The sequence below is a fragment of the Pinus tabuliformis genome, chromosome X (genome assembly GCF_031772625.1).
Source record: "Pinus tabuliformis cultivar Carrire ecotype Pingquan chromosome X, CPIR1, whole genome shotgun sequence".
Taxonomy (NCBI): domain Eukaryota; kingdom Viridiplantae; phylum Streptophyta; class Pinopsida; order Pinales; family Pinaceae; genus Pinus; species Pinus tabuliformis.
In genome coordinates, this window is record NC_142308.1 from 771432347 (window position 1) to 771576525 (window position 144179).

Sequence of the window (144179 nt, forward strand, 5' to 3'; positions counted from 1 at the left end):
ATTTCGGCAATGCAGGTGAAGCGTTGTTTAAGAAAAGGTTGTCAGGCTTATGCAATTCACGAAGTAAGCCAAGAAAAAGGGCCATCCTTAGAACAATATCCGGTGTTAGCCGAGTTCCCGGATGTATTTCCAAAGGAACTACCTGGATTACCCCCGGTAAGAGAATTGGATCTCACTATTGAATTAAAGCCAGGTACCCAACCGATCTCTAAAACGCCTTATAGAATGACAGCTCCAGAACTTCAGGAATTGCAAATCCAGTTGAAGGAACTACTCGATATAGGGCATATTCGGCCCAGTACATCACCTTGGGGCGCTCCTGTAATTTTTGTGAAGAAGAAAGATGGATCCTTAAGATTATGCATAGATTATCGAGACTTGAATCGAGCTACAGTAAAGAATCAATACCCTATGCCGCGAATCGATGATCTTTTCGATCAAATGAAAGGAGCTGCTGTCTTTTCAAAAATTGATCTTCGATCAGGGTATCATCAGCTAAGGATTTCTGAAAATGATATCTCTAAGACTGCATTCCGGACACGTTTTGGACATTATGAATTTACTGTGGTACCATTTGGGTTAACAAATGCGCCAGCCGTGTTCATGAATCTTATGAACAGTGTTTTCCGTCAATATCTTGATAAATTTGTGCAAGTCTTTTTAGATGATATTCTCATCTATTCCAAGAATGAAGAAGAGCATGAAGATCATTTGCGGATAGTATTGTCCTGCCTTAGAGAACGTCAGTTATATGGAAAACTATCCAAGTGTTCTTTTTTTCAGAAAAAAAATTCATTATTTGGGTCACATCATATCAGGTGAAGGGATTTCAGTAGATCCTGAGAAGGTAAAAGCGATCATGGAATGGCCAATACCGAAAAATGCATATGAGATACAAAGCTTTATGGGTTTAGCCGGTTATTACCGGAGATTTGTGGAGGGATTCTCCAAAATCGCAAAGCCAATCACAACCCTTCAGCGTAAAGGTGTTAAGTATGAATGGACCGAGGAATGTAATAAAGCATTCTCTGAACTCAAAAGACTACTCACTAGTGCACCAATCCTAAGAGTCCCTGATATGGGCAAAGACTTTACGGTATGTACTGATGCATCCAAGCAAGGGCTGGGTGCAGTATTGATGCAGGATAAGGGAGTGATAGCTTATGCTTCCAGAAAGCTAAAACCTCATGAAGAACTCTATGCTACTCACGATTTAGAATTGGCCGCTGTAATGCTAGCTTTAAAGATTTGGAGACACTATCTAGTGGGACGAAATTTTACACTTAAAAGCGACCATCAAAGTCTACAATATTGTTCACCCAAAGAGACTTAAATGCCAGGCAAAGGCGATGGAGTGAATTCCTAAGTGAATATGACTTCGGAATATCATACATTAAGGGAAAAGAAAATGTAGTAGCCGATGCCTTAAGCAGGAGACCTCGGATATTTTCTCTCATACCCATTAAAGTGGACTTAAGACAACGAGTACTGGATCATCTTATAAAAGACAGCTGGTATTTAAAGGTGAGAGCAAGTCTTGAGGGTATTAAGGCAAAAGAATCTAAATTTGAGGGTTATGAATTAGAAAACGATGGGATCTTACGATTCCATGGAAGGATGTACATTCCTGATGATAAAGATCTTCGAGATACCATCCTTGGGGAAGCCCACAAAGCAGTATATTGTGCTCATCCTGGAGTAGGGAAAATGTATGCGGATACCAAGAAACTCTTCTTTTGGGCAGGCATGAAACGTGATATCACTCAATTTGTTGCAAAATGTTTGGAATGTCAGCAAGTAAAGGCAGATCATTGTCACCCAGCGGGCCTCTTACAACCCCACGACATTCCTATGTCTAAATGGGAGACCATTTCTATGGATTTTATCACTGGACTACCTCTTACTTCTCAAAGACACAATGCCATTCTGGTAGTGGTGGATAAATTAACAAAAAGCGCCCATTTCATTCCGGTAAGAGATACTTACGATGTTGCTGACGTAGCTCGAGTATTCATAAATGAAATTATCAGATTTCATGGAGTACCTAAGAAGATTATATCCGATAGAGATTCGCGATTCACTTCCAGATTCTGGACTTGCATGCAAACAACCTTAGGTACTCAGCTAAATTTAAGCACTGCTTACCATCCTGAGACTGATGGGCAAACTGAAAGAGTAAATCAAGTACTTGAAGACATGTTGCGAATGTATGTGATGGATCAACAATCACACTGGGAAAAGTATTTACCCTTAGTCGAATTCGCATACAACAACAGTTACCACAGTTCGATTGGGATGCCTCCATTTGAAGCTTTATATGGCAGACCTTGCAGAACACCGTTAAGTTGGGACAGGTTAGAAGATCGAGTGATAATAGGACCAGAATTAATCCATGAAATGGAAGCTCAGGTCAGACAAATTAGACAGCGATTAAAGGAAGCACAGGATAGACAAAAGAGTTATGCTGATACTCACCGAATTGATAGGAGGTATGAAGTAGGGGATCAGGTCTTCATCCGCATCAAACCAAATAAAAGTACTATTCGATTCGGAAAAGGGACAAAGTTGTCACCCCGATTTATAGGACCGTTTAAAGTCGTGGAAAGAGTTGGACCTGTTGCCTATCGTCTTGCCCTGCCACCTCACCTGCATAGAATTCATAATGTATTTCATGTTTCTGTATTAAGACATTATATAGCTGATCTATCTCATAACCTCCAGTGGAAAGAATTGCAGGTATCGGACGAGGGAGTCATAACGGTCGAACCGTTACGTATACTGGAACGTAGAGTTCGACAGCTGAGGAACCGTCTGGTGGACCAAGTTAAGGTCCAATGGGACAAGTATAGTCCTGGATCAGCAACTTGGGAAAATACAGAGGACATATGTCAGAGATACCCTAATTTATGTCCATTTTGAAGAACTTTACACTATGTTTAGTATGTATTTACTTCACTACAATCAGAGACTCAGAAACATTTTGAATGATTATGGATAAACATGAAACTTTATGGCATAATATATGTTTAAATTCCTGCTGGTACATGGATACCAAAACAATATATGTGGTTCATTTTACTAAATTATAGTTGTTAAAGTAAAGTTAAGATAGTTGAAAAAAAAAAAAAAAAAATTGATAGAAATGAAGATATTATAGATATGATTTATTTATTTTTGTCAATATGATCAATGGGATAGAAATCAGGAAGTGAATACATTCTAGATGAACGTCAAAAGACATGCATGGAATATGGCAAAATATGTTGTATTATAGTATCATAGGTGAATTCATGAGGGAATAATATGTGAGTTATTTTGAATATGCTGATGCACATTTTATCAATGCATGGATAAGCGTCTGATTGCAGGTAATACACAGTTACCAGGATGACCACGTGACGACAGAACCTCAGAACAATTAAAGCTCCAAGTGATTCTATGATAGGGTATTAACCCTAGATCCTACTAGGAGGGGTGGAGGTGTTGCCCACCGTTTATCCTTCGAACCCTGGAGTCATGGGAGGACTGTGCGGATCACGCTCCCCTAGACGTGTGATGATGACTGCCGGATGCTTACTGGGAATCAGGTCGGTATAGCCGACGCTGTCACCTTAGAGTTTATGAATGGTCAGGTCAGTAAAACTGACGCCATGGCATACTCCGGTAGAGGACGGATAGGATGGGAGCAGAAGAGATTAGGGAGGATAGGATGATTTTGAATAGCTTGGGGACCTGGATAGAAAAAGGTCATGTCCATTAAAACCTTGAACCTAAAACTCTAACTTCGGGACGAAGTTTTCAGAAGGGGGGGTGTATGTAACGGCCCATCTAAACTGATCCACTATATAAAGTTTTAAACTTTATAATAAAACAAATATGATGAATTTTAAATAATAAATATGTTTAAGTTTTATAAATATAATTTAAACTTTATAACATATATAAATTAAATTTTATAAAATATATAATTTAAACTTTATAACATATATAAATTAAAACTTTAAACTAAACTACATGCTAAAAATACCAAAAATCAAATGAAGGACCCTTTTACAAAGGGGGCGCTTAAAATCAACTGAATATTTATAACAGAGCGCATTTGACAGGGAAAATATCTGAGAGCATAAATGCGTGGAGGGCGTGTCGGGACGAGGGAAGGCGGTGGCTGCAGGTAGGAGGGCGGCTACCGCCAGGCCCGCAGATAAAACCGGAGGCCTGAACCGAGAGAAGGGGGGGAAAACAAGAGAGGAGCAGAAAGAACCAGAAGCAGAAATTCACCAGGAGAAAACCAGGAGGAAGATAATTATCCATTGGAAGAGCTTTAAGCCGTCTGAGGTTCTGGGCACGGAGGGACAGAGAGCTTCTGTTGAGAAGCTTTCTGGATTGAGCAACTAGGTTTGCTCAGTCTGGTTGGGTGGTATTGGTCTCCCGGAGATTGGATCAAAATAGCCACGACATCATCAGCAGAATCACCAGTTCAGTAGCAGAATCAGCAGCAGTTAAGGTAAGTACAAACTTAAATTCTTCAGGCTTTCTGTATTTCAGATTCTGGTTACTGTGTTTGGTCCTTACAAAATGGCTACACTACCCTTCTAGTCATGCATATTGATATAGCCATCAGAAGCTAACTAGTTGCAACAATAAGGTGGTATTCAATCAACACAACATAGAAAATTTTAAATCAACATAAAACAGATCACTTTTTTTTAAAGCATCCTTTACACCATCAAGGGAAATTGCTTGTACAAAGTTTAATAATGTTGTTTATGGAAAAACACTGGGGAAGGCTTTGTTTTCTGTTTTCTTTCTAGGACGAGAAGAAGAAGACAAGATAATAAAAGAGGACAGTTTTAGGAATCTCCAACAAATGACCACAAATGAATGAAAGGGATTGCTAAGTACAATATACAAATACATTGTGTATAATAGGAGAAGATAATTATAGTAATCTCCAACAAATGGCCACAAATAGGTGAATGGGATGGCTAAGTACAATAATATGAATACACTATGGGAATGCTTGTGGAATATGATGCTCGACCCCAACCTAAAGCCTATGTGCATTGTGAACCCACTTGAAACTGGCTCTGAGGGATCCAAGTGTGTACATCTAGTGTTGTAGTGTATATGGGTTGGAGTGCCATTGGTCCTTATTTTATTCTTTTCATCTAAGCTGCTAAGGGTTGGTTAGCAATGTTTTTTTGTAAAGATTATTTTTGAATTTTGAAATAAAGAACATTGGGCACTTTTGATGGATTCGCATGTTAAAAGTAATTTTTTTAACAGCATGGTGGATCGAACTCTAGGTGAACCGCCTTTGTTTCCTAACCAAAATACGTAGTTTGTTGGAAATACATTGACCTTGTGACTATATGTGCTCAAGTTGATTCATGGGTTCGTAATGGATATGCCAAGATACAAGGAAATGTTGAGAAACATCAACTAAGAGTGTTTATATGAGCGTTAATGGTTTATCAATAGTTTTTTTTGCAATGTCATCATTGATTGTTTTTAGCTCTTCAAAACCAAAAAATCTTATGCAAGAATTTTGGGGTTATGAGTTTCAGGGCTTGCTTTTTATTTGTTCTGGTGTTTTTTGGGTTCTTTGTTTTTTCCAGACAATTTAGGGGTGTTGGGTGGGTGAGATTGCTGGGTTGCAACTGTGGTTTCATTTTTATCATTCTTGCATCCAATGTACCTCACATGTGTGTTATCTTGAGAGTGACTTCTAAGCTCTAGAGGGTTTATTGACCACTGATAATTTCCATGAATCTTGTGCATTATCTAAGAATATTTGTATTTATTCTCTGTATGTAGAGTCTAAACACCCTTTAGGCGGATTAGAAATTGTGTGTACAGGAGGTAACTAAGAGTTAAACTGGGCCATCTCCAAACGTATCACCTTGCCTTTTCTCTATAATTTTTTAATTTTCAAAGGACAAGGTGGAAGTGTAATTTTCTTGATGTGCTAATCTAAGAGAATTCTCATCATGGTAGCTAATTCTAGGTTTCAATATCAAGTCCTTTAATTGTTGGAGTAAGATAATTTGATGACACTAGGTGCCTGGAGGAATTCTGGATCTTGCGATGCGCTGTTGGCTGTAATAACTCAATACATTTCCTGCTTGCTTTAAGCATTATAAATTTAATTAAATAAAAAGGCTAAGTTGGTGACATGGACTTCCAGAGATGAGGAGGTAAACTGCTTGGGATTTTGTTGCTTATGACAACCATGAAGGCTGGTAGGTGGCATCACAGAGATTGGCTTGCAAGACTTGGCAAGCAGAAACAAATTAATCAGCAGTGACAAGGTCAAGTAACACAAAAAAATATGGAACAAGATGGATAGTTGGGAAACAATTGATTGGCTCAGTAACTTTGGGCCAGAGGGAGATTTTTTTTTTATTAGACCCTGGTTATACCCGGGAAAGGGGGAAACAGTTCGAGGCATCTTTCAAAAGGAAGAGCGCACTGACAAGGAGCGGGAGAACTTAAAGTCTGTGAATGACAGTACACTGTTTAAGGTAGCATGTCATGAAGAAGGTGAGAAGCAGGTACGCAGGAGAATGGACTGGAAATTGCGAGCAGAATAGGAGCGAGTGCTTCATCCTTTAAGTAGCCTCCTCATGCTCTGGAGTCTGGCATGGGAGTGATTGGGCTGCAAGAAAGCTTACAGTGCAGCCCAATCTATGGTTGGGCGGTCATTGGCAGTCCCCAACTCAGCTGGTTAGGCTTATGGTTCAATTGGTCAACCTTATGTTTGCTGGGAGTAAGGAATCACTTCAGTAACAATGTCAGTGACAGGAGAGAGCCATGTGCGTAGTTTTTTCAGGGAATCAAACTCTCCACAAAGGTAAGGAGTAAAACTCTCCGGTTTCCATGAAACATATCTTCAAGATATGTAGAAATTAAGCAAAATATAACTCATTTATCTACCATATATACATTTCAGAAGCTCAGGTGGTTTACTGGGGTAGGAAAATATGTTCTATGGTTTGAAAGTCCAAAGGATTACTGGCAGTCAGATGGCTATTTCATTACGAGTTGAGCCTTGCTGATTGTAATTTTATAAATTGCAATGATCTCCATCAGTGTGGTTTTTGTTTCTTAGCCATTTTACTGGGTTTTTGGTTTGGTACCAAAGATATGGTCACCATAGCTTCGTTGCTATGTATCTACGTATTTTCATAAATAGTTGTCTGATACATGGGTCAAATTCGTTTTGAGGAATGTTCTTTTGATTTTGGACATATTTACTGCTTGATATCAAATAATGATATTCTGTTAGATGTAGGCTCATTCTATTTTTAATGTGAGGGTTTAGAACCCTTCGTTGATGAATGGGCTGAAGCTTATGTTGGTGGTCATTTCAGTCATTGACGTTAGAAGTGATGGATCAATGATTTTTTTAGGGGAAAGTGCACTTTCTATTCACCAAGTTGACTTGTCATCGGAATACCATCTACTTAAGCTAGTGTCTATCTTGTAATCTTCTTTGTGTCTACACAAATTGGAAAAGTTTAGGGTAGAGTGATTAATTGTCTCCTTACCTAGTATGCAATCCTCCCATTCAACGATAGACTGTAGTACTCAATAGAATCACAATCATAAGAGGAACAATTTTGGGCAACATCATTGAATGTTTTCTGAGTGCTATGTAATGGGATGACTAAACTAGACTAATATTGTTCACATTGCATGATCAGAAGTAACCTCTTGGGTTTCAAAAGCATCATAGTGTTGTTCACATTGCATGCTTAGAAGTAATCTCTTGGGTTTCAAAAGTATCGTAGTATTAAATTCTACCATCCTCATTCCACACAACAAATTTCTTGCTCTGTCTTTCCTTAGGGTGTACTCTATTTTATGACAACATTTTCTTCATCTACTCACAGGCATTAGATTTTATCTCACCCACCCACAGACTAGCTGCATCCAAGTATTCTTAATTCTGTGACTAACCATGTGAGCGATAATACCCATTTGTTCAATGTATATGTATTATGGATGTCTTTCAAGCTATGTAATTCTCCATATATCATTTCTGCACTGAAAATTATTATTTTTTTGGACCCCTATTCTGAAATTGAACATATGCAGGACCAGGCAGTCTTTGGAGAATGCATAGTATGGTAAATTGCAGCAAAACAAGTATACATGAAAAATCGGTATATGTATGTCACTTCATATCTTTTCCTTTGTAAACAAATACTTGCTCATTACTTTGTTAATTGCTGAGATGGAGGGCAGAAAATGAGATGGTCTGTAGATACTCCCATTTAAATTGTTGGCCCTCATCTGAATATATAAATGTGGCAATGCTTGGTGATGTTGATGTTGAAAGTTGAAACTTGAGGAAAGTGCTACTATTCTTATTTAATGCTGGGGTGCTTCTGTTCTTATTTAATGCAGCATTGGTGGTTGGATACCATATTTCAAACCAAGTGCATATTTAAATCCCCATTGCCTTCTCTTCAAATTAAGAACCATAAATTCAGCGTTTCCTTGAAGGATAATGCTCACTGTGATGTTTGTGTCTGATCGAACAATATATATAGTTGTTCTTTTGTTTTATTAATGAGCATAGAAGTGCTGGGAATGTTTTGAAATGAAATAACCTTATTTAATGGTTGGAAATCAATGTATTAGAAACTGGGTTCTCTGGATAGGCCACACATAAAATAAATAACTGAAAGCATAACACAGAGACACAGGTTATTGTTAAAGAATTTATATGCATTGTTGTAATCTGTCATTCAAGGAATTGCAGAGACACCAGTTGAATTTATTAATTCCACAAAGGATCCGTGTTGGTGAAATGGAGAGGCCATAGGCATATTACATTTACAGATCAACTTGACTCCTTGGACAATGTCTTTCTGCTAACAGACTCCAGAGAGATTTCCTTTGCCTATATATTCATACCTCTACATTGAACACATTTTCTTTAGCGTCTTGCCCCTCTGAGCTTTCTCCTTGTGGTTTACAGTGACCTTGTATATAGACAATCAAAGCCAAACTTTGTTCTAATGAATTCAATGATAGATTTTTATCTATTCTTCTTCTTTCTTTTGAATAGAATATGTTTTATATTTATAGGAAAATATTTACAAACAATAGAGAATAAAAAGAAAGAAAGTGAAAAGGCATGTAGAATGGACAACATAACTTCCTCCCACAAGTTCCTAAAACTTAGATAGATCCTAAATAAGCTATGGGATCTAAAGATTGGACATCTTGAAGTGTCCTTGAGCAAGAGCTGAGGGTTACCTCATCCCTCCACATAGAACAAAATGCAAACAATGAGCTATCTTGAAAGTGAAACATGTGCAGAACTATGTGAATGGTTGTTTCAAAACTTAATGTATTTTGGTTTTATGTGAAAGTTATGTTCTTGTTGGAGATAGAGTAGATTACCAGGAATATTGGCTTGTAAGAGTTTCTGCCTATTTACTATTGATTGATACCTTTAACTGACTTCATGGAAGTACCCATCCTTTAATAAATACAATATAAAATTCGTTGGGCTGAAGCTGGTTCATTTGTCACTGCATTAAAGTTAATTGAAGCATGCTTCTATATATGGACTGCGTTCAAATGCCTCCTCCACAATGCTTGGAAGATTCCCATAGAGATGTTTTGGGGAAATGCAATTGACTTCACCAAGCTTATGATGAAGAAAGTGTTATAAGGGACATATGGGTAAATTTGTGCAATGCGTACTATCTCCTTGGTTCTTGTTTTGTATGAAGCATGTTGACCATCAATCCTAGAATGGATGCAGTAGGCATCAAAAACTACAATGGGAACATAACATATTGTTTTGATAATTGTTGGAGGCCAACTTGCAATCTGAACATTGCATGAATTTAGGCTCCAACAGAAACATCAACCCTACATTCTAATCTATTCCAAGTAGCTAAAGCATTTACAATATTGTCACATTGTAACTCTCTTTAGGCTTATTTTGAAAACCCTAAACTCCTTGAACACATGAGGAGGTTGACCTTGATTATATTTTTCAGTGAGAATCTAGAAAGCAGGAACTTTTTATTCTCCCCAGATTTTGCATTGTTGTGATTGTGGCACAACCTATTTTCCACCCCTGTTTTTTTTGTGGCATGGCCTGTGCCTTATTGCATAAGCTACATTATTCAATAAGCATATTCAAAAATAAAACTAGTGGCATAAATCATAATTCCAATAGGATGTATTTAAATATTACACTGTATTCTCTCTTTCTCCAGATCCAGGTGATAATTGGAAGACAGCCAGAACCCAACTGTAGGTTGGACAGTTTTCCTTTGAAAGAGTAGTGTCATTCCGATAAGAGGAGGGAAACATAATTATTCTTCTAGTTATTTGAAGTTTCTAAATAGAAATAGAAAGTACCAAAGTGAGGCCTGCAAGCAAACCATCAAGTCAATATAGATTCGTATTCAAGACTAAGGTTATGATCATCGGCATGTCTCAACATGCTTTCTTTGACTACCACGTGGCACCTCGGTGGCCACTGAATTTTTTGGAGCAAGTCCAAATTACACTCCACAAGAATCGAACCTGAAACTTCTTACCAACAAATATCCACATACACCATTGCGTCAAAGGTGGGCCTTTTACTAAAGGACCCACCATATATTTATTTAAACATTAACGGGGTAGAGTATTGGGGTAAGGGACCAAGGGCTAGCCCTAGCCCCAGTGATCGCGCCCACAAGGACTAGGGGCAAGACCGGGGGCCAGGGCTTAGCCCGCCCCCTCAACCTTAAACATTGGTCAGGCGACCATAGCGCTGAGACCAAGGGACGATATGAAGGGGAGCTAGATCGCGAGGGCCAGCCCAGGTCACATCAAGCGCCCATGTGACCACTGACACGCACAGGAGTTAATGGAGAAATTAATGGTCCCACAATTTGCGCTGGTGATGCACTGATTTGTTGCTCCATTAGCGAAAAATGGGGTGAAAATGTAGGACAATTAGCCAGATTTGGAGAAATTATGGGTCAACTAGCAACAAAACTTGGAAAACTCATAACTTTATCTGTTTTTGGTCTTTTTGGGAGCAGAAAGAGGCTAGACAGGGGTCTTTGATAGCTCTGAAGATGTTGGGGCAGGTTTTGAAGCCATTTGAGCACTATAACTCATTGTAATCACCTTCATTCAACATAATGAAAGAGAGCCAAGCATTGGAAGTTGGACCAAGAGATGTAGCCCAAGAGGGGTGAACTCCTTCATCACTTGTTCTTTTGTGGTTATATTATGGTTTTATTCTCTACAATTTTCTGCAATTTATGAGTTAGATTCATGTTTTAATATTTGTATGAATTCAACTTGAAGATTCATAAAAACTCATTTTATTAACTTGCAATTTACATAATCCTTAAGCAGTTTCATATACAAATCAAGTTTGGTATCGGAGCATAAGTTTTCTTTGCTGCTATGACGATTTAATTGTTTGCAAGTGTTTCTGATGCTTACAAGGTTGAAGCTTAAGAAAGGAGAAGGTAATCTTGTGGGTACGGGTTCTCAATTTGGGACAAGGTCAAGGAGAGCACATTTGCCATAATCTCCACCACAAGTTTCACCTCAATTTGTTCCTGAAGCTTCAGTAAGCATGTCTAATGGAGGAGATAATAATATGTCAGAGTATGAGAAGGCTTTAAGAAAAGCTTTCTTTGACATGACCCACATGGTGAAAGTTCTCTATGAAGAAAGAAATTCAAGATTGCAGGGTGAGAGCTCCAAGCCTTCAAAAGGAGAGGGTTCTCTTGGAGGAAAAGGAGGAGATGAGCACAAGCCTTTAAAAGGGAATGGTGACAAACCACTATCTTCTTCACCATCATCTTCACCTCCATCCTCACCTTCATCATCATCATCTTCCACAACAACCCTTTCACAAGAGGTTAGTGCAAAAAGCCCCTCAGAGAAGGAAGGTGGCCAAGTCTGCACGTTTTGTCCGCATGATGAAGTAGATGAGGTTCTATCAGCGCCAAAGTCCAAGGATCTGAAAGAAGAAAGACCAGGAGTCTAATAAGACACCTAAAGAATTAGGAAAGAGTTTAAGAGCATGTTTGTCCCTCAGTTGAAATATGAGGAAAATGGTAAGCATTTACATGCAGTTTCTTTACATGAAAATGTTGATTTAATCTCTTTTGCAGCCTTTGAGAAGCATAGAAAAGGCATAGGAACAACGTTCTTGTCCAATATGGGTTACAAGGGAGGAGGCTTTGGAGTGAACAATCAGGGCATTATCCATCCAATTGAGGCAAAGGAGAGACCTCGATATTAAGGTTTGGGCTATGTCGAAAAGGGAGAATGGTCTTCCAGTGATATCTCTTGGGTATCATGATCTTTTTGTCATAAGAGAGGACATGACGAGGAAAATTGTTGGGATTTTCATCCGGAATTGGTACCAACTTGGTTTCTAAAGCAAAAGGACTACATGAAATGCAAGACCTCTCCAAAGAGAGATGAGCAAGTTGAAGCAGAGACTAAGACAAGTTCTTCTCACCATTCAAGTCTCTCGTGTAAGAAGCATGGTTCAAAGGATAACAAGGGAAGGTATAAGCCTCACTTAAATAGTTTCTTTGATTTTGAGCCACATAATCAATTGAATAAAGTTTTATGGAATATGGTTCCATGCACTTTCTATCATTCACATAACCATAGTGTGAAGAAGTGTCAGCAAAGGAAAGAGTTGCTTGAATGTGGGAATGAAACAAGGAAGAAAAACTCTCTTCTAGGTTCGAAGACAATGTCATCAAGCAGCAAGCACAAAAATTTATGCACCCATTGTAATATTAGTGGCCATTGGGTCGAGAAGTGCTGGAAATTGCATCCGCAACTTCATCCTAGGAAAGGAAAGCAAGACAAGGTAAGACAAGCTAAACATCACCATGTCGACAGTGTTCGAGGTGAGAAAATTTTCAATTTGTTTAAGTTTCCTTTGATTGACGACCGATGAAGGAATATGTTTGTTTCTTCAAGAACAGTTGGTTTTTCTACAAATTCTGGGAAATTGCAGCAAGATGGTGTCTACAACAACAAGACAATGTCTCTAGAATCAAGGAAAAAGATCAGTTTTCATGAAAAGCTCAAATTGTTGAATTCAGTAATAAAAGAGCTTTTGGGATCCAAAATCTTCCAATGGGGAGGAGTGATTTGATGCTAAAAAATATGCTCAAAAATGAAATTTTTTAGATTGAAGCAAAACATGAATGATCGCGTAGATCTCGTCTACTTGAATCCAGCGCAACTCGTTTCATAGAAAACAGACGTCGTATGCTCCCGGAAATGAGTTCTGATCGTTTTGGCAAGCAGGCAAAATTATGTGCACGACTACCCAGTCAACAGTCTGTAATGCTGACGTGGCATACTCACTGGGCCTGCCGAGTTGGCATATGACTGGGCTTCAAAAATGGCCAATGACATCGCGCCACTTTTCATATTCTTATTTGTGCTGAGTTGGTGATTATTTATTGGTCAGTTTGTTGTTGGTTAGGTGGAGTAACCGGAGGCCGCCACATGGCCCAGCCATAGGATGCCACGTGGTGCCTCAGTGGCCATGAAATTTTTTGGGGCAAGTCTGAATTTTACTCCACAGGAATCGAACCTGAAACCGCTTACCAACAAATATCTGCATACACCATTGCGCCAATGTGGGCCTTGTGTAAAGGACCCACCATATGTTTATTTAAACATTATTGGGGTGAGTATTGGGGTAAGGGGTCGAGGGCTAGCCCCAGCCCCGGTCGCCACGCCCACAAGGACTAGGGGCGGGACCGAGGGCTAGGGCTTAGCCCCGACCCCCCCAACCTTAAACATTGGCCTTGCGACCATAATGCCGAGACCAAGGGTTGATACGAAGGGGAGCTAGACCGCGGGGTCCAACCCCAAGTCACGTGGAGCGCCCATGTGACCACCGGTGCGCACATGAGTTAATGGAGAAATTAACGGTCCCATAATTTGCACCGGTGGTGTGCCAATTTGTTGCTCCATTAGCGAAAAATGGGGCGAAAATATAGGACAGTTAGCCAGACTTGGCGAAATTGTGGGTCAACTAGCAGCAAAACTTGGAAAGCTCATTACTCTCTCAGTTTTTGGTCTTTTTGGGAGTAGAAAGAGGCTAGAAAAGGGTTTTTGATAGCTATGAAGCCGTTGAAGCAGTTTTTGAAGCCATTTGAGCACTGTAACTCATTTTTGTCATCATCTTTTAGCATAATGAAAGAGGGCCAAGCATTGGAAGCTGGACCAGGAGACGTAGCCCAGGAGGGGTGAACTCCTTCATCATGTTTTGTTTTGTGGTTACTATTATGGTTTTATTATCTGCAATATATCAATTAAATTCATGTTTTAATGTGTATAAATTCAACTTAAAAAGCCATAAAAACTCATTTTATTAACTTGCAATTTACATAATCCTCAAGTAGTTTCATATACAGACCAAGTTTGGCCTTAGAGAATAGGTTTTCTTTGCTCCTGTGAGGATTTAATTGTTTGCAAGTGTTTATGATGCTTACAAGGTTGAGGCTTAAGAGAGGAGAGGGAAAGCTTGTGGGTATAGGTTCTCAATTTGGGACAAGGACAAGGAGAGCACATTTGCCACAATCCCCACCATAAGTTTCACCTAAAGTTGTTCCTGAAGCTTTAGTAAGCATGTCTCATGATGGAGGAGTTGATAATATATCAAAGGATGAGAATTCTTTCAAAAAAGCATTCCTTAACATGACCCACATGGTGAAAGTTCTCTATGAAGAGAGAAATTCAAGATTGAAGGGTGAGAGCTCCAAGCCTTCAAAAGGAGAGGGTTCTTCTGGAGGAAAAAGAGGAGATGATGACAAGCCTTCAAAAGGGAATTATGATGAACCACCATATTCTTCACCATCATCTTCACCTCCATCCTCACCTTCATCATCATCCTCTTCGAAAACAACCCTTACACAAGAGGCTAGTGCAGAAAGCCCCTCAGAGAAGGAAGATGGCCAAGTCTGCACCTTTTGTCCTCATGATGATGAGGATGAGGTTCTATCAGCACCAAAGTCCAAGGAGCTGAAATAAGAAAGGCCAAGATTCCAAGAAGACACCTCAGGAATTAGGAAGGAGTTTCAAAGCATCTTTTTCCTTCAGTCAAAAGATGAGGAAAATGGTAAGAATTTACATGCAGTTTTTTTATATGAAAATGTTGATTTAAGCTCTTTTGCAACCTTTGAGAATGTTAAGATATGGTATGTTCTATGCTTATAACACTTTACTTGTTTTTCTTATTATATTCCACAGATTAGCAATCACATATACATAAAGTAAAGTGCAGATAGAACGTTAAACGATTGACAGAAAACAAGCCAAGACAAGAGACAAGATGTGGCGGCTAGCCAGGGACAAACCCCACAATGTGTGGGGAAACCCTTTGATCAAATCTTCTTTTATCTTCAATAATTCAGCAGAGAGAAATAGTACAATAAATCTAATTTATATCAGCAGTAGCAAACCCTAGATCAGCAGCATCAGCATGAGCGGCGTCATCATCAAACTAGGGCAGACGATATCTCACAAACCGACTGTCGGATCGGCTTGATTCCACCACCAAAAGTTGCGGTTTCCAGAGGAGGTTCAGATGAACCTATAGCATAGTTCAGATGAGGATATCTTCTAGTCCACGCAGGTCAAACTTTACTTCTGCAATTGCAGCTTCAATTTCAGCAGCTTCCTTCAAACTAGGGCAGTCGATATCTTGCAAACCGTCCGTCGAATTGACTTGATTCCACCACCAAAAGTTGCCGCTTTTAGAGGAGGTTCAGATGAACCTACAATGCAGTTCAGATGAGGATATCTTCTAGTCCACGCAGGTCAAAATTTACTTCTGCAGTTGCAGCTTCAGTTTCAGCAGCTTCCTTCAAACTAGGGCAGTCGATATCTTGCAAACCGTCCGTCGGATTGACTTGATTCCACCACCAAAAGTTGCGTCTTTCAGAGGAGATCCAGATGGACCTACAGCGCAGTTCTAAGGAGGAGATCTGATGGTCAACGCTGGTCAAACTTTGGATCTGCAGTTACAGCTTCAGGTTCAACAGCTTCCGACTTCACGTGTGAGAGAGAGACCCTTTTCTGCGAAATAGAGAAGAGACTCTTTTCTGCGCAGTAGAGAGAGAGAGATGTGATGAGATGAGTGAGTCCAAATGAGGAAAATTCCTCCTATATTTATACACAACGTTGGTGTTTGAATAGATGTGACTGTTGGGCTTCTGAGCCTACATGAGTTGTAGGTCGGCTTGATAATAATTCCATAATCAAAATAAATTCATATCTCCATGAATACTTATCGGAATCGGATGATCTTTATATCAATCCTACACCTCTCGACGAGAAGAATCTAATAAAAATATTATCAACCATGAATAAGATGACCCACATGAAGTTTTGCCCTGGTTGCCAATTTTAACACTCCCTCTAAACTAGGGAGAACTTCATCTGCAATCTGTTTATTGGTCGTTATTATTCATCCATCAAATGCACTGCCCTGTACAGCCTGACCCTTGCCCTGCTCTGCTCTATTCTTCCTGTTCTGCTTTGTCTTGTTCTGCCCTGTACTGATCTGTACTGTTCTGCTCTGTTCTGCTCTACTCTTGCATTGTTCTGTTCTGCTCTGCTTTTATCCGAATTATGAAGAAGAAGAAATGATCGAGGATGTATCATACTAACTCAAAGTCAGTCTCAGAGTATGTACCACTGGTCGCAAACCAGTCTCAACCAACCCGAAGTCAGCGTCATAGTGAGTACAACTCCACTGGTCCCAGACCAATATCATCCTCCACTGACTCAAAGTCAGTCTCAGAGTGCATACCACTAGTCCCAGACCAGTCTCAACCAACCCGAAGTCAGCTTCATAGTAAGTACCACTCCTACCACTGGTCCCAAACTAGTATCGCAGTCTCAGAGAGTGTACCACTGGTCCCAGACCAGTCTCAACCGACCCGAAGTCAGCGTCATAGTATGTACCACTCTCACTGGTCCCAGACCAGTACTGCACTGACACGAAGTCAGTCTCAGAGTATGTACCACTGGTCCCAGACCAGTCTCAACCGACCCGAAGTCAGTGTCATAGTATGGTACAACTCCTACCACTGGCCCCAGACCAATATCATTGATCCCAGATCAATGGAGGTCATCCTAGCGTAGGGAGTATGGTAGACACAACGATGTGTCCATCGGTACTACTATGGTCCCTAACATCATTTCCCTGCTCATTGATCAGATGAGAGGTACTTCCCATGAGTCCTAGACTGCATGGGTAGGATGCCTCGACAGGAGAACTAATCAATCCTGTCCTCACATGAGAACACATCAATCCAGGCTGCCATGGAGAACACATCAATCCAGGCCTCACAGGAGAACACATCAATCCTGCTACAGTTGCCATGGAGAACACATCAATCCAGACCTCACAAGAGAACACATCAATCCTGCTACAGTCGCCATGGAGAACACATCAATCCAGGCCTCACAGGAGAACACATCATCCTGCTACACAGGAGAGCAAATCATCCTGTTCCACAAGAGAGCGAATCATCTTGTCCCACAAGAGAGCGAATCATCTTGCCCCACAAGAGAGCGAATCATCTTGTTCCAGTGCACACCACCAGGGGAGGGTGAGTCACCCTGTGGTTGTATGTTGCTCCAGTAAGAACCGCAAGTCCTCAGAGCTCCCAGAGCTCAATGTATGCAACATGCAGGACCCTTGTACAAGGGTTTCTTGACGACTCCAAGTCGTTTGGGAAAATCACAGATTAGATCTTTCCTCGGGGCTTTGACAAGGTGTATCGACCTGTACATCATCTTAATGTGATGGAGCCTCCTTGCTCATTGACTTACCATATCCCAGATGATGTCTATCTGCTGGAGCAATCGACGAATACGGGATTCCTCAGTAATCGAATCCCACCTCTAGTTGTTACAGAGAATCACAGTGGTATGTGTTCAAACAGCTCATTGAAGAGCTTTCCCAACCAGGCAGCTTCATACGAGATCATACTCGTAGATATGTATCTAGTCTCAGTGATGCTTATGGCAACCGACTTCTGCTTCCTGCTCATCCATTATATCGAAGCAGAATCCAAAGAGAAACAACACTAAAAGTGCTCCAGTGATCCTCCACACTACTTGCCTAATCAGCATTCGAATAATCATGCAGTGTATCTCAATCCATGAGAGATTGTGTCCTAAAGACATCTCAGAAGATTCTTGGCACCAATCTAGTGAAGCTCAACTAAATATGAGCTCACAATGCTAACTGCAAAACATATGTTCGGACGGAGGTTCACCAAGAAAATCAACGCGAATGAGTTTTTTTGAAACTCAGAGGCATTTCCCAAATCTGGTTCGACATCACTACCATATAACTTCTGAAAGTTAAGATCCTCGAGGTAGTCACAAGCTTGCAGTCCATCATACCAAATCTTTTCAGAATCTTCACCACATATTTTACTTGAGATAGGAAAATTTCCCTTGGCTTCTGCCACACTTCAAGTCCTTGGTTCTTCATTTCAAATTCAGAAGCCAACTCCCTCTTACATTTGTGAATGAGAGGGTATGCACTTCTTAGAAAGAGGTCATCCACGTACAGCACCAGTCTGAGAGGTTTGTCATCTTCAACCTTAAAGTAAAGGTTAGGATCGGCTTCACTCCTAGTGAATCTCAGCTTCATCAAGTAGCTATCGATCCTCTCATACCATGCTCAGGGTGCTTGCTTCAGCCCATAGAGAGCCTTCTTCAACCTGCATACATGAGATTTTCAATCATAAATCTCAAATCCTTCAGGTTGCTCCACATAGACCTCTTCTTTGATCGAACCATGCAAAAACACGGTCTATCCATCTGATGTAGGTTCCATCCTTGTGAAGCCACAAGGGCTATGATCAAGCGGATGGTCATATATCTAGCAACAGGTGCAAATATCATAGTCTATACCTTCCTTCTGGGAGAAACCACGAGCAACAAAACGAGCCTTATACTTTTCCGTACTTCCATCTGTTGCATGCTTTATCTTGTAAAGCCATTTGGAAGTAACAACTGTCTTGTCCTGGGGTCTGGGAACTACTTCCCAGACATCATTCTTCATAATAGACTCATATTCTTCGGTGTTAGCATCCTTCCATACTTGATGCTTGACGGCATCTGAGAATGATGAAGGCTCATTTTGTATGATCGTGCTCATGATGGTCAGGTATCCCTGATACCTGTTAGGTTTCTTACTTTCACGAAAGGTTCCTTGGGGTGCAGCATGTCCTTCAGCATCATCAAGTATCCCCCTAAGCCATGAAGACCTCTTCCTAGAAGAGGAAGGCTCATGTGGATGAGGATCAATCGAATCCATGGGTTCTTCTACATCAGGCATTGATTCATCATCCTTTTCTTTCGGTTCCCTGGTGTCGACTTCTTGAGAGCTCCTCAAAGTCAGAAGATTGTCCACCTTGCTGAGAGCCATATCTTCGTCAAAGGTGACATCATGACTAATCACGACTTCCCTTTGACCGGTAGTGAACATTTCTTTAGGAGTCTTGGAACCCAATGCTTGATAAGGGCATCGATTTTGTACATATATGGCGGTGTTTGTAGTTTCAGCCCATAGAAACTTCGGAAGTCTTTGATCATGTAGCATGGCCCGGACAGCTTCCACAATCATACGGTTCTTCCTTCCCGCCAGACCATTCTGCTTAGGAGTATGTGGTGTAGTAGTCTCCCTCTTAATGCCAGCCTTAGATATGCCTGAGTGAACCAACTGTAATATATTGGAGGTCTTGCTTTGGCTTGAGGGGAATGGTCCCCTTTTGAGCTTTCCTTCGGCACATCCTAGACATACACCTTCTTTCTCTACTCGGAATTTGGGCATCCCTGTCACCATTTGTCTTACACCGAGTATAGCTTTATAATGAAGGGGGCCAAACCTCCGATGCCAAAGTTCGGACTAAAGAGATGTGTCATAAGACATGATACCTAGCGGACTTCCATCGACCTAATATAATGAATCAACACGAAACCCAAGAGTAAAGGCATCTTTAACATTATTTTTTTATACACATACCTTGCCATTGCTGAAGGTTACCTTGTAGCCTTTGTCTTCCATTGCCGAGATGGAAACTAAGTTCTTTTTGAGGTCAAGTGCATTTAATACATCCTGGAATTTCTAGCCTTCTTGAATGGTTGTCCTCTTCCTCGATTCCCAGCTCTCCTCTTACCTTTGCTATTAAATTTTTCATTCCTTTGATTACCATCAGAGGGATTTTGATCGTCGTCCCGGTGTGAGTCCTTTCTATCAGGGCACTCCCTTGCATAGTGACCTGCTTTATCGCAAATGTAACATCATCATTTTCTTCCACCCTTAGGTCCAACCTTTCCTTTTGATTTAGTCCAGGAATTATTTCTTTTCTTAGCATGAGAAGAAAAGGCAGCGGGAGGACCTTTAGGCATGGGCATTTCTTGCTCTTCTTCCCTTGTTTCTTCTTGAATGCATCTAGCCATTAATTCCTCGAAACCAGGAATTACATTATTGTTCAGAAGAGTAGTCCTAAACACGTACCATTCGGATGGTAATCCTCCAAGAGTCGTGAGTGCCATTTCCCTGTCAGTAATAGCCTCCCCAATAGATAGGAGATCGTTCTTGATCTCGGTTATTCTTAAGAAGTATGCTTGCATACTCTCATCTTTACCCTTCTTAGCCATTTTACTGGGTTTTTGGTTTGGTACCAAAGATATGGTCACCATAGCTTCGTTGCTATGTATCTACGTATTTTCATAAATAGTTGTCTGATACATGGGTCAAATTCGTTTTGAGGAATGTTCTTTTGATTTTGGACATATTTACTGCTTGATATCAAATAATGATATTCTGTTAGATGTAGGCTCATTCTATTTTTAATGTGAGGGTTTAGAACCCTTCGTTGATGAATGGGCTGAAGCTTATGTTGGTGGTCATTTCAGTCATTGACGTTAGAAGTGATGGATCAATGATTTTTTTAGGGGAAAGTGCACTTTCTATTCACCAAGTTGACTTGTCATCGGAATACCATCTACTTAAGCTAGTGTCTATCTTGTAATCTTCTTTGTGTCTACACAAATTGGAAAAGTTTAGGGTAGAGTGATTAATTGTCTCCTTACCTAGTATGCAATCCTCCCATTCAACGATAGACTGTAGTACTCAATAGAATCACAATCATAAGAGGAACAATTTTGGGCAACATCATTGAATGTTTTCTGAGTGCTATGTAATGGGATGACTAAACTAGACTAATATTGTTCACATTGCATGATCAGAAGTAACCTCTTGGGTTTCAAAAGCATCATAGTGTTGTTCACATTGCATGCTTAGAAGTAATCTCTTGGGTTTCAAAAGTATCGTAGTATTAAATTCTACCATCCTCATTTCACACAACAAATTTCTTGCTATGTCTTTCCTTAGGGTGTACTCTATTTTATGACAACATTTTCTTCATCTACTCACAGGCATTAGATTTTATCTCACCCACCCACAGACTAGCTGCATCCAAGTATTCTTAATTCTGTGACTAACCATGTGAGCGATATACCCATTTGTTCAATGTATATGTATTATGGATGTCTTTCAAGCTATGTAATTCTCCATATATCATTTCTGCACTGAAAATTATTATTTTTTTGGACCCCTATTCTGAAATTGAACATATGCAGGACCAGGCAGTCTTTGGAGAATGCATAGTATGGTAAATTGCAGCAAAACAAGTATACATGAAAAATCGGTATATGTATGTCACTTCATATCTTTTCCTTTGTAAACAAATACTTGCTCATTACTTTGTTAATTGCTGAGATGGAGGGCAGAAAATGAGATGGTCTGTAGATACTCCCATTTAAATTGTTGGCCCTCATCTGAATATATAAATGTGGCAATGCTTGGTGATGTTGATGTTGAAAGTTGAAACTTGAGGAAAGTGCTACTATTCTTATTTAATGCTGGGGTGCTTCTGTTCTTATTTAATGCAGCATTGGTGGTTGGATACCATATTTCAAACCAAGTGCATATTTAAATCCCCATTGCCTTCTCTTCAAATTAAGAACCATAAATTCAGCGTTTCCTTGAAGGATAATGCTCACTGTGATGTTTGTGTCTGATCGAACAATATATATAGTTGTTCTTTTGTTTTATTAATGAGCATAGAAGTGCTGGGAATGTTTTGAAATGAAATAACCTTATTTAATGGTTGGAAATCAATGTATTAGAAACTGGGTTCTCTGGATAGGCCACACATAAAATAAATAACTGAAAGCATAACACAGAGACACAGGTTATTGTTAAAGAATTTATATGCATTGTTGTAATCTGTCATTCAAGGAATTGCAGAGACACCAGTTGAATTTATTAATTCCACAAAGGATCCGTGTTGGTGAAATGGAGAGGCCATAGGCATATTACATTTACAGATCAACTTGACTCCTTGGACAATGTCTTTCTGCTAACAGACTCCAGAGAGATTTCCTTTGCCTATATATTCATACCTCTACATTGAACACATTTTCTTTAGCGTCTTGCCCCTCTGAGCTTTCTCCTTGTGGTTTACAGTGACCTTGTATATAGACAATCAAAGCCAAACTTTGTTCTAATGAATTCAATGATAGATTTTTATCTATTCTTCTTCTTTCTTTTGAATAGAATATGTTTTATATTTATAGGAAAATATTTACAAACAATAGAGAATAAAAAGAAAGAAAGTGAAAAGGCATGTAGAATGGACAACATAACTTCCTCCCACAAGTTCCTAAAACTTAGATAGATCCTAAATAAGCTATGGGATCTAAAGATTGGACATCTTGAAGTGTCCTTGAGCAAGAGCTGAGGGTTACCTCATCCCTCCACATAGAACAAAATGCAAACAATGAGCTATCTTGAAAGTGAAACATGTGCAGAACTATGTGAATGGTTGTTTCAAAACTTAATGTATTTTGGTTTTATGTGAAAGTTATGTTCTTGTTGGAGATAGAGTAGATTACCAGGAATATTGGCTTGTAAGAGTTTCTGCCTATTTACTATTGATTGATACCTTTAACTGACTTCATGGAAGTACCCATCCTTTAATAAATACAATATAAAATTCGTTGGGCTGAAGCTGGTTCATTTGTCACTGCATTAAAGTTAATTGAAGCATGCTTCTATATATGGACTGCATTCAAATGCCTCCTCCACAATGCTTGGAAGATTCCCATAGAGATGTTTTGGGGAAATGCAATTGACTTCACCAAGCTTATGATGAAGAAAGTGTTATAAGGGACATATGGGTAAATTTGTGCAATGCGTACTATCTCCTTGGTTCTTGTTTTGTATGAAGCATGTTGACCATCAATCCTAGAATGGATGCAGTAGGCATCAAAAACTACAATGGGAACATAACATATTGTTTTGATAATTGTTGGAGGCCAACTTGCAATCTGAACATTGCATGAATTTAGGCTCCAACAGAAACATCAACCCTACATTCTAATCTATTCCAAGTAGCTAAAGCATTTACAATATTGTCACATTGTAACTCTCTTTAGGCTTATTTTGAAAACCCTAAACTCCTTGAACACATGAGGAGGTTGACCTTGATTATATTTTCCAGTGAGAATCTAGAAAGCAGGGACTTTTTATTCTCCCCAGATTTTGCATTGTTGTGATTGTGGCACAACCTATTTTCCACCCCTGTTTTTTTGTGGCATGGCCTGTGCCTTATTGCATAAGCTACATTATTCAATAAGCATATTCAAAAATAAAACTAGTGGCATAAATCATAATTCCAATAGGATGTATTTAAATATTACACTGTATTCTCTCTTTCTCCAGATCCAGGTGATAATTGGAAGACAGCCAGAACCCAACTGTAGGTTGGACAGTTTTCCTTTGAAAGAGTAGTGTCATTCCGATAAGAGGAGGGAAACATAATTATTCTTCTAGTTATTTGAAGTTTCTAAATAGAAATAGAAAGTACCAAAGTGAGGCCTGCAAGCAAACCATCAAGTCAATATAGATTCGTATTCAAGACTAAGGTTATGATCATCGGCATGTCTCAACATGCTTTCTTTGACTACCACGTGGCACCTCGGTGGCCACTGAATTTTTTGGAGCAAGTCCAAATTACACTCCACAAGAATCGAACCTGAAACTTCTTACCAACAAATATCCACATACACCATTGCGTCAAAGGTGGGCCTTTTACTAAAGGACCCACCATATATTTATTTAAACATTAACGGGGTAGAGTATTGGGGTAAGGGACCAAGGGCTAGCCCTAGCCCCAGTCATCGCGCCCACAAGGACTAGGGGCAAGACCGGGGGCCAGGGCTTAGCCCGCCCCCCCAACCTTAACCATTGGTCAGGCGACCATAGCGCTGAGACCAAGGGACGATATGAAGGGGAGCTAGATCGCGAGGGCCAGCCCAGGTCACATCAAGCGCCCATGTGACCACTGACACGCACAGGAGTTAATGGAGAAATTAATGGTCCCACAATTTGCGCTAGTGATGCACTGATTTGTTGCTCCATTAGCGAAAAATGGGGTGAAAATGTAGGACAATTAGCCAGATTTGGAGAAATTATGGGTCAACTAGCAACAAAACTTGGAAAACTCATAACTTTATCTGTTTTTGGTCTTTTTGGGAGCAGAAAGAGGCTAGACAGGGGTCTTTGATAGCTCTGAAGATGTTGGGGCAGGTTTTGAAGCCATTTGAGCACTATAACTCATTGTAATCACCTTCATTCAACATAATGAAAGAGAGCCAAGCATTGGAAGTTGGACCAAGAGATGTAGCCCAAGAGGGGTGAACTCCTTCATCACTTGTTCTTTTGTGGTTATATTATGGTTTTATTCTCTACAATTTTCTGCAATTTATGAGTTAGATTCATGTTTTAATATTGTATGAATTCAACTTGAAGATTCATAAAAACTCATTTTATTAACTTGCAATTTACATAATCCTTAAGCAGTTTCATATACAAATCAAGTTTGGTATCGGAGCATAAGTTTTCTTTGCTGCTATGACGATTTAATTGTTTGCAAGTGTTTCTGATGCTTACAAGGTTGAAGCTTAAGAAAGGAGAAGGTAATCTTGTGGGTATGGGTTCTCAATTTGGGACAAGGTCAAGGAGAGCACATTTGCCATAATCTCCACCACAAGTTTCACCTCAATTTGTTCCTGAAGCTTCAGTAAGCATGTCTAATGGAGGAGATAATAATATGTCAGAGTATGAGAAGGCTTTAAGAAAAGCTTTCTTTGACATGACCCACATGGTGAAAGTTCTCTATGAAGAAAGAAATTCAAGATTGCAGGGTGAGAGCTCCAAGCCTTCAAAAGGAGAGGGTTCTCTTGGAGGAAAAGGAGGAGATGAGCACAAGCCTTTAAAAGGGAATGGTGACAAACCACTATCTTCTTCACCATCATCTTCACCTCCATCCTCACCTTCATCATCATCATCTTCCACAACAACCCTTTCACAAGAGGCTAGTGCAAAAAGCCCCTCCGAGAAGGAAGGTGGCCAAGTCTGCACGTTTTGTCCGCATGATGAAGTAGATGAGGTTCTATCAGCGCCAAAGTCCAAGGATCTGAAAGAAGAAAGACCAGGAGTCTAATAAGACACCTAAAGAATTAGGAAAGAGTTTAAGAGCATGTTTGTCCCTCAGTTGAAATATGAGGAAAATGGTAAGCATTTACATGCAGTTTCTTTACATGAAAATGTTGATTTAATCTCTTTTGCAGCCTTTGAGAAGCATAGAAAAGGCATAGGAACAACGTTCTTGTCCAATATGGGTTACAAGGGAGGAGGCTTTGGAGTGAACAATCAGGGCATTGTCCATCCAATTGAGGCAAAGGAGAGACCTCGATATTAAGGTTTGGGCTATGTCGAAAAGGGAGAATGGTCTTCCAGTGATATCTCTTGGGTATCATGATCTTTTTGTCATAAGAGAGGACATGACGAGGAAAATTGTTGGGATTTTCATCCGGAATTGGTACCAACTTGGTTTCTAAAGCAAAAGGACTACATGAAATGCAAGACCTCTCCAAAGAGAGATGAGCAAGTTGAAGCAGAGACTAAGACAAGTTCTTCTCACCATTCAAGTCTCTCGTGTAAGAAGCATGGTTCAAAGGATAACAAGGGAAGGTATAAGCCTCACTCAAATAGTTTCTTTGATTTTGAGCCACATAATCAATTGAATAAAGTTTTATGGAATATGGTTCCATGCACTTTCTATCATTCACATAACCATAGTGTGAAGAAGTGTCAGCAAAGGAAAGAGTTGCTTGAATGTGGGAATGAAACAAGGAAGAAAAACTCTCTTCTAGGTTCGAAGACAATGTCATCAAGCAGCAAGCACAAAAATTTATGCACCCATTGTAATATTAGTGGCCATTGGGTCGAGAAGTGCTGGAAATTGCATCCGCAACTTCATCCTAGGAAAGGAAAGCAAGACAAGGTAAGACAAGCTAAACATCACCATGTCGACAGTGTTCGAGGTGAGAAAATTTTCAATTTGTTTAAGTTTCCTTTGATTGACGACCGATGAAGGAATATGTTTGTTTCTTCAAGAACAGTTGGTTTTTCTACAAATTCTGGGAAATTGCAGCAAGATGGTGTCTACAACAACAAGACAATGTCTCTAGAATCAAGGAAAAAGATCAGTTTTCATGAAAAGCTCAAATTGTTGAATTCAGTAATAAAAGAGCTTTTGGGATCCAAAATCTTCCAAAAATGAAAAAATATGCTCAAAAATGAAATTTTTCAGATTGAAGCAAAACATGAATGATCGCGTAGATCTCGTCTACTTGAATCCAACGCAACTCGTTTCACAGAAAACAGACGTCGTATGCTCCCAGAAATGAGTTCTGATCGTTTTGGCAAGCAGGCAAAATTATGTGCACGACTACCCAGTCAACAGTCTGTAATGCTGACGTGGCATACTCACTGGGCCTGCCGAGTTGGCATATGACTGGGCTTCAAAAATGGCCAATGACATCGCGCCACTTTTCATATTCTTATTTGTGCTGAGTTGGTGATTATTTATTGGTCAGTTTGTTGTTGGTTAGGTGGAGTAACCGGAGGCCGCCACATGGCCCAGCCATAGGATGCCACGTGGTGCCTCAGTGGCCATGAAATTTTTTGGGGCAAGTCTGAATTTTACTCCACAGGAATCGAACCTGAAACCGCTTACCAACAAATATCTGCATACACCATTGCGCCAATGTGGGCCTTGTGTAAAGGACCCACCATATGTTTATTTAAACATTATTGGGGTGAGTATTGGGGTAAGGGGTCGAGGGCTAGCCCCAGCCCCGGTCGCCATGCCCACAAGGACTAGGGGCGAGACCGAGGGCTAGGGCTTAGCCCCGACCCCCCCAACCTTAAACATTGGCCTTGCGACCATAATGCCGAGACCAAGGGCTGATACGAAGGGGAGCTAGACCGCGGGGTCCAACCCCAAGTCACGTGGAGCGCCCATGTGACCACCGGTGCGCACATGAGTTAATGGAGAAATTAACGGTCCCATAATTTGCACCGGTGGTGTGCCAATTTGTTGCTCCATTAGCGAAAAATGGGGCGAAAATATAGGACAGTTAGCCAGACTTGGCGAAATTGTGGGTCAACTAGCAGCAAAACTTGGAAAGCTCATTACTCTCTCAGTTTTTGGTCTTTTTGGGAGTAGAAAGAGGCTAGAAAATGGTTTTTGATAGCTATGAAGCCGTTGAAGCAGTTTTTGAAGCCATTTGAGCACTGTAACTCATTTTTGTCATCATCTTTTAGCATAATGAAAGAGGGCCAAGCATTGGAAGCTGGACCAGGAGACGTAGCCCAGGAGGGGTGAACTCCTTCATCATGTTTTGTTTTGTGGTTACTATTATGGTTTTATTATCTGCAATTTTCTGCAATATATCAATTAAATTCATGTTTTAATGTGTATAAATTCAACTTAAAAAGCCATAAAAACTCATTTTATTAACTTGCAATTTACATAATCCTCAAGTAGTTTCATATACAGACCAAGTTTGGCCTTAGAGAATAGGTTTTCTTTGCTCCTGTGAGGATTTAATTGTTTGCAAGTGTTTATGATGCTTACAAGGTTGAGGCTTAAGAGAGGAGAGGGAAAGCTTGTGGGTATAGGTTCTCAATTTGGGACAAGGAAAAGGAGAGCACATTTGCCACAATCCCCACCATAAGTTTCACCTAAAGTTGTTCCTGAAGCTTTAGTAAGCATGTCTCATGATGGAGGAGTTGATAATATATCAAAGGATGAGAATTCTTTCAAAAAAGCATTCCTTGACATGACCCACATGGTGAAAGTTCTCTATGAAGAGAGAAATTCAAGATTGAAGGGTGAGAGCTCCAAGCCTTCAAAAGGAGAGGGTTCTTCTGGAGGAAAAAGAGGAGATGATGACAAGCCTTCAAAAGGGAATTATGATGAACCACCATATTCTTCACCATCATCTTCACCTCCATCCTCACCTTCATCATCATCCTCTTCGAAAACAACCCTTACACAAGAGGCTAGTGCAGAAAGCCCCTCAGAGAAGGAAGATGGCCAAGTCTGCACCTTTTGTCCTCATGATGATGAGGATGAGGTTCTATCAGCACCAAAGTCCAAGGAGCTGAAATAAGAAAGGCCAAGATTCCAAGAAGACACCTCAGGAATTAGGAAGGAGTTTCAAAGCATCTTTTTCCTTCAGTCGAAAGATGAGGAAAATGGTAAGAATTTACATGCAGTTTTTTTATATGAAAATGTTGATTTAAGCTCTTTTGCAACCTTTGAGAATGTTAAGATATGGTATGTTCTATGCTTATAACACTTTACTTGTTTTTCTTATTATATTCCACAGATTAGCAATCACATATACATAAAGTAAAGTGCAGATAGAACGTTAAACGATTGACAGAAAACAAGCCAAGACAAGAGACAAGATGTGGCGGCTAGCCAGGGACAAACCCCACAATGTGTGGGGAAACCCTTTGATCAAATCTTCTTTTATCTTCAATAATTCAGCAGAGAGAAATAGTACAATAAATCTGATTTATATCAGCAGTAGCAAACCCTAGATCAGCAGCATCAGCATGAGCGGCGTCATCATCAAACTAGGGCAGACGATATCTCACAAACCGACTGTCGGATCGGCTTGATTCCACCACCAAAAGTTGCGGCTTCCAGAGGAGGTTCAGATGAACCTATAGCACAGTTCAGATGAGGATATCTTCTAGTCCACGCAGGTCAAACTTTACTTCTGCAATTGCAGCTTCAATTTCAGCAGCTTCCTTCAAACTAGGGCAGTCGATATCTTGCAAACCGTCCGTCGAATTGACTTGATTCCACCACCAAAAGTTGCCGCTTTTAGAGGAGGTTCAGATGAACCTACAATGCAGTTCAGATGAGGATATCTTCTAGTCCACGCAGGTCAAAATTTACTTCTGCAGTTGCAGCTTCAGTTTCAGCAGCTTCCTTCAAACTAGGGCAGTCGATATCTTGCAAACCGTCCGTCGGATTGACTTGATTCCACCACCAAAAGTTGCGGCTTTCAGAGGAGATCCAGATGGACCTACAGCGCAGTTCTAAGGAGGAGATCTGATGGTCAACGCTGGTCAAACTTTGGATCTGCAGTTACAGCTTCAGGTTCAACAGCTTCCGACTTCACGTGTGAGAGAGAGACCCTTTTCTGCGAAATAGAGAAGAGACTCTTTTCTGCGCAGTAGAGAGAGAGAGATGTGATGAGATGAGTGAGTCCAAATGAGGAAAATTCCTCCTATATTTATACACAACGTTGGTGTTTGAATAGATGTGACTGTTGGGCTTCTGAGCCTACATGAGTTGTAGGTCGGCTTGATAATAATTCCATAATCAAAATAAATTCATATCTCCATGAATACTTATCGGAATCGGATGATCTTTATATCAATCCTACACCTCTCGACGAGAGGAATCTAATAAAAATATTATCAACCATGAATAAGATGACCCACATGAAGTTTTTCCCTGGTTGCCAATTTTAACACTCCCTCTAAACTAGGGAGAACTTCATCTGCAATCTGTTTATTGGTCGTTATTATTCATCCATCAAATGCACTGCCCTGTACAGCCTGACCCTTGCCCTGCTCTGCTCTATTCTTCTTGTTCTGCCCTGTACTGATCTGTACTGTTCTGCTCTACTCTTGCATTGTTCTGTTCTGCTCTGCTTTTATCCGAATTATGAAGAAGAAGAAATGATCGAGGATGTATCATACTAACTCAAAGTCAGTCTCAGAGTATGTACCACTGGTCGCAGACCAGTCTCAACCAACCCGAAGTCAGCGTCATAGTGAGTACAACTCCACTGGTCCCAGACCAATATCATCCTCCACTGACTCAAAGTCAGTCTCAGAGTGCATACCACTAGTCCCAGACCAGTCTCAACCAACCCGAAGTCAGCTTCATAGTAAGTACCACTCCTACCACTGGTCCCAAACTAGTATCGCAGTCTCAGAGAGTGTACCACTGGTCCCAGACCAGTCTCAACCGACCCGAAGTCAGCGTCATAGTATGTACCACTCTCACTGTCCCAGACCAGTACTGCACTGACACGAAGTCAGTCTCAGAGTATGTACCACTGGTCCCAGACCAGTCTCAACCGACCCGAAGTCAGTGTCATAGTATGGTACAACTCCTACCACTGGCCCCAGACCAATATCATTGATCCCAGATCAATGGAGGTCATCCTAGCGTAGGGAGTATGGTAGACACAACGATGTGTCCATCGGTACTACTATGGTCCCTAACATCATTTCCCTGCTCATTGATCAGATGAGAGGTACTTCCCATGAGTCCTAGACTGCATGGGTAGGATGCCTCGACAGGAGAACTAATCAATCCTGTCCTCACATGAGAACACATCAATCCAGGCCGCCATGGAGAACACATCAATCCAGGCCTCACAGGAGAACACATCAATCCTGCTACAGTTGCCATGGAGAACACATCAATCCAGACCTCACAAGAGAACACATCAATCCTGCTATAGTCGCCATGGAGAACACATCAATCCAGGCCTCACAGGAGAACACATCATCCTACTACACAGGAGAGCAAATCATCCTGTTCCACAAGAGAGTGAATCATCTTGTCCCACAAGAGAGCGAATCATCTTGCCCCACAAGAGAGCGAATCATCTTGTTCCAATGCACACCACCAGGGGAGGGTGAGTCACCCTGTGGTTGTATGTTGCTCCAGTAAGAACCGCAAGTCCTCAGAGCTCCCAGAGCTCAATGTATGCAACATGCAGGACCCTTGTACAAGGGTTTCTTGACGACTCCAAGTCGTTTGGGAAAATCACAGATTAGATCTTTCCTCGGGGCTTTGACAAGGTGTATCGACCTGTACATCATCTTAATGTGATGGAGCCTCCTTGCTCATTGACTTACCATATCCCAGATGATGTCTATCTGCTGGAGCAATCGACGAATACGGGATTCCTCAGTAATCGAATCCCACCTCTAGTTGTTACAGAGAATCACAGTGGTATGTGTTCAAATAGCTCATTGAAGAGCTTTCCCAACCAGGCAGCTTCATACGAGATCATACTCGTAGATATGTATCTAGTCTCAGTGATGCTTATGGAAACCGACTTCTGCTTCCTGCTCATCCATTATATCGAAGCAGAATCCAAAGAGAAACAACACTAAAAGTGCTCCAGTGATCCTCCACACTACTTGCCTAATCAGCATTCGAATAATCATGCAGTGTATCTCAATCCATGAGAGATTGTGTCCTAAAGACATCTCAGAAGATTCTTGGCACCAATCTAGTGAAGCTCAACTAAATATGAGCTCACAATGCTAACTGCAAAACATATGTTCGGACGGAGGTTCACCAAGAACATCAACGCGAATGAGTTTTTCTGAAACTCAGAGGCATTTCCCAAATCTGGTTCGACATCACTACCATATAACTTCTGAAAGTTAAGATCCTCGAGGTAGTCACAAGCTTGCAGTCCATCATACCAAATCTTTTCAGAATCTTCACCACATATTTTACTTGAGATAGGAAAATTTCCCTTGGCTTCTGCCACACTTCAAGTCCTTGGTTCTTCATTTCAAATTCAGAAGCCAACTCCCTCTTACATTTGTGAATGAGAGGGTATGCACTTCTTAGAAAGAGGTCATCCACGTACAGCACCAGTCTGAGAGGTTTGTCATCTTCAACCTTAAAGTAAAGGTTAGGATCGGCTTCACTCCTAGTGAATCTCAGCTTCATCAAGTAGCTATCGATCCTCTCATACCATGCTCGGGGTGCTTGCTTCAGCCCATAGAGAGCCTTCTTCAACCTGCATACATGAGATTTTCAATCATAAATCTCAAATCCTTCAGGTTGCTCCACATAGACCTCTTTTTTATCGAACCATGCAAAAACGCGGTCTATCCATCTGATGTAGGTTCCATCCTTGTGAAGCCACAAGGGCTATGATCAAGCGGATGGTCATATATCTAGCAACAGGTGCAAATATCATAGTCTATACCTTCCTTCTGGGAGAAACCACGAGCAACAAAACGAGCCTTATACTTTTCCGTACTTCCATCTGTTGCATGCTTTATCTTGTAAAGCCATTTGGAAGTAACAACTGTCTTGTCCTGGGGTCTGGGAACTACTTTCCAGACATCATTCTTCATAATAGACTCATATTCTTCGGTGTTAGCATCCTTCCATACTTGATGCTTGACGGCATCTGAGAATGATGAAGGCTCATTTTGTATGATCGTGCTCATGATGGTCAGGTATCCCTGATACCTGTTAGGTTTCTTACTTTCACGAAAGGTTCCTTCAGGTGCAGCATGTCCTTCAGCATCATCAAGTATCCCCCTAAGCCATGAAGACCTCTTCCTAGAAGAGGAAGGCTCATGTGGATGAGGATCAATCGAATCCATGGGTTCTTCTACATCAGGCATTGATTCATCATCCTTTTCTTTCGGTTCCCTGGTGTCGACTTCTTGAGAGCTCCTCAAAGTCAGAAGATTGTCCACCTTGCTGAGAGCCATATCTTCGTCAAAGGTGACATCATGACTAATCACGACTTCCCTTTGACCGGCGGTGAACATTTCTTCAGGAGTCTTGGAACCCAATGCTTGATAAGGGCATCGATTTTGTACATATATGGCGGTGTTTGTAGTTTCAGCCCATAGAAACTTCGGAAGTCTTTGATCATGTAGCATGGCCCGGACAGCTTCCACAATCATACGGTTCTTCCTTCCCGCCAGACCATTCTGCTTAGGAGTATGTGGTGTAGTAGTCTCCCTCTTAATGCCAGCCTTAGATATGCCTGAGTGAACCAACTGTAATATATCGGAGGTCTTGCTTTGGCTTGAGGGGAATGGTCCCCTTTTGAGCTTTCCTTCGGCACATCCTAGACATACACCTTCTTTCTCTACTCGGAATTTGGGCATCCCTGTCACCATTTGTCTTACATCGAGTATAGCTTTATAATGAAGGGGGCCAAACCTCCGATGCCAAAGTTCGGACTAAAGAGATGTGTCATAAGACATGATACCTAGCGGACTTCCATCGACCTAATATAATGAATCAACACGAAACCCAAGAGTAAAGGCATCTTTAACATTATTTTTTTATACACATACCTTGCCATTGCTGAAGGTTACCTTGTAGCCTTTGTCTTCCATTTCCGAGATGGAAACTAAGTTCTTTTTGAGGTCAAGTGCATTTAATACATCCTGGAATTTCTAGCCTTCTTGAATGGTTGTCCTCTTCCTCGATTCCCAGCTCTCCTCTTACCTTTGCTATTAAATTTTTCATTCCTTTGATTACCATCAGAGGGATTTTGATCGTCGTCCCGGTGTGAGTCCTTTCTATCAGGGCACTCCCTTGCATAGTGACCTGCTTTATCGCAAATGTAACATCATCATTTTATTCCACCCTTAGGTCCAACCTTTCCTTTTGATTTAGTCCAGGAATTATTTCTTTTCTTAGCATGAGAAGAAAAGGCAGCGGGAGGACCTTTAGGCATGGGCATTTCTTGCTCTTCTTCCCTTGTTTCTTCTTGAATGCATCTAGCCATTAATTCCTCGAAACCAGGAATTACATTATTGTTCAGAAGAGTAGTCCTAAACACGTACCATTCGGATGGTAATCCTCCAAGAGTCGTGAGTGCCATTTCCCTGTCAGTAATAGCCTCCCCAATAGATAGGAGATCGTTCTTGATCTCGGTTATTCTTAAGAAGTATGCTTGCATACTCTCATCTTTACCCTTCTTAGCCATTTTACTGGGTTTTTGGTTTGGTACCAAAGATATGGTCACCATAGCTTCGTTGCTATGTATCTACGTATTTTCATAAATAGTTGTCTGATACATGGGTCAAATTCGTTTTGAGGAATGTTCTTTTGATTTTGGACATATTTACTGCTTGATATCAAATAATGATATTCTGTTAGATGTAGGCTCATTCTATTTTTAATGTGAGGGTTTAGAACCCTTCGTTGATGAATGGGCTGAAGCTTATGTTGGTGGTCATTTCAGTCATTGACGTTAGAAGTGATGGATCAATGATTTTTTTAGGGGAAAGTGCACTTTCTATTCACCAAGTTGACTTGTCATTGGAATACCATCTACTTAAGCTATTGTCTATCTTGTAATCTTCTTTGTGTCTACACAAATTGGAAAAGTTTAGGGTAGAGTGATTAATTGTCTCCTTACCTAGTATGCAATCCTCCCATTCAACGATAGACTGTAGTACTCAATAGAATCACAATCATAAGAGGAACAATTTTGGGCAACATCATTGAATGTTTTCTGAGTGCTATGTAATGGGATGACTAAACTAGACTAATATTGTTCACATTGCATGATCAGAAGTAACCTCTTGGGTTTCAAAAGCATCATAGTGTTGTTCACATTGCATGCTTAGAAGTAATCTCTTGGGTTTCAAAAGTATCTTAGTATTAAATTCTACCATCCTCATTTCACACAACAAATTTCTTGCTCTGTCTTTCCTTAGGGTGTACTCTATTTTATGACAACATTTTCTTCATCTACTCACAGGCATTAGATTTTATCTCACCCACCCACAAACTAGCTGCATCCAAGTATTCTTAATTTTGTGACTAACCATGTGAGCGATATACCCATTTGTTCAATGTATATGTATTATGGATGTCTTTCAAGCTATGTAATTCTCCATATATCATTTCTGCACTGAAAATTATTATTTTTTTGGACCCCTATTATGAAATTGAACATATGCAGGACCAGGCAGTCTTTGGAGAATGCATAGTATGGTAAATTGCAGCAAAACAAGTATACATGAAAAATCGGTATATGTATGTCACTTCATATCTTTTCCTTTGTAAACAAATACTTGCTCATTACTTTGTTAATTGCTGAGATGGAGGGCAGAAAATGAGATGGTCTATAGATACTCCCATTTAAATTGTTGGCCCTCATCTGAATATATAAATGTGGCAATGCTTGGTGATGTTGATGTTGAAAGTTGAAACTTGAGGAAAGTGCTACTATTCTTATTTAATGCTGGGGTGCTTCTGTTCTTATTTAATGCAGCAGTGGTGGTTGGATACCATATTTCAAACCAAGTGCATATTTAAATCCCCATTGCCTTCTCTTCAAATTAAGAACCATAAATTCAGCGTTTCCTTGAAGGATAATGCTCACTGTGATGTTTGTGTCTGATCGAACAATATATATAGTTGTTCTTTTGTTTTATTAATGAGCATAGAAGTGTTGGGAATGTTTTGAAATGAAATAACCTTATTTAATGGTTGGAAATCAATGTATTAGAAACTAGGTTCTCTGGATAGGCCACACATAAAATAAATAACTGAAAGCATAACACAGAGACACAGGTTATTGTTAAAGAATTTATATGCATTGTTGTAATCTGTCATTCAAGGAATTGCAGAGACACCAGTTGAATTTATTAATTCCACAAAGGATCTGTGTTGGTGAAATGGAGAGGCCATAGGCATATTACATTTACAGATCAACTTGACTCCTTGGACAATGTCTTTCTGCTAACAGACTCCAGAGAGATTTCCTTTGCCTATATATTCATACCTCTACATTGAACACATTTTCTTTAGCGTCTTGCCCCTCTGAGCTTTCTCCTTGTGGTTTACAGTGACCTTGTATATAGACAATCAAAGCCAAACTTTGTTCTAATGAATTCAATGATAGATTTTTATCTATTCTTCTTCTTTCTTTTGAATAGAATATGTTTTATATTTATATGAAAATATTTACAATCAATAGAGAATAAAAAGAAAGAAAGTGAAAAGGCATGTAGAATGGACAACATAACTTCCTCCCACAAGTTCCTAAAACTTAGATAGATCCTAAATAAGCTATGGGATCTAAAGATTGGACATCTTGAAGTGTCCTTGAGCAAGAGATGAGGGTTACCTCATCCCTCCACATAGAACAAAATGCAAACAATGAGCTATCTTGAAAGTGAAACATGTGCAGAACTATGTGAATGGTTGTTTCAAAACTTAATGTATTTTGGTTTTATGTGAAAGTTATGTTCTTGTTGGAGATAGAGTAGATTACCAGGAATATTGGCTTGTAAGAGTTTCTGCCTATTTACTATTGATTGATACCTTTAACTGACTTCATGGAAGTACCCATCCTTTAATAAATACAATATAAAATTCGTTGGGCTGAAGCTGGTTCATTTGTCACTGCATTAAAGTTAATTGAAGCATGCTTCTATATATGGACTGCATTCAAATGCCTCCTCCACAATGCTTGGAAGATTCCCATAGAGATGTTTTGGGGAAATGCAATTGACTTCACCAAGCTTATGATGAAGAAAGTGTTATATCTCCCGTACTTCTGATCATCTGATCATTCCACATGCGGCGAGCAAAAGCATGGTTATTAGATACCGAAGGCGGCCAGAACCACACATGCGAGTTTCCCTGCATGTGGCTCGTCCGTGATAACTCATTCAGATTTGCGCGAACTAGCCGTAGGTAGGTAGGATGTGCATGAGCGAACCTTTTTGGAACTGATGGGCATTCGATGCCCCCCAGTAGGAGTATATGGCATATGCCACTATCCCAGCCGGATCTAGGTTATTTGATCATGTCCAGACGCCTTCGAGTTCGCCCCTACCTACCTACCTGTTGACCTCTACTGGTCAACTACCCATGCAGTATACCCCCCTTTTCTTTGCAAAAAGGGGCAGCACCTGATCAGCGTGTCCGAGCCATCCTGCAGTCATCAGCAGTTGCATCATTTTGATTGTAAACCCAGTCTGCATGTATTAATTGTAAATAATCTTAGCAGACATGAGTCGTGTATGTGAATTGCCTAAGTGGACCTAACTTTCTAGTGGTAATCTACGTCCCGGAAGGTTTTTCGTCTCACCGATCCATGGATCGGCAGAGTTTTCCTTCAAACCTGACCCCAAAGCCGGGATGGATTTTGTCATTGGAATTTTAGGAGAATCCTAGTGTGTTGATCTGCTAGATTATAGTTGTGTCGCAGAACTGGGTGGTTTATGAGGGTCTATGTTAAGTGGGTTTGTCCCCTTAAGATGTAAATTGTAAAAGTCATGATGTAATGTGTCTTGAGGGTTGAAAAATGTTTTAAATCCCCTCATGAGTCCTAAGTCCTAGGTCCTAGGTGATGTTTCCGAAGGCTTAGTTCGATGATCCATTTAATAAAATAATAAAAAATTTAAAAATTAAAAAAAAAAATTGAAAATTAAAAAATAATAAAAAATCATAAAATAGAGCAAAAACCCTAAAATAATAAAATAATAATATTTTAAGTGAATGCATGCAAAATATTATTTTTTAATAAATCGACGGATGAGATCAAGAGATGTCTTGATCCTCATCAACGGTCGAGATCATTTCAGCATGGATCACTCGAACTAGCCGTTGGAGGCATTTCCTTTAAGTAGGGTGCTAGGGGTCATTTTCAGATCATTCGATCTGTGAGTCTAACACTGAAGAAGCTCTCTTGTAAATCTATTTTTGGTTAATAAAGGAAGACTTTGGGGTCCATATCTTGCTGGTGTTACTCTCTTGGAATGCTGTGAGATCATTTCATTTTCTGCATATGTTATTTTCAGCCATTAATAATAGCTTTTTTGTAGAGTATTGTGAGTACAGGTATCTTGCTCACTTGCTAGGGTTTGGGTGTTGTTAGGGTTTCTGAAGTAATGGCAGATATCTCCATTACTTCCTAAGATGCAACAACATTTTTTCCCTCTTTATTGGCGGTTGTTTTGAGCTGCGCAGAAAACATCACTGAAGGAAATTTTGTGGGCGTTCGGGGAAGTTCTCGGCTGAACCAGCCAACTCCCGCAAGCATTTTTTGCTGAGCCCAGTTGGATTTGATCCTGGGTCTATCATTCGGTTTATTTATCTGATTTGCATGAGATATTTTTTCTGAAGTTCTTCACACTGAAAACCTCAAATTTTTATTCTTAAAATATTTTCCTGTGCTCATTGCTGAATCTGGCTGTTAAGGGGCCAAATCTGTAAATTAATCAGCTTTTTCTGTTCTAGGGTTTCAAAATTTTGTTCAGGTTCAATTAGGGTTTTCAGTTTCTTGGTTTTAGGCATATTTTTCCTTTGGGTAACCTTTTCCTTTCAGGTTTGCAGGATTATTAAATTTTCAGGGCCATCATCCGTACCCTATTTCGCCAGTAGCCACAATTTTTTTTACACTCAGGGGATTAAGTTGCCTGCAAAACCTTTGCTGCTGCATGAACCAGCCAGAACCATTTATGGGCTAATGATGAAAGAAAAATATTGATCCGTTTTATAAAATCACTGCTGGGGGACTTATGTTTCAAGACAAATGCCGGACGCATCGCAGAAAGGAGACAAAACTATGTATAATGTGTAAAGACGCAACGTGAAGCCGTTCGTCTCATTCTTCCTCAGTCAATAGAAGGCACAATAGGTTTCGAGACCATATCCCATCAGCAATACACGCTGTCTGTTCTCTTCACTTTCGGCCTCACTCATGCAAGGGTTCTTCAGTCCTCAGCGTGAATGAAATCCGGATTTGTGGTGCGTTCTGAAGCGCAGGTCATCACATCAAACCAGCAAGTGAATACATTTATAAAATAAAAAAAACCGGGACGCATTTTGGAGTTGTGATCTGATCAGCAGATGTTCCATCGAGCCTGCATTTCAAAAATTTATAAATTCAAGACCACCATCACTGCGTTCTTCTGCGTGGGCGTAACAAAGCTAGGTAAAATCGTTTCTCGTTGTTTATTTCTGCCATCTTTCATCAAATTGTTTCTCTGCGTATGCACACTCGAATCGATTCTCTGTCTGCGGCATTCTATTTCAGACGAGATTTCGGTAGCTTTCATTAAGCCAGGGTTACGATTTGACTCGGATCTTTATCATCATATATGCAAATACACCCTATTCTGTTTCACGCACAATGGTATAGCGTTTTACGTTTGGGTCACGTCTAGGTTAGTGTACTCGTAGGTTAGTGTAGTTTTGTTTCATTTTTTATTTATCATGTTTAGATTTAAATTTTTGTATAGTTTTGTTGTTATTTAAAATAGTTTTTTTTTTTAGATTTAAAGATCAGACTTTGGTTTTAATTTTTTATTTTAAATTTTTAGATTTAAATAAATCGTTTTGTTTTGGACTTTTATTTTATCAAAATATAAAATTTAAAAAGGTTAAATTTTTAGTTAGTTTTTAAGCCTTAGTTTTATCTTTAGATTTAGATTTAATGTTTATATTTTACTTTAAAAAAAAATTAGTTTTATTAGCTTTTCAAAGTTTTGATTTTAATTTTTTTTTTAATTTTTGTAATTTTGGTTTGCATTTAGAGTAGATTTTTATCTTTAGATTTTGTTATGAAAAATAAAAATAAAAAGATTTATTTGTAAATTTTTCTTTTTTAGAGCTTAGTTAGGTTTTAGATTTATGTTAGATTTTAGTTTTAGATTTTTCCTTTTTTAAATTTTCATTTTTATAATATTAAAAAATAAAAAATTGAGAAAAGATTTAAAAAATTTGAAAAATATTAAAATTTTGTGGAAAATTAGTTTTGCCAGTTTCAGTGGTTTCTCATGTTACATCTTTCATGCTGAATTATCAAGTCAAGATACGAATACAATATCTGGTAAATGATTCTTGTGGTGGTTTTAAAATATTTATCTTTTCGAAATTTTCAGTCACTGAATATCGTTATTGAGCTTTTGTCATTATAAGAGCGTCGTCGTTTTAACTGATATCTTGCATCATTCGAGCTTTGATGATAAATGCTTGCTCTGCATGGTTTATATTCCTCAGCATCTGATAATTAATCGATTAAAAATTAACTCCACAAGGCACTGGTATGCTAAATTAATCAAATCCATCGAGTGCTTTTTATCGTGTCTCGTGTCTCCCAACCAACTGGTCTACAGTTGGTCTCATCATCTCACAGGGACTAACCCCTTAGCCGCGGGAGACAGGCTTAAACGGAGGGACCGGGGATCAGGGTGACAGCCCCCAGTCTGAGGGTTGTCGTGTCAATCCGCGCGACAACATTTTTTGGCGCCGTTGCCGGGGACTTTGTTTTCTCGGCATTTCAAAATCTTTTCATCATTCATCGTTCATCTTTCTATCATTCATCTGGCCCGGCAACGCCAACTTTTTTGGCGCCGTTGCCGGGGACAGAGTCTTTCTGTTCCTTGTTTTATTCGACATTTATCATCATCTTTCATCTTTCTCATCTCTCAGTTGAGCTGGCAGATTCAATATTTTTGGCATCTTTTCATCCCATACCAGCAGCATCTCTTGGGTTTGTTTCTTGTTTGGGTGGCGACTCCACTTTCTCATTTTTCACAGACAAGAAGCTTTCCTCATATCTGCTTGCGGTTACTTCTTGGACCTTAGAATCAGATTTATTGTTCAAGTGGCGACTCCACTTCTTTCATCTTTTGATTTTCTTGAGAAGATATCTAGTTCTATCATCCATTTGATCCCTTATCATTCATCATGGATTATTCATTTAAACCATGTCATTTTACTGATAATCTCCATGATCTTCCGAAAGAGGCCGTTGGTAAATTATTTAAGTTCTCGAGTGGTAATTCGGTCACTGTTGGACAACATTTAAACAGGTTTACTTGTGTAATGATCTTATATTGTAGATTTCCTCAATATAATCATAAATATTTCAAGATGCGTCTATTTGTCCATTCTTTAGAGGGTGATGCCTTGAATTGGTTTAATAATTTTGCTAATGATTTCTTCACTTCTTACAAGACATTCTCAATGCTTTTAAAGATAGATATGGTTATCCAAACAACTTGCCTTCTACCTCTAAAATTGTGCAACAGAATGAAAGTAATTTGATAAGAGGTCCAGCTGAAAGATCCCAAGACGACCTTTCATATCAGAAAGTGTCATCCACCGAAAATATTGCAGATCAAGCTCATGATAGTGAAAAATCAGGGACAAATGACAATGAAAGGGAAGAGCAAAAGCAAATTTTACGAGATCTAATGATGCTGGTGAGAAATATGGAAAGCAATCAAACTAATTACGTCAATGATGTCAAAACTTTATGCACCCACCTGGAAAAACGTAATAGGGAGATTGAGGTCACGCAAAATCAGCATGCTAAGGAAATTGAGGCCATAAAAACTAATTATGAAACAGAAATTAGAATCATGCAAAGCAGGTTGTCAGTCTTAGAGGAAAATATGGTGACCATGAAAGCTGATCATGAAAAGGAAATTGACTCTATGAAAAACAAGTTATTAACTATGGATGAGGAAATGACTATCATGACGTTCAATCATAATAATCAAGTGGCTGACATGCAAGCGAACCATAAAGAAGAAATAAATTTTATGCAGCATTGCTTGATGGACATAAAGGAAAAGAATGTTAAAGTAATAAAAGACATGCAAGAACACCATGCCAGACAAATCAGTGCTACAAAGGTTGAACACTCTAGTCAGATGGATGCCATTAAAATACAAGTTCAAAGGTTTCAGCAACTAGCAGAGGATAAGAGAAACCAGCAAACATCAACAGATCAGGAGTCTTCTCATTTGCTGCAACAAGATTCATCTTATTATTGGGAGGTTATTGATTCGATTGAAAGATGGTTGATTGAGTGTGATCCAGACAGACTTAAGAATGATAAAGATTAGATGCAAGATGAAGAAAGACATAGCACGCATATCTTACATACTTCATCTGATATCTTTGAAACAGAAAGTACCAGGTCATCAGTAATTCAACCAGCCAGAAAGAAAAAGCGCAAGAGAAAGAAAATAAGAAGAAGATTTGACTCATCCGACGGCCGTGAGCAGCTAGATTTTCGGATAGGAAAGAGTCCTACCATATGCAAAATTGGACATGGCACATCCGACAAGCAGCCGACAGATTTGCCTGAAAGCAGGCAAATGCTCAGTATGCACTATATTGAACACATCTGATGCCGTAGGGCATCCTTTGTATCGTATTTCTAACCCTACTCCTTGTTTTTTCCGTTTCTGCTTTAGATAGTTAATAAATGAAGAGCTTTTATCTTTATTGTGCTTAACGTATATGCTGATTTTTGGATGGACGCTACTTATTTTTGTGTTGTATGGATGCAGATTCTGGATTCTCACATTCCTTCAAGCAGCAACGTGTCCCCAAGTAGAGCCAGATGTTGACCTCTACTGGTCAACTACCCATGCAGTATACCCCCCTTTTCTTTGAAAAAAGGGGCAGCACCTGATCAGCGTGTCCGAGCCATCCTGCAGTCATCAGCAGTTGCATAATTTATATTGTAAACCCAGTCTGCATGTATTAATTGTAAATAATCTTAGCAGACATGAGTCGTGTATGTGAATTGCCTAGGTGGACCTAACTTTCTAGTGGTAATCTACGTCCCGGAAGGTTTTTCGTCTCACCGATCCATGGATCGGCAGATTTTTCCTTCAAACCTGACCCCAAAGCCGGGATGGATTTTGTCATTGGAATTTTAGGAGAATCCTAGTGTGTTGATCTGCTAGATTATAGTTGTGTCGCAGAACTGGGTGGTTTATGAGGGTCTATGTTAAGTGGGTTTGTCCCCTTAAGATGTAAATTGTAAAAGTCATGATGTAATGTGTCTTGAGGGTTGAAAAATGTTTTAAATCCCCTCATGAGTCCTAAGTCCTAGGTCCTAGGTGATGTTTCCGAAGGCTTAGTTCGGGGATCCATTTAATAAAATAATAAAAAAAAAAAAAAAAAAAAAAATTAAACATTAAAAAATAATAAAAAATCATAAAATAGAGAAAAAACCCTAAAATAATAAAATAATAATATTTTAAGTGAATGCTTGCAAAATATTATTTTTTAATAAATCGACGGATGAGATCAAGAGATGTCTTGATCCTCATCAACGGTCGAGATCATTTCAGCATGGATCACTCGAACTAGCCGTTGGAGGCATTTCCTTTAAGTAGGGTGCTAGGGGTCATTTTCAGATCATTCGATCTGTGAGTCTAAGACTGAAGAAGCTCTCTTGTAAATCTGTTTCTAGTTAATAAAGGAAGACTTTGGGGTCCATATCTTGCTGGTGTTACTCTCCTGGAATGCTGTGAGATCATTTCATTTTCTGCATATGTTATTTTCAGCCATTAATAATAGCTTTTTTGTAGAGTATTGTGAGTACAGGTATCTTGCTCACTTGCTAGGGTTTGGGTGTTGTTAGGGTTTCTGAAGTAATGGCAGATATCTCCATTACTTCCTAAGATGCAACAGCATTTTTGCCCTCTTTATTGACGGTTGTTTTGAGCTGCGCAGAAAACATCACTGAAGGAAATTTTGTGGGCGTTCGGGGAAGTTCTCGGCTGAACCAGCCAACTCCCGCAAGCATTTTTTGCTAAGCCCAGTTGGATTTGATCCTGGGTCTATCATTCGGTTTATTTATCTGATTTGCATGAGATATTTTTTCTGAAGTTCTTCACACTGAAAACCTCAAATTTTTATTCTTAAAATATTTTTCTGTCCTCATTGCTGAATCTGACTGTTAAGTGGCCAAATCTGTAAATTAATCAGCTTTTTCTGTTCTAGGGTTTCAAAATTTTGTTCAGGTTCAATTAGGGTTTTCAGTTTCTTGGTTTTAGGCATATTTTTCCTTTGGGTAACCTTTTCCTTTCAGGTTTGCAGGATTATTAAATTTTCAGGGCCATCATCCGTACCCTATTTCGCCAGTAGCCACAGTTTTTTTTACACTCAGGGGATTAAGCTGCTTGCAAAACATTTGCTGCTGCATGAACCAGCCAGAACCATTTATGGGCTAATGATGAAAGAAAAATATTGATCCGTTTTATAAAATCACTACTGGGGGACTTATGTTTCAAGACAAATGCCGGACGCATCGCAGAAAGGAGACAAAACTATGTATAATGTGTAAAGACACAGCGTGAAGCCGTTCGTCTCATTCTTCCTCAGTCAATAGAAGGCACAATAGGTTTCGAGACCATATCCCATCAGCAATACGCGCTGTCTGTTCTCTTCACTTTCAGCCTCACTCATGCAAGGGTTCTTCAGTCCTCAGCGTGAATGAAATCCGGATTTGTGGTGCGTTCTGAAGCGCAGGTCATCACATCAAACCAGCAAGTGAATACATTTATAAAATCAAAAAAACCAGGATGCATTTTGGAGCTGTGATCTGATCAGCAGATGTTCCATCGAGCCTGCATTTCAAAAATTTATAAATTCAAGACCACCATCACTGCGTTCTTTTGCGTGGGCGTAACAAAGCCACGTAAAATCGTTTCTCGTTGTTTATTTCTGCCATCTTTCATCAAATTGTTTCTCTGCGTATGCACACTCGAATCGATTCTCTGTCTGCGGCATTCTATTTCAGACGAGATTTCGGTAGCTTTCATTAAGCCAGGGTTACGATTTGACTCGGATCTTTATCATCATATATGCAAATACGCCCTATTCTGTTTCACGCACAATGGTATAGCGTTTTACGTTTGGGTCACGTCTAGGTTAGTGTAGTCGTAGGTTAGTGTAGTTTTGTTTCATTTTTTATTTATCATGTTTAGATTTAAATTTTTGTATAGTTTTGTTGTTATTTAAAATAGTTTTTTTTTTTAGATTTAAAGATCAGACTTTGGTTTTAATTTTTTATTTTAAATTTTTAGATTTAAATAAATCGTTTTGTTTTGGACTTTTATTTTATCAAAATATAAAATTTAAAAAGGTTAAATTTTTAGTTAATTTTTAAGCCTTAGTTTTATCTTTAGATTTAGATTTAATGTTTATATTTTACTTTAATTTTTTTTTTACTTTTATTAGCTTTTCAAAGTTTTGATTTTAATTTTTTTTTTAATTTTTGTAATTTTGGTTTGCATTTAGAGTAGATTTTTATCTTTAGATTTTGTTATGAAAAATAAAAATAAAAAGATTTATTTGTAAATTTTTCTTTTTTAGAGCTTAGTTAGGTTTTAGATTTATGTTAGATTTTAGTTTTAGATTTTTCCTTTTTTAAATTTTCATTTTTATAATATTAAAAAATAAAAAATTGAGAAAAGATTTAAAAAATTTGAAAAATATTAAAATTTTGTGGAAAATTAGTTTTGCCAGTTTCAGTGGTTTCTCATGTTACATCTTTCATGCTGAATTATCAAGTCGAGATACAAATACGATATCTGGTAAATGATTCTTGTGGTGGTTTTAAAATATTTATCTTTTCGAAATTTTCAGTCACTGAATATCGTTATTGAGCTTTTGTCATTATAAGAGCGTCGTCGTTTTAACTGATATCTTGCATCATTCGAGCTTTGATGATAAATGCTTGCTCTGCATGGTTTATATTCCTCAGCATCTGATAATTAATCGATTAAAAATTAACTCCACAAGGCACTGGTATGCTAAATTAATCAAATCCATCGAGTGCTTTTTATCGTGTCTCTTGTCTCCCAACCAACTGGTCTACAGTTGGTCTCATCATCTCACAGGGACTACCCCACTTAGCCACGGGAGACAAGCTTAAACGGAGGGACCGGGGATCAGGGTGACAGCCCCCGGTCTGAGGGTTGTCGTGTCAATCCGCGCGACAACATTTTTTGGCGCCGTTGCCGGGGACTTTGTTTTCTCGGCATTTCAAAATCTTTTCATCATTCATCGTTCATCTTTCTATCATTCGTCTGGCCTGGCAACGCCAACTTTTTTGGCGCCGTTGCCGGGGACAGAGTCTTTCTGTTCCTTGTTTTATTCGACATTTATCATCATCTTTCATCTTTCTCATCTCTCAGTTGAGCTGGCAGATTCAATATTTTTGGCATCTTTTCATCCCATACCAGCAGCATCTCTTGGGTTTGTTTCTTGTTTGGGTGGCGACTCCACTTTCTCATTTTTCCCAGACAAGAAGCTTTCCTCATATCTGCTTGCGGTTACTTCTTGGACCTTAGAATCAGATTTATTGTTCAAGTGGCGACTCCACTTCTTTCATCTTTTGATTTTCTTGAGCAGATATCTAGTTCTATCATCCATTTGATCCCTTATCATTCATCATGGATTATTCATTTAAACCATGTCATTTTACTGATAATCTCCATGATCTTCCGAAAGAGGCCGTTGGTAAATTATTTAAGTTCTCGAGTGGTAATTCGGTCACTGTTGGACAACATTTAAACAGGTTTACTTGTGTAATGATCTTATATTGTAGATTTCCTCAATATAATCATAAAGATTTCAAGATGCGTCTATTTGTCCATTCTTTAGAGGGTGATGCCTTGAATTGGTTTAATAATTTTCCTAATGATTTCTTCACTTCTTTACAAGACATTCTCAATGCTTTTAAAGATAGATATGGTTATCCAAACAGCTTGCCTTCTGCCTCTAAAATTGTGCAACAGAATGAAATTAATTTGATAAGAGGTCCAGCTGAAAGATCCCAAGACGACCTTTCATATCAGAATGTGTCATCCACCGAAAATATTGCAGATCAAGCTCATGATAGTGAAAAATCAGGGACAAATGACAATGAAAGGGAAGAGCAAAAGCAAATTTTACGTGATGCTGGTGAGAAATATGGAAAGCAATCAAACTAATTACGTCAATGATGTCAAAACTTTATGCACCCACCTGGAAAAACGTAATAGGGAGATTGAGGTCACGCAAAATCAGCATGCTAAGGAAATTGAGGCCATAAAAACTAATTATGAAACAGAAATTAGAATCATGCAAAGCAGGTTGTCAGTCTTAGAGGAAAATATGGTGACCATGAAAGCTGATCATGATAAGGAAATTGACTCTATGCAAAACAAGTTATTAACTATGGATGAGGAAATGACTATCATGACGTTCAATCATAATAATCAAGTGGCTGACATGCAAGCGAACCATAAAGAAGAAATAAATTTTATGCAGCATTGCTTGATGGACATAAAGGAAAAGAATGTTAAAGTAATAAAAGACATGCAAGAACACCATGCCAGACAAATCAGTGCTACAAAGGTTGAACACTCTAGTCAGATGGATGCCATTAAAATACAAGTTCAAAGGTTTCAGCAACTGGCAGAGGATAAGAGAAACCAGCAAACATCAACAGATCAGGAGTCTTCTCATTTGCTGCAACAAGATTCATCTTATTATTGGGAGGTTATTGATTCGATTGAAAGATGGTTGATTGAGGGTGATCCAGACAGACTTAAGAATGATAAAGATCAGATGCAAGATGAAGAAAGACATAGCACGCATATCTTACATACTTCATCTGATAGCTTTGAAACAGAAAGTACCAGGTCATCAGTAATTCAACCAGCCAGAAAGAAAAAGCGCAAGAGAAAGAAAATAAGAAGAAGATTTGACTCATCAGACGGCCGCGAGCAGCTTGATTTTCGGATAGGAAAGAGTCCTACCATATGCAAAATTGGACATGGCACATCCGACAAGCAGCCGACAGATTTGCCTGAAAGCAGGCAAATGCTCAGTATGCACTATATTGAACACATCTGATGCCGTAGGGCATCCTTTGTATCGTATTTCTAACCCTACTCCTTGTTTTTTCCGTTTCTGCTTTAGATAGTTAATAAATGAAGAGCTTTTATCTTTATTGTGCTTAACGTATATGCTGATTTTTGGATGGACGCTACTTATTTTTGTGTTGTATGGATGCAGATTCTGGATTCTCACATTCCTGCAAGCAGCAACGTGTCCCCAAGTAGAGCCAGATGTTGACCTCTACTGGTCAACTACCCATGCAGTATACCACCCTTTTCTTTGCAAAAAGGGGCAGCACCTGATCAGCGTGTCCGAGCCATCCTGCAGTCATCAGCAGTTGCATAATTTTGATTGTAAACCCAGTCTGCATGTATTAATTGTAAATAATCTTAGCAGACATGAGTCGTGTATGTGAATTGCCTAGGTGGACCTAACTTTCTAGTGGTAATCTACGTCCCGGAAGGTTTTTCGTCTCACCGATCCATGGATCGGCAGAGTTTTCCTTCAAACCTGACCCCAAAGCCGGGATGGATTTTGTCATTGGAATTTTAGGAGAATCCTAGTGTGTTGATCTGCTAGATTATAGTTGTGTCGCAGAACTGGGTGGTTTATGAGGGTCTATGTTAAGTGGGTTTGTCCCCTTAAGATGTAAATTGTAAAAGTCATGATGTAATGTGTCTTGAGGGTTGAAAAATGTTTTAAATCCCCTCATGAGTCCTAAGTCCTAGGTCCTAGGTGATGTTTCTGAAGGCTTAGTTCGATGATCCATTTAATAAAATAATAAAAAATTAAAAAATTAAAAAAAAAAAAATTAAAAATTAAAAAATAATAAAAAATCATAAAATAGAGCAAAAACCCTAAAATAATAAAATAATAATATTTTAAGTGAATGCATGCAAAATATTATTTTTTAATAAATCGACGGATGAGATCAAGAGATGTCTTGATCCTCATCAACGGTCGAGATCATTTCAGCATGGATCACTCGAACTAGCCGTTGGAGGCATTTCCTTTAAGTAGGGTGCTAGGGGTCATTTTCAGATCATTCGATCTGTGAGTCTAAGACTGAAGAAGCTCTCTTGTAAATCTGTTTCTGGTTAATAAAGGAAGACTTTGGGGTCCATATCTTGCTGGTGTTACTCTCTTGGAATGCTGTGAGATCATTTCATTTTCTGCATATGTTATTTTCAGCCATTAATAATAGCTTTTTTGTAGAGTATTGTGAGTACAGGTATCTTGCTCACTTGCTAGGGTTTGGGTGTTGTTAGGGTTTCTGAAGTAATGGCAGATATCTCCATTACTTCCTAAGATGCAGCAGCATTTTTGCCCTCTTTATTGACGGTTGTTTTGAGCTGCGCAGAAAACATCACTGAAGGAAATTTTGTGGGCGTTCGGGGAAGTTCTCGGCTGAACCAGCCAACTCCCGCAAGCATTTTTTGCTGAGCCCAGTTGGATTTGATCCTGGGTCTATCATTCGGTTTATTTATCTGATTTGCATGAGATATTTTTTCTGAAGTTCTTCACACTGAAAACCTCAAATTTTTATTCTTAAAATATTTTCCTGTGCTCATTGCTGAATCTGGCTGTTAAGGGGCCAAATCTGTAAATTAATCAGCTTTTTCTGTTCTAGGGTTTCAAAATTTTGTTCAGGTTCAATTAGGGTTTTCAGTTTCTTGGTTTTAGGCATATTTTTCCTTTGGGTAACCTTTTCCTTTCAGGTTTGCAGGATTATTAAATTTTCAGGGCCATCATCCGTACCCTATTTCGCCAGTAGCCACAGTTTTTTTTACACTCAGGGGATTAAGCTGCCTGCAAAACATTTGCTGCTGCATGAACCAGCCAGAACCATTTATGGGCTAATGATGAAAGAAAAATATTGATCTGTTTTATAAAATCACTGCTGGGGGACTTATGTTTCAAGACAAATGCCGGACGCATCGCAGAAAGGAGACAAAACTATGTATAATGTGTAAAGACGCAGCGTGAAGCCGTTCGTCTCATTCTTCCTCAGTCAATAGAAGGCACAATAGGTTTCGAGACCATATCCCATCAGCAATACACGCTGTCTGTTCTCTTCACTTTCGGCCTCACTCATGCAAGGGTTCTTCAGTCCTCAGCGTGAATGAAATCCGGATTTGTGGTGCGTTCTGAAGCGCAGGTCATCACATCAAACCAGCAAGTGAATACATTTATAAAATCAAAAAAACCGGGACGCATTTTGGAGCTGTGATCTGATCAGCAGATGTTCCATCGAGCCTGCATTTCAAAAATTTATAAATTCAAGACCACCATCACTGCGTTCTTCTGCGTGGGCGTAACAAAGCCAGGTAAAATCGTTTCTCGTTGTTTATTTCTGCCATCTTTCATCAAATTGTTTCTCTGCGTATGCACACTCGAATCGATTCTCTGTCTGCGGCATTCTATTTCAGACGAGATTTCGGTAGCTTTCATTAAGCCAGGGTTACGATTTGACTCGGATCTTTATCATCATATATGCAAATACGCCCTATTCTGTTTCACGCACAATGGTATAGCGTTTTACGTTTGGGTCACGTCTAGGTTAGTGTAGTCGTAGGTTAGTGTAGTTTTGTTTCATTTTTTATTTATCATGTTTAGATTTAAATTTTTGTATAGTTTTGTTGTTATTTAAAATAGTTTTTTTTTTTAGATTTAAAGATCAGACTTTGGTTTTAATTTTTTATTTTAAATTTTTAGATTTAAATAAATCGTTTTGTTTTGGACTTTTATTTTATCAAAATATAAAATTTAAAAAGGTTAAATTTTTAGTTAGTTTTTAAGCCTTAGTTTTATCTTTAGATTTAGATTTAATGTTTATATTTTACTTTAATTTTTTTTTTAGTTTTATTAGCTTTTCAAAGTTTTGATTTTAATTTTTTTTTTAATTTTTGTAATTTTGGTTTGCATTTAGAGTAGATTTTTATCTTTAGATTTTGTTATGAAAAATAAAAATAAAAAGATTTATTTGTAAATTTTTCTTTTTTAGAGCTTAGTTAGGTTTTAGATTTATGTTAGATTTTAGTTTTAGATTTTTCCTTTTTTAAATTTTCATTTTTATAATATTAAAAAATAAAAAATTGAGAAAAGATTTAAAAAATTTGAAAAATATTAAAATTTTGTGGAAAATTAGTTTTGCCAGTTTCAGTGGTTTCTCATGTTACATCTTTCATGCTGAATTATCAAGTCGAGATACGAATACGATATCTGGTAAATGATTCTTGTGGTGGTTTTAAAATATTTATCTTTTCGAAATTTTCAGTCACTGAATATCGTTATTGAGCTTTTGTCATTATAAGAGCGTCGTCGTTTTAACTGATATCTTGCATCATTCGAGCTTTGATGATAAATGCTTGCTCTGCATGGTTTATATTCCTCAGCATCTGATAATTAATCGATTAAAAATTAACTCCACAAGGCACTGGTATGCTAAATTAATCAAATCCATCGAGTGCTTTTTATCGTGTCTCGTGTCTCCCAACCAACTGGTCTACAGTTGGTCTCATCATCTCACAGGGACTACCCCCCTTAGCCGCGGGAGACAGGCTTAAACGGAGGGACCGGGGATCAGGGTGACAGCCCCCGGTCTGAGGGTTGTCGTGTCAATCCGCGCGACAACATTTTTTGGCGCCGTTGCCGGGGACTTTGTTTTCTCGGCATTTCAAAATCTTTTCATCATTCATCGTTCATCTTTCTATCATTCGTCTCGCCCGGCAACGCCAACATTTTTTGGCGCCGTTGCCGGGGACAGAGTCTTTCTGTTCCTTGTTTTATTCGACATTTATCATCATCTTTCATCTTTCTCATCTCTCAGTTGAGCTGGCAGATTCAATATTTTTGGCATCTTTTCATCCCATACCAGCAGCATCTCTTGGGTTTGTTTCTTGTTTGGGTGGCGACTCCACTTTCTCATTTTTCCCAGACAAGAAGCTTTCCTCATATCTGCTTGCGGTTACTTCTTGGACCTTAGAATCAGATTTATTGTTCAAGTGGCGACTCCACTTCTTTCATCTTTTGATTTTCTTGAGCAGATATCTAGTTCTATCATCCATTTGATCCCTTATCATTCATCATGGATTATTCATTTAAACCATGTCATTTTACTGATAATCTCCATGATCTTCCGAAAGAGGCCGTTGGTAAATTATTTAAGTTCTCGGGTGGTAATTCGGTCACTGTTGGACAGCATTTAAACAGGTTTACTTGTGTAATGATCTTATATTGTAGATTTCCTCAATATAATCATGAAGATTTCAAGATGCGTCTATTTGTCCATTCTTTAGAGGGTGATGCCTTGAATTGGTTTAATAATTTTCCTAATGATTTCTTCACTTCTTTACAAGACATTCTCAATGCTTTTAAAGATAGATATGGTTATCCAAACAGCTTGCCTTCTGCCTCTAAAATTGTGCAACAGAATGAAAGTAATTTGATAAGAGGTCCAGCTGAAAGATCCCAAGACGACCTTTCATATCAGAATGTGTCATCCACCGAAAATATTGCAGATCAAGCTCATGATAGTGAAAAATCAGGGACAAATGACAATGAAAGGGAAGAGCAAAAGCAAATTTTACGAGATCTAATGATGCTGGTGAGAAATATGGAAAGCAATCAAACTAATTACGTCAATGATGTCAAAACTTTATGCACCCACCTAGAAAAACGTAATAGGGAGATTGAGGTCACGCAAAATCAGCATGCTAAAGAAATTGAGGCCATAAAAACTAATTATGAAACAGAAATTAGAATCATGCAAAGCAGGTTGTCAGTCTTAGAGGAAAATATGGTGACCATGAAAGCTGATCATGATAAGGAAATTGACTCTATGCAAAACAAGTTATTAACTATGGATGAGGAAATGACTATCATGACGTTCAATCATAATAATCAAGTGGCTGACATGCAAGCGAACCATAAAGAAGAAATAAATTTTATGCAGCATTGCTTGATGGACATAAAGGAAAAGAATGTTAAAGTAATAAAAGACATGCAAGAACACCATGCCAGACAAATCAGTGCTACAAAGGTTGAACACTCTAGTCAGATGGATGCCATTAAAATACAAGTTCAAAGGTTTCAGCAACTGGCAGAGGATAAGAGAAACCAGCAAACATCAACAGATCAGGAGTCTTCTCATTTGCTGCAACAAGATTCATCTTATTATTGGGAGGTTATTGATTCGATTGAAAGATGGTTGATTGAGGGTGATCCAGACAGACTTAAGAATGATAAAGATCAGATGCAAGATGAAGAAAGACATAGCACGCATATCTTACATACTTCATCTGATAGCTTTGAAACAGAAAGTACCAGGTCATCAGTAATTCAACCAGCCAGAAAGAAAAAGCGCAAGAGAAAGAAAATAAGAAGAAGATTTGACTCATCAGACGGCCGCGAGCAGCTTGATTTTCGGATAGGAAAGAGTCCTACCATATGCAAAATTGGACATGGCACATCCGACAAGCAGCCGACAGATTTGCCTGAAAGCAGGCAAATGCTCAGTATGCACTATATTGAACACATCTGATGCCGTAGGGCATCCTTTGTATCGTATTTCTAACCCTACTCCTTGTTTTTTCCGTTTCTGCTTTAGATAGTTAATAAATGAAGAGCTTTTATCTTTATTGTGCTTAACGTATATGCTGATTTTTGGATGGACGCTACTTATTTTTGTGTTGTATGGATGCAGATTCTGGATTCTCACATTCCTGCAAGCAGCAACGTGTCCCCAAGTAGAGCCAGATGTTGACCTCTACTGGTCAACTACCCATGCAGTATACCCCCCTTTTCTTTGCAAAAAGGGGCAGCACCTGATCAGCGTGTCCGAGCCATCCTGCAGTCATCAGCAGTTGCATCATTTTGATTGTAAACCCAGTCTGCATGTATTAATTGTAAATAATCTTAGCAGACATGAGTCGTGTATGTGAATTGCCTAGGTGGACCTAACTTTCTAGTGGTAATCTACGTCCCGGAAGGTTTTTCGTCTCACCGATCCATGGATCGGCAGAGTTTTCCTTCAAACCTGACCCCAAAGCCGAGATGGATTTTGTCATTGGAATTTTAGGAGAATCCTAGTGTGTTGATCTGCTAGATTATAGTTGTGTCGCAGAACTGGGTGGTTTATGAGGGTCTATGTTAAGTGGGTTTGTCCCCTTAAGATGTAAATTGTAAAAGTCATGATGTAATGTGTCTTGAGGGTTGAAAAATGTTTTAAATCCCCTCATGAGTCCTAAGTCCTAGGTCCTAGGTGATGTTTCCGAAGGCTTAGTTCGATGATCCATTTAATAAAATAATAAAAATTAAAAAAATTAAAAATTAAAAAATAATAAAAAATCATAAAATAGAGCAAAAACCCTAAAATAATAAAATAATAATATTTTAAGTGAATGCATGCAAAATATTATTTTTTAATAAATCGACGGATGAGATCAAGAGATGTCTTGATCCTCATCAACGGTCGAGATCATTTCAGCATGGATCACTCGAACTAGCCGTTGGAGGCATTTCCTTTAAGTAGGGTGCTAGGGGTCATTTTCAGATCATTCGATCTGTGAGTCTAAGACTGAAGAAGCTCTCTTGTAAATCTGTTTCTGGTTAATAAAGGAAGACTTTGGGGTCCATATCTTGCTGGTGTTACTCTCTTGGAATGCTGTGAGATCATTTCATTTTCTGCATATGTTATTTTCAGCCATTAATAATAGCTTTTTTGTAGAGTATTGTGAGTACAGGTATCTTGCTCACTTGCTAGGGTTTGGGTGTTGTTAGGGTTTCTGAAGTAATGGCAGATATCTCCATTACTTCCTAAGATCCAGCAGCATTTTTGCCCTCTTTATTGACGGTTGTTTTGAGCTGCGCAGAAAACATCACTGAAGGAAATTTTGTGGGCGTTCGGGGAAGTTCTCGGCTGAACCAGCCAACTCCCGCAAGCATTTTTTGCTGAGCCCAGTTGGATTTGATCCTGGGTCTATCATTCGGTTTATTTATCTGATTTGCATGAGATATTTTTTCTGAAGTTCTTCACACTGAAAACCTCAAATTTTTATTCTTAAAATATTTTCCTGTGCTCATTGCTGAATCTGGCTGTTAAGGGCCAAATCTGTAAATTAATCAGCTTTTTCTGTTCTAGGGTTTCAAAATTTTGTTCAGGTTCAATTAGGGTTTTCAGTTTCTTGGTTTTAGGCATATTTTTCCTTTGGGTAACCTTTTCCTTTCAGGTTTGCAGGATTATTAAATTTTCAGGGCCATCATCCGTACCCTATTTCGCCAGTAGCCACAGTTTTTTTTACACTCAGGGGATTAAGCTGCCTGCAAAACCTTTGCTGCTGCATGAACCAGCCAGAACCATTTATGGGCTAATGATGAAAGAAAAATATTGATCTGTTTTATAAAATCACTGCTGGGGGACTTATGTTTCAAGACAAATGCCGGACGCATCGCAGAAAGGAGACAAAACTATGTATAATGTGTAAAGACGCAGCGTGAAGCCGTTCGTCTCATTCTTCCTCAGTCAATAGAAGGCACAATAGGTTTCGAGACCATATCCCATCAGCAATACACGCTGTCTGTTCTCTTCACTTTCGGCCTCACTCATGCAAGGGTTCTTCAGTCCTCAGCGTGAATGAAATCCGGATTTGTGGTGCGTTCTGAAGCGCAGGTCATCACATCAAACCAGCAAGTGAATACATTTATAAAATCAAAAAAACGGGGACGCATTTTGGAGCTGTGATCTGATCAGCAGATGTTCCATCGAGCCTGCATTTCAAAAATTTATAAATTCAAGACCACCATCACTGCGTTCTTCTGCGTGGGCGTAACAAAGCCAGGTAAAATCGTTTCTCGTTGTTTATTTCTGCCATCTTTCATCAAATTGTTTCTCTGCGTATGCACACTCGAATCGATTCTCTGTCTGCGGCATTCTATTTCAGACGAGATTTCGGTAGCTTTCATTAAGCCAGGTTACGATTTGACTCGGATCTTTATCATCATATATGCAAATACGCCCTATTCTGTTTCACGCACAATGGTATAGCGTTTTACGTTTGGGTCACGTCTAGGTTAGTGTAGTCGTAGGTTAGTGTAGTTTTGTTTCATTTTTTATTTATCATGTTTAGATTTAAATTTTTGTATAGTTTTGTTGTTATTTAAAATAGTTTTTTTTTTTAGATTTAAAGATCAGACTTTGGTTTTAATTTTTTATTTTAAATTTTTAGATTTAAATAAATCGTTTTGTTTTGGACTTTTATTTTATCAAAATATAAAATTTAAAAAGGTTAAATTTTTAGTTAGTTTTTAAGCCTTAGTTTTATCTTTAGATTTAGATTTAATGTTTATATTTTACTTTAAATTTTTTTTTAGTTTTATTAGCTTTTAAAAGTTTTGATTTTAATTTTTTTTTTTAATTTTTGTAATTTTGATTTGCATTTAGAGTAGATTTTTATCTTTAGATTTTGTTATGAAAAATAAAAATAAAAAGATTTATTTGTAAATTTTTCTTTTTTAGAGCTTAGTTAGGTTTTAGATTTATGTTAGATTTTAGTTTTAGATTTTTCCTTTTTTAAATTTTCATTTTTATAATATTAAAAAATAAAAAATTGAGAAAAGATTTAAAAAATTTGAAAAATATTAAAATTTTGTGGAAAATTAGTTTTGCCAGTTTCAGTGGTTTCTCATGTTACATCTTTCATGCTGAATTATCAAGTCGAGATACGAATACGATATCTGGTAAATGATTCTTGTGGTGGTTTTAAAATATTTACCTTTTCGAAATTTTCAGTCACTGAATATCGTTATTGAGCTTTTGTCATTATAAGAGCGTCGTCGTTTTAACTGATATCTTGCATCATTCGAGCTTTGATGATAAATGCTTGCTCTGCATGGTTTATATTCCTCAGCATCTGATAATTAATCGATTAAAAATTAACTCCACAAGGCACTGGTATGCTAAATTAATCAAATCCATCGAGTGCTTTTTATCGTGTCTCGTGTCTCCCAACCAACTGGTCTACAGTTGGTCTCATCATCTCACAGGGACTACCCCCCTTAGCCGCGGGAGACAGGCTTAAACGGAGGGACCGGGGATCAGGGTGACAGCCCCCGGTCTGAGGGTTGTCGTGTCAATCCGCGCGACAACATTTTTTGGCGCCGTTACCGGGGACTTTGTTTTCTCGGCATTTCAAAATCTTTTCATCATTCATCGTTCATCTTTCTATCATTCGTCTGGCCCGGCAACGCCAACATTTTTGGCGCCGTTGCCGGGGACAGAGTCTTTCTGTTCCTTGTTTTATTCGACATTTATCATCATCTTTCATCTTTCTCATCTCTCAGTTGAGCTGGCAGATTCAATATTTTTGGCATCTTTTCATCCCATACCAGCAGCATCTCTTGGGTTTGTTTCTTGTTTGGGTGGCGACTCCACTTTCTCATTTTTCCCAGACAAGAAGCTTTCCTCATATCTGCTTGCGGTTACTTCTTGGACCTTAGAATCAGATTTATTGTTCAAGTGGCGACTCCACTTCTTTCATCTTTTGATATTCTTGAGCAGATATCTAGTTCTATCATCCATTTGATCCCTTATCATTCATCATGGATTATTCATTTAAACCATGTCATTTTACTGATAATCTCCATGATCTTCCGAAAGAGGCCGTTGGTAAATTATTTAAGTTCTCGGGTGGTAATTCGGTCACTGTTGGACAGCATTTAAACAGGTTTACTTGTGTAATGATCTTATATTGTAGATTTCCTCAATATAATCATGAAGATTTCAAGATGCGTCTATTTGTCCATTCTTTAGAGGGTGATGCCTTGAATTGGTTTAATAATTTTCCTAATGATTTCTTCACTTCTTTACAAGACATTCTCAATGCTTTTAAAGATAGATATGGTTATCCAAACAGCTTGCCTTCTGCCTCTAAAATTGTGCAACAGAATGAAAGTAATTTGATAAGAGGTCCAGCTGAAAGATCCCAAGACGACCTTTCATATCAGAATGTGTCATCCACCGAAAATATTGCAGATCAAGCTCATGATAGTGAAAAATCAGGGACAAATGACAATGAAAGGGAAGAGCGAAAGAAAATTTTACGAGATCTAATGATGCTGGTGAGAAATATGGAAAGCAATCAAACTAATTACGTCAATGATGTCAAAACTTTATGCACCCACCTGGAAAAACGTAATAGGGAGATTGAGGTCACGCAAAATCAGCATGCTAAGGAAATTGAGGCCATAAAAACTAATTATGAAACAGAAATTAGAATCATGCAAAGCAGGTTGTCAGTCTTAGAGGAAAATATGGTGACCATGAAAGCTGATCATGATAAGGAAATTGACTCTATGCAAAACAAGTTATTAACTATGGATGAGGAAATGACTATCATGACGTTCAATCATAATAATCAAGTGGCTGACATGCAAGCGAACCATAAAGAAGAAATAAATTTTATGCAGCATTGCTTGATGGACATAAAGGAAAAGAATGTTAAAGTAATAAAAGACATGCAAGAACACCATGCCAGACAAATCAGTGCTACAAAGGTTGAACACTCTAGTCAGATGGATGCCATTAAAATACAAGTTCAAAGGTTTCAGCAACTGGCAGAGGATAAGAGAAACCAGCAAACATCAACAGATCAGGAGTCTTCTCATTTGCTGCAACAAGATTCATCTTATTATTGGGAGGTTATTGATTCGATTGAAAGATGGTTGATTGAGGGTGATCCAGACAGACTTAAGAATGATAAAGATCAGATGCAAGATGAAGAAAGACATAGCACGCATATCTTACATACTTCATCTGATAGCTTTGAAACAGAAAGTACCAGGTCATCAGTAATTCAACCAGCCAGAAAGAAAAAGCGCAAGAGAAAGAAAATAAGAAGAAGATTTGACTCATCAGACGGCCGCGAGCAGCTTGATTTTCGGATAGGAAAGAGTCCTAACATATGCAAAATTGGACATGGCACATCCGACAAGCAGCCGACAGATTTGCCTGAAAGCAGGCAAATGCTCAGTATGCACTATATTGAACACATCTGATGTCGTAGGGCATCCTTTGTATCGTATTTCTAACCCTACTCCTTGTTTTTTCCGTTTCTGCTTTAGATAGTTAATAAATGAAGAGCTTTTATCTTTATTGTGCTTAACGTATATGCTGATTTTTGGATGGACGCTACTTATTTTTGTGTTGTATGGATGCAGATTCTGGATTCTCACATTCCTGCAAGCAGCAACGTGTCCCCAAGTAGAGCCAGATGTTGACCTCTACTGGTCAACTACCCATGCAGTATACCCCCCTTTTCTTTGCAAAAAGGGGCAGCACCTGATCAGCGTGTCCGAGCCATCCTGCAGTCATCAGCAGTTGCATCATTTTGATTGTAAACCCAGTCTGCATGTATTAATTGTAAATAATCTTAGCAGACATGAGTCGTGTATGTGAATTGCCTAGGTGGACCTAACTTTCTAGTGGTAATCTACGTCCCGGAAGGTTTTTCGTCTCACCGATCCATGGATCGGCAGAGTTTTCCTTCAAACCTGACCCCAAAGCCGGGATGGATTTTGTCATTGGAATTTTAGGAGAATCCTAGTGTGTTGATCTGCTAGATTATAGTTGTGTCGCAGAACTGGGTGGTTTATGAGGGTCTATGTTAAGTGGGTTTGTCCCCTTAAGATGTAAATTGTAAAAGTCATGATGTAATGTGTCTTGAGGGTTGAAAAATGTTTTAAATCCCCTCATGAGTCCTAAGTCTTAGGTCCTAGGTGATGTTTCCGAAGGCTTAGTTCGATGATCCATTTAATAAAATAATAAAAAATTAAAAAATTAAAAAAAAAAATAATAAAAAATCATAAAATAGAGCAAAAACCCTAAAATAATAAAATAATAATATTTTAAGTGAATGCATGCAAAATATTATTTTTTAATAAATCGACGGATGAGATCAAGAGATGTCTTGATCCTCATCAACGGTCGAGATCATTTCAGCATGGATCACTCGAGCTAGCCGTTGGAGGCATTTCCTTTAAGTAGGGTGCTAGGGGTCATTTTCAGATCATTCGATCTGTGAGTCTAAGACTGAAGAAGCTCTCTTGTAAATCTGTTTCTGGTTAATAAATGAAGACTTTGGGGTCCATATCTTGCTGGTGTTACTCTCTTGGAATGCTGTGAGATCATTTCATTTTCTGCATATGTTATTTTCAGCCATTAGTAATAGCTTTTTTGTAGAGTATTGTGAGTACAGGTATCTTGCTCACTTGCTAGGGTTTGGGTATTGTTAGGGTTTCTGAAGTAATGGCAGATATCTCCATTACTTCCTAAGATCCAGCAGCATTTTTGCCCTCTTTATTGACGGTTGTTTTGAGCTGCGTAGAAAACATCACTGAAGGAAATTTTGTGGGCGTTCGGGGAAGTTCTCGGCTGAACCAGCCAACTCCCGCAAGCATTTTTTGCTGAGACCAGTTGGATTTGATCCTGGGTCTATCATTCGGTTTATTTATCTGATTTGCATGAGATATTTTTTCTGAAGTTCTTCACACTGAAAACCTCAAATTTTTATTCTTAAAATATTTTCCTGTGCTCATTGTTGAATCTGGCTGTTAAGGGGCCAAATCTGTAAATTAATCAGCTTTTTCTGTTCTAGGGTTTCAAAATTTTGTTCAGGTTCAATTAGGGTTTTCAGTTTCTTGGTTTTAGGCATATTTTTCCTTTGGGTAACCTTTTCCTTTCAGGTTTGCAGGATTATTAAATTTTCAGGGCCATCATCCGTACCCTATTTCGCCAGTAGCCACAGTTTTTTTTACACTCAGGGGATTAAGCTGCCTGCAAAACCTTTGCTGCTGCATGAACCAGCCAGAACCATTTATGGGCTAATGATGAAAGAAAAATATTGATCCGTTTTATAAAATCACTGCTGGGGGACTTATGTTTCAAGACAAATGCCGGACGCATCGCAGAAAGGAGACAAAACTATGTATAATGTGTAAAGACGCAGCGTGAAGCCGTTCGTCTCATTCTTCCTCAGTCAATAGAAGGCACAATAGGTTTCGAGACCATATCCCATCAGCAATACACGCTGTCTGTTCTCTTCACTTTCGGCCTCACTCATGCAAGGGTTCTTCAGTCCTCAGCGTGAATGAAATCCGGATTTGTGGTGCGTTCTGAAGCGCAGGTCATCACATCAAACCAGCAAGTGAATACATTTATAAAATCAAAAAAACGGGGACGCATTTTGGAGCTGTGATCTGATCAGCAGATGTTCCATCGAGCCTGCATTTCAAAAATTTATAAATTCAAGACCACCATCACTGCGTTCTTCTGCGTGGGCGTAACAAAGCCAGGTAAAATCGTTTCTCGTTGTTTATTTCTGCCATCTTTCATCAAATTGTTTCTCTGCGTATGCACACTCGAATCGATTCTCTGTCTGCGACATTCTATTTCAGACGAGATTTCGGTAGCTTTCATTAAGCCAGGGTTACGATTTGACTCGGATCTTTATCATCATATATGCAAATACGCCCTATTCTGTTTCACGCACAATGGTATAGCGTTTTACGTTTGGGTCACGTCTAGGTTAGTGTAGTCGTAGGTTAGTGTAGTTTTGTTTCATTTTTTATTTATCATGTTTAGATTTAAATTTTTGTATAGTTTTGTTGTTATTTAAAATAGTTTTTTTTTTTAGATTTAAAGATCAGACTTTGGTTTTAATTTTTTATTTTAAATTTTTAGATTTAAATAAATCGTTTTGTTTTGGACTTTTATTTTATCAAAATATAAAATTTAAAAAGGTTAAATTTTTAGTTAGTTTTTAAGCCTTAGTTTTATCTTTAGATTTAGATTTAATGTTTATATTTTACTTTAAAATTTTTTTTAGTTTTATTAGCTTTTCAAAGTTTTGATTTTAATTTTTTTTTTAATTTTTGTAATTTTGGTTTGCATTTAGAGTAGATTTTTATCTTTAGATTTTGTTATGAAAAATAAAAATAAAAAGATTTATTTGTAAATTTTTCTTTTTTAGAGCTTAGTTAGGTTTTAGATTTATGTTAGATTTTAGTTTTAGATTTTTCCTTTTTTAAATTTTCATTTTTATAATATTAAAAAATAAAAAATTGAGAAAAGATTTAAAAAATTTGAAAAATATTAAAATTTTGTGGAAAATTAGTTTTGCCAGTTTCAGTGGTTTCTCATGTTACATCTTTCATGCTGAATTATCAAGTCGAGATACGAATACGATATCTGGTAAATGATTCTTGTGGTGGTTTTAAAATATTTATCTTTTCGAAATTTTCAGTCACTGAATATCGTTATTGATCTTTTGTCATTATAAGAGCGTCGTCGTTTTAACTAATATCTTGCATCATTCGAGCTTTGATGATAAATGCTTGCTCTGCATGGTTTATATTCCTCAGCATCTGATAATTAATCGATTAAAAATTAACTCCACAAGGCACTGGTATGCTAAATTAATCAAATCCATCGAGTGCTTTTTATCGTGTCTCGTGTCTCCCAACCAACTGGTCTACAGTTGGTCTCATCATCTCACAGGGACTACCCCCCTTAGCCGCGGGAGACAGGCTTAAACGGAGGGATCGGGGATCAGAGTGACAGCCCCCGGTCTGAGCGTTGTCGTGTCAATCTGCGCGACAACACTACCTATAGGTAGGAATTACCAACAGTTGTACCTTGTCCTCAATGAACAGGGGGCGTCTTTGGATTTACGAGAGAAAGCAGCCAGATGGAGGAATCGATCAGATCTAAACTTTGGAAAAACCACCTTCTATTTCTCCCGTGGAGGCCTTTTGGATATCCCATATAGGTGAGGCTCCGGTGCGTGCGTCCAGAATCGCCATAGATCGCTCACTCAGTGGGTCAGGCGTAGCGTAGCATCCACTTGGATCCAGAGTGGTGCCTGCCTATTCCTTCCTCGCCTCGTTGCACATGCATATTGAGCCTAATACTAATATGCGCTATTATGTATGCCCACCCAGGATAATAGCGCAGAAGCCCACGAGACCCAAAACCACTGTACGGGTCAGGGCAGGGGGTCAGCTGTTCGGCAGATCCCGGAGCATATATTCCCCATAACTCACAGGATCTCTTGCCTATCCTGTGCTCGATCTATAAGGAAGGTCCTATCCAGTTAGTTCCTCGGCTGCTTGGTTCCATTTAGTTGTATCATACGATATGACCCAGTATTGAAACCCATATTGGTTGGTATGGCATTCTCCTGATTCGCCCATCTTCCGATGCCCTTTCCGCGGCGCAGCACGGGTTCGGCGGGGACGCGCGGCGTAGGACATCGCATTACCATCTACCGCCCTTTCCTCCCTCGATTCAATATTCGATGAAAAAAGAAAAGAATAAGGCTATTCACGCATCGTCGTATGCTCGACAAGCATCGGTTGCTGGTGCAATAGGAGTACACTACGGCAGGATCAGTCACCCTGGCTGGCGGGCGAACCAAACCCTCCTCCCTCCCAAATTGTGCTATGCCCCACTTCTCGCCCCGATCCCTATAGAGCGAAAGAGCAGCCCGGTGATCCCTAGGTTGCAGCACGTTCGGTCGTTTACTCGCCGCTGCCGCCGTTTCTTTCCAGCCCACGCCGAACCTGTTAATCACAGGTACTAATCCGGCCCCGGGTCGGTCGCACATTAATAATAGCGTTCGGACTCATGCGCCTTCCGGAACATCCTGAGGGGAGCTACCTCGCCCCTGTTGCGATTAGCCAGCCTTGCGGCGGCAAAACGATGATAGTACCCCCATGCTACGGTTCCCTGCGGTCCGAACCCGCGCATGCATTAGGTGAGGGAGCTATTCCGGGCGATAAAGACTTGAAACCTTCGCATTCCGAAGCGCGCTGCCCTCCTCTCTCTTTGGTCGAGACGGGTTGAAACCCTCCTAGGCGCACAACACTGGGTAATCCAAGCCAACCCACATTACTTGCTGACGGTGGATAATCATATTTCTTAGAGGTACTAAATACAACTCCATGAATGAGCAGAATTAGAGTGGCGTTAATGGGAAAGATCTCTGGGAAAACCGCTGGAAAAAGATTGAACATGTGGAAGAAGGAATAGGAAGGGATTCGGATATATTTTTCATCTCCGGCTTGGGCTAAATTAGCGCGGCGCAGCACTAAGTTACTGTAGGAAGGCCTGGGTTCGGGTGATTCCGCAAGGTTATACTAGTCGGGGGGTAGGGGAAGGGATAACCTCGCGGTTCTTCCTCCTTCTTCCTTTCCCGTTATCCCTATCGGTTTGGAAACTACTATACTCTTAGATAAGATATACTCTATTTGTTGGTTTTGCACGGATGGAAACCTTTGTCCCCTTACATAATGGGATATGTTTCCTAGTATCCACTCCTTCCTCTCGCGGCCTTCCTTCTGCCTGCAGGACCAGAGGACCAGGTCCCCCATAATCCTTTCTCATTTTCACGAAATGTACAGGTCGCTTCGTTGACAACAGCTGTTCTCCGGGAGGCAGGGACGTCGATTCGGCTGGTCCCATGGTCAATGATCCCTTAGGAATCCGATCCATCTCATTATCCCCCCTATATCTATAGGTACCGGCCGGAGCGAGCCAGGATGAGCCCTCAGGTCCTTTCCATACATACATACATCTTGACAATGGGGGCTCTTATGGCCCACCCAAGTGTACATAGCAGCCCCTTATAGATCACCCCTTAATCAGCGATCTCAGGTTCTCGCTACAGCTAGCTGTAGTCGTTCAACAGGCCACGAGCCAGTTATACCTATCAATGATCTCGTTGTTCGTTTTCCCGTGTTGTGGCTCTGCCGCAGGCCCCGCATCCTGAGTCTCCTCTTTCTTAGTAGGGTCAGTCGGATCTCCCCCTCGTGGGCAGGGTCAGTTTCATCCCAACCAAGAACGCGTTGAAGAGAAGGCGTAACGTATTGAAAGCGCGCACCCATCAGGCAGGATGGCTCCACGCTCTGTACATACCCGTACCCAATTCCCATATAGTTTACCGTGGGCATTTTAAGCCCCCCACCAGGCCAGCCAGTATTAAGTCGCGTAAGTAAGATGGAGATCCATATCCGTATCTATGTATGGATCTATATCTGTATCCATATCGATATATGGATATGGGTGTGGATATATGTAGATATATGCATATATGGATATAAATAGATCTCTTCTACCCATCTATGGATGTCTCGATATGATATATGGATATGCATTTAGGTGCGTGTGCTTCTCAGCCTGTCACTCAGCAATGAGACCGGGAATGAGTACCTACCTATCCCCTACGGGAATCGAACCCGTGTCTTCGACATGAGGAGACGATGTCCTAACCACTAGACGAAAGGGACCGAGAACCCATCCCTTCTATTTACTAGATCTTCTGTTCCGATCAGAATGGGTTTTTTATTTAAGGCATCGGCATGTTCTATCTCTATCTCTCTTTGTCTATAATGGGTGGGATTGAGGAAAGAAAAGAGGCTATCGCCGAGGAGTGGCTGTTGGTCATGAATTATATATGTCATTACGATTTCTTATATATGTCATTACGCTTTCTTATAGGCGTACTTATATTGGTCATGAATGAGATATGTCATTATGCCTTAGCAGATAATGCATATATGAGATATGTCATTACGCTCTCGAATCCAGTCATGAATTAGATATGTCATTGTGGTTTTTCCAACCTGATATTTCATGACTTAGAGGTGACTTCGAGACCAGAGATAGTGACATTCATTATATATGTCATTACGCTTTAGCAGAAAATGCTGCTATGGGCATATGTCATTATGCATTTCTTCCAGTCATGATGCGCAAGCAGGCTCACCCTACCGGGCCTCTCCTCGCACGTTACCTCTCCCATAGGTCGAGAGTTCGACAGGCTCACCCTCATCCATATGATGGATGAGCGATAAATCCCTCACCCTATCCTTTCTTCTATCCAAGAAAGAAACTATATCGAGGTCGTTTTCCAGGCCAGGTAGAGTAGTGGAAAGAGCAGCCTAGGATAAACGCTGGATCGAGATCCTTGGTCAAATAGAGGAAGTCATGGCGGGTTGAAAAGACTGGGCGAATTAAGACCCGCGGATTGAGATCGGCTTTCTTTTTTCAAATTCACTAGTCGAACACAAACTGAATCCAGACCTTTGGGTGAACTTGGTTTCCTTTTTCTTATTAATAGGCAAGTGGAGACCTCATGTGTACGCGTAAATCCCGAATTACTGCTATTAGGTTGGGGCACTTCTAGAGCAGTTATGGAGAGGCTACGCTGGGATAGATAACTGTAATGAAAGCGATGTTGCCGGAGCAGTGCTATAGCATTTCTCTAGGGTGTGAGGGAATCATACCCTATAGCGGTGCTATGTAGTTATAGCGATGCGATGGGCTACGCCTTCCTGAAAAAAGAGAAAAACCTAATTAGTAACTCATGCATGGAGTTGCCGGATGCCTGAATATACACATCGAGTAATAAATGATAGGAAGGCCTAAAATAGACTCCAGAGTGACCATGCAGGGGGCTGAGCACCTAATGGTTAAAGAGATAGAATGGCATCCAGTTCTATAGTATTGCTCTAGGGTTGGATAGGAAACAAGCCCTAAGTTGTGCTATGTTGCTGGAGGAGTGATATGCGATGGTATGGTATGGGCTACGCCTTCCTGAAAAAAGAGAATGTCATAAGGCAAGTAGTTATACGCACTCACATCCTTTCATGAGGCAAGTTCTGCTCTAGGCTTCGACTGCTCTAGGCAAGTCATGTAGCGAGAGAGATGGAGGCACACCCCTTCCTTAACTCAAACTGGAACTCAATCTGCTTCATCTGGGCGAGGTACTGGTTCTCAAACATGAAGAGATGCCGTAAGGTATGGAATTGAGCGAGGTGCCACCACCTTGACTTCTTATGTTGCGTATGCTGCTGGATCAACTAATGAAACGGGTGAATGTGCCTATGCCTATGTTACTTAAAAAAGGTAAATTGAATCTGTGTTTAGAAATGGGCGGGCAAAATAGAGAAATGTTAATGCAGAAAGGAGGATAGAGATGGACTAAACGGAACTAACTGATATAAAAGACTAAATGGAACTAACAAACTGAGCCCAAACCTTATCTCTGCTATATCATAGATGAGATAGATTCTCCTTTGCCTGTAATGATGGAACGGAACGAACCCTGCCTGTCTAATTAGCTGAGCTTCCTGTTTATCATGCACAATGGAACTGATTGGATTGAGGTCCTGTCATTATGGACTGAGGTTACTAAATCCGAATGATAATCATATTAGTTAGTTAGTGGATTTGCCTATCATGATGTTAGGTTACTAATGAAATTGATTTCTATTTATCATCCTATAATGAATGATAGAACTAATCATCTTGTGCCATATCAGTGCATGTACTAATATGTTACTAGCGAAAGCATGGAGTTTGATGATTATTGGTACAAAACTATGAATGGATGATAAAGAACTAAAGATTACATGAAAGTTCTAAGTGGGAAGGTGGTTCCTAAATAGGTAGGTTAGTTGGCTGGCTGGCCCCCCCAATCAGGTAAGGTGGGTCGGATTAGTCGAGCGAAGCAGAAAAGGTCGAAGGAAGTCGGAAGGTGGGTAGGTATTTAGGAAACACAGAAGGTAAGGTATAGAAAAGGGAAGGGGTTGTTGATACCGGAAAAGGGATAGGGGTAACCGTCTTAAAGGTCCTCCTATCTCAGTCTTGCTCGGGGACCTCCCAAGCGAGCCTGTGTATATATTATATATGTAGTTACGCTTTGATTTATTATCTCTCTCCCTCTTGGGTTTACTTATTGGCCCCCCCAAATAAGTAAAAAAAGAGTCGAGTACCTAAAGGTCCTCTCCTTAACAGTCGAGCCTGCTTACGCATCCTTAACAGTCGAGCACCTAAAGGTCCTCTCCTTAACAGTCGAGCCTGCTTACGCATCCTTAAGGTTTTTGGAAGGATAGTGACTCCACTGCCCCCTAAAGGCTTTTTGGAGCTATTCTCCCTCCCTTATCTTTCGGAAGAGTGCTTATCCTTCCCCTTAAGGCTGGGGCAAGATAGTAAAGTGTTGCTGGCTCTCGAACTGCTTATGGGGAAGCTGGGATTCGGTCAATTAGCTCAGATGCTGGTGGTTCCTTTGCTTCTAATGCTAGGCGGGGGATTCACTTACGTAACGTAAAGACCGCTTACCTTGAAACATTAAGTCCAACCGAGGCAGCTTCCACCAACCCAGCTCCAGCCAGAAGTGAAGCGAGAATACCCAGTACAGCCAAACCCAGTGCATAAGACCCCGCTGCTGGACTGGAAAGCCTACTGCTGTCAGACTATGGACCGGACCTACTAGAAAAAATGTATATAGCTCAGCGTACCTCTAAATACCCGTAGTGAGGACTCCTAGGATAGCTCTCAGGTTTACGAACCAAGCCTCCATTGGATCCATGGAACCCGAGCTAGATGCACATTCTACGTATATAGTCACTCAACTGACCGGGGAGAGGACTAAAACCTCTACTAACCTTACGAGGAAGCCGCGGATGAACAGCATCAACTCCGAAAAGCTAGAAGACGATCCCTTGTGGCCGGAGGTGGTGGGGAAATAAGCAAAGAAGCCAACGGAGCCGCCAATAATTTAAGGGGAGCCAGATTGAGAGCCAATAGTTTAAGGGTAATTACCCGCAGCAGGGATGGAGGCAGATGTTTCGATTCGAGAGCTAGAGCCTGTTACAATGCCAGAAGCAAAGATAGATAAAAAGGTGGGAACAGGATAAGTGGGAAAGGCATAGGCAATAGGGAAGGCAAAGGCTCCTTACTGCGCGAAATTCATATATAAATTCATAAGTCCCAGATCCATTTGTTGACCCCGAAGCAGTTGATTCACCATATTCTTAATCAGCAGCAAGGAAAGGCTACTCTGCCCGCTACCAGAAACCATAAAGGCCTTACTATTTATAATGACACCTATATGAGCTATCAAATCATAAGCATCACCTCATTGGAATTTAAGCATCAAAGCAAGCATATACATAGGTGGCAGAGCCGGGAGCTCCGGTGGTTTCAGCTGAGGAACCAATTGATCGAGATCGAACATCAGTTGCATTTTATTTGATTGGCCGTGTCTCTGATCCAGAGCCAGTGAATGATCAAGCAGCGGAGGTAGCAGTACTATGGGAGTACGTTCGATGCGTCAGCGTAATTACATATATAATGAGATTGATTTACAATATCTCTAGTTACCAATTCTAGTTATTTCATCCTGAAATTCTACATCTCATTTCAAACTACCGCAACATATATAAAGAAATATTTCATTTCTCTAAGCTGGCTAAACAACAGACATGTCGACGCGAAAGGCATTGATTGTGAGCAAATTGATTGCACTTTCGATGTGGGGCGCTACTACAACAGACACAACTAACAAAACATCTTCAGGGGTAGGACGCTACGCAAGGAACTGATACTCAATAGTGAATGATTGAGCGATGCTGGTTAGTCTTCTGAGTTGGCTGGCCGGGAAGGTGCGGCCAGAGGGGACTGAGGAGGCTATGGTAAGTCTCTGGCAAGTATCTACGGGCTAAGTGACCTGGGCGTAGGCTTAAGGCATTCTAAAGTGGACCTTTGGAAGTCTTTAGAGCTTAATACGGAAGCGGAGGCAAGACCTTAAGTCTATTTACCGTACCGTAGAGCTATTACCGTAAGCAAGACCTTAATTAAGGCAGTCTCTCTCTAATACCTTAGGGCAAGTTACTAAGACTGAAGCTAGATTCTCTCTAGTAGGATTTACTGTATGGCCTTCACTCTCTCTTTCACTCTCTACAGTTCATAGGCAGTCCATGCAGCTTAATGCACTGAAGCTAGTCCAGTTCAATAGGCTTTCACTCGATTCGCCATGTTTGTCCAATAAAAACAATTTGTGATCGGGTCAGATATTCTTTTTTTTTATCGGGGCACAGAAATCTATTTTATTACGGGCTAATCAGCTTAGCTACCGGGATTTGCTTCCCTGGGCTCCTGGAATACTACGCTCATGGGGGATCATCAGCTGGGATCATCGGTTGGAATACTTGGCTCAGATACAACGAAGCTCCTGTCAGTGCATGAAAAGGAAGTATAGTCAGGGAAGCTTTAGTCGGTGCATGAAGCTCTAGTTCGTGTCAATTAGTGTAATCCAAGAGGAGATGCCAGTACTACATGCTGGTAGTTTCTTCTCTCATTGTTTCATATTCACTTATATAATGCAACATGGCCTGGTGCTGTTAGTGGCAAGATGAACCGGCAGCAGGAAGCGTACTTGTCTCTTGGTTACTCGGGTCCCACACCTCTACCACCCAGCGCTATATCTGTTTTAGAGGAGGGCATCAGGAAATGCCAGTTTGGTATAATAAAATAAGCCCATGTGATCATTTCTCCATGAAGTGATTCATACTAAGTAGCAGCACGAGCGGCAGTTCCTGGCCCACTAGTAGTAGTTCCTTACGACCCAGTCATAGCAGTTCCTTACCCAGCAGTAGTTACATACCCAGGAGCTGTTCCAGGTCTAGCTAATATTACGTGAGTAATCACTTTCAAAGCATGTTGGCTTACTTATTCATTATTGCTCTTAAGACTGTATAACCAGGTGGGGCCAGTAGGACTGAATTATACATTATTCTTCTGAAACAACCCATTTAGCCTCGTTAGCCTGATCGACTTTACAACGGCACGAACCGCAGAGGAGATCAATCCGAAATCGAACCAGAACAACGTAATAGATCTTGGTTCGCCTTTTCCCGGGGGAGGTCGTGTACCGGGTGGGTGGATCGGTCAACAGGGCCTTTAGCCCAGCTCTTCGAATTGCGTATCAACGTAAGTAAGCATCGTGCATCGTTTCCCAAACAGACAAAAGAAGACATCGATCGGTTCACAGACAGACGAAAGAATACACCGCCACCTGTATCGAACAACTGCATCATCAACTAGTGGCTCTCGGCATCTCTCTATTGGCTCCCGTGTATTGGCTAGCGGCAGCTCACACACTGCTCTCTCGGGTATTGGCTAGCAGTAGTGGTAATTGGTTTGATCCTCTCAATCTTACGAGAAGAGCGGTCCCACCAAGCAATGACCCAGATGACAAAAGAGGCGTACCCTTACCCATTAACGCTTTCTTTTACATACCCTTGATACTCTCACTTTCACGTTTTCCCCATGAATTTCTTTTCCAGTAGCCCAGGAAGAAGGATGGCCCTGTATGCTTTCTATCTTTACTGCCCCACATACGCCCACATACCCAAATTCCCCAATATGCATCCCCCAGTACGACATGAAAAAAGCATTCCCGCTTTCAGTCAGCAGCCCCCATTACCCAGTCCAGCATGAGAATATGAACCAGGAAGGTAGCATTCGATCTCTTGACCAGCACTCCCCAGCGTGAAAACCCCGCATGAAGTGAAATACCCAGAACGCTCTCTTTACTTCTTTCTTGAATGATTAATGATGACCGGGGGCCGAGCAATGAGAGCATGAAGTGGAGCCATAAGCGGAGAGCGAAAGAAAGGGGTTGGTGAACAAGAAAGAGCGGATACACATTACACTTTCTGGGAACCTGCCGCCCAGGAAGCTCTATCCGAATACCCCTGGACAATAGGCCTTACGCTTCTACCCTTAACAATGGAAACCCGCAGAACACAGACAGACAGCAGCACTGTACGGGGGCCCCCCAGACCCATCTATCCTGGACTAGTAACAGGACGCTACACTGGAGAGAAGCTGCTTAGAGCCTGGTTACACAAATGAGGTTTAGAGATAATGGTTTTCCATGTTTGGTAATGATCGCGAAAGCTTGCCTCCTAGTTGGGCAATAATCGATACCGCTTGCCGGAAGAGAAGGTTTGATAATGAGAGCGAAAAAAAGAGAGAAAGAAACCGCTTGCCTCCATGTTCGGTAATGATCGCTACTGCTTAACGATATCACATATATCTGACATTTCACCTGCGATGGAAAGAGAGCTGGAGCCCTATATAATGAATGAACCACTCTCTCCTAATCAGATGAGTGACGATCTCTATCAAAGTAGGTCAAAACTACCCCAATCTCTCTCAATGGCTCATGTAATGTAATGTAATGACATATATAATATATCTCATTCATGACTTACGCTTTAGGCTCTCATAATCGATCCATACCTAATATCGTATACAAAGAGATATCTCATTATATATGTCATTATGCATGAATGAGATATGTGTCATACCAGATTCGATCGATAGAGAGTGAATGCATATATGTCATTATGCATTCGTTATATACGTAATTACGCGAAATATCGACCCACAAGGAGGGCTCCCATGACATAAGGAGAGATTGAAAGGGGAGCTGGGCCAAATGAAGGTCCGGAGGGCTTGCGCTTCTGAGGGCAAGGTCCGGCAGGGCTCGACTGTTAAGGATGCGTAAGCAGGCTCGACTGGCTGCCATCACCTTTAGGGTGCGTAAGCACGCTCGACTAATAAGGACCTTTAGGTACTCGACCCCAAGGGAGAGGATGCGTAAGCAGGCTCGACTGTTAAGGATGCGTAAGCAGGCTCGACTGTTAAGGACCCTTTAGGGGGCTCGACCATAGGACCTTTAGGTACTCGACCATAAGGGAGAGGGAGAGGAGAGGACCCTCACCATATGAATAGTGAGTGACTCCGTCCCTTTAGGGGGCTCGACTAATAAGGATGCGTAAGCAGGCTTGACTGTTAAGGAAAGGACCCTTTAGGGTGCTCGACCATAAGGGAGAGGAGAGGAGAGGACCTTTAGGTACTCGACCCCAAGGATGCGTAAGCAGGCTCGACTGTTAAGGAGAGGACCTTTAGGTGCTCGACTGTTAAGGAGAGGGAGAGGAGAGGACCCTTTAGGGGGCTCGACTGAGGTTACGAGGTCGAGGGACTCGACTGAGGTTACGAGGTCGCAATAGCAGCACGAGGTCCGGTTGAAAGATTATAAGCCCACCAACTGGCACGAGGTACGGATGACCAGCCCATAATTCAGAGGATGCCTACCTCTTCCTCAGAGGCAGTATAATCAGTAAAGAGGTAGGGTAGGTATGCTTTTAGGTGAGGCAGCTCAGCCCATCATCCATACTAGCTTGGGATGATAACCAGCCTAATAGCGGCACGAGGTCCGGGTCCAAACATATCCCTTCCAGAACTATTGTTTGTAAGCCCGTATAAGTCAAGGTAGCTTCACTTGGGCCATATTAGCTCAAGGTTTCTTTCATTAGCTAATAAATGTAGTATGGGTAGCTTTGGAAGCAGCCACAAAGATGTACGCTATTAGCGGCATCGACTATGACTCCTGGATAAACTAGCGGCTATTGGCAATGAGAAAAGACTATAAGTAATGAACTTAAAGCAATGACAACTGCAGCCTGCCCCTATGGCTCTGACTGGCTGACTAGTACCGGCTGGCAAGGCCTCCTGGCTAAGACTATCGGCTAAGACAATTGGCTTAAGACAAATGGCTATCAACATTGACCTTAAGGCTATGAGGACTGGCAATGCCTAGCTGTATGGCCTGACCTTATGTCAATGAGGGTGTAGCACTGACTAGAATGATATTATGGCTGCTGCTCTGATACTGGTGACAATGACCTTAAGGCTCCTGCTACGACTGGTTATTACTTACTGTATGGCTAGGACTGGCAATGACTCCCGAAAAGGACACCTGGCTTGGCAATGACTCCTTCCTGTCTATCGGCACTGACCTTAAGGCCTTCACTATTCAATTTCCCAGCTACCAAGGCCACCTTTCTGTACTGAATTTACCCACTTTGCACAAGGTCAGGGTCATTCCAATACGCCACCTTTTCGCTCTTCAATTTCCCCACTTTGACAAGGGTGAGGCAGAGCATCGGCAGGTACTTGGCTTGGTTGCTCTTGGGCTGGTGGGCTGAGACGAAACCTTTTCTTCCTTGCCCTCAGAAGCGCAAGACCTACGGACCTGAATTTTCCACTTTGACAGGGAGGGGTGAGGTTATCATACTGTGTTTTGTGCAGGTACAGGATAATGGCACCCAAGGCCACTAAGAAGAAGAAGACTGAACCTGTGCAAACACCGGAAGAGATGCAAGAGGAGAACACAATGGGGGATATTTTCACCATATTGTGTGGAGATACAGAATGTGTTGTTGGTGATTCAATATCCTATGCTTGGCCAGAAGTCTATTGAATGTTAAAACATAAATACTTCCCCGTTACAGACGAGCATGAAGCAGCGGAAGAAGCTCAGATCTACAGGAACATTGCAAGGAGCAGACTCCCACAGATAGCTGCTCACCCAGCTGTCCTACCATGCTAAGAGATAATCTCCCAGCTCATAAAGGCAGCAGATACAGATAAAAGGCTCATCCTCAACCATCAAAGAAGGCCCATGGCTTCATATCAATATGATGGGATCAAGAAGAGATACCACTTGCCACAGCCGGAGTTGGAAGTGAATGATAAATGGATGACCAAGGCAAAGAAAGACAATCCAGCAGAATCTCTCATAGCTAAGATGAAGCTTACTCAAGCCAGAATAGCAAAGAATGATCAAGGAGCCTCCCGCACAGCAACTCTGAGGAGACCATATCAATTGCTTATCTTGTTACTCTGCAGATTATACGGAAGGAAATCAGGAAGATTTTTCAAGAGTTCATGGGCACCGCTCATCCATGAGATCTCGACCAATGGCACCATACTCAATTGGGCCACTATACTTTCAGATAGTATGAGTTTGGCTATCAATCAGATCAGAAAGAGTGCACAAGTCACAGGTTTCTATATGAGCTCTTACTTTATGGATGCGGTGTGTGCTTCGAACACATTTCCTGCACTGAGTTGGAGATGGACTCCCAAATGCCATCCTGTGCACATTTATTGCCATATGCTATGGGAGCGCAAGTACAAGGTTTTCTATACAGAGATCATCTCCCACTTCATTATCCCACTGCTCAAGGCAGTTCAAGGATCACCTGTCCCATACATGTAAGAGAATGCTCGGAAGTACATCGGCACAGTGGGGGATTGGTATGTGAACACTCACGGAGTGTATTTCATAATCTATGGTGCTATCATGGCACCTCATATATTCCCTTACTACATTCCTGACAGATGCGGTGCTGGGAGAACTCATCTTTCAGACTTATGACAATGGATTTGCAGCAGTTATGCAGAGAAGGAAGAAGGTTGCTTGGCCTAAGCATCCAATCCAGATCGGAGCTTACAAGCTTACAAAGGCTAAGGACATTGAGCAAGCCAAGGGCTTCATGGGAAATTTCTGGCTTGGACAAGCTCAATTTAGGAGGCATGATCCGTTGAATATCATTCATGAACTTGGCAAGACGGATGCTAAATGAACATACAATCACCTCTCAGACAAGGATGAAGAGAAGTACTGCCGACTTCTCTCCCGCCAAGATATGCTGGATTTGACAAAGAAGGATAAAGTGGCACCACCTACATCGCCTGTCAGACCTCCTGTCAAAGGTTCTAAGGCATGGGTGGAAGCAGAGCACAGGATTTATTAGAATATCCGCAAAGAGGAAGAGATGAGAAAGGAAATCCCTCACCATATGAATAGTGAGTGACTCCGTCCCTGCTCCAAGCATAGAAGCTCATCTCCGAGGGAATGAGCCAAGACATAGCAAAGAAAGAAGTCCAGCTAAGTCCCAGACTCCAGAAACTTTGAATAATACTCCCATCCGATCACGAGCAAGTGCTAGCTCAAGCCATCAACAGATGCCCTTCATCCCTCCCGCAGTGCTTGGTTGCTCCCAAGAGTGACCAAGTACGAAGGGCATGACTACAGTGGAACTTCTAACGTGAAGCGTGCCTGTTATTTAGCACCGTATTTTGCATATTATACTAAAAAGGTATATATACATATATAACTAGTTGTGGTAAATCGTAATAGGTGTGATGTTATTCACAGGTATAGGTTAGGCTAGTTCTAGCGTGTAATGTACTTGGCTTGTTTGTGATTCTGGTAGTAACGATGGTGTACTTCTCCTCTCTCATCTGGTGAAAACGTGGGGGCCATCATCTCTTCTCGGCCAGTGATGGGGAACAAACTTATTCTCTTCGGGGTCTGATTGAACGGGGGAATGAACGGACGGGTATGAATGAACGTGTCCTTCTTCTCTTTTCTCACCTGGGGGCCATATCCTCTCTCTCTAATAAGTTGGTAACTAGGGTCCATCTCCTCTCGTCCATTTCAGTGAACCTAATCAGTTGTTTCGCCCCGCCTTTCTTCATATGTTGGGGCAATAAATCCTCTAAATAAAGCCCTTGCTAATCAAATGCAATAGGTAAACGGTATAAGAACGTATATAACGTGAAGTTTAATAAGCACCACCTCCCTTCCCTTCCCTGACTGTCCCTACACCTGAAAGCACGGTAATGCATTGCTTCTATTATCTGCTGTGGCATTTAGTTACCCGCTTAAAGACCTTCCCTCTCGTTGGGGTTACCCACTCGCATCCTTCATTGGTAATTGGTATTAGTTCCCATCCTTTAGTTAGTTCCCATCCTCAAGCCCTACCTCAGTAGACCTCAGTAGAAGGCAGCAGATTTCTTTATGTATCCCTTACTTTCGGGAGAGACGGGATAGACTTTCGGGATAGACATAAGCCAGTAGACAATAGTTAGGCACAATAAAGAAAGAAAGGCACGCATGTGGGATAGCCAATAGCGACTTAACTAGCAACTTCCTTGGTGCATTAAAGGTGACAGGAATAAGCATTAATTAAAGGTGTGCTAAAAGTTATGTTACTTATATTATTACTTTACTTTCTATTCGTTCGGGATAAAGAGAGAGAATAAAGACTATCTCGAGTTACTGATCTTGCCTCTTTTCTTAGCTAACGCTTCCTTAAGGCGCGGATTACTGTGCATTTCTATGTAGAGGTAGAGTAGATCGGGCATTTCAAGGGGAAGGCGTCGTAATGACATATATAAATAAAGCTATCGTGCATTGGAGCGACGTCAGCAGATATAATCTATACTATACGTCCCGTTTCCTCCTCTATACTATACTATCTATTACTGCGCATCACTATCTATGTTAGAGATGACCGTTGGATCAATGGATGCCAATACGTTACTTAATCTTAATACAGACGAGAGACAATACCATGGACAGTGCATTCCACCTAGATGTGCGCTGCGTAGATCCGAGTGGGTAGGATAAATATATTAAATAGGGCCCTGACAGCTAATTGAGCGTAGAAGTTCTGGGTCTGGGGAGGTGATAGCAGTTAAAGCCCCCCCTTTTTGAAAAATGAAACAATTCTCTGTTACCACAGTACGCAACAACGGGTGGGCAATCCATCAATCACTGTGTTGAGTTGACAAGCCTCCTCCATCGACAGTGAAAGAAAAATTAGCTCTATCCTTCTAGTTCGTTGGTGTCAAAAGGGTTTATCGAAAGGGTGCGTTGGTCCAAAGGAAAGGAAAGCGCGAAGGAAGGTCTAAGGCTGGACAGCATTGTTCGCATACCAATATCGATGCGATAAGGCCGACATAAGGAGGAGGTTTAGGGTCGGTCGATCGATAGAGCGAGAATGGATTTGTTGGAAGAACGGGCACTACTACTTCTTTGTTGTCGTATTTGTAGGGAAATACATAATATTTGTGTGAGTGGAGATCGCTTGTCTCGAGTCCCACTCGAAGCTCACTTGTTTTGCCTCCTAACCGTTGTTATCCTTCTATTTGGAAATAGGTGGAGTGACAGCTATCTCCGGTGCGAGCTTTTTTGGGGAATTGCGCTTCTTCACCTCTGTTCCAAGGCCGGGTTTACGTCAAAAGTTTATCTCCGATTCTGGTACTAAAGATAAGAAAGAAGGTTGGCGAGGAAGTAGCCCTTGGAGTCCTATCTATAAACAGAGTCTGCGGGAAGAGTTGTTTTATTTACATAAACAGCGGTAGCGTCATTTCTCAAGCCCTCAGATCCAATGCCAACAACGTTGGGTCGAACTAAATAGAGTCAATTTTGTATCTAAGAGATTGGGCTGGCTGCCGCCTTTCCGCCTCAACCGCTTCCACCGGATCATCGGGGAGAGTAGGTGAGGAGGTTCCTTCTGCTAAACTTGAAAGAGGAGAAGCAGGTTTAACTGGAAAGTGGGCGAGCCCCGAGTACACTCGAGTACACGCTCCCTTTCGTCTAGTGGTTAGGACTTCGCATCCTCATGTCGAAGCATACTATATGGATGGTAAGTAACATGTCGTCCAGCCACTTCCCATATATCATCATCAGAGGAAGGTCTGTCATTTCGATGCGTCCTCTCCTCTTCATTACTAAGCACGGGTATGTCCTGGTGAGCCACCGTCCGTCTGTTTCCTTCATTGCGTCCCGACAGGCGAGCTGGAGTCCCATACAGAGCTGAAGGGTTATCTGCCTCTTCACACGGTACCACCCCCGTGTCGTCGTCTGCTGCCTGTAGTGTGTGATTGTTGCAGGTGGATGGTGGTACGGGGGATTTCTTTTTCATCCCTGGCACCCCATCCGGGTGATTGAGGTCTTCTATGCTTATTTGAAGGCAATTTTGTTTGAGCTCATTATTTGGAGTACTATCCCAATCCAGATCTAGGTCTCCCTGTACCAAGTGCACCCCCTCGTTTGCCAGTCTGTCAGCGAGCTTGTTTGCTTTCCTGTGGATGTGGGAGGGGTGGACTGTTTGTAGTTGAGGTAGAAGAGAGCCCGTTGACTCTAAAGACACAACCCGTTGAATTGAATCCATGCTTGTTTTGTTGGGACAGATTGAAAAAAACTTATTGAATTTGGCGTTTTTCCTCTCCCTCGGTACCTCGGTCGAGTCCCTCGACCTCGTAACCTCAGTCGAGTCCCTCACTTCTTTGGGGAAGGTGAGCGATAAATCCCTCTCCTGGACAGTCGAGTGTGCTAACGCACCCACACCATATGAATAGTGAGTGACCCCTATGAAGAAGTAAGGGCCCTCCGGGCCCCGGGGATTGGGGTGGGTGGGTAAATAGTGGGAAGGTGAGCAATAAATCGATGGCGGGGGTCGAGCGTTCGTTACCTCACCCTCACCATATGAATAGTGAGTGACCCCTATGAAGAAGTAAGGGCCCTCCGGGCCTCAATTTCGTAACCTCAATCGAGTCCCTCCGGGCCTTGCCCTCGGAAAGACAAGCGGCTTCGCACCTTTGTAACAAACTCTTTTTTATGGGTTCGATGAATCATAATCCCTCTCCCAATCGGGGCACAGAAATGGAGATTCTTTTTCATTAACTATACCCTTTCCTATCGTTTCCCTTGGCTTTGAGGTTGAGGCTAGAGAGAAAGGCAAGTTGCTTGCAGGTCTAATTGTTATAGGGGCACCACACCAAAGGTCTCGTTAGAGGGGGACCAATGCTTATGGCAGCCAACAGACGACATTTGACGGGAAGGAATCGATCTACGATGTCGCATAGAGACGTTTAACCTTTCCATGGCAAGTACACCCAAATTCCACCTTCCTCCCTTCTCGCTTCAGTCCTTCCGAAGCCCGGCTAAGCCACTGAGCCATCTATTCCAATCATTTTTGATCCGGATCGGAATATTCCGAAGAGTTTGAAGAAAAAAACTACTGGAACTACAGATAAACAAATCAATACATTGATATATGATATCACATATCTACGTGTTGCATATCGGCGTTTTCACATACTCTACGCGCATCAATACGTCCTTGTTCTAATTAGGAGCCTCAACCTATCAGCAGAAGATGAAGCCTGTAACCTTGTGCATAAGAAGCAGTTCTATCTAGATTTCCCTATTATCTCCCGCTATAACTCCAATTTTCACTCCTAGTAGTTCAGAAGCTGTTTAAAGGAAGGCGTGGCTGGCGTCGTAGGTCGCCTTTGCTGGGATCGTCCATTCGGTGCCGCTTCTGCTGATAAGAGAAAGTCCTCCATGGATTGGGCATCCATCTCCTAACAGTCTGAAGCCTGGTCCCATCCATCCCAACAAGGCTCTCTGATGAACCATAATCCCACCCAAGCAATTTGGCAGTTAAACAATATAAGGTAAAGGGAAAGCTTCTAAGGACCATCCGCAGGAGCAAGGGAAGCTACGACGACGAGTCCTATCCCTTTTGATCCGCTGGTCGAGCAAGTGCATATCCTGCCCGACGTTGGTCAAGTGCATATTATGTCCCCATCGAGCGAGACACGATACGAGATAGATTTAGTTCTGCCACGAGACGAGAGAGACACGACGTGAACCTAAAGCCCGCAGTGAGTGATCATCACACCCAGTTGTTCATTCCCAACAGCCCACAGTTATCGAATCACCCAGTAGTTATCAACAGCCCAGTTCCCAACAGCCAGCCCTCAGTTATTGAATCACGCCCAATTAGCTCCACCTGAAGCAGTGAACCTTAAGCCCCCCACAGTTAGTTAGTTAGTTATTGAATCACCCAGTTTCTAAAAGCGAGCAGTGGAATCTGAAGTCCACAGTGAACCTTAAGCTCACCAGTCGAACCTACCTGCTAGATCGATTGCTGCTTGCCTGAGATCTATCTCCTGATCTCTTTTCTCTTGACTGTCCGTCTCTCTCTTGCTGCCCGTCTATCTATCTTGCTACCTGTCCGTCCGTTGATATTCTATTTCTATCTGCTTCAATCTATTCTATCTCTTTCCTTCCTGAGATCTTATCTCTACCTCCTCTCCCTTGCCACCTTCCTGACTGCTGATCCCGCCCGACTGCTTCGACCCGACCTGCGACCTTAGAACTACCCGTCTTCATCGACCGAACTGCCTTCATCGAACTAATTGATACCGACCTTTCTGCCTGAGAGGAGAGGAGAAGAGAAGAAAACGAACCGGTTTATGCGGGTATTTATATATGTTATTTGTTGGTATACCTTTCATATACGCTATATTTTCATATTATTTAGTTATACCCTTACCTTTATAATTTGATTCTCTACGAGCCTATCTTTTGTTTGATATTCTTGACCCCCTATCCTTACAGTTCGAACCCAGTCATTCATGTTCGTGAAGCCGGTTCAAGCGAGCGACATTGTAAAAGGTTTAACGCTACGCAGCCTGCCTAGTTTACTACTTGCACTGGTGACCTACCTTGCTTGCGTATAAGTACTTTGGGTGGTGTTTTCACTAACTGAGACACTACTTCACGTTCAACCGCTCTATAGTTGTTTGTATAGTTGTTCATTCTAGCCTCACTCTCGGTTTAGTTCGTCAAGCTGAACTTGGTCATAAGAAGCAGCACTTAGTCATTAGAAGCAGCACTTAGTCATTTGCACTTGCTTGGTTAGACTTACTTGGGAAGGCAGGTACGGCTGGATCGGATGTCCGGTCTTGATTCTTGCTGGGATTGGCTGGCTGGTTGCTTCCCATAGCTTGCTGACTTCGTACCAAACATTGGCTTGAACGTCTTCAAATGCCTTTCTTCTTCAATATGTGGTCTTTGCCTTTGTTGCTCTTACCTATGTTCTGGCTCGGATACTTTTACCCTCTGCCTATATTCTAGCTGCCTTTGCTTGCTCTGGAACTAGAGGATCTTAAATTGGTACCGGAACTGCCTCTGTCTTCATTGCTGGCGGTGAGACTTCCTTTTCCTCTGCTGCTTACTTGGATAAAGGGAATATCTTTTGATCTGGGCGAGGTGCTAGCTGTGATGCTGTTGGTTTGGATTAAGATATAGGCAGTGGTGGTTCTTAAACTGGACCTATAAGGGCCGTGGGCTATGTCTCTTGATCTAGAAGGTATGATGCCGGGCGACATAGTGAAAAAGGTGAGACTCGGAAAAATGACTATCGATCCATCTTTCTACACATAATGAAGACATCCTATATATTAGGTAACAGGGCTATTAAGCATGAAGACTGAATCTGCTAATGAAACTACTGCTGTTCTATCTGTTGCTACCTATGCTATTGGTGTTGCTCCTGGCTCAGATGCTTAAGTTAGATGGTAAAAAACTAGGAAAATACGGGTGGGAACTGATAACTTTGCAACGATATCTGCTAGCTTTGCTGCTTGCTCCTTTGCCTTAGTCTCCAGACCAGATATCATGAAGCGGCATGAACTGACCTTAAAACACACGCAAAGGCCTTTTGAAGCCATTATTTGCATTTCAGAAGGAGCTTCTGTTCGTGATAGAGATCCAGCCCTAGGTCCCACCACTCCTGTGCCAGTCCCAGATACGGGTGATTGAGATGATGACCTTGAACCAGAACCAGCACCAACCTCAGAGGACCCGCCCCTATTTTCCCTCGGTCTAATGGCGATATTCCAGGCCGAAGTGCGGGTAACAAACGGTGCTTAACTGGGAAACCTAGTCGTTCAGGGCCGCCAACTTAGAATGATGTTCCTATCAATGTAGTTCTTATATCAGCTTAGGTCTCCAGCGGAATGGAATAGCAGGACGAGGGCTAACCGGCGGACTAACTATAAGAGGTGCATGGCGCACAAACCAGCTAGCGATACCCCTTTCCTTTCCTACCAAGCGAGACCTCAGGATGCTGCTCCTACTTAAACTGCTTACTGTGCTCCTGGTGGATATGCTGGTGGTTACTAGGCGAGCGAGGGTAGTGGCTGGTGGCTTGCTAGTTGCTGGGGCTTGCTCAGATGCTACCTTTGCATTTGTAGGATCCGAAACAACTGCTAGGGGTTATGGATATACTGGTACAAGGTCAACGGGTGCTGGGTCTTTATAAAAGTATTCTAGAAAGGTCCGGCAGGGCTTGCTTGACGTTAGGAAAGCAAGGTCCCGGAGGGGCTTGCGCTTCCTAGTGCAAGGAACTGACTGAACCTAAACTACCACATGCTCATATATAACTAACTACCACCATTTCAGCAGTCACTTACTCATTGTCTTGGTCGGCATTCATTATATACGTAATTACGTCATTCGAGATAGGAACCAGAATAGAATCACCCACCTCCTCTTTTCAATTTACTTATTGGGCTCTCAAATAAGTAACTAAAAAAGTCACTAACGTACCTCTTGGGTTTACTTATTGGGTGGGGGGGCTTATGGTCGAGTAACTAAAGTTCCTCTCCTCTCCTCTCCTCTCCCTCTCCTCTCCCTCTCCTCTCCCTTATGGTCGAGCACCTAAAGGTCCTCTCCTTAACAGTCGAGCCTGCTTACGCATCCTTAACAGTCGAGCACCTAAAGGTCCTCTCCTCTCCTCTCCCTTATGGTCGAGCACCCTAAAGGGTCCTCTCCTTAACAGTCGAGCCTGCTTACGCATCCTTATCAGTCGAGCCCCCTAAAGGGACGGAGTCACTCACTATTCATATGGTGAGGGTCCTCTCCTCTCCCTCTCCCTTATGGTCGAGTACCTAAAGGTCCTATGGTCGAGCCCCCTAAAGGGTCCTTAACAGTCGAGCCTGCTTACGCATCCTTAACAGTCGAGCCTGCTTACGCATCCTCTCCCTCTCCCTTATGGTCGAGTACCTAAAGGTCCTATGGTCGAGCACCTAAAGGTCCTTATGGTCGAGCACCTAAAGGTGATGGCGGCCTTAACAGTCGAGCCTGCTTACGCATCCTTATCAGTCGAGCCCCCTAAAGGGTCCTCTCCTTAACAGTCGAGCCTGCTTACGCATCCTCTCCCTCTTGGGTTTACTTATTGGCCCCCCCAAATAAGTAAAAAAAGAGTCGAGTACCTAAAGGTCCTCTCCTTAACAGTCGAGCCTGCTTACGCATCCTTAACAGTCAAGCACCTAAAGGTCCTCTCCTCTCCTCTCCCTTATGGTCGAGCACCCTAAAGGGTCCTCTCCTTAACAGTCGAGCCTGCTTACGCATCCTTATCAGTCGAGCCCCCTAAAGGGACGGAGTCACTCACTATTCATATGGTGAGGGTCCTCTCCTCTCCCTCTCCCTTGTGGTCGAGTACCTAAAGGTCCTATGGTCGAGCCCCCTAAAGGGTCCTTAACAGTCGAGCCTGCTTACGCATCCTTGGGGTCGAGTACCTAAAGGTCCTTATCAGTCGAGCCCCGTTGCCGGTCCTCTCCTCTCCTCTCCCTTATGGTCGAGCACCCTAAAGGGTCCTCTCCTTAACAGTCGAGCCTGCTTACGCATCCTTATCAGTCGAGCCCCCTAAAGGGACGGAGTCACTCACTATTCATATGGTGAGGGTCCTCTCCTCTCCCTCTCCCTTATGGTCGAGTACCTAAAGGTCCTATGGTCGAGCCCCCTAAAGGGTCCTTAACAATCGAGCCTGCTTACGCATCCTTAACAGTCGAGCCTGCTTACGCATCCTTATCAGTCGAGCCCCCTAAAGGGTCCTTGTCAGTCGAGTCACTAACGTATTCATTTGACTTATTGGGTGGCCCCTATCAAATAAGTAACTAAAAAAGTCACGTGGAGTAGTCTACGGAGGCTGTAGAATGGCCCCTTTTCCGGCACCGGCCGGAAAATCGTCCGGCTCCGGCGATCGGTAAACTCTCCACCCTCCACCACCATCTCCCCGCTCCGCCACCCTCTTTCTCCGCCACCCTCCCCTGACAGCCCTGACATTCCCTGCATTCTTCCCTGCATTCCCTGACAAAAAAATCAGAATGCAGTTAAACCGCCTGACATCCCTGACCCATCAGCGACGAGCTGGAATTCATGGCGCGCGGGTGACCATTTCGAACCGGCGCGATTCCGCTCTGCAGCTCACTTCCCGCTCTGAATTGACCATTTCGAACCGGCGCGATTCCGCTCTGCAGCTCACTTCCGCTCTGAATTGCGATTCCGCTGTGCTGAGGTACCGCTCTGCAGCTCGGAGGCCAGGAACTCTTCAGCGCGCAGGTACCCTTCGCTATCAGAGCCGTGAAATTCACTGTCAACCTCAGCTGCTAGCTGCATATTGCTATTTGCTGCATCCTCTGTCTATGTCTTCTTTTAATCGTTTACTCGATGTCCTCCCTTTCCCTGTGGTGGTTGTTTTTATGTTTATACTCTCGGTTCATTTTGCAAGGAGAATCGAGCGATGCGTCAACAAACCTACATCCTCGATCTGCTTGCATGTATACCATATAGAGAATGGCTTCAGGTGCTTGTAGCTATTCCCCATATTGTTCATGCGTAACGAATTGTTTTCCCGCAGTTCGATCTGCAGCCCAACTACCACTCATTTTAATTTCGTTCTCATTCTCTTTGTTCAACTGCCCATTGGACCTGTAATGGGCTAGTGATTCCTTAAATCGTTTTATATTGGTTTCAAATTTCTTAACAATGAACAAACAACATGCTCTGCTGCGAGTGAGGAACAATCTTCTTACCCATACATGAACTCGGTGTGTAGTCCATTTCAGGCACTAATTTCTCTGTTTGCTTAATCTTCAGTATTTCACGATGAACAACATGCAGTAGCTTAGAGAAACCCAGCATCTTGTGTTTATGGTTAACTTTTATATAGTATGCTTGCTTTATTTTCTATTAGAAACACAATTATGGAAATGAAACCTAGATCACAAGGATCAAGTTCTTTGAGGGTTCCCTTACCCTAATGGGTACATTGTCCTAGCAGTATTGAGCCCCTAACTGCCAAAAAAGAGCTATAACAGAAATTGAATTCTCCTCAAGCTTGATGCCTCCTCTGCACCTACAAAGGTTTTTATAGTGGGAATACAAAGATAATATTCACAAAATTACCTTACATAACCTTCGTTGCAAGAGTCCCCAATTGACTACACCAATAAACCCTTGGAATGAAAGAATTGCAAATTATGCAATGAAAATAATGTTGAAGATGACAGATACACACTCCTGCAATGCATATGATTTACAGAACAAAGAAAGATAGCTAAAAACAGTACACATGATGGCATTCATTTCCAGCAGATTACTTCATTGGATTACAAAATTTAATAATAACTGAGTTGATAGATCAGAATGACTGCTAAAGTTTACTGTATTTTGCTCTGATAGAACTTACAGGGTATGAATGGACTATATGGGGAGAAAATTATTTGTCAGGAATGATGTGAACCGTCACATTTGGGGATGGTGTTAGCAGGTTCCCCTTTCCCAACCAAAAACCTACTTTAGCTTGGATCAGGGTGACAAAGTGGTAATCCACCAGCAAGTGGGTTCATATTCCCCAGCCAAAAACCCAGCCAATAACTAACCTGCATAAATTTTAATTTTTAATATGCAGTTCTAACTTCTAAGTAATTAGTGGGATAATAACTACCTCTGTAATTAGTGGGATATTAACTACCTCTGTAATTAGTGGGATAATAACTATCTCTGTAATTTTGGGAAGCATCTGACTAGATTGAGGGTAGTCAATGAAGATGATACTCTGAAGATCTAAGATAGGAAGACTTCTGAAGATCTTGCAAAGGAGGAGCACCAAAACAATATAAAAGATGCTTGAAATCAGTGAAGCTGTCAGGGCTGGAGTAGTCCAGCTCAGATAAAGGATGGATTTGATCTAGAGGGAGCATTTTAATACACAAAGTCCTGTTGCCCTGTGTCAAAATTCAACATGCTTGGGGAAGAGTACCTAGATTATAAGATCATAATAGACAATCACACTGTAATGGCAAGGAAATCTAAGGTAATTCATTGCATGGTTTTGGTCATATTCCAGTTTGCATGAACAGTAGTAGTGAAAATCTTATATTTAAATGCAGAAGTTGCACCTTATATGTGAATATTAGCATTTTACTTGGGGAATTTAGAAGAAGAATTCTAGGATGGTACTAGAGCTAGTTTACCAGAAATAAACAATTGGAATTACTCTATGCTAAATTTTTAAAGAGAAATTTCTTTAACGAGTGTGCGAGATAGAGTAAATGACGCTTTCTTTCTTTCATGGTTAAAAGTGTCTTGTATAACAACTTTATGAAGGAATGGAATCCAAGATTTAAACAATTTGAGAAAACTTTGGTGGTCTAAACTGGGACCAAATTAGCAAAAATAATAATTAAAATGGGAAAATATTCGAGCCTGCATTGCCAGTTGCTCTAGAAACACCAGATGAAGTCAATAGCAGGTCCAGGACAGGAAAATAAGCATGATTTGGAAACTTATGTCTATTTTCTTCCTGATATGATTTAAATTCATAATGCCAGATCAATTAGACATTGCCTGAAGAAAATGAATAACTTATATCAGCTTCATTTTAATTGCCAGGTAGAAAAATGGAAACTTCAAAAAAATAGAGTGATCTTCAAATACAAAATATTTTTCAGACCTTTGCACAAAGCATTGGTGCAAAACATGTAAGGGTACACCCCTTGAGATTTGTCAATAAGGAAACTTGGAAATGCTATATGCATTCAAAAATATATGAACCCACAAGTTAAACAAGTACAAATCAGACAATGCAATTTCAAAGTGGGAAGCAATCTGGAGAAAACTGTTGAAATTTGAATAGACTGCTTCCCCTCCCACTGTGCCACCCCCATCCCAAGCACAGTTTAAAGAAATACAATTGACAAAAGAAATACTGTAGAGAAAAAATATTGCCAGTACTAATTTTTTAAAGCAGACCAGCACATAAATATTCATAATTAATTGACAAAATATGTCCACCAGGCTGTGGTCTAGTCACAAGTTGGAGCACTTGCTGTAATGATGGCCCAGGTTCAAATATCAAGTTTGAAGGGCATGCCCCTGTCTGGTTTTATTTCAAGACTAGTTGGAGGAAGAAATTGACAGACCATCAACACCACATAGTCACAGTAAACATTTCAGTCAAAAAAATTGACATAATATTTTGGCATCTTCATGGGAAAATGAAGCTTATTAAACAAGGTGTCTGGCATGCAGTAATCCAAATATATTATCAAAATCTGGTTGAGTTGAGCAATGGAATCTTATGTGTACCTTTATTTTGACACACTGGGATACCCCAGTTGTTACTAAGTATATGATGTGTCTTCTCTTTATAATACTTAATAATTTCTGCGGGATGCTTCAGAGTTAGGTAAGCAGAAAACACGGTTTTGTAACTAAATCTTTGCATCTGTTCATGTTGTCAAAGGAATCTTTCCTTTAAGGAATGCCTTGTTGAAAATGAATGAGGCAAAAAGCAACATCTTAAAGGAAATGCTTGCATCCCAAATTTTTTGCATCCTTTTGTGCTATTTATTTTTGTCATCATTGAGTGATTGATATTTTAGACCTCAAAAAAAGCATAAAAGAGGTTTTATATTTATATATATGTTGAATAACTTGCTAAGATCGAAATTTTGGTTTTGATGTCCTTGCATATTGTTTGACCAGATTAGTTCAAAATGGGCAAGCGAAAGAAATGGCAATATATCATGGATCTTGAGGTGCAAGACCTCAAAGGAAAAATGACTTTCTCTAATAAAGACTTGGTTTGGACAGAAATAAATACAAAAAACAATGGTATTGATCGTGTTGCTGTAATCCCGTTACGACGAGTTGCTGACTTTATAAAAGGAGAGGAAGAAAATCCTATTGCTCCATGTAAATTCGTACGAAAAACAAAGGGTAAACCAAAAGAAAGATCTACTGCTGCATTGCAATATGATATGTGAGTATTTAAAATATATATTGTTTAGATCTTTTGAAACCACGGTTATCTTTCTTTGTATGTACTAACAATTTAAATTTTTGGTTTAGCTATTATTGTTCATTTGGCCCAGAGGACAAAAGAGGAAATCTTTCAACTAAACGAAGGACTTCATTTGTGCAGAAGAGGGGTTGCCAATGCCACTTTATTGTGAAAGTTATGCATGAAATTCCTGATAGAGCAATATTAACTTTCAATATGTATGAACATGTAGATGGGGAAGGTTGGGCTTGTCATGGTCAATGTGACACTTCAGGTGAGACCAGGGCCTTGCTTAGGCCAAGGCTTTCGAGGGACATTGTTGCATATGTAGAGAGTTGTTTCTTTTTGGGAGTGCCTATTGATGTAGTGTATAGAACCCACGTTAAGAGACATGTTGACATCGATGTGGCAACTCGAGATAGAGATTTCTTCTTATGCAGGAAAGATATTGTAAACATTTATAATAGGTTGGCGAAGGGAAATTATCAACTTCACAAAAAGGATGAAATGAGTGTAAACCTTTGGTATCAAAAGCATCGGGAAGATTTTTTCTTTTACCAAAAGCCCAATGGTGTGGAGGTCCCTTTTATAATAGGGATTCAAACAAAGTGGATGTTGGAGACAATGGTCAAGCTATCGCACAATAGCTTAATAGCCATGGATTCAACATTTAACACAAACAAATATGGGGTAAGTCAGATGCCAATGATTTATTGAATATATTTATTTAAGTTGTATCCATTCAAAATGATTAATAACTTGTATTTGAATTTATGTAATGTTGAAAATGACAGTATCAGTTGTATACACTCGTGGCATTTGATGAACAACAAAGCGGGGTGCCTGTTGCATGGGTCGTGGCATCACGAAACACATCAGATGATATTGCAATATGGCTGGAGCAGCTCATGCGCAAGTGTTTCCAAACCCGTCCTGATTGGAAAGTCAATGCTTTCATGGTTGATGATGCACTGGCTGAAATCAGTGCCTTGAGGTAACTTTAACATTGTCATGATATAACCAAACTTGCATTTTTTCTAAAAATATCACACTAAAATGCATTGAATATGGCAGGAGGATCACAGGTTGTGATGTGATCTTATGCGTTTGGCATGTACGGAGGGCTTGGTTGAAAAATGTCAATCGATTGGCCACTAGTTCCATAAAAGCCAAAGAGATGTTCAGTGAGTTAGGTTTCATCATGAAACACACTCTCAATTATGAAGTGGAAGATGCAATCAATCAATTTTTTATCAAGTTTGCAGATGAAGAGAAGTTCTTAGACTATTTCAACAAGAATTGGGTCACTGGAGATAAGATTCGTAAGTAAACATTTTTTTCATATTATATGTATTTTTTTCTTTTATAAAGGTGATAGAGTGAGACTGACATCGTTCTATTTGCAATTAGGTATGTGGGTGAAAGGTTGTCGGGAGTTTCCTCATGCAAATCAGGAGACCAATAATGCTGTTGAGTCATACCATTGTTACCTAAAAACAACATTTCTATCTGATAGAAGGAAAAAATGTGCCCGGAGGATGGATTGGTTATTGCATATGCTACTAACAACAGTTGAACCTTGTTATCGGTTCAAGGAAATCTTAAAAGAAGAAGGATTCCTAAACAACTACAAGAGAGAAAAGCAGCTAGAATCATCAGTGGAACGAGCAAGAAAAATTATGGATACTGATTGTTGTCCTCATGAGAACATAACACGTGCTTATTGGGTGAGAAGTCAGACAGATCGAGATAAAAAATACCTTGTCACCTGGTATCGTAAGGATTTTATAACGTGTGAATGTCCATGGTCTATCCGTGGAAACATTTGCAAGCATGCCATAAAGGTTAATTGGTTGTATTTCCAATCGGATAATTCAAATCCATTGCTTCATCAGCATGCAGAGGATAACATATGCAATGACCCACCTGAGATCAATATAGAGCCTCAAAACCATGATGAAGATGTCGATGCTACTCTTATGGCCACAAATGTTGTTGACGCAGATGCCGAGGCACTTCATTTGGCAAGGGAGGAGTTGTTTAGCTATACCCATCTCATTTTAGATAACCCTCCTACTACTTTGGCAAAGACAATCCAATTGACTGATATGCTTAAAAAAATGTTGGATGAAGCCAATAATTTGCACGTTACTGATTTTGACTTCACACCTGGATTGGAATCTCTTGATCCATCTTTGAAGAGGAAGAAGAGTTTCCTTAGCCCCACAAAGAAAAGAAGAAGCAGCAGAAAAAACAATGGTTTGGAAATTGATTTAAATGTTGATCCATCAGAATATGAACCATTTGAGTTTCGATACCTCAATAAGCGAGGACGTCATCGATCAAATAATGCCGTCTCTATGGTTCCAGGTTAGTTTCATGTGTTGAATAGAGTCATGATTTTAGATTTAAGTATTTAATCATCACTATTCTTTAACATGTGGTATGTTTATTTTTACAGCAATGCAACAATCCCCAACCATGGCGATAACCCAAGACCAAAGGGAGATGCAAGACCATCCAACCTTACTTTCCATGCCAGGTACATTTGACACTCTTTCATTGTGTGTGCACATATACCTTGATGCTCTAGAAAATTTCTTTGCGATAACGTTTGACATTTTTCTAGGTAACTATAGAATAAGTGGAGAAGCATCATCTTCAACCATGACTGATCATCTACAGAAGGACTTCAACTCTAGTGGGAATCAATGAGGTATGCACAAATAATAGATAAGCTAGGTTATTATGGCGTCGTCAGGTGGCCCTTTATCATATGATAAGTATATTTATGTTTTTCCATTGTTATGTTGTTATAAAAATACCTTTTTCATAATCTGTTCTCTGAAAGTTCATGAAACTTTGTGTTTTGACATGGAATGTTGTGTTGTTTCAGAAGGCTCTAGGTACATTGAGAACATGGGTGCCTGCAAAATTTGAGGAAAGTTTGAGCCTTCATCAGTGCAATATTAAAAATATGGGTGCCTGATGAGCACCGAGGAATGTTTGAGCTCTCATCAATGCAAAAGTAAAAGTTCAATTATATGCCACTACTCTCCTGAAGTTTCATGAAATTTTGAACTTTGACATGGAATGTCAAGTTAATTCACATGGCTCTGTAATTGTTCAACAAATTCAATTGTCGGTTCTTTTTATTGCAATGTTTCTGTATTTTCTCACGTAATTGGTCTAATACTGCAGACTAAGCTGTAACAATGTTGTATACACACCACAATTTGGGAATGAATTAGTGTTTTAGACATCAATCTAAATTGTTCTTCAAATATATTCTCAAATGTTAGATCTGTTATATGATCAAAACAAATCTGATTTTATTTATGGTGTTCATATTTAAGAAAGAAGCTCTTGGGTTTATAGCATCTTGATGTGCAGTTTTCTGAACCTGTTGCTTTTGAACCAAGTCAACATGAAACTTGCATTCTTAGTTATTCTAATGCTTCAATTATGAGCTCTGTTACCAATTGTCATTGCTGTCATGGCCCTGGAAAGAGTTACTATACTGTCAGCTGAATTTGACATTGTCCAATCTGAGTCATCACAAAGTAGGGTTATTGTCAACATCCCAAGTATACTGTAGTCATTGCACCATGATGAGAAGCATGATCAAGATTACTGTTTGGTCATATGATATTCAATAACCCAAATATATATGTAAAGAAAATTGAGATAAAATAGATAACAGTCAGGATGACAATTATGTCTTATTCTGAGCACTAGGTGTCATCAATATGCATATACTGTATGCAAACATAACTTCAGCTGCTAATATTATGCGAAGCAGTTCCACAATCTTTTACACTGTAATGTATATAAGCCCGTTATCAAGTCATATTGTAACTTGCATAAGGGTTCGGTTCAGATACATATATACAACCTTAGCCTCGATTCAGGCATGTCCTGTAGCTCAAACAAAGTCTCGGCTTGTAGTCTTGCTTCTTCAGAAAACATGCTTTGTTGTAACCATAATGGTACTCTGAATTGTGATCCCACAGAGCACTGAACTTGATCATCCTTTGCACTAGCCTTAACAAGATCCAAACTAGAATATACATTGAACTGGGTCAAGTGCCAAGATCATGATTGAACTAAATATGATTAGAACTGAGTTTTCCACTACACCCAGTTGGAGATCGAACTAGTCTTCATGTATCCAAACAATAGCTTCATTATAATCTTCCTCAACAGAGGTCCGAATTATGATGAGATAATAATCTCCTCTGAACTGTGCCAAGAAAGTCTTCAAAACAATCTCAGAGAAATCTGAATTGTGTTAAGGGTGTCTTCCTTACTGTAGAAAGGTAGATCTCTGAATTCTGGCTTCATAGAATCACCACCAAGCCATAGAAAACATAGGTGTATATTTATAGTGATTTATGTCAAGGGACATGTCCCTTCGGAGGAGGGAGCCAACATTAGGCCGACCTATTAAATTCAAATTCCAATTTTCATTTAATTCATTTTCCCTCCAATAGGTTGATCAAGCCAACTTGACATTAATTTAATTTTCTTTTGTCCAATACTAATTCTTTGATCCATTTTGTTCCATTATAGAAGCTTGATCAAATGGGCTGGGGAATCTTTCTCTAGCTGCCCAACTTTAACGGGATCTCTCAGTTAAGAGATCAACTTAAAGCCATTGGAGGAAATATTGACGAATCAGAACTTGTGACTGTGACTCTTAATGAGTTTCTAGATCTTGGGATTCATTTGTATCAAGCATTTGTGGCAGATTGGAAATTCCAAAGTTTGATCAACTATTTGACTGCCTGTACTCAAGAGGAGTCTAGGCTAATATGAAAAGGGAAATTTCAGAAACTTCAAGATGATGAGTCCCAAGCACTTGCAACTCATACAAAGAATGGTAGAGGAAGAAGAAATTTGGAAAATTTCAGAAAAGGAATATAGGTAGAAGAGTTGCTCCTGTTCTATGAGCTAAACCACTAACTTGACACTGCTTCATTGTGCACTATGACATTTTTATCTAACCTATTCGGAAAATGAGGAACTGATGTGATTCATCTTAATGCAAAAGCTTATAAGATTCGACAAACCCCTGTTCAGCATTGAAATTGATGATAGCATTACAGCGATATCAAAGTCCTTCAATATTCTGAGAGTGGTCAAATTACAGTCCACTCAGTAAGCTTATTTAGCACTTACATAAGCATTAATCCAATATATCTACAGAGATTTGATGATTATACAAGTTGGCATACTTGCTTAAGGGTGATGTACCCTAAATGAAGTAAGAAAATTCTATCCGACTGTAAAATTTGTGTGAATTCTGCAAGTGATTGGCAAGGTGGTTGGAAATGACTGAGAAGCAGTGCCCAGGATTTACCATGCCAAGTTGTTTCTTTTCCTATTAACCTTGTAACCCAAACTGCTCATGAGTTTATCCATACACTTGATTTTTAGCATGCATATTGTATTGAATAACATGTTATATATGATGGTCACTTCATACTAGTTCTGTCTCAGCCATTGCAGGGAATATTGGCCCTACCTGCTGTCGAGGAACAACCCACAATCCAATCATTGGATCAACTCCCAAAGATGATTACATTACCAGTAGAGGATGGAAATGTATTGCAGCCATTGCAAGGAATATTGGCCCTACCTGCTGTCGAGGGAGAACCCAGTATCAAATCATTGGATGAACTCCCAGAGATGCTTACATTACCAGTAGAGGATGGAACTGTATTACAGATTAACAAACCTATGTATGCAGAAATTTATCACAAGAAATCTATGCCTTGTGAAGTGCTGTAGCTAGGAAATTGATATTTTTGACATATTTGTTTATATACCCATGGTAGCCTACATGTTTTATAGTAGAAATTGCTATCCAATGGTACTTTTACATATTCACTGCAATGGTCATCATTTGACATTTAAAACTCCATATGTATATGCGTATATATATAATGGATGCTTGGTTTTTTCAATTATGTTTACAGTTTCAAGTGATGTAAAGAGGCCAATAATCACTGAATCAAATAATATTATTTAAAATATAAACCTGAGGGAAAAGTGCACACTTGTGAGTCGAGACCTTAGTCAGCCCAGGGACCCCAAATTTGGCCTTATGTGTTCTCAAGTATTTGCTTTAAAAATATCAAAATTAAAATATTCTACAAATTAAGTCTTGAAACTAGACTAGAACATAGAAAACAATTGCTGGCCACCATAAGCAAGTAACCAGAAGGGTAATTCATCACACAAGCACAACAAACCTCTAAGCAATCAACTAGATACTCATTACAGTGAAAAATAAATCAGTATGTTGATGTAAGGTTTAGTTTCATTAAGTTATTGATTCAAATCTTATGAAAAGAAGTAGAGCCTTAAGTATGTAAATTATTTATTTGTGGAGATGTTAATTGGGGTATCTCTAGCTGTTGGATGGAATGACCACTGTCTTTCTAACTCAGGATTTATTTTCCCTACCCAAGTTCAAATCTGAGCTAGTGACATCATAATGAACTATAATATCTTGCTAAATATTCTTGTATTAGCTTCTAGCTTTGACATAACTTGATCGTGCAACTTCACTCTAATCTTTCCAGTGGTAGCCTACATGTTTTATATTTGCCATAATGGTTTCCTTTCTTATGGTGTGTTTCCTCCGAGTAACAAGGATCAATCCATTAACACACTCTTCCTATGAAATTCTCTTATCATATTCTTATTTTTTCTTATATATTCAATGGATCTTCATATTGTCGAAGATAATTGCAGATCAAATTTCTGAAGACCGTGTTAAAAATTTAAATACAGTGTGTTTCTAGACTTAAATTGCATATAAACACATCATAATTCTTGAAATTAAGCATTGTATGTTCTGATGAAATGAATAGTCAGTGCAAAATAATCGGGTTGGAAGACTTTGGAAATCTTGTTTTCTATCACAATAAGGAGTAATACTAATTGGGGTATCTCTAGCTGTTGGATGGAATGACCACTGTCTTTCTAACTCAGGATTTATTTTCCCTACCCAAGTTCAAATCTGAGCTAGTGACATCATAATGAACTATAATATCTTGCTAAATATTCTTGTATTAGCTTCTAGCTTTGACATAACTTGATCCTGCAACTTCACTCTAATCTTTCCAGTGAAAAAAACTGCTCTTCCCCCCTCATTCAAGCAAATTGGAAGTAAATCCCTTTTATGCAATTGGCTTAGTAAATCCCTAATTCACTTCTAGAAAAGTGCGCCCAAGGTGCTTTCAGAAGTTTCCTAGAATAGAGAGCCTCACTCCTAGACTAATGCACACTAGTCTAAAACTGGTTACCTCATCTACCATGCACTTTTCCTATAAATTGATAACAACAATTAAAGGATAGAAACAGTGCCTAAAACAAGGATGTCTATATTTTCACTATAAGAGATGAGACAAATTGAAGAGGGAGCATGCATAAACCTCATTGACATACCATTCAAGATTTCCCACCCCAAGTAGACAACTATCTATTATCTATTGGATGAGGAGGACACATACGTAAAGAAACCTTTCATCACTGATCAACAACCAACTAACAAATCACATAGCATATCAATATCTCTCCAGAAACAAAGATCTGAGAAGGTGTTTGGGAGGATCAGACAACATCATAATTTATTGATGATAATCAGAAAATCATGAACCAGTTACTTTTGTCAAAATACAGTTGTCCATGTACATGGAATATATTACATTTGTCCATAAATTTGTCTCCCATACAAAAAACTGTAATGATTGCATGTTGGGGAAAAATAAAATATTAATAGGTTCTTCTTTAGTGAAAGAACCATGCTATGATAGACCCCAGAAAAATGATAACAACAACCCATTCACACAATGGGGATTTATATTGATGGTGATCAATGATTTCTGTTGCAGTGGATGGTGATCCTATGTCATATTTGGCATCTACATATGTTCTTAAAAATGCTCTGGACATTATATCAGTGGACATCTTTTCAATATCTGCAGAGTGATTGATGGTAAAATGTTGAAATTGACAACTCCAATTTATTGCTTCCTTATGAAGAGGTTTTAAATTGTCCTTCCGAACCCGATAGATGCCTTTCATCTGATTACATATCAACTCCGAGTTGGTGAAGACTTCAATATCATTGACATCATGTTGTTTTGCCTCTTTTAACCCTTCAACAAGGGCAATGTAATATGCCTCATTGTTTGTCGTCATTCCAGGCACTTCTCTCTTTCCATGAAATAAATGATTTGTTGCCATATTGTAAAGGACGAATTTAATAACTGCTCGACCTGGATTTGGAAAGCAAGACACTTCAATGCATAAATGCCACTTTTGCACCATTTTTTACACTTCAAAAACCTGAAAAACAAATAACAATAAATTCATGTTAAACAAGTAGACAATTATCTATTTCCTAATACTCAACATGTTTTTCAATCATATATAATTAAAAAAAGCAGATAATTTGTGTTCATTTACACTGCATCACTTTTAATACTGGCAACTATTCTGCAAAAAACACATTTAGCAATCACCACTCTATATAGATGAAATGCTCATTATAGGACCCAAATACATCTATGAGTTTTAAAATAAATGATACTCAAGGAAGTGAATATTGTATGCAGTTCCCTTATTTTTGGATGTGTGAATAGGAATAATTCTGATCATAGACTAATTCACATCATTCTTTGGTGTGTCTGTTGATAGTAAGAACAGATTCCCTTATTTTGGGATGTGTGAATAGATTAATTCAGATCACAGTGAACATATTGCTTCATTATTCTCAAACATTTCTGTATATTAGTCCCCTCACAAAGGTACCATTACACTAAGGTTGGAGAATTATAGTGTATTATGGTGTGTCATAAATACCATCCTGTACAGCATCATCATTTTCCAACATTCTTATTTTTGAACCCTTGAGGCTTCTTATAAAATTGTTTTGCCCATTACCCTGTTTCAATGGTTGGAAGCTTTATTGATTCAGTTTCTTTGTGCCCAGTATTTGATAGCAGAGAGTTTCAATTTCTATGTGTTTCTATGAATTTCATGGAGAAGGATTGTTAGACCAGATTAGTTAGGTTGAGTGGCCTGTATAGAGGTGATCGTAGAGAAGTTGCACTCAGAATTGCATTGAACACAAAAACTAAAACTCAAAGCCCTGATTGGCATACTGAACAGCAAAGGTACATCTTGTTATTCCATTGCACACTAACTGTTGTGCAAGCTACACTGAAGACAGAGATCATATTTTCACCTAACGATTGAAAGTGCACTAACATGCCTGCAAGTTTCAAAAGATTTGGAAGGAATTACTATTTCGCTGATGCTGCAGATGCTACCTCATCCTCTCTATGGCATCAGGGATAGAAAAACGCTGACAGTCCAAGTCTGCAAGGGGATAAGGGCTCTAAGGTGGAATTCCTATATTTAGAGACTACAACAGAGTTCCATCAGGTTAAGAGATAAAGAGGATACGTTAATCTGGTCCAAAACAGTGTTCAGGGTGATACACGGATGTTGGAACACTTGGGACAAAAATCTATGTTTCCTATGGGAGGTCTGGGTGGGTATTTATGATGGTGGAAATGTATTAAATTTCCATGGAAGAATCATCTTTTCATGTGACTAGCCCTTGTGAATAAGAACCTGACTTGGGGGGTCTTGAAAAAACGAACTTGGCATGGCCCTAATAGACGCACTCTGAGTAAAACTGAAGATGAAAGTTGAGTCTGAAACCATCAGCCATTTGCTTATTCACTGTCCCTTCTCAAGAGAAGTACAGGCCGATTCTTTGACTCTGAACAGAGGTCTAGGTCACTGGCAAGGGAAGGACTGAATTCATGATAACTGGTCTGGGCACTGTGGCACTCGCCATTATAAGGAGACAAAATTTTCTTATGGCATAATGATGACCTGGTTGTATATAGGAGTATTAATGCAGCAGAGCAAATTTAGGATCAACAAATATAGTCTACTTGTCTGTTTCTGAGTTGAGTAATATATATAACAGCATATTGCTAATGTTTGACAAAGCAACATACCAAGTTGGTGAGATTGGAACTAGGTTCCACACATGCACATGCATTGGCCCACAAGTAAACTAACCAGAAAGAAGAGTGACCCCTTCAACATGTACAAGGCAAACCTACACATGCACATGGAAACCAGTAAAAAGAAAAAAAACAGTCCACTAAACATGCATAAGACATATGTAGTAATTTGGACATATGTAGTCCACTATAAATGTGAAGAGGAACCCAAGAGTTGCCATGTCCACAACTCTGCAGCTGAGAGGGAGAGGGATTATCAGAGTGAATGCTCAACGGAGACCCCAAGACTGCAAGTTGGAATACAATATAAACACCCAACAGCACATAAGTTTCAGTGGTGTTCTTCAATTTCCTGCGGCTCATCTTTTTAATTGATGGGCTGCAGAATGGCATCTTCATTTGCTCCATCATCAATTTCCCTATTTGAATACCACTCAAACATATGAATGAACTCATGTGCCTGCTGAGGGTAATTATAAGGGAAGGCAACATGGAAAAGTGGTGGGCTATTTCCATGAGGCTCTGCAACAGCTACCAAGAAAAAGATGTGAACGTTCCCTCTACAGGGGAGGCAGGGGAGCCAGAGAGACAAACTTGATTTTAGAGGTAGCGTTGTTGTGGCCAAAAAAATTCTTTATAAGTGGGTCCCACCTATTAGGTCTTTAGTGGATAACCAAATATAATAAATAATGTTAAAGAGAGTTTTAACTATTGTCAACAATATGGAAAAGTGCTCATTAGTTGAGGATAAGACGGTGTTGGAACGATGGGAAAAATGGCCCTGCAGTCTCTTGTAAATACAACCCCTTGTGTTATTGTATGGGCTGGCCCTTAGTTGCTGTTGTAAAGCCTTGATGTGTAGGGTGGGCAGTATCATGTGGGCCCAATACATCTAATCTTTAGTTTCCTACTAATATCAGTTTCCTCTGTAATAGGGCTGCTTGTATCTTCACAACGATCTTCTTATGGCTGCAACATTTGTAATAGGGCTGCTTTTATCTTCACAGCGATCTTCTTATGGCTGCAACATTTGGAATTTAAATTTCTCTCACGGAATCCCATTGTTTCTTGTTATCCATACAAGTTCGTTAGCCTTTTGTTTGCTCGTAGATAAATAGGAGAAATTTTTATTAAATAATATCTTGGTTGACTGTTCCTGCGCGGATCAAAGTATTTCTGTTATAAGTACTTTCTATTTTGGTGTTTATTAGTCTCTATTCAACCCAATGCCAATCAATCTCTTTTCCTGTTGATACAGTTGCAAAGGTTTACTTAATGCATCATTACATTTTTACAGAAAGAGGTAGCTATTGTGATTAACAGCGTTTGGAATCGAGCTATAATTTGTAAGCTTCTTTTGTTGCAGATTGTCTATGATATTACAGATATGGATAGTTTCGATCATGTCAAACACTGGTTGACTGAGATTGAAAGATATACGAGTGATAATGTAAACAAGATCCTCGTTGGAAACAAATGTGATTTGGCGGAGAAGAGAGCGGTGGAGCAACAAATGGCTAAGGTATATAGTAAATTGTATTATTGCACTCTCACAATCATGGAAATGCATCTAGATCTGTCTGCAAGTTTTTAGCTGGTGAATGGAACTGGATCTCTTTGTGCAAGACATGTACCATTTACCTCGCACTTTACTTTCCCACTTTTGACATAAATCTTTATTTATAATATATCTTATCACTTTCTGGTCATCCAGAATTTAACATCAACCTTTATGGTGTGATATTGTGCAAGTCGGGATCCAAGAATCCTATCCATTTTCTCTTTACTCTTCCATTCTAGGCCTCTTCTCTTATATATTTAGAGACTGCAGGCCTTCGCCAATGATGTGGGAATCCCATTTTTGGAGACAAGCGCTAAAGATGCAACCAACGTTGAGCAAGCATTCCTCACAATGGCCAGGGAAATAAAGAAGAGGTAGTAAGAGTATTGTATGTGTTTTCTCATCTATGAGTCTACCACCGATTGCTACAAGCTTCATTGGAATGAACTGTTTGTATTTGCTTCAAGACTTTTATTTTGACAATAAATACATTCATCTTGTTAAAGATGGGTTAACAATTTTTATAATTTCTTGGCTGAGTTTTCACAGGGTGGGTGGCCAAACTACCTCGAACAACAGCCAAATAGGTACTGTTGAAATGAAAGGAAAACCACTTCAACAGAAAAGCAACTACTGCAGCTAAGATACTTTTGATCACATCTTTAAGTTAGTTCCCTAAAAGAAAGCAAGGACAAACTGTCTTTTGCATGTGCTAAATGATGACTTCAAAAGCAGTTCATATTGCCCTGTCTGTGCCTTTGCCTTGATGACAATGTAATATTTGTTGTATCTTGTAATTGGGAGATGGTGATTGCCTTACATATGGAGAGATTTATAAACGCAGTTTCAACAAATTAGGAATCTGAAAATTAATTTAAGATTATACAGCGTGATTATTCTTTTCTTTTTTCCAATTATATTGGGAAATGCAGATGTTGATGTGAAATAGATCATTTGCTTTAGTTTTGGTTAGCCTTTTAAGATTTGCTATTTTTATGCTTACTCATAGGGACACTGCATATAATGGTGGATAGATTCCTCTATAAGTGAATGAAACCTACATTTGATGGATGGGAATATTAGCTGATTATGGTTCATGTAAAAACGTATCGTTATTGTGGACCGATGCTTGATGTTTGTTGTCAAATATATGTCACCGAATTCTTGTGATTAATTAAGTCAAGGCCTTTTAGTACTCTCCTGAAGGTAGAATTGAAAATTATAAATATTTAAATGCCTCAACGTCGAGGTACAGATTGAATTACCTAAAGAATGGTGGATGGGTTCATTTGTTAGTAAATGGAACGTTCAGTCGGCGAGACACTGGCTGATTATGATTCATGTGAAAATATTGTTATTCTGAAATGGGGCAAGACTTCACGGAATTCTTGTTATTCTGAAATGGGGCAAGACTTCACGGAATATTTAAATGTCTCAACTTAGCTATGCCTAGATAGAATTCACATTTTTAAAACCTGAATGCCTCACTTCACTATACCCAGATTGAATGACTCTTCCATTGCACACTTGCAATTTTAATTTATCTGCAACGCCAAAAATATGATACATTGAAAGACAGCAATTGATTTCCACCTGGCCACTGTGGCCATGGGTTGTAGAGTATTATAATTTATAATGGGCATAGTCTACCTAGGCATTACAAACCCCGATTACAAACCCCCCTGAATTACAAACCCCGATCGAAATTTCGAAGGATGAACACTGCGAACTGATAGCAAAGCAAAGCGAAGAGTACCTGGCCTCCGAGCTGCAGTGCGGAAGGAGTTCGCAGAGGGGTGCGCGCAGAGCATCAGAGCTTGAATGGGCGCGGGTGAGTTCGCAGAGGCGGAAGCGCAGAGCATCAGAGCTTGAATGGGCGCGGGTGGAAATTTCGAATGGAGGGAATTACTCCCCGCATGAATTCTCCGAATTCCAGCTCATTACTCGCCGCAGGAATTACTCCCCGATCGGTCAGGGATGTCAGGCGATCGGTCAGGGATGTCAGGGAATGTCAGGGCGGTCAGGGAGGGTGGCGGAGAAAGGTGGTGGTGGAGCTGAGAGATGGTGGTGGAAGAGGGAGAGATTTCCGGTAGCCGGTGCCGGACGATTTTCCGGCCGGTGCCGGAAAAGGGGCCATTCTACAGCCTCCGTAGACTACTCCATTCATTTGACTTATTGGGTGGCCCCTATCAAATAAGTAACTAAAAAAGTCACTAACGTACCTCTCCCTGTCAGTCGAGTCACTAACGTATTCATTTGACTTATTGGGTGGGGGGGCATAGGTCGAGTCACTTAACGTACCTCACCCTACCGGGCCTATGGTCGAGCCTGCTTAGGCATCCTCTTCCATCCATCCTTCAACTCCATCCTCTGCCAGCCATACCCCATCCAGCCTCTTCCTTCACCTCCAGCCATCCTCTGCCAGCCATCCTCCATCCAGCCTTCCTCTACCTCTTCCGGATACAAACTAGAATTCTCGTGTAGGAATGAATCCAGTCCAGCTAGAGAATCTAGTCAAGCCAGCTCAAAATAGAATCTAGTCAATAGCCAGCTAATGGAGGAGGGACCTAACTAATTGTATTAGCTATCCCGCCACCGGGAGTGTAGTTATACACCTTTCACCTCCGGTAGGGACCACCGGTTTCACTATCCTGAGGTCCAGCTTGCCTTCCATCCAAACATCCAGCTTAGGATTGATGTAATGAAATAGAGAATATATGCATTGAAGAAGGGTTGGGTACCAACGTGTGGCTAAAGTAGCGATAAAACGCACGCAAATGTTCAATTTACTTATTGGGTGGCCCCTCTCAAATAAGTCAAAAAAAGGGCCTGCTGTCGCATCCTTTTCAGAGGCTTGAGAAGGACTGATGCAAGCTCATATAGCTACTTATTGCTTGCTCGACAAATAGAATATGCATTACATTTATAATGGGTCCTTTATGATTTACCCCTATTAATACGCAGGTATCCCCCCCTACGCTTATGCCCCTCCCACTATCGAGCGGGCTCGCTACTGGCCCTTTCCCCTTTTCCTTCAAACACACGTCCTATCTCTGTTGTAGCTGTAATCTAAACGGGGTTTTTGCGATCGATGCCCATTCGAGCGGAAGCGAAAGATTAGTGTCTCATCTAGTCAAGCGGTTTCGTCCTATCTTCATTCGGCCGGTTTCATTCATTCATTAGTGGCATTATAACTATCAATCGTAGCTGGGTGGACTACCTCTTATGAGCGAGGTGAGACAGAAAAAGGATAGCAATTGATAGAGGCTTCGGAGCTTAGGGATCTTGGTTCTTCAAGCTCAGTCGTTGGTACGGTCATTCGAGTCTGTTGTCGCGCGGATTGACACGACAACGCTCGGATCGGGGGCTGTCACTCTGATCCCCGATCCCTCCGTTTAAGCCTGTCTCCCGCGGCTAAGGGGGGTAGACCCTGTGAGGTGATGGAGGCCAACTGCCAAACAGTTGGGCTGGGAGACGAGATGCACGATAGGGATAAGCACTAAAACGATTTGATGAATTGAGGAGACCAGTGCCTTAAGAGATTGTTATTAAAATGATTACTTGTTAAATGATATAAAAAGATGGACCATGAACAGCAATCATCTATCATCAGCTAAAAATACAATGCTCTTAGAATGACAAAACGATATCCAGCAGCTAAAAGATGAATGCTTTAAATCACCACGAGAATCATAAACCATCAACCAAATATCAATTTCGCATCTCGGCTTGAAAACTTTAGATCTCAGCAATAAAGATATAACGTGAAAGCAACTGAAATCTGGAAAAAATAATTTTCCAAAATTTTAATATATATATATATATATATATATATATATATTTTTTTTTTTTTTTAAATCAAAATTTAAAACTATGTTAAAATTGAAAAACACAAACTGAAGCTAAAAATAAACAAATTAAAATCCTAAAAGATAAATTCTAACTAAAATCAAACCAAAATAAAATCCTAAACTAAACTATGAATATTAAATCAAAAATTAAAATCTAAATACATAACCAAACCTTAAGCTCTTCATTTTTTTTATTTTTTTTTATAACAAAAACTGTAAAGCTATGCTAAGATCTAAAACCAAACTTAAATTCAAAACCCTAAAAAGAATCTACGTAACTATACAAAACTTTAACTAAACTAAAAAATAAATTAAAATCTAATAAAAATAAATCTACGCTAGCTAAACTAAGAATTTATTTAAAATCTAAATAGCACTTCACACCAACGCTTTCGTATGTACATATACATCAAAGAAAAACGAGACGATAATGAGAATGCCGCTTACCTTCTGCGTTTAAAACGAAGATCCTGACCCGTCACAGAAAAAGAAGTCGAGAGCATAGCTTGACGGAGGAGAGCAGAAACAAAAAACATATCGGTTTTACCTGTCGGCGGCCACAGAGAATTCAAGCTCGATTTTTTGCAGGGTTTGCAGGTGATGGCGGCAGTGTGGATCGGCCCGCCTGGTGTTTGACTGCGGCATGAGAATGGCAGCACCCCGAGATAATGGCTGGACAGTGCATATATGGTCGACTTGTCTGCGTTAGGGAGCTATTTCCGTCTGGAGGGTTTCACGCTGGTCGTGGAAGCAATCGAATCTGAGCAGCAAAACAAATACGGCCCCTCACAGGCTCCACGAATGATGACGGCTTTGATATCTCACCTAGACGGATATTCACGCTGAGGCAACTTCGATTTCAAGCGTATGATGGCTTTAACACGTGATGCCGGCAAAATCGTAGATTTCAAAAAACCGCTTTAGAGATTTCCAGGCTTTTGATTCAGAAAATTTTTCACGCCGCTATTTAAAATTTGCCAATGAAGGGAAACGATTTTGCTTTCGGATGGGTGTGGGAAAATGGCAGGCTGCTGAGATAGATAGGAGTGAGACTGCATTGAAGAGCAGCGAGCACAGGGTATATTATGCGTATGCGTGAACAGGCAAGCCGACTGCCCAGAAAACAGTGAAGCTCCTCACAAATTTATATTTCGTAATCCCCTGAAGAAAAACCCCATACCTGCAATTACAAGGGAACAAAACCATAAAGAAACCTGTGTATAAAGCAAAATTTTTAAACCCTAATGAAAAAATTTGAGCAAAAATATGAAACCCTAGAACAGAAAAAAAACTGAAACCCTAAGACAGCCTAATAATTTACAGATTGTGGCCCCTGAAATGCCAGATTTAGCTATAACAGCAGTAATATTTTGAAATATCAGAAAAACTTGAACTCTGCTGTGAGCAGCAAGAAAATCTCTCATGCAAAATACGAAATAAACTTTAAATGATTGACCCAGGGCCAAAATCGGCTGGGCTCTGCAAGAAAAGCCTGTGGGAGTCGGCTGGTTCAGCCTAGAACTTCCCCAAACGCCCACAAAATTTCCTTCAAAAAATGTTTTCCTGCACATCTCAAGCAACCATCAGCAAAGAGAGAGAGAAAGCTGCTAGATCTCAGGAAATAATGGAGATACCTGCCATTATTTCAGAAACCCTAGCAGCCCTCAAACCCTAGCAGGTGAACAAGATACCTGTGCTCACACTACTCTAAAAACAAGCTATGATTAATGGCTTAAAACTGAAATATGCAGAAAATTAAAGATCTCACAGCAATTCCAAAGAGTAACACCAACACGATTTGGACCCCAAAGTCTTTTTATTAACCAGAAAATCAGATTACAAGAGAGCTTTTCAGTACAAACTCCACAGATCAGATGATCTCAAATGACTCCCTAAGACCCTATATAAAGGAAATGATCCTAACGGCTAGTTCGAGTGATCCATGTAGAAATGATCTCGACCGTTGATGAGGATCAAGACATCTCTTGATCTCATCCGTCGATTTATTAACTTAAAATATTATTATTTTATTAGTTAGGGTTTTTGCTCCATTTTATAATTTTTATTTATTTTTTATTATTTTATTATTTTTATTCATTTTTTAATTTTTTAATTCATTTTAAAATGGATCACTGAACTAAGCCTTCGGAGACATCACCTAGGACCTAGGACTTAGGACTCATGAGGGGATTTAAAACATTTCTCGACCCTCAGGACACATTACATCATGACTTTTACAAAATTACATCTTAAGGGACAAACTCATTTAATACAGACCCTCACAAAACACCCAGTTCTGCGACACAACTATAATCTAGCAGATTAACTCACTAGGATTCTCCTAAAGTTCTAATGACAAAATCCATCCCGGCTTTGGGGTCAGGTTTGAAGGAAAACTCTGCCGATCCATGGATCGGTGAGACGAAAAACCTTCCGGGACATAGATTATCATAGAAAGTTAGGTCCACCTAGGCAATTTTACATACATGACTCTGATCTGCTTAGATTATTTACAATTCATACATGCAGACTGGGTTTACAAAAAAAAGATCAAGTTGCTGATGATGGCAGGATGGCACGGACATGCTGATCAGGTGCTGCTTCTTTCTGTCAAGAAAAAACGGGGTGCACTGCATGGGTAGTTGACCAGTAGGGGTCAACAGAGTCATTTCGTTATGCCGATCCTCCTCAGACCGTATGCCATCCCTCCCATCGTATTCCCTAGGAACCTCTGAATATATCACTGGACCAACCCTTATTAGATTGTCTTTATTGCCCGTATCCGCTGTGCGGGTGACGGGATGATGGAACCAACCGCATTAGGAGAATAAGCCGATTCCTCCCATGCATTCGATAGTGAAGATCTTTCTCCCAACCCGTACTAGAGATAGCTGCTCCGATAATGAGATATTCTATTGACACTCCGTACTACCCATACCCCTATGCTCTCAGTAAGGATTCAAATAAATGATTGGCAAGTAACGATTCAGAGAAGGACTTATCCCCTGCTGCACTAGTAAATGATTACTATGATACCGCCCACTAAGCCTACCGAATAAGCTCTACCTACCGACCATGAGAAAGATACGAGAAAGATATAGGTGTGACGATTGAGAAAGCTTGGGTGCGATAGTAGTTTGACTGGATTCGAGGGAGATGGAAATGGATACGATGGATAAATAGTCCCCGTTGGTGCACCTGATCCGATAGTTGTTGGGTTCTCCGTTCCGACCGATAGGAAGGAAGAAGCCCCTGCTGTTTCAAAGTACTATTGCCATTGACCAAGTACGATTGATGGGAGAGATGAGATATGCTTGGAATGGTTTAGAAACATAGATTCTCTAAGGGTTAGAGGAGTCCTACCTCGGCAATAGGAGGAATATAGTAGTTTGACCGAGATAATGAGACGGATGCCGCTAGCGATAAGGACATAATGTTCCCAAGCTCCCTACGGTACTGACTGATCCCACCAACCTTAAGAATATGCCCATCTGCTCTTGTTCTCTCTGTTTGTTCTCCAGTTGCTGGTAATGTTTCCCTTCGTAGCTAGGCGAACCCAATCCCCGCCTGCCGGTATAGGCGATGGTTTAGGAGATGGAGGAAGATTGCTCAGTAGGTTAGTGAGAGTGCTTTCACCGAGTTGCATAGCCGGCTACTAGGGAGTGAGTGTAGCTGACTTCAATGGGGGCGATCTCCAGCTTTTCCGTACGCCTTGCTTGCTTGGCTTGGGGAGAGAGAATTGTATCCGTCACTCGACCGGAGAGGGAGAGGGCTATTAAGGAGATATGCTTTCAATCTCAGGAAATGCAGAAAATGTCTCTGTCTTTTTCATAGGCAAGTGGGGACCTCATGCATAGACGTAGATCCTGAATTATTGCTATTGGGTTGAGGCAGTTATGGAGTCACTCTGGAGGGTCGGTGCCTATTGAATGGAGTCATTGAGTAGGCGGGCCAAGTGCTTGATGCAGTTGATAATGTCTTGGTGAAGCATATACAATGGCTACCAAGTTCCAGAGTTTGCTTTACCGCTGGGCGAGCGACGAGATCAATATCATAGTCATTTTTCATCCATATCATACAAATTGAGAGGGAACGATGGAGGGAGAAGCTAGAATTCGTTCAGATATTGATTGGTCCTAGTTCGACATGGGGTATTTACGCGTCATTGGTTCCCTTCGTATATGTGTTGATCTTTCCATCAGCTACATCCTATCTGACCCTACCTTTGGACCCGTATCCTGTTCGTACACGATCAACAGAGGTTCAACAACATAAAAACCCTATTCCTTTAGGGTTTGCTGTTAGTTTCTAAATTATATATTGAAACCCGATCTTTAGGGTTTTGTGAATTAGGGTTTCTGAACAAAACTTTTATAATAATTATAGTAAGATCCTGTGAATAAATCCCTAGGTGTATGTTCGTATGTTTGATCGAAACCCTAGCTCAGTGAAAATTGTTGTATATCTAACCTTGATGTATTAATGTTTGTGTCCTAGGTTTACCTAGTAGATATTGTTAGTGCATAGTTATGAAATCCTAGATATAAGTATACTTAATTGTTTATCCTCATGTTTTGATTTGTAAAATCTAGGGTTTGTAACAAAACCTTCGTAGAGATTGATATTCTAGTAGATAATGATACTGTTTTCATGAATTTGCTTTGATAATAAAATTTAGGGTTTGCAACAAACCCTAGTAGAGTCTGTCATACAATTCTGAAAGTAATATTAAAGTCTTAGATCTATAGTACTATGATTGGATTGTAATTTGATTGAATTGTTGATATCTAAGATTTTGTGTCTCGATGATAAAATCTAGGGGTTTGGGACAACACCCTAGCTAGAAATTGAAGTTTAGTATGTAAAATATGTGTCTCTTATCGATTATGAACCTAACTAGGCTTAGGTATTTGGTGTCAAAAGTTTGAATGTTTGAATGCTTCCATTATAGTAATATGATTTAGTTAACTTCATGCTTTCCTATATCTGTACTTTGCTGTACTTGCTATTAAGGTTTTGCAGGTACATAATCTTCAAGATGATGAAGATGTTCATATGACAATAATCAACATGATGAAGGAAGTTATATGAATGATGATGATCAAGATGACCTTGATGCCATCAGAAAGAATGAAGTCGTGAAAGGTTCTCCGATGTTATAGAAGAAGGAAGTGGTTGATTTCCCTAAGTTAAGAGGGAGAAAGGGTATATCTCCCCAGTTGAGAGGGAGGGCATATTATGACAGTGAATACCTTGAAGTAAGAATAAATGAAAGTAGTTCAAGATAAATGTTCATTGCAAGACTTGGGAAGTACTGAGGTTGTATTAGGTGTTGCTAAAGAAATAAAAGAATAAAAAGCTCCGATAAAATGTATATGGATAATTTGATGATGATATAAGTGGCATCAGGATGATTAAAGACCCTTAAGGCTTGTGTTTACTTGTATATATATATATATATGTATATGTATATGTATATGTATATGTATATGTATATGTATATGTATATGTATATGTATATATATATATATATATATATGAAAGTTTATTATTGATTGGGGTTGTGTTTGTACAAGTAAAGTTTATATATATATATATATATATATGTGTGTGTGTGTGTGTGTGTGTATGTATATATATATATATATATATATATATATATGAAAGTTTATTATTGATTGGGGTTGTGTTAGTATAGGTAAATCTCTCCGTAAGAAGGTTGAACATTTTGGAAGCATGCTTGGACAAGTGGATATATCTGGTTTAGTTTATAAGAGAGATGAAGCATTTAATGGCAGGATGCTTGGGAAGACATCTGGCCGACCTATGTGTTTGATGTCTAGATGTGTTGGTCATGGAGCTTTGACCTTGGATATGCACCTAGATCCCTAGGTTGGTGGTAGAGCTTAAAAGCCGGATGGTACCTAGAGTTGGCTAAAGTTTGAGTCCCCTTATTCCCACCCGGATAGAATACCCTGGTCAGGTTTCTAGTCCGCAACACTGAGTGTGTTAAAACTTTTCGTAGTTTATTTTGAGATCTTCCATGCACCTCTATATATATATATGTAATTATGAATATCTTCCTAGTTAAGAGGGAGTGTTGAAGAATGTAACTAGTGTCGGTCTTCATAATTGTATTTAAGTCATGATGTAATATATTTGTCAAAAGAAAGAAAAATAAATTTTATTATTAAAGAAATTGACTTATTAAAGCGTGGGTTTCATGTTTGGGTCAATTGTTTATAGGTCAAAGGCTCCATTGCAGGCTTCTAGTTTTTATGTCAAGTGTCCTTATCCATGCCATAATGTAAAAGAACCTTCTTGGGCTTCATTTGTCAAAGAAGAAATTTATTTTAATATAAAATAGGTCAATTAGGCCTCCTCCACCAAGTTGGCCTCAAATTGAACAAGTCAGCCTAACTATGGGGCAGAAACTCCTATATAAAGACAACTCCTCTACCTCATTTGGAGCACTCACTCACCAAGTTCATTCTGCAACTTCTGGGCAAGAAAAATGTGCAAAATTCAAGGGACAAGAAGGAGGTCATTATCTTGCAAAAGAAACTGAAATTTCTCTCTCCTATCCCACACGTGCGAAGTTCTGGAGTGTTGCAGGGGGCCAAAATTCTGCAAAAGCTGGGAGGCGGTAAATCTGAAGCTGGGCCGAAATTCTGGTGAAGTTGGGGCTGAAATTTCTGGGTTGATGTTGGGCTGTAGCTGTTGGACAAAAAGAGACTATTGAAGGTTGTTGTATCTTATTGGAAGGCTGACTTGGTGGAGGAGGAAGGTCTAAGGTCTTGGCCTATCTCATTTTGAATCTACTGAAGGAAGAGTTTTTTGACTGGTTTTTCCCCTATAGAGGGGTTTTAGCCTTGGCAGAGTGCCTACATCTGGTGTACTTGATCTTCATGTTTTTCTTTTGGTAATTGCTTGATGAAACTAAGATAAAATAATAACATAAGAAAGATAATAAGAACTCAAAGATATCACAAGTAATTATCAACAAGAGAAAATCTTTCTGCCTTTTTGATTTTCTAACAGTAAGGGCCATTATTTACAACAAACTATTTAATACTATCAGTCCCGCGTCACAATCTTGTTTTTAGCTTAAATATTTATCTGTTGTTGGGTCACTATGATCCACCTTTTAGTGTTTAATCCATTCTTTAAAGGCTTCTTGGCAATTACAGTGTAGAAATGACTGTCTCTTTCTGAGTAATGCAAGGTTGGTAAGTTGAATTCCAAGATTTTACACTATTTCTGCAATCGTTTCATGTGTGCTTCTGCTTCAAAAAGGAAACTGTTTATTTTTTTCCATCATGCTAACCTCATTTCAGATAATTTGCTTGGCATGTTTAACCCTAATTTGAAGTAACAAAATCTTTTACATAGTAATGTTATGAATTTTTGGTTGTATAGTTCTTATAATCAAATGCTTGTCATGCCTTCTAACCTGTCAATGTACCGTTAGATAGTTGTGATGATTTTTAGTAGCAAGATACAGTTCAAATAGTTGTTTGGTAAAGCTGTACATACTTGTCCTTCGACATATTGCAGCAATTGTTACTTGTAATTTCACATTTCATAGATTAACAGATGAAGTTGTGTAATTGCAAAAATAGAGAAATGATCAAAGGAACCTGCTGCTGTACTAATTACTATGAAATATTGGAATTTATGTGCACTGTGCAAAGCTAAACTATAGGGGATGAAAACTGATAAATATGCTATTTAAGAGATTTTACATTTTACCTATGTTCTAGCAAGATTCTGGGTTGGGGGAGCACGGGAGTGGGGAGACACACAAGGGGGATGTTGGGGTCCCTAGCATAGGGGTTCCTGTCTCTAAACTTTTAAAATATAAAAATAATAATGATAAAATCCCAACAATAACAATATATCCCATGCAAATTCTTCATCATGCAATCCAGTGGAAATCCTATAATCCTGCAAATCCTGAAATTCTGAAAACCATCAAGTCTGCTGAATTCTGAATGGGATATGAAATTCTACTTTCTTGATATGAAGTCTAATGAGGTTGTAACCACTCTCAAACATCCTGAAACAGTTAATAGTAATGTTAAAAATTATTACTATAAGAATTTAATATTACCATTAATCACTAAGGTCCTTGACTTCTCAAATCTCTAACCCTTGTTTTGTTTTCTATCTTCATGGGTTGTTGACAAAAAATCTTAAGGGGGGGGATTGCCTAGGCACCCCCCTTCTGGGGGAGAGGGGTGCCTAGATGCCCCCCTTTTGGGGAAATGTATCCCCCCACATTGGGGAAACATTTCCCCAAGTTTCCTCCAAAGGGGGATGTGGGGAAATGTTTCCCCATGCATCTACCCCTTCCCTGGAGCATGGGAAACATGGGGGCTGCCCTGCTGCCCTAGGGGACGCATCTCCATGGAACACTGCATGTACTATTATTAGGTGCCAAAGAAGATTTTCTGAACCAACCAGTAGGCATTATTCCATGAGAAAGCAAAAATTGTTGAATGTCTATCTAAAGTTGGATTCATTACTGTACAAATATTTGGTAATGGTGATCATATGCTTTTTTGTTGTTGGTAAAGTGCTTCTAGAAACATGACCTGAGAGACTGCACTGCATAACACTGACTTTCTTTGGCCTAGATGCTTTATTTTGCCAAATTACCCAGGGATCTGCATTAAGAATAATCTCTTTTAACATGCCAATTGTGTGGGCGAGATCACCCTGAGAAGGAATCCTAGTGGATGGCTTACCACTACATCAACCACACCAGTGAACCAAGGCCCATTGGCAGCATGAGTTTATTTGGATTAATATGGAATTGAAATATTAATTTACTGGTTTTTAAATGTTATCTAAAATATGGTTCATCTGTGCAAAAATTGGTTACGAACTATATTTGTCTTTTCTGAGGGTTTATTTTCATTAAAATTTTATTGCAATTTTTTGTGACTATTTTGGAATGCGTTAGAGGATCCTACTAGTACGAATATGTCCTTTCCAAGTATGTAGGCTTCTTTTTTTATCGAGTTAATGCTGCACATGAAACCTGTCAAACTTGGCCAACTTAAATCGCTGGAAATACTGATTCTTTCTTCTACTTTTAAGGGTTATTTTATTGACACTGAATTTATATTAGCTAGGTTAACTAGTTCTATGATCTATCCTAGAGATGTTTTTCTCCTCGCGTATCATTGTGTAAGGTTGGGAAATTATTTTGTCAAAGATAAAATTAGGTAAGTAATCTGCATTCACCAAGTTTTTGTCTGCATCACTCTTTGAGGCTTTCTGTTTAATATGATTGCAACATATGTGCTTCTCTTGTCTTGTCTTCATAATCTATATCCAAAATTCTTGATACCAAGGTGACTTCTGAAGTATATGTTGTACATGCTTTGTGTTCAACAAACTTCGTTCTTTTGACTTCTTGATTTTCTTAAAATGTTCAGCTCTTTCCTATTCCATTGCTTTCAAAGTTCGTTTGTAGTAATTCCATCCATTATAGTATTATAGAGCTCAACAGATGCACTTTCTTTATTACCAGAAGATAGTTAAGAACATGCGTTTCCTCTCTTCCTCATTCATTGTACATCTATAGCTTCTTCTTATCGATACTGATTTTTGTTTATCTCATGTATGTGGTTTTTTGTTTCCATTTGCAAATTCTTTGCAGCAAAATTTAGTGGGTTATGGAAGTTCAACTTATGCTTGCAGGATTCAATTAGACATTGCATCGAGCCTATTTGTACTGCATTAGCAAGACTCCTTTTGGATGTGGCTCACTGACACACTAATAACGTTATTTTTCCTTTGGGTGACAAAATGTTGTGTGATCCTTTTCCAGGGTCTATCTTACACTAATGGAAAGTCAAGATGTGAATGGTGTGATTTACAAAGTTAATTGAAATTTGAACATCAATCTAACAAGCCAATAACAGTTGTCGCAGATATAATCTGTAGTTTTCCTTTTAGCCATGATCAAACTGCATTTACACCACAAGATATATACATAGTCCCAGAGTTCCGTTTCTTCACCTGAAGGGAGAGTTTGATGGACAAGTTCTGACACCATTATTAAATCAGTGCAATACAATTGAGAAAAATGTGCAACTCCACTGATGGTGTTATAAAGAGGACAAAATCAGCCATCGAGAAATGGAAAGAAATTGCAACTCAGTACCAAAAGAATGGCCTTGATTGCAATATTACTCAGTGCTGGGACAGGTGGGAAGAAATTCTAGCAGACTACAGGAAGATGAAGCATTCTGAAGCAAGGGTTCTGTCTTCTCTGGTTTGTTGCTTGCCTTGTCAAACTATCAATAGCTACTAGTGATTTTGATTGAAACTTGAAACCACCTGGAACGGGAAATACGGGAAGGTTAGCTTAATGGAAAACTAGAGCTGGCTAGCCTCTTCTTCGGAATATCCAATTCCCTTGTGTGGTCGGTTATGATTTGGCTGCTATTTGTGGCAGTTTTGGTTGGTTTGTGGCTATCACAACGATAGTTTCATATTGTTTGCTTCTTCTAGTTTGTGCTTTGTTTCAAAAATTGTGTAATTTCAATTTTTTTCACGTATAACTTTGTGTTGTTGCATAGCTGCATGTTTCTATGACATGTATCGGCTTGCAATGGTTCTATCTTCTCTGTTTTGTTGCTTGCCTTACCAAACTATCAATAGCTACTAGTGATTTTGATTGAAACTTGAAACCATCTGGAACGGGACATATTTAGGGAAAATCTGAAACTGCCGTGTTTTTCTCCCTTTAAAAGCTCAACTTCAACTCAACCCTTATCTAAGTTTCACACTATAATATTTCAAACCTTCTGAAACATGGTTAAGTACTAGATCTCATATGTTACAATACCTGTCAAAGTGAGTTCTTTATTATCAGAGATCAGTTCAGAATTGCTTGTTCTCCAAATGTTGGCTATTTTCATGTCCGAAGTTTCTTCTTCACATAGATAATTTACTTTGGCAAGAGTGGATGGGTATCTGCAGCAATAACTTATGTGCTTGTGCAATAGATCTTCAATGGTTTATACATCTTTACCTTTGTGGTTGCAGGATTTGTTGAGTCAATGTATTCAACTTTCCTGTGCTAGACATACAAGATTCCTGTTGCAGGTGTCTCCATAACATGCCATTGAAAACATCTAGTCCTTGGGAGACAAAATGTTGGCCGAGACTTTTTCAGAGGGTCTTTGTATCCCACCAATGGGACCTGATGATCCAAATGGTGTTATTCATAAAGATGAGATTTCGGAGCAACAGGTTAATCACTCCATGGCAACTGTAGCAGATGTAATCTGTTTACCATCTAACCAGGAACCAAGGGATGTGATTCCACATGAGGTACGGGGAAAGAGAAAGTTGTCTTCTGAACACAAGGGAAGAGTTCGGTGGACAAGTTCAGATACCCTTGTACTTGTGAATGCTAAACTAGTTGAGAAAAATATGCACTCTGCTGGTGGTGCAATAAAGAGGACGAAATCAGCCATTGAGAAATATCTGAACCACCATGCAATGAATGTGCAACGGATGATCAATGTTGAGGAGCAGAAGGTGAAAGCACGACGTGACTTGGTATCGGCATTGAATACTATTGGTCAAGCAATGTTGAAGATTTGTGAGTCCCTTGATACGAAAGGTTGATTGTCTTTCTATTCTCTTTATGCATGCATATCTGCCACTGTTTGTAATGGATGAAATAGAATTTATTCTGCAGCCTTAGCAGCGTCTTTTAATATCTCTGCTTCTGATTCATGTGCTTAAGAGCTCTGCACCCACTCAGATGCTATCGTTGCAAACAATATTAGTTCTTCGAAAATACTTATTGTAATTTTTCAGGAATTCATACCATTGTAGCTCTAACAATGTTCTCTTGAATCACTGGAGTAACCTTTATGTATTTATTTACTATTTCGTATTGCTTAAAAGGTTTCCATTGTTACCTTACATAAAGTTTTTGTATATCCACTACATACAATTACTGGCTGTAATTTTTTTCAAAGAAAATAATTTCACTCCACTCTCACACTCAAGTGAAGAACGGGGTTGGTGGTACCAATCCATCTCTTCTTCCCTAGAATTTTTGGATTGATCTTCCGCCACCTATGTGGCTGGTAACCCTGTGGGACCCGATGATCTCGAGAGTCGAGACATATGTGGGCCCAGCATGGGCATCTACTAATTGAGCTAACCTGCTAACCCTTCGGGTTAATTTACTGGATTCTATATAATATATATGATCTTGATTTTAACATCTACACAAGATCTTTCTAATATTAAAATGTTGATCTTCAATTCTTGCATTCTGGAGTTATGTCTTTATCAGTTATTTAGATATAACACGGTGATTTTAACGAGTTACACATTATTGTTTCAGCAATATTTCAGTTACATACACGTTGGTGCTTCTGTGGAATAAGTTACATGATTAGCATGTGTTATCATTCTCTGCATTGTCTGGAATTGTTATGATGCTGATCTTTTCTTATTTTTCAGGATCATCGTAGTTTACGGGACTGTAAATATGGTTTACATACACGTTGGTGCTTCTGTGGAATAAGTTACATGATTAGCATGTGTTATCATTCTCTGCATTGTCTGGAATTGTTATGATGCTGATCTTTTCTTACTTTTCAGGATCATCGTAGTTTACGGGAATGTAAATATGGTTTGCATAAAAGCTTTCTCCAGGCTAGTATTAGTACTATAACGTTTACATGGTCACCAAGGGGTGAATGTTTCAAGGTATATTATCCAAGTAATTTTTACTTGGTTATTCATGCCTCAATGCATAGACATAAATGATTTGTCATTCAAACTTCTATTGACAGACATTGGAATTTTCTTAGTCATCGTCTTTTTCTTCTTCTTCTTCTTTTTGGGTTTAATTCAATGTTCGAGGCATCAAATTTTAATCAAAGCAAGGAAAAGAGATTTTTAAAAATTATTTTTAAAAAATATTAATTTTCTTGTATGACAAAAGAGAAAAGAAAATAAAAGAAAAAAGTCAAAGGAATTTTAAAATACAAATATCTATAATGTTAATAATATTAGGTCTCTGGTTCAAACTTTATGGGGAGGGGCTGAGGATGGAAGCCACTTTGTATAAATTGAACTATTTTAAAGGGTGTCCAGGGTTGACCGAGTCTCACACAATCCTAGTGATAGCATCTCGCTGTGGATTTATCGTTTTTCTTCATCTAATAAACAGGCTGGCCTCAGCCTAGACTCAGCGTAGTCACCCAAAAAAATGATGCAAAGAATCCCCATCTAACAAGGAGTGCACAAAGCAATCACCACTCCCCATCTAACAAGGAGTGCACAAAGCAATCACCACCCATCAAGGGAAATGAGGAAAAATGGAAAACCCTTTGACAGAAGGAAAAGGAAAAACTTTGAGATTATACAAACACTCATGACAAGATTACATTGTCTTCGGGATAGTGAAAAAAACTAAGACCAAGTGAAATGAACTACTTTCAAAAGCAGGGGAATTTGTAGCACTGTCAAAAATGATGTCATTACCGATACCGTATGAGATGTCATCTGAAGTGTGGGCCAAGTTGAGGAGGCAGAGCTATCCCCGAAGGCATTAGCGTACTACTACTCCGAAGAGAATCAGAGAAGCAGAATATTCCATAGCATCCACACCAAATATCTATTCGTAGAAATAAAAGATATTGATTCCGTCCTTAATCAAAACTTTTGCAGTTGTCTTCAGTGCGACTTTTTGGAGTTTTCAGTGCCGGAATCCGGCAGAAAAATAAACTAGTTTTTTGATTGTATATATGGATTCCAACACCCTGAAAAACCCCTAGGGCACTTCTATTATGTAGGGGTTACCCATAAAACTTGTGATTTCAATATATTCTTGCCGGATTTTAGAGAAATTAGACCAGAAAAATTCACGGGAAAAGCTTCCAAAAAGTTGCACTAAAGACAACTCGAAAACTTTTCACCAAATATCTATTCGTAGAAATAAAGGATATTTATTCCGTCCTTATAACTTTTTCAAATTGGGTATAGGAAGGCCCGAGGGGGCCTTGGTTGAATTGGATAATTTGAATGTTGTTTCTTTCTTTTATTATTATTATTATTTTTTTCTGAAAGAATTGGCAACTAAGCGGGTTTCTTTTCACGTGACTCAAGTTAGGATGGTAACAATGTAAAGATGACTCTTTGTTATTATTAGAGTCATCTTTAATGTTAATTTTGTAAAATCTTTAATATTTTTTTGTTTGTTTTTTGTTTTGTAAGCTTGGTAGATCATTCCATTTTCATTAATAAATAAGCAAGTTACAACCACATAAAACAGTGTAGGTGGCCTCAACTTGCCCATTGGGAAACAAAGTTTGTTGGTCACCTAACCGCATGATAAGCCATCAAGTAGCAAAAAATAATAAGTCTTTCTACCCAAGCTATGTACGTTTGTATATCATGTCCATGTCCATACTCTATTTTCCTGTAAACATATATGACTTCAAACTGAAACGTAAAAGCTATTCGCATAAGTACTAATAAAAAATGAAAATCAACAAACATTCTAATCATCTTGCTCGGCAAAGGTGGATTCGACCAGAGCCAGATCATTGGCATTGGAACCAGGCAGCCCTGTCTGTGAGAATAGACAAGGGAAGTGTTTCTCCATGTGGCCGAGGCGTCCATCTTGTTTTTGCATTTGGAATTGTAGCTTCTGGAAATCCTGTTTGTAACTAGGAAAGTCCTGTACAACTGTCGCCATGCTCACTGAAATTTGCTCCATGGCCTTGTCCATGAGACTTTTCATAATCCAATACAAGTACAGGGTCTGCTTGAACTATGTCACTCGCCCTCGAGTATGCCCAGGGTCCGACACGAGGATGCGCCAATCCTCCATCTCTATCTTTGTCGCGTTGGCCTGGTGATTCAGGTTGGCTTCCCATTCCTCATCAACCTTTTGATCTCCTTGCTGGTCCCCTCCCTATATGCTGTGGTTGCTTCATTAATGAGGTTGACGACTGGTTTTTTGCCTCTTCTCCCGCTTGAGGAGCTGGGCTCATCTACTTGCTCAACCACCTGAGGTCTCCTGCCTCAGCCCCTAGCCTTCAATGCTCTTGCCATCGCTACACAGTCCCGAAGCCTAGTAAAGAAATTAGAATTGACAAATCCTTGAGCAAGTGAGACAGCAAGCCCAGGAGCCCTTCGCGCCCGGGAGGGACTAACTCTCTGTGCACCTGCCATGGGAGCAAGAAACCAAAATTGACGTAAAATTAAGCTTTGTCTCTCCACCACACGCAAACCCTGCAACCATCTGAAGTCTGCCACCCCACCCAAGCATGCAATCTCTTGGCCCCCAGGCCCATTTGCATAACAACCAGAAACAAAAATCTCGAACCCCTTATGAACAACTCTCGCACCATTATGAAAATTCCCTTTCCCCAGTTGACGCACCACCACTACAATGACCTCGAGGACGCTTCGACACAAGCCGTGGTTGCGGAGCCCTGAAAGCTAGCAAGCCACAAGCCCATTTGCATAGCAACCCGAAACGAAAATTCCCAACCCCTCATAACCAATTCTAGCACCATTATGATAATTCCCATGCCCCGGGTGACGCAACACCTCCTCAACGACCTTGCAGACGCTAGGATGATGAACCACTTCAACCATGACTTTGCAGACGCTTCAACACAAGCCTTGGGTGCGAGGCCCCGAAAGCTAGACAACCACATGCCCATTTGCATAATCCCCAGTAACCAGTATTCCGAGCCTGGCATGGCTAGCTCCAGTATCATCATGACAATTCCCATACCTCGGTTGACACTGCCCCGCAACAACAACCTCGCATACACTTCAACACAGAGCATGGGTGCGCAGTGCTATAAGCCAGCTAGCCAAGTCACCCCCATAATCTATAGTAAAGTAGGCTTCGAAAGTAAAACCGAAACTAATAGCACCTCAACCCCCAACCCCCCGGTCTTCGAACCAAGCTAGACAACAACACTCCCCATGGTTAACACCCCTGCCCCAGAGCCCAATTAACCCCATGCGGGAGAGGAGGATCTCACAGCTAATCAACACTGAAGTAGTTCCGGTGAGGATAAAATCCTTTTGCCAAACTACAGACGCCATACATCCCCCCTAGCCCAATTGAGCCCCTCTCGCCGACCAATTGCCCTCGTGCAGAACCCAAATACAAAACTAGACATTTGGATGCATGATGGAGGGGGGGGAAAACATGTTACATACCCGATTGCCCTCGCCTGGAGCAGAAGGATCCCTCGTCGCTTCTGGAGACGCTCTGCTTCATTGTTCACATAGTCCCTTCACCGGAATCGCTGCACTACACTCGTTTAGCCGCGGAAACAACCTACAACCCTCCCACTACACTTGCCACCAGACTAAAAACTTAACAAAATACCTCTGCCACCAGACTAAAAACTTAACAAAATACCTCTGCCACCAGAGTAAAAACTTAACAAAATACCTTTGCCACCTTCCGCTGCATTGATAACCTTATACATGCATAGAGCCACCACACCCATTGCCTCGAGCGTGTGGGGGGCGGTGGCGGTCTACCTCGATGTACTTATCATTTAAACTGCCTTGATGGGGCCACCCTCCGGCTCGCACTCCGATCGAGGGGCTTTTTTATCTATTTTAAAACTGTTATGTTATTTGTAAATTAGAGAAAAATTGAAAGATTTATATCAAGATAAGTATAAAAATATTTAAATATTTTAAATTAAAATTTTAAGTATCTTATAGTTTGAATTTTTGTGGGTAATTTTTAAAATGAGATAATTTTATCCTAATTTCAGTGAATTGTATTTGGAAAAAAACTGAAAATTGACAAACTATTTTTAGAAAATAAATGGAAAATTAATAAAATGACATTCAACCCATTAGAATTCATGGTTAAATCCTCTCCTTGACAGTTTGGAAATGTCTCTAATGTTCATTAGTGTGTGGTTCAATGGAAAACAATGATGTAGTTGGGCTTCCTATGGATGTCAGATTCTGATTCAAAACACCTTTCATTATTCTGATTCAAAACACCTCTCCAAATGAAAGGTAGATGAAACTGGGTATAAAGCTCGGTTAATTTTGCCAAAGAAGAAGTTACTTATAAAGTAATCATTTAGCAAAGCAGAACTATAAAGTATTATAAACATAGTAACTAGAAAAATAAAAAATGATGTGGAGATCTTGATTTAAAACCTCTTTAAATAATGATTGATGAAATTGGATATAAATATTGGGTAATTTTGATGACATAAAAATCTCTCTTAAAGTAATCATTTAGCAGACAAATTATTATAAACATAACTGAGCAGAAGAACAAGTACAAATTATTATAAACACAATTGAAAAATTATAATCTTATTCTGTCACATATATATAAATAAAGATATTTTCTAATTAAAATTAAAATTTACTGTAATGTAACTTGTGCATAAAGTTTGTATAACAGTTTCATTATGTTTCATAATAAATTCTTGACAACTTTCTAAAATTTTGAAGTCTTTTAGATTCCTGAATCTTTGTATAATAGTTTCATTATGTTTCATATTAAATTTTTGACAAATTTCTAAAATTTTGAAGTCTTTTAGATTCTTGAATCTTTTGGAATTTTCACTGTAATGAGAACAAATATAACTTATGATGGTGCATTAATTATCATTTCCAAATAATCTTAATTTTTTTTCTTCGCTTGCTATTAATAAGTATTTTTTCAACATTTCTTTGGATTAGTGCCGAGGGTTAGCTCAACTTGACCACATGTTTTGTTACGACCTAATGCTCTTGCCTTGGCTCCACCATGAATTGAGTCAAGGTGTTCATTGTGAAACATGTATCTGGCTTGGTGTTGACCAAATACATTAAGGAACCTATCAACTACTTGTACATTGTGGGATCTGCCAACTCTGAATCTGAAGTTGTCACTTTCTTCAGATCAGTAATGATGGGTGTGGCCATAGGTTTGCAATCCTCTATTTCAAACCTCTTTAGGATCTCAACTACATACTCACCTTTCCCAAGGAATATCTCCCTAGGTCTTTGCCAAACTTCCAAACCCAAAGTAATGCTTCATGCCAATGTCCTTCATCTTGAACTCAACAGCCATGTCTACTTTGCACCTGTAAGAAGCAAGTAATCTACATACGTCAACAAAATGAGTAGATCAGTCCCAAAAAATATATAATATAAGTTGGATTCTACTTCACTTTTGGTGAAGCCCATACACTACAAATATTAGTCTATCCTAGCATACCTTTCTCTTGATATTTACTTGAGTCCATACAAGATTTTCTTAAGCCTGCAAACATTTCCTTCCCATTTACCTCAAAAGCTTGAGAATGCTCTATGTACACTTCTTCCTCACTGACCCCATTACGGAAAGTTGTCTTCACATCCAATCGTTGTATTCTCCATCCCTTATACGAAAGCAAGGAAATAACTACTCTAATGGAAGTATGTGCGGCAATTGGAGAAAATCTCTCCTCGTTGTGCACTCCCTCTTTCTAGGAGAACCTCTCGTCATAAAACCTCACTTTGAACTTCTTAATGTTGCCATCTATTGCATGCCTGATCTTATAGAGCCACTTGGAATCGAGTACTAACATCGCCTCCAATATTGGCACTATGTCCCAAACATCATTCATTCTTCATGATGGAGGTGTACTCCTACACCATGGCATCTTGTCAATCATATTGGTTTGTTGCTTCCTGAAAGCTGGAACGCTGAAGATCTAGAATGATGCTCATTAATGCCATGTAGTTTGGAAGCTTCTTCGAAGGTCAACACTCTCTAAATGTGCTTCAAGGAACCTAAACATGATCATAAGCATCCTTCAATGTTTGAGTGAACCATCAAAATATCTTGACATAAGTTGAAGGGGCTATTATTTTCCTTTCTTCATCTAAAGGCTATTGTACTGCTTTGGAAATCACTAGTGACCTTGGCTCAACCTTTGAAGCTCCATACTACTCTTCCTTTGTCACTAAATATGCTCTTGGGACTTCTTAGATACAGAGTCTTCCTCAAACTTTACATCCTTGCTCAGTCTTGTCTTCCTCTGCTCTAGAGTGTAGACCTTGTAAGGCTTTGAAGTTTCACTATAACCCACATGAACCCTTTTTGTTGGAGGGCTCCAACTTAGTCCTCTTTTTTATTGATATATGGATATAGGTTGCATAGCCAAAGATGTAGAAATGACTTACCTTTAGCTTCACACCTATGACTGCCTCTTTTGGTGTCTTGTCTTCCAATTTAATGACCTAACCAAAATTTAATCCCTAAACTCTACCATAATTTAACCAATGCAATTTAAACATGAATTTATCAATTTAATTCACAAATACATCCCTGACTTCTGTGTTTGAAGTCGATTCCGAGCTGTTGTCGCTCCAAATTTGTTCTCGTTATCAAAATGACCAAATCCTCCCTGCCAAACTGGGCACAAACTCGGTACCCAGCTCCAGAATATTTCAAAATTGAAGCGCTTTGGCCCCCATGCCCAAAAGCTTCAAGAACAATCTAGGCTCAATCCTCACTCTGTTGAAAATTCCTCCTCGGTTTCTCCGGAAAACCTCCCCCTTCTGCACTCCCTTCCTTTCTTCCAAACTTTCCTTCCAAAATTTTCTCCCCGTTCTTACCTCCTTCGCTTCTCCTTATATCTCCAAAACCCCACCGCTTCAGCACCAAGATTTTTTTTATTAACTTATCCTTTTGTTGCCTTATCAGTCATGAATGACTTTAATGATTCTTGTTTTGAGGCGGTCCAAATTAACATTTATACCATAATATTAATCACCGTATATCATTTAATTGAATTGAGTCAATTCACCAACTATTTTAATAGCTTTAATAGTTTGAATTGATATTTAATAGTTTTATAAAATTATACCCTTTTAAAGTATATTTTTATTTATTTATTTTATATTTAATTTAGTTAAGACTTATATGGTTAGTTCTTTTATAATAATATAGTTCCTTTTTAAATTTTAATAATTCAACTTAGAACTTATAGATTTACATAGTTAATTCTTTTCATTTGATATATAATATATAATTTCTTTTAATTAATCAAAATTCTTTGTATTTATATATTTTGAATAATGTACTAGTTATATTTTGATGGTGGTATAACAAGTACTCCACAAGTATATTCATTAGATTCTAGTACATTGGTGTACTTCGATAATTAATTAATTACCTTATACTTGGACATTTTCCATAATTAGTTAGTGTGTATACTAGTGCAGTGCATGCATATGTAGCTATCATATGCATGCCTCGTATACATGCTAATATTCACATTCTGTTTGTAATTGTAGGTGGGTCATTACATCTAAGATTCTGTTAGTTCACCGGTTTTAGATATAGATTGTTGTGTTACATGCCTATGCCTAATGAAACATTGACAAGTCCAGGTCATGTTGCTGGGTATGTGTTATATTCTTCCACAACTCGCTGTAGGTGTTGTTTTGTTGCGTCGGGCGCGGTGGGGGTTGGAGAGGGGCAACAACCTCCCTACCACCCTCCTGCACAGGGGGCAATGCCCTGGGAATTTTTTGAATTTTTTATGCAGACCCAATAATGGTTGGGTGGACTCAAGGATGGGGGGCAGACTCACCCATGGTTTTGCGCACGATTTTGGGCATGATGGTTTTGCCTATGGTATTTTATAAATCCTGCCAAAGGAACTATGGTTATGTTCTAATCCAGGGTTAATGGATTGGGGTTTATGAATGCTTCGACATGTATATAATGTATTGTAACACTGAAAGGAATACAATGAAAAATAAATCTAGTTTTCCCGGTTTTCGGTTCCAGGAGAATCTCTGCGTATATTTTTCTGTTCTCGCCATTTGTATATTTTCTGTTTTGAAGAATTCATTTGCAGGGAATTTATGTACAGAGTTAACACCTATATTTGGTTTCAAAGTTGTTTCAACTTCAAGGGGACACCTTTGCAGTTGAAGACTTTTCCTCGGGCTTGTGGTAAACCATGTTATAGTGGGAGATTTGTGGATCGATTCTTGCGGTGAAAGGAGACAACGAACAATGGAAAGCTAGAGATTGAGAAATTCAATACAGAGTTTTGAGTTGTGGAAGCTCAAAATGGAGGATCTGGTGCTAGATGAAGATTAGTGGATTGCTATAGATCCAGGTACGACACCAACATGAATGTCCACAAAAGACTGGGCGAAGTTCGATCGGAAGGTAAAGAGAACAATACGATTATGTCTATCAGATTCAATATTGTTGAATGTATTGGAGGAAGCTACAATAAAGGCTTTGTGGGACAAGTGAGAGACTTTGTATCAATTTGTGTCCTTGGTGAACAAACTGTTCCTGCGGAAAAAAGTTAAAAACTGTATAACCCGAGGATGAAGGATGGAGTCTTGGTGATAGAGCATCTGAATGCCGTCGTTACTATGGCAAGTCAATTGTTACCTATTGATATTAAAATTTCAGACGAAGATAAGTGCATCAGTTTGTTGTGTTATCTACCAGACTCGAGGGATAGTTTGGTTGTTGCTATAGTTAGCAATACAACTACCTTGAAGTTTTATGAAATAGTCTCATCCTTGTTGTCAGAGGAGATGAGACGAAAAAATATTGAGAGCCAGAATGGAGATGCCTTGTTTGTGAGAGGACAATGTTAGAACAAAAATAGAAATAAATCCTCAAGTGGGAGATCTGCATCTCCAGGAAAATCTGTAAGGTATGTTGGAAATGCAGAAAAGAAGGGCACTACAAAAAGGATTGTAGATCTAAAACTCCTGAGAAAGGAAAGGGATTTGATGATGTTCCTTTTGCAGAGGCAAAAACCACTTCAAATGAAGGTGGGGATGTATACTTGGTTTCTTCATCTAGTACACACATAGATCACGAGGCTTGTTTGGTTGACTCAGGTGCATCCTTTCATATGACTCCCCATAGGAATTGGTTTTGTGAATATGAGAAATATGATGGTGGTGATGTCTTCCTAGGTGTTGACAGGAAGACTCGAATCATAAGACGAGGAAAAATCAAGTTGAAGTTGCAAGGTGGAAGGATTATAACACTTCTTGGTATTTTCACATTCCAGGATTGGCTAGAAATCTAAATACAGTCTGCAAGTGTAAATACAGTCTGCAAGATGGTTCTCGGAGCACTAATATTGATGAGGGGAGTTCGGATTGGAACTCTGTACAAGCTTTTAGGCAACACTATTATTGATGGGTGCAACAGTTTTGTGGTTCCTAAAAGTGGAGAATAAAATCTTGTAGTCTCTGATGAAAAGACTATGCTGTGGCATCAGAGACTGGGACATATTGGAGAGAAGGGCTTTCGGATATTACATGGTAATGGTATGGTAGAAGGTATGTCTTCTCTGGATTTCGATTTCTGTGAACATTATGTATATGGGAAGCAGAATCTGGTGAGTTTCTCCTTTGGTGCTATGAGGGCAAAAGGGATATTAAAGCTTGTGCATAGTAATGTGTTTGGACTTGTGTCGGTTCCATCAATATGTAAATTTGTGTACTATGTCTCCTTTATAGATGACTTCTTAAGGAATACATGGATATATTTACTCAGAAAGAAATTTGAAGTCTTTGACAAATTTAAAGAATTTAAGGCTCTGGTGTAAAATCAGATAGAAAAGAAGATTAAGGTGTTGACGATAGATAATGGTGGAGAGTTCTACAAGAAGGAATTGAAAGAGTTTTATAATAAGTGTGGTATAGCACTGCAAAAGACTATTCCATATACACCTCAACAAAAATGGAGTTACACACCTCAACAAAATGGAGTTGTAAAAAGAATGAATAGGATGTTGATAGAAAAGGCAAGAAGCATGCGTAATGGCACTAGATTAGGGTAGAAATTTTGGTTAGAGGAAGTGGATATTGCATGTTACCAGTTTAACAGACCACCTTCATCAGCATTGAGGATAAGACTCCACATGAGGTATGGACTGGTAAGAAACTCTTTCTCTCACATCTCAAGGTATTTGGCTACGATGCATATGTACATATTCCAAAGGAGAAAAGAACCAAATTGGATAGTAAATCTAAAAGGCGCATCTTTATTGGATATAAGGATGGTTTAGAAGGTTACAAGCTTTGGAATCCAGAAACAAAGAAGGTTGTGTACAGTCAAGATGTGGTGTTTAGGGAAGTGAAAGATGTTATTAAACATGAAGTCCTACAAAAGAAAAAGGAACCAAAGAAGATAGAATTTGAATTGAAGGAGGAAGAATCAAAGTCTACAGAAGAACAAGAACCAGAAGAGGAAGATTTGCACACTCCAATTTTAAGGAGATCAGTTCGAGAGAGAAAACAATGAGAGAGGCATAATCCATTTGCTTTCTATTCAAATTTTTCTTTATCTATTATTGATGATGATCCCAGAATTGTCAGGGAGGTAGTGGATTCAGAGGATGGCAAACTCTGGAAAAAGGCGATGGTTGAAGAAATGGTAGCTTTAGACAAAAATTAGGCTTGGGATTTGGTGGAGTTGTCGACTGGAAGGAAACCCATTAGCAACAAATGGGTGTTTAAGAAGAAGATGAATGCAAAAGGAAAAATGGAGAAATACAAAGCTCGGGTAGTAGAGAAAATTATTCCCAGGTGTCGGGAATCTATTTTGGGGATATTTTTTCTCATGTTGCCAAGTTAGCTTCTATTGGCTTACTTTTATCTGCTGCTGCTGCATTCGATTTTGAGGCAAAACAGATGGATGTGAAGACAACATTTTCTCACGAGGATCTTGAAGAAGAGATCTACATGAAGCAACTAGAAGGCTTTGCGGTGAAGGGTAAGAAAGAAATGATATGCAGGTTAACAAAGTCTCCGTATGGGTTAAAATAGTCACCAAGGATGTGGTATAAAAAATTGGATATATATATATATATATATATATATATATAAAGAGACTTGACTTCACAAGGAGCAAAGCGGATCAATGTTTGTATTTTAAATTAATTGGTGACCATGTTATTTGTTTGGTCTTGTATATGGATGAGATGTTATTGATTGGAATGACAGAGAAATTATCCAGGATGTGAAGACCCAATTGTCCTCTAAATTCGACATGAAGGATCTTGGTGCTGCAAACAGTATTTTGGGCATGGAAATTAAACGAGATTGGGCAAAGAGGAAGATTTGGTTAAACCAGAGGCATGTACCCAAGGATGGTGGATGTACCCACCCATGGTTTTGGGCATGATGGTTTTGTCCATAGTATTTTGTAGATCTGGTCAAGGGAACTACGATTATATTCTAATCCAGGGTTAATGGATTGAGTTTTATGAATACTTCAACATGTATAAATATATTGTAACATTGAAAGGAATATAATGAAAAATCAATCTGGTTTTCCGGTTTTGGGTTCTAGGGGAAAATCTCTGTGTATAGTTTTCTGTTCTCGCCTTCGTATATTTTCTGTTTTTAAGAATTCGTTGTAGGTAATTTCTATACAGGGTTAAAACCTACACATGTACCATGGCCTTAGCAGCCCCTATGATGGATTGTTTCTTCCATTTTGGAACCTATTCTATTGTGGGTTGTATGGAACAATCAACCTCCTCTTGATTCTTGCCTCCTTGTAGAAACCCTCAAACTCCTTGAAGGTATACTACTCCCTATCGTTTGAAACTTTGATCTCAATAATTTGATCTTCTTCCTTGTTTGGTTTTCAATTAGAGCTTTGATATCTTGAAACTTGCTAAGGACCTCATCCTCTTGGCCTTTAGGAAGTAGGTTCAAGTTTTGTGAGAGAAGTCATCAATGAAGGAAACAAAATACATGCTTCTTTTATTTGATGCTATTGACATCAGTCCACAATCATCTGAATTTACTAGGTCTAGAATCCCTATTAGACCTATGTTTGCTGCTTGAGAAAGTAGCTTTGGCATGTTTGCTAAGCATGCACCCTTTGCCCACACCATGCTGCTCAGTATTGAACTTTGAAAGACTTGTGAGTCGTGACTATCTCCATCAATATAGGCAACACCTTGTGATTTAGGTTCCCCATCCTCTTATGCCACAACTCATACAAGTTGTCATTGTTATGCTCTAGGGCTTGAACAGGTTCACCACACAACCTATACAAAATTACCTACTTTCACCTTTATTAGCTGAGCTGTATCTAGGTTAGATTTCTTTGGTTTGATGATGACTTGCTGATTCTTAAACTAAACTGTAAAGCCCTTATCCTCCATGACTGAAACTGAAGTTCTTCTTGAGCCCTGAAACAAACAAGACATTTTGAAATTATATAGTTATCTAAATTGAGTTGGGAGGGAATAGACTTGGATCTACTAGGAAATATCTATGGGGCTGATGTCATATGTTGAGATGCCTCATTGTCCACATACCACACATCCCTCAGATCTGTGTTGGTAGAAAGACAAGATATCATCGAGAAATCCTTCTTGAACATGCAAGCAAACTTGTTCATTTGAGTTTCTGTAGAGGTTGCGGCTTGCATTTTCCATTGTTTTCCTTTACCCTTCTTCTTTGGACACTGTAATGCATAATGACCGTGCTTATAAGAAATCAAGCACTTGATTTTACTGAAGCCATTCTTTCTTGACTATGAGGTTGACTCCTCACTCTTTCCCTTAACCTTATTATGTTCTTTACCTTTGCCCTTATTGATTGATAAAATAGAGCTAGGTTCTCATTACCATCCTTCTTGCTTGCCTTTGACTCCATCTAAGTCTCTTCATGGATATAGTTACCCAAAGCCTCTCAAAGTTAGGAAGTTTCTCCTGAGCACAAATACCTCTGGCAAATGGTTCCCATATAGTTGGGAATCCATTCAGTGCCATGTTGACTAGCTCTTCATTTACAACCTTCTCCTCAACTATTGCAAGTTGATCATGAATTTGTGTAACCTTCATAAAGTAACTGGTGATTATGTTTGATTTGGCATCTCTATGGATCTGAGTTGTTTTGCAATATCATCTTCCTAGTTATGTTCGCACTCCAATAGAGACAACCAGGGCATCAAACATCTCCTTCATTGTCTTTTTCTGTAATATCCCCAATTTTTTTAAGCCACTCAGGAAATATTACACTTTTTGACAATTTTGGAATTAGCCACAATTTGGGGTATTTGGACTTAAAAGAGGAAAAAAATCAAATTCTTGGTGGGTTGTGGGGGCCACACACCAAAGAAATACGCACTCCCTTAGGTAAACGCACTTGTGGAGAGAGAAGGAAGGAGAAGGAAGGTGTGCTAGTGGAGAATGGGGCCCACTAGGAAAGAAAGAGGGCAGAAAACATAATAGAAAAGGAGGGACCATCATTTGGGGGCTTTTATCAATCTGAAAATTATACTATTGTTTGCTTGAGCTGTTGAGCCAAGTCAACATTGTGCTGTTCAACGCACGAGGTTTCCGAGGGGAAATCTCAACTCCTTCGGTGGACTTCGAGTGCCACCCTAGGGGAGCCATAGCTACACTTGTGAGCTGATATGAGAGATTTCTATAGGTGATATCGAACTATTCTTGGGGCATTCTGGACACAAAAGATAAATATGCGCATCTTGGGAGAGGGAGCTACAAAACCATTTTGGCACCGAGCTTTTAGGGTCATATTACTTTGGTATTTTGCAGCCACTTTGTGGGAGTTTGGTGGGTTGAATCAATGGCTATTCCTCAGGTGAAATTCTTCTTTCAGTGCACACACAGAGGTAGTCTCATTGCGTCTGCACAGTTCCTTGGGGAGAGACTTAGTTGTGCGAGGATTGGCTGGGGGTTTGAGTTGAGATTTTCTAGGAGGCATAAGGGGAATTTTGGGGAACATTCCTCAGCATTTGGGGGCTCATTTGCAGCAGATTCCTGCGTGGTACAAATTTTCCAGCAGGTGGAAGGGCTCACTCTAATTGGGGGCAAATTTGGAAGGTTGGAACTAGGCCCAACCCTTTCTAGTTTTCTTCGTTTATTGAAGAGAGGCCAAGATTAATTTTGCAGAATTTTATGAGCACTTATGAGGGCAGAATTCCTAGTTCCACTCAGTAGCCAACAACATAAATTGATAGAGGAGGGCACATTTTATTCCAAGGCCATTTCCACCACTTGGGTTCGTGAGACATTTCAGGGTTTTGTTGAGTTGATGGAGTAGTGCTTGTGGCTAATTTCTTAGAATTTTTGGAGCACTCTAGAGGGTCCAAACAATATCTTCCTTCCATCCAACAGTTGTAGTTTTCCAGGGCTAGCGCAAAAATAGAAGGGGAAGTACTCCCTAGCAGTTGGGCAACATACTTTCTCACCTGGGGTTGTCAAGCTTGCTTTAGCAAGCCCAGGTGCACATACTCCATTCAGATTTGTACTTTCCACTTGCATATATAATAAAATGGCTCAGTTCTGCGCATTTTTTGGCTAAATTCATCAGTCACTTACTGCATGTTGGATTTTATGTGTTGCATGTGCATTTTTGCTTGTTTATCATTGTATTTCCTAAGTAGGAAGATTACAGCGGTATCAGAGCCATAATCTTGGCTTAGCCTATGGGAACCCTTCATTCTATGACAAGAACTAAATAAAAGCTAAGAAATCATGGGGTCCAAAGAAAGATTAGAATCAAACAACATGGCAGTAAGCTTGAATGAGGTGTGTTGTCGCACAAAGTGTTTAGGCACCGCGACAATGCTCAGAGTAGGGGCTGTCACCTTGATCCCTACTCACTTCGTTTAGACTCTATCCTACCTAAGTCAAGGGGGGTAGTCCCTAAAGGTGAAAGATGAAAGGGAAACTTATTGGGAACCAACAAGTCTTAGGCTATGCAACTACTTATCAATGCAACTTGAATGAAATTAGGAGCCAAGCTTGATACATGAGCAATGTGAGATATATCTAATTAGATTATTAATGCGACACTTAATGATGTAAGGAATGATCGACCAGTGCCTTAACGCTCCAATTAGAAAACACTTGCAAATGAAATGTCAAGTCAAAAAATAGGTAAATGTTGCTAAAAGAATATTAGCACCAAATACAACAAAGAAATGAGTAGGGAATTAACAAGCACAATAGTATAAATCGTGCTCACAACCTCAATTGTCAATGGTTAAGATGCAAGATCTAATGCAATACAGATCTTAAATGAGCATGACCAAGCTTGATTGCTTCAATGAGATACAACCATGTTTTATGTGAACAATATTAAGTTACCTTTCAACACATAATTGTAAAATTCCAAAAAGCAATCTTAAAATTACTTGATGAAACGATGGTGATTAGCAAATGAATATTACACGAATAATAGAAGAACACAAAATTTAATTGCAAATACCAAATCTGAAACGTGTAATGCAACTTTTGATCCGAGCAAAGAAAATCAAAGAAGTTAATGATACTTCTGAAGAGACACAAGAAATGAGTTAAATGCAATCACCAAACCACAATGGCGTACCAGCGAGCTAATGATAAAAACTCAGTCTTCTGCAGTCTAAGATCAGCCTGTAAGAACTTATTGTTAAGTTAGATCAGCCTACAATAATAACCAGTGATGATGAATGCACATGTCATGACCTTGTAAATGAGATGCAAGGCAAATACATCGACAAATGATAGCTTGAAAAGGGAGTGCCTCTACTTCAAAGACATAGTAGTTGTTACAAAGCATGTAAATGAATGATTTGCTAATGTGAAGAGCAATCTGCCAAAGCACTTTAATGTAAGAGGCACTTCCTTTTCAAGCTATCATTTGTCGATGTATTTGCCTTGCATCTCACTTACACGACCTTGACATGTGCATTCATCATCACTGGTTATTATTATGTTGATATAACTTAACAATAAGTTCTTACAGGCTGATCTTAAATTGTAGAAGGCTGAGTTTTTATCATTAGCTCCCTGGTACGCCATCGTGATTTGGTGATTGCATTTAACTCATTTCTTGTGTCCCTTCAGAAGTATCATTAATTTCTTTGATTTTCTTTGCTCAGATCAAAAGTTGCATTACACGTTTCAGATTTGGTATTTGCAATTAATTTCTGTGTTCTTCTATTATTCGTGTAATATTCATTTGCTAATCACCATTGTTTCATCAAGTAATTTTAAGATTGCTTTTTGGAATTTTACAATTATGTGTTGAAAGGTAACTTAATACTGTTCACATTAAAACATATGGTTGTATCTCATTGAAGCAATTAAGCGTGGTCATCCTCATTTCAGATCTGTATTGCATTAGATCTTGCATCTTAACCATTAACAATTGAGGTTGTGAGCACGATTTATACTATTGCGCTTGTTAATTCCCTACCCATTTCTTTATTGTCTTTGGTGCTAATATTCTTCTAGCAACATTTACCTATTTTTTGACTTGACATTTCATTTGCAAGTGTTTTCTAATTGGAGCATTAAGGCACTGGTCGATCATTCCTTACATCATTAAGTGTCGCATAAATAATCTAATCAGATATATCTCACATTGCTCATTTATCAAGCTTGGCACCTAATTTCATTCAAGTTGCATTGATAAGTAGTTGCATCTCCTAGGACTTGTTGGTTCCCGACAAGTTTCCATTTCATCTTTCACCTTTAGGGACTACCCCCCTTGACTTAGGTAGGAGAAAGTTTAAATAGAGTGAGCAAGGATTAGGGTGACAATCCCTACTTTGAGCGTTGTCGCAGTGCTTAGACACTTTGTGCGACAATATTTTTTGACGACGTTGCTGGGGACCAATTTATTGGACCTTGGCTTTGCGGCATTCGTCCTAATCATCTTTATCTTCTCAATCTTTCATCATTTCTTATCCCATCAACGCCACATTTTCTGGTGCCGTTATATTTCTTCATCTTTTCATCACCTTATCTTTTTCCTCTCACTACTCCTTTCATCTTCTCTATCTGCACCTTTAGCACCTAGACATTTTGGTTAATTTCTTGTTTGGGTGGCGACTCCAGTTATTCATCCATTCTTTCTCAGACAAGAAGCCCTCCTTGATATCCAGCTGCTTCTCTCCTACTAATCTTTTGGTTTTGGCCTTTTGGATCTTGGAGCTAGGTTCATGTTCAACTGGCGACTCCACTTCTTTCATTTTTTTCAAGAATTTTATGCTAGAAGCTCGCTTCTTGTGGATCTATTGATTTTCTTGAGCAAGGATCTTTCTCTCTAACATCCATTTGGCCCTTCCTTTTCCCTTTGAGCAAGACATCATGGACTTGTTCACCCCTTGTAACTTTGCTAACATTCAAGGTTATCCAAATGACCTTCCTAACAATGGCCTTGACAAGCTGCCTTCTTTCCAAGGAAATAATGCGGTTAGTGCTATGGCTCATCTAAAAGCTTTTAGCTCTTGGTTGGGTAAATATGCTAGAGGTGCTGACCATAATCATGAAGATGTGAAAATGAGCCTCTTTGTTCTTTCCTTAGAGGAAGATGCTCTGGATTGGTTTACATAAAACCCTGATAATTTGTTTAATTCATTGCAATCGATTATTAATGCCTTTAAGGACAAGTATGGAGACAAAAGAGAAGAAAGGCATTTGGTTAAATCTATCAACATCATAGAGAAGAAAGAAAATGAAATTGTAGAGGAATTTAATAAGAGGTTTAATGGTATTATTAAAGAATTACCTCAAGATTATCGACCTCCTGCCATGTCTCTTTTGGATTTTTATGTTGATGCCTTTGATGCTGATACTTCTTATGAGTTGAGGCGAGCTAAAACTAATGATTATAAGGCTGCCTAGGTTTTAGTTGAGGAAATTGAAAAGGATAAGAGAGCATATGGGAAGATTGAAATTTTAGTTTTTGATGAGGGTCCAAGTAAACAGAAAGAATCCAATGAATCTGATGATGACCCTATTCAGATACTGATGTAGAAACTTGAAAGCATGGAACTTAACCAAAGAAAGTTAATATCTAATTATGTGAAGGAAATGAGTGTCATGCAGGCTAGGTTGGTCCAAATGGAAAGATCTCAAGCATAGAGTTTCCAACCTAGAAATAATAATAAACGAAATAATAATGTATGGTAGAAGAAAGACCCATCTAATGAGCAGAGACCAACAAATCTGCGTGAGTTTGCCAATCTTGTGGATGAGGCTCTGCCTTATTGTAGGGCCTGTAATGCTCTTCATGAAGAGGCTACTTGCCATGTTGTCAAAAGAATCATAGATAGTAGAATGGCGGGGGCGAGCAATCAAATTAATGTTGTTGGTAAGGAATATCATTTGTCTATAGAAGATCATGAACATCCTCAGATGATTAAGGACATACAACTCAATTATACACAAATGATTCAGAACATGGAAGTTAACTAGATCAATCTTCAAAAACGGATAGAGGCCATGGAAGAAGATCACGACAAAGAAAGGACTTCCTTGCAAAACTGTTTACTTGTCATGAGAGCAAAACATGCTAAGGAAATGGAAACCATGAAAGCTAATCATGATAGAGAAATGAGCTCTATGCAAAATTGCTTGATGATCATAAAAGCAGATAATGACAAAATAATAAAAGATTGTCTTCAGAATAAGTTATTGTCCATGGAGGAAAACCGTGCCAAGGAAGTCAGTGCTATGAAGTTTGAACACTCTAACTAGATGGATGCCATAACAATTGAAAAGATCACTCTTCAGAATAAGTTGCAAGTAATGGAAAAGAGACAGATACATGAATTTCAGTATGGGTTAGAGAATGCAAGAAACAAGGAAACGTCAATAGATCATAAGCCTCCTTGTTTGCTGCAGCAAGCTCCATCTTATTATGAGGAGGTCATTTGTCCCATTGAGAAGTGGCTAATTGAAGGTGACCCGGATAAAATGGAAATTGATAAGAATCAGGTTTATGCTTGCATGGTTGATCCACCAGTCATAACAAATCAGGTTCATGAAAATAAAGAAGCGCAGGTCACATAAGTTTTGAACATTCCAAATTTTCCATGAGCGTTTTTCGGATCAAGAAGGAAGTTGTGCGCCGACCACATCATCATCAACATCAAATCCTAACGAAAGCAAATGTACAAAGCGAAAGAGAAGAAGAAACATGTTTGATACAATAATGGCCGAAAACAAATCGATTTTCGAATAAGATGTAGTCCTACGATATGCAGGATCGGGCATGGCACATCCGAAAAACAACCCACAGATTTGCCAGAAAGCAGGCAAATGCTCAGCATGCACTACATTGAATGCATCTGATGCCATGGGGTGTCCTTTGTATTGTATTCCTAGCCCTACACCCTTTTATTTCAGTATTTTATTTTGTAGGTAGTTTTATGTTTTTCATGTTATTAGGATAGTTAATAAATGAAGAGCTTATATCTTTCCTGTGCTTAATGTTATATGATGATTTTTGGATGGACGCTACTTATATTATCTTATGTGTTGCATGGATGCAAATTTTGAATTCTCACATTCCTCCGGTGCAACAAGGTGTCCCCAAGTAGAGCCAGATGTTGACCACTACGTGTTGACGATCCATAGCAGTACACCCCCTTTTTTTGCAAAAGGAATAGCGCCTAATCGATCTGTCCGTGTCGTCCAGCTATCATCATCAGCCTGGCTTCCAAGATGTTATGTAAACCCATTCTGCATGTGTATAATGTAAATAATCTTAGCAAACCCATGTCATGTATGTAATGATCTGGGTAAACCTACCTTTCTAGTGACGATCTCCATTCTAGGAGATTTTTCGTCTCACCGATCCATTTTCAGATGGTCGGTAGAGTTTTTCCCTTCAATCTTACCCTAAAGCTGGAATGGATTTTGTCGCTAGGATCTTAGGTGAGTCTTAGTGTTCTAGATCGAGTCTATGTAAAAGTAATTTGGGAATAATCCTATCTACTTGGTTAGATTATTTTATTACAGATTACTTGGTCTGCTGGATTATATTTGTGTCGCAGAAGTGGGTAATCTGTGAGGATCTATTACAAATGGGTTTTCTCCCTTATGATGTAAAAAATATGAAATCATGATGTAAAGTGTCTTGAGGGTTGGAAAAATAATTTATCCCCTCATAGGTTAATTAATTAAATTTTCTGGCAAAAAATTTATTAAAATCCTAAGCTAGAAATTTAATTAATTCTAGGTCCTAGGTAAATTTAAATTCTCCAAAGGAAAAATTCGTTGGTCCTAAAAAAATAAATTTTAAAAGGTCATAGGACTAAGGTAAATTAATTATTTTTGATAAATTTTAAACTTGTGATCCCTGAGTCAAAGTCAAAATTTTGGGGAAATTAACTCAAAAATTCTATTTTTGAGTTAATTAAAATGCATTTAAATAAATTTTTTGAATTTTTTCAATATTTAAATATTTCGACGGATGAGATTAAAAGAAATTTTAATCTTCATCAACGATCAAGATTGCTTTGACGAGGATCACTTGAACTAGCTATTGGAGGATTTATCTTTAAATAGGAAGTCATTTGTTAGTCAATCTATTCGATCTCTGAGCCGTCTACTAAGCAAGAAGCTCTTGTGTAATTTTTTTTTGGATAATAAATAAAGACATTGGGGTTAAATTCTGCTGGTGTTACTCTTCATGGTAATATTGTAAGATGCGTTGTTTTTATGCGTAATTTTTTCTAAAGCCATTGATGATAGTTTCTGAAGAGTGATTTGAGTATAGGTATCTTGCTGAGTTGCTGGGGTTTGAATAATAATTTAAATTTTGAATGTAATAGTAGGTATCTTTACTTCTATGAACTTTATTATTATTTTCTTGCTCTATTTTTGATGGCTGGATTGAGTTTTGCAGGGAAGTCTTGATTTTAGATCCTCGGGCGTTAGGGGAAGTTTTTAGTTGGACCAGGCAACTCCCGATCTGTGTTTCTTGAAGAGCCCAACTAAATTAATCCTGGGCTTATCATAAGATTTTTTGTTTTATTGATGCATGAGGGTTCCGAGTTAGCACCTCTAAAATTAAAAAAAAAAAAATCAATTTCTGTGTGGCATAATGATAGATCCAGCTACTTAGAGCCCTCAGCATGTAATTATTGTAATTATTTAACCGGGTTTCTAGGTTTTCTTTTTATCATTGTATATATCGTTCTGGGTGTTTTTTCTTTTTTTTCTTTTTTTGCAGCTACAGATCTGAAGGAGAATTCTTGTTTGAAGCTAGATCTAGGCCCTGGAGGGTAAGATCTGGCCTCAATATCATTTTGCAGGGACATTATTTTCAGGCTAAGGGTTTTAAATTCAGATCCAGGGTCTTCTGGGAAAAAGATTTTTAAGAAGAGATATATTGGTTCGAAATTTAAATTTTTCTGGGTTTTTTTCTGGAGTTTTTGGGTTACCATTTTTTTGTGTGGAAGCCTCTCAAAATTCTGTTGTTGTCTCTTGCTGCATTTTTCCATTCTTTTTACTGCGTTTTTACTCTGGACAAATTTCGAAAATTTTTGCTGCCCAAAAAATCGCCATTGCTGCCCACGCCGCCCTCGAAACCGCAGGCCCTAGCTCGAATAAATCTCTTCGTTCACTTTGCGAGTTCCTTTGAGCTCTTCTCCATCTCCAAACGTTCCCTATCTCCTTGCTCTCCTACATCCAAACCCCTCTTTTCCTCCATTTTGCCTGCAAAAAACCCGAGTTTCCCAACAACCCTCCTTCATTGCTGCCCTCGTTCTTCCATTCCTCCATCCTTTCGGCTATCCCGAGCTCCCTCTCGTCGTTGCCTCGCAGCCCCACCTCTCTTTGCTGCATCCCTCAAATTCCTCCACTGCTTCCTGCGTCCCCTTGCTTCTCCTTTCACGTCCTCACAGACCTGCACTCTCCGCCGTTGAACTTGCATCATTTCCTTTCCTCGCAGACCTGCAAGCATTGCTCCCTTCGTTGCTTGCAATAAACCTTTGCTCCACCCTTCATCGTAGCTATTTTCTTTTCATCCGTCGACCTGCAGGCAAACATAAACATACAATTCTATTTCCGTTTTTATTTTATTTTATCTTTTGTTTCATCAGGGTTACTTCCTTTTTCATTTATTCGATTTTTTTGGGTTTGCCTTTTATCTTATTTTTTGTTTTTTGTTTTAACTTTTGTTCAAATTAAATAGAAACTCAAAAAAATTTGATTTTAATTTATCACTTTGATATTTCCTTTTATTTCGAATTTCATTTTGTTTTTCCTTTTTTTATTTTTTATCTTTTTCATGACTTTGATTTATATATATATATATATATATATATATATATATATATATATATATATTTTGTTTAATCTATTTATTTATTTTAATTTTGTTTTAAAAAAATTAAAAATCTAAAAAACCTATTTTTTTGGTGACTTTGAAATTGCTAAGGAATTGAATCAAAAGGAGAATTTGTGCCCTCACGTTTAAATTTCTTTAATTTTTATGTGGCCTACGACCCATTAAAAATTTAAACTTAATTAAGGTCTTTTGATTTTTATCTTTGGTCACATTAAAAAATTTATTTGCCACGTTAAATTTGCTTCATAAGCTTAAGCACATTAAAAATTGCCTAAGAAATAATTAAATTGTTAATCTAAAGTTCCTTCTTGGTGTCCTTTTTGTGCTAAAGGTAAAATTTAAAAGGAAAATTGTGTGGTATCGATATTTTAATTTCTCTATAGTCAAACACGCTTCCTATTTTTAAAATCATCTTTAAAGATTGATTATAGGAGAACGATAAATTTTTCTAGATCCGGGTCATTAAAGAAAAATCATTTAAATTCCAGGATTGTGAATTGCTTAGTATTTGAATTTCATGGTTCTTCATGGTATTTAGATCTTTCAGAATTTAATTGCTATACTATTTTGCATGTTAAGATCACCGTTTCTTCTGAATAGCTTGATTGTGTTTCTTCAAGTAGATTGGTGGTTAATTGAACGTCTTAAGGCACTGGTTAAAAAAATCATTTTTATCTTGTGGTTGTGTCTTATTCATCTCAGTTAATCAAAACTTGTCTCGTTTTCATTAAGCTATTCAACCTTAAGTCTCCCAAAGCCTGTGTTCCACAGGTTTCCTTCATTCATTTATTCCTAGGGACTACCCCCTTGACTTGTCTAGGAGAGAGTCTAAACGAAGTGAGTAGGGATCAGGGTGAAAGCCCTTACTCTGACCGTTGTCGCGGTGCCTAGACACTTTGTGCGACAACAAGGTGATTAGGATGCAACAAATAATGATTGATGTGGGGGAGCAGTTGATTCATTCCACAATTGGGAATCATGACCATTCTCAATTATACAACAAATCCACAATGCCCAAAATTATGGGTAATGCATCAAGATGGCAAGACATGATTGCAACTGATGTGGAGTTATTGGAAGCAAATTGGAGGGCATACCAATCATTGGGTCATGGCATTTAGACGCCCCTCTCTCTTTGAGAGTTCTGTGAGCTAAGAGGCATGCACAAATCAGTGGAATTATGCAGGGATGATGAGGAGGATGAAGGAAGAAGATGAGAGAGTAGTTGAAGGGGCCATGGTTGACAAGGAGATAGTTAAGAATACACTTGTTTATGAGATGCCATCCGTTGTTGAGGTATCCCGGGTTGTGACCGAGTTCTCAGGTGATAGTAGCGCACAACAATTTGATGAGGTGGCGGGAGACATATCCACTTTTCATGAGGAGCCGATAGGGATAGAGGCATCTAGATCTATGACAGAGTTTCCAGACGACAGTCACCTACAACTGACTGGTATGTATTGCGTGTTGGGTTGTCTATGGAGGAGCAGTCAGAGGCTCGTTTTGGGACCATGATGGAAGAGGTTGTGCAACCATTCTTTGGGCTAGCCATTGATGAGGGGCAACATAGAGACCAAATGTTGGGATTTCAACATAGTTCGCTTCCGAGGCACATTGATGGGATCTACAATGTTATTAGCCCACCCTTACGCAATGGGTTGAGGGAGGCAGAGTTGTCTAGACATACCCGAGGAGATGACCAGGTTAGTAGGACTGAGCGACACGAGTTGAGTATGACACTGCATGAGCTTGGAGGGCTTGTTCCTTCCACAGGGGATTGTACATTCGATCCCTCCTTTGGGAATGGATGGCGAGAGGTACTGAGCTGGTACCCGATGGAGCAGGCTAGGCGGTTGGATAAATCCATGGCCACAATTCAGTAGAGGTCAGGGATTACTAGAGGGACTCGAGGGCCAGATTGTTGTTGGGATCTAGGTGGGATTTCCCATCACATCATAGAGCTGGTAGTAGCTACGTGATGGATCCGACGTTTGGGCACACACATTTTTAGATCTCCATCAAAACCTTGGTCATCACTAGTGACAGGATGGTTTGACAGGGGGAGCAAACAGATTTCATGAGTTGTCTTGGCATATTGACTATGCGTGGAGTCACAGGGTGATTAGCTTACTCTGGCAGGAGCTGGTAGGAGGATGTGGCATCGACAGGCCACCAGACGGGGCATTACATGGAGACGGTGCCCTCTCATTGATATATTGGACACCGGAGCTACTGAGGATAGGCACAATAGTTTCATACCCATTGGCATGTGAGGAGTCAGCCCGCTTAGGTCTTTCAAGGTAGATGGGGAGATGTAGCCCACATGATGGGGGGTTTACTAGCAGAATGGTGGATAATTTGGAACATGCAGGATACCGTATGTTACAGGGTGGTACGACAGTGAGCAGTGGTACACAGGACTGCACAGAGTTATCTCGTAGGGTCCAATGTTATGTAGAGGGATGCAGACTAATGCGTATAGACCTAATTTTAGGCCATAACATCCAATGGTGTGCAAGGCGATGCAGCGAGGAGCATGCAAATGCATGGTGGTGTGCTGCAGCATGTCAGTTTAAACTATGGAGTAGGGGGAGTAGCTCGCATCACATTGAGTACCCGCGGGGAGTGTCAAGTACGGTGACACAGGCAGGACATGAGGTGATACAGGATGGGACAACACTAGCAGGGGGTATCCAACGGTGTACAACCTTGTAGGCCGTGGTGTGCAATGGCATGTCGAGGAGTACATGGATGCTCAATGGTATGCAGGGGTGTACGGTGCTGCGCAACGAGGTTTTGGAGTGTTGCCTCTCTGGAGGCTCCTAGATGGAGACACCGGGCATACCTTTGGGTGTAGTTCACCCAAGATCGACAGGGACACAGATGAGCGATACTTGATGGTATCCATGGGGACTCACATGTTTGGCCCTCGTCTACATCACTTACGGGCACCGTCGATTTGGCTATTGTCCTTTGACACTCTGGGCATCAACAACGGGGGATGAGGAGCTCACCCAAGATATTTGGATGTCACACAATGCACTAGGGGAGAGACTTCTCAATGGTGGCATTGGGTCAGTGCACGAGTTGACAGCCACAAGTTGAGGGATGAGGTGATCATCCGCAAGGGTGGCATATCATTCATCACTGAGCCTACGCATGGGGAGATTGTCACGAGGGAGATGTGCTACTCTTTCCACATGGCATGTCAGGACCATGCATGGGGTAGAGGATACCGTGTACGGCTGAGGCAGTTTTCTAGTATGTGTCTGGGTTGTAGACATTCTATTGGCACATTATCGAGAGGGTGGATGGCATACCCAGTGGTGATGGTTGGTAGGAGTAGGAGGGACCCACATACACTGAGTTGATTGCGAGTATTAGATACCCATCTATTGGTTGCATTCAGGAGGTAGCTATTTGGCACATGTGGCTTCCAGCGGTCATCGGTACTACGCAGTGGTAGGCACATGGCAATTTGGCATGCATCAGATTAGTTCATGATATATGGAGCCTATATATTGATTGCATGCGGGGACTAGAGATAAGGCACATATGGATTCTAATAGTTGTCAGAGCTATGCCACAGTAGGTCCGACTATGGGATGCAAGGATTCAGTTGGTTGATAGATCACTGTGTTTCGTGATGAGTAGATTCATGGTAGAGTGTGATCTAGTTCACCCTTGGGATTGCACATGGGGGTTCGTAGAGGCCTTCATCTTATGGAAAGGAAGGTTTTCTCTATTGCTGCACAGGTTCGGAATTAGATTTGGATGGGTACGCTTTGGCGTCATGGAGATGCTTGGGTAGGATGTATTTTACCTTTATCAGTATTTTACCATCGGGTTCCAGGAGAGGAGGATACAATGTACGCTTGATGGGTAGTCTATTAGAGCCAGAGTGATGCAACGACAACATGGTGGCACCCTTTTGAGGCTAGCATGGGACTCGGGCATCATAGTACTTGACAACTCAACGACCTTTAGGGATGAGTTGGCTACTATAGGGGAAGATCATTCAAATTCCTCATTGGGCTTTAGTGAGTCGTTGATGGCGTGGGGGACTTCATCAGCATGGCAGATTGGTCAGCACGGTGCTATTTGGGAAAGCTCATGCGGGACAAACTACATCCCTACAGGGATTAGGTTGTATTATCAGGAGTTTACTCTTGGAGTGCATGGGATGGACTACTCGATATGGCGACTTCTTGGAGAGTTGGACAGAGCCCTGCATTATCATGATGCTTTGCTTCTTGAAAGAACGTAGAGGGTACTTGGTACCTACACTTGGCTGGATAGTGGGTGGAGCAAGGGGTGCTCCACATTGAGCAGGGTGGCTCAGGATCTTGGTATTGAGGGATTCCTTTGTGACAGGATAGTGCATGGGACAAGGATAACTCGGCAACACATTTGGGACCCTAGTATTATTTGCAGTGACTATTTGGGCTATCAGATAGTGGGGACACTTGTTTAGGCATTGCTTGGGGACAAGCAATTTTTGGCGGGGAGGACTATAATATTCCCAATTTTCCTAAGCCACTTAGGAAATATTACACTTTTTGACAATTTTGGAATTAGCCACAATTTTTGGTATTTTGACTTTGGAGAGAAAAAAAATCGAATTCTTGGTGGGTTGTGGGGGCCACACACCAAAGGAATACACACTCACTTAGGGAAACACACTTGTGGAGAGAGAAGAAAGGAGAAGGAAGCCGTGCTAGTGGAGAATGGGGCCCACGAGGAAAGAAAGAGGGCAGCAAGCATAAATAGAAGAGGAGGGACCATCATTTGGGTGCTTTTATCAATCTGAAAATTATACTATTGTTTGCTTGAGCTGTTGAGCCAAGTCAACTTTGTGCTGTTCAACACACGAGGTTTCCGAGGGGAAATCTCAACTTCTTCGGTGGACTCCGAGTGCCACCGTAGGGGAGCCATAGCTACACTTGTGAGCTGATCCGGGAGAATTCTACAACTGATATCGAACTGTTCTTGGGGCATTCTAGACCAGTGTTTTACGAAACGGCCGAGTTGAAACCGAAACGGCCGTTTCGGACCGTTTCAATAGCCAGCTCAATGACCCGGCCCATGACCCGGCTCGGCTGACCGAGTCAGCTATGACTCGGCCGAGTCATCC

At 39.8% G+C, this 144179-nt stretch overlaps 1 protein-coding gene across 1 annotated transcript; it reads left to right on the forward strand.

Annotated features, from left to right (window-relative positions):
* Positions 1–7995: 7995 nt before the first annotated feature.
* On the forward strand, positions 7996–91655 carry LOC149142157 (uncharacterized). Its single transcript, XM_089449921.1, has 10 exons — positions 7996–8174; positions 21700–21773; positions 35263–35336; positions 88241–89120; positions 89225–89424; positions 89505–89752; positions 89841–90800; positions 90892–90972; positions 91060–91146; positions 91327–91655. The coding sequence occupies exons 4-9, from the start codon at positions 88608–88610 to the stop codon at positions 91143–91145; spliced, it is 2088 nt and encodes a 695-aa protein (XP_089306047.1). The 5' UTR covers positions 7996–8174; positions 21700–21773; positions 35263–35336; positions 88241–88607; the 3' UTR covers position 91146; positions 91327–91655.
* The last annotated feature ends 52524 nt before the right edge of the window (positions 91656–144179 follow it).

Bases quoted from the DNA above. Each gene is read 5' to 3' on its own strand.
- LOC149142157 (XM_089449921.1), top strand. From the start codon at position 88,608: ATGCATGAAATTCCTGATAGAGCAATATTAACTTTCAATATGTATGAA. The intron at 89,425-89,504 runs GTAACTTTAACA...TGAATATGGCAG, and splicing joins GCTGAAATCAGTGCCTTGAG to GAGGATCACAGGTTGTGATG. The intron at 90,801-90,891 runs GTTAGTTTCATG...TTATTTTTACAG, and splicing joins TGCCGTCTCTATGGTTCCAG to CAATGCAACAATCCCCAACC.